Below are 144,179 nucleotides of genomic sequence, written 5' to 3'. Positions count from 1 at the left end.
AAGATGCCACAGCCAAGGATACATCCTCCTATGAAGCCATTTCTGACTTCAAGGCCCCTTGAAGTACTGGCATTAGATGTCAATACTGTGCTTGAACCTGCCTCTGATGGCCGTGAGAATGTGTTAATTGTGACTGACGTTCACACAGGCATTTCCTACCAAGAATCAGAGGGCTGATACCACTGCCAAGACCCTTCTGAAATAGTGGTTCATGAAATATGGTGTGCCTGATTGATTGAATTCTGATCAGGGCAGAAAATTTGAAAGTGACATGATTGCTGAGCTGTGTAAAATGTATGGTGTAAAGAAAATCCACACCACAATCTATCGGCCTCAGGGTAACACTTATGGTACTTTTTCACTGCATATTAGGGTTCGACTCGCCTCAACTCTACTAGCTTTACTTTTCTGAGCTTGCATTTCCATTGAAGTTTAGTGCCATTTCAACATGGGTGGGATTATAGGCTGATCTACATAGTTGCGCCGCCTCTATTGCCGTGACATAATCTTAAACATGACACAAACTGACCAAAAACTCCATTCATGGAGGAAACCTTATACTTCCCATGTCTACGTGCCCTCGATGTCGATGTATTCGACTATTGTGGGTGCTGAGACAAGGGGGTATTCGGTGATGCCTGCCTTTGAAGAGACACTTGCGGGTTATCTCTCGCCGGGTTCGGCATCATCTTTAAAAAGACCCTCTCTCCCCACAAAGCTATGCAGGACTACCTCCACGCTAGTAGGGAAGGCTTATCAGGCAGAGGGTCAGGCTGGTGCTGCCCTGCAAACTATGGCAGTGTTACAAGCATACCAGGCTGATCTGCTGAAGGACCTGAGTGCGGGCACCATGCTCGACGAGGAGGCTTTCTCCGAGCTTCGTCGAGCCACGGATCTGTCTCACCGTGCGACCAAGCAGACGGCCATGCCATTGGCTGGTCTATGTCTGCTTTAGTCAGCATGGAGAGACACTTATGGCTCAACCTGTCGGGCATCAGAGATAAGGACAAAGTGTTCCTTCTTGATGCCCCGGTTTTGCGTTCTGGTTCATTTAGTGACGCTATGAATATAGTTATCAACAGGTTCCAGGAGACGAAAAATCATGATGAACCATTCGGGCAGTTCCTTTCTCGCCACACTCAGGGGACGGGGCCGTCGGCCACCCAGACCCGCCCCGGTCCTTCTAGAAGGGAGGCTCAGAAACAAAGTGTGGCGAGTCGTGCTCCCCCTCGTAAAGACTGGGGACAGGCTCGTTGTCCTCAGCAACTCCGGGGCATCCGCATTCTAAATTACATAGACGACTGGCTGATACTAGCACAGTCACAAGAACTGGCATTGCAGCACAGAGATATCATCTTAACTCATCTGGTTTCTCTGGGTCTGAGACTCAACGTCAAAAAAAGCATTCTCGCTCCCACTCAGGGAATCACTTATCTGGGCGTTGTATGGAATTCGATCACGATGCAGGCACAATTGTCTCCCGCTGGAATAATTTCCATTCAGAACACCCTGAGGAAAGTCAGGCTTGGCCAAGTTTGCACTGTTCGTCAGTACCAACGAATACTAGGTCTCATGGCATCTGCGTCCTCTGTGATCCCTTTGGGACTTCTGCACATGAGACAGTTTCAGTTGTGGCTCAAAGCCAGGGAATTTCATCCAAGGGCCAATTCCCTAGGCTGATGAGGGTTACGCGCCGCGTGCTACGTTCCCTTTCTATGTGGTTCAGACCCCAGTTCCTCACTTTGGGTCCCAATCTAGGTGAGTCTTGCCATCACAGGTTGCTAATGACAGATGCCTCCCTGACGGGCTGGGTAGCAGTCTTAAGTGGTCGTCCAGCGCAAGGGGAATGGGAGGGTCCTCAGCTCGATTTTCACATTAACTGTCTCGAGTTGATGGCTGTATATCTGGCCCTGAAATACTTCCTCCAGAGGCTGCCATGACATGCGGGTGGACAACACAGCGGTATTCTCTTACATGAACCATCAAGGATGTCTACGTTCACGCCAGCTGAACAGACTGGCATGGCAGATTCTCCTTTGGGCCCAGGGCAAGTTCCTGTTAATCACAGCAGCTTATATCCCTGGATGCCTGAATGGGAGCAGATTTACTGTCCAGACAGAAAATACCAACGGGGGAGTGCAAATCTGTTTGAGATTTTACAAGAGCAGAAGTGGACCTCTTCGCCTCCCAACAGACAGTGCAATGTCCCGTCTACTTCTCTCTTGAGTCACCCAGCCCCCCTGGGTCTTAACACGATGGCACATACATGGCACAGAATGCGCCTGTATGCTTTTCCCTGGTTTTTCTGCTCCCGGGAGTCTTGGCCAGAGTTCGCCAGCAAGGGTCCTGCCTCTTACTGATAGCGACACTCTGGCCGAACAGGGTATGGTTCTCAGAGATAATGTATCTCCTCGACGGCTCGCCTTGGGCGATTCCGAACAGGAGGGACCTTCTGTCTCAAGCGCAGGGGACAATATTTCCTCCCTGGCCCGGGCTGTGGAACCTTCATGTTTGGCCCCTGAAGGGTACCAACTGAGGGACACTGGGCTTTCACCTGAAGTTATCGAGACCATTCTAAGTGCTAGGGCTCCCTCTACTAGAATTTACGGCAATAAATGGGGTGTCTTTGAAAGATGGTGCAGTGCACATAATGCAGACCCAGTTGCTTCAGTTCTGGACTTTCTGCAGGATAAATTGTCAGCAGGCACATGCCCAGAAACTCTCAGGGTTTACGTGGCCGCTCTATCGGCTTGCCTCGCCTTGATTGACGGGGTGCTGTTGGGGAGACATCCTCTGCTCGCTCGCTTCGTTCGTGGAGCATTGTGACTGAGACCTCCTGCTACGACCAGGATCCCTTCATGGAACTTGGCAATAGTCCTTGAGGGTCTGGTTGAGACCCCTTAGAACCTCTGGAGTCAGCGTCTGATAAACTTCTGACTCTCAAGATGTTTTTTTTTCTTATGGCAATTACTTCTCTAAAAAGAATTGGGGATCTACAGGCTCTGTCTGTCTTGCCAGCCTGCTTAAATTTTTCCCCAGGAATGGCTAAAGCAATTTTGCACCCTCATCCTGACTTCCTGCTTAAGGTTCCTTTCTCGACTGTACATCCTTTCACTCTCGAATCCCTCTGCTCCCCGCCGTTTACAATGCCGTAGCTGGAAAGACTTCACAGACTTTGTCCAGTCCGTGCCCTTCAGACTTATGTCCACCGCACTAGCCAGTGGCATAATTCAGGGCAGCTATTCGTTTGCCATGGGGGCCGCAACAGGGGGGGCTCGGGTTACTCAGGTTGATAAAAGCGGAACGAGATGCTGCGCTTCATTGCCGCAATACCTGACGATGCACCTGTGACGCATCTATTTATAGCCCTGCTAGAGGTGCATCCAATGATGTCACCAGCAGAGGCTATAAATTCTGGTCAATTTCATTGACTTGTTGCACACATATTCACAGCTGGTCACACCTAAAGTTGTTCCCAAAGCGCTAAGGCAGTGCAGCATCTTGTTCCACTTTTATCAGGGAACAGTTACAGTTAAGTAACCTGAGACGTTATATGTGGTTCTAGATCTCTGCTTCTTCACATCAAAAAGCCTGCTACTGTGGTAACCACGCAGTGCCATAATATTTTCCACCTTTCAATGAGGCAGCATGAAGCAACATCCACATTGCCAATATGCATTTTTCAGAAAGCATCTATGCAGCTCATTGAGTCAGGGGAATTAATTGAAGTAAGAGTGAGAGAGGAATAAGGAGTTACAAGGTAAGGGTGAGGAAGTGTTAAATAATTTTGTTCATGTCAAAAAGGGTCCTAATAGCTGCTTTTCCAACATCAGGCCATAACGTTTCTAAGCATGTTGAGGAATAGTTCCAGTAACAATTTCACTTAAGCATGGTTCGGCATGGCACAATTAAAAATCATTCTTGCCTCGGATTTATTGACCAAAACTGGCACAGAATAGCACGGTTTTGCAATGAGAACGTTCGGTCCAGAATCCAGCGGTTAATGTTCCATGTGTTTCTTCAGCTATCTTAACTATTGCTGCTGGAAATTCAGCATCATGGATTGGAAAAAGTTTAAAAAAATGGATTGTAATATAATAGATAATAAGATTTACACCTTGCTGTATTCCTGGGTATAATTCATTGTCAGTCTGAATTACATTATGTTGGGCTTGTTCATGCATTTAAGGGTTAAAATGTCTGTTTTTATTTATTTTAAGCAAAAAGAAAAAACAAATGGCAGTAGCACCTACTAGAAACATCCTTGCTTATGTAAACATGTACAGAGGTGCACCAGATTTATTGACAGTTATATGGGAAAGAGCTGGAGAATGAGTCATACACAAAATTATATACTGGATAAAGTCAAGAGCAACAGAGAGAGCAAATGGCTGCTGATGAGAACATATTAAAAATAAATATTAAAATGTCAGAAGGTGAAGGGAAATGTTGTACTCTTCTAACCAAGCTACTGTGTTACTCTCAAGGGGAGACATCTTTCTCTATGTCCAATGGTGTAAATTTGTATAGCTCTAGGCTATGACTTTACTTTTCACACATTGGATTATTAAAGCAACTGCAGGAGATTGACTCATCACTAGATAGCTGTGTAGGAGGGCAAGACAGAAAGGGATAAAATGTATTCATGAAAAATAGAGGGAGTGAAGGGTGGGATAGAGAGGCTGCAAGAGGCAATAAAGACAAGGAGCTTTGTCAGCCTGCTTTTCTTTTCAAATATTTAGATGATTGCTGACACTTCATGGTTCATTCTCTCTGCTCCATTTTTATGTATTACCATGTTGTTGTATCAACATTGTTGTATCAAGGTGCTTTTTTGAATTGACACATCTAAATGGTCCTCTCAACTTAAAATGTTATGTTGTGATTCTATCAATTTGTACTTTAGTTGAATCAACAAGTGTATTTGTCATCTCAACTTGCTTAACAAAGTTGTCTCAACAAACAACGCACACATTGCAGCATAAATACATCATGAGGTTAGTGTTGTAGGCTTACTTTTTGCAGACTTTATTTGTGCTGCTGTTGTTGTTTTTGTCATCACTGTTGATTAATACTTGTGTGGTGATGTTAAGAGCTTATATTTTACTTTACAGTGTTTGTAGAGAATCATCATTAATACAGTATGTTTCTTCAAGTGTTGACATCTTTGTGCCACCAAATCAAACTATCATGTCTGTTTCTCAAGAACAGACTGTCTTGCAAGCGCAAAACTTGCATTTATTTGACAATTAAAGTCAGGTTCACTGAACACAAAATTTACAGCGACAGGCCTTAATCTTCACTGAACTAAAGTAAAGTTGTTATAACAACATCCAATTTAAGTTTTTACAACTATATTCAATCAGGTCAGGTTACTTATTTTGTGTTTGAGAAAAACGTATTCAATTAAGTCAGTAACGTATTCAATTTAAGTTGTAAAAAACAAACAAACACCCACTATATACAATGAGTTGAATAAACAATTTTTTTTTACATTGTATCTCCATTTTAGATTCTGTAATGTTTTATTTATGTTTGCGATGCATGGAAACTTAAGAGGATGCTTCTATCATCCCCCATTCCCTCTTTTGCCACACCACCCCTGGAATGTTTAAATTTCACACACTTAAAAAAAAAAAGTTAACGTGTTTATTAATGTTTCAGGAACACTTACTACTAAATTAATTAATGCATAATAAAGGTCCACTTACTAATGATGGCTAGTTAAGCATTTTGTGTGACTTAATCTAAAGTGAGAACTATATATGCCTAATTAAACATTTATTAACATGTTTTAACAGTAAGTATGGCCAGCTGGCCCGGGGCCAGAGAGAGAGTTTTGCCCTTCTTGGCTAGTACTGCGTTGTCACTAAATATTCTGTTGATAATATAGATGTGTTGTACATGTATCCTAGTCTGATTATTAAACCACAACAGCCTGCGATTTCATTTAAAAAAAAAAAATCAGGTTCTCTTGTGTTGCATGCTTCAAGGTGATGTGTGAAGGCATTAACCCACAAAAATATCAAATTATGACTTCTGTAATCTGTGTATTAGATTACAGAAGTGATACGCTCATTTAATGCGAGCGTGCAGCACATTCCAGACTATATATTTAAAGAAATTGCATCCTCTTACCATGTAACCATCGAATAACTACATAGTGAACTGCTTATCCAGAAGTGTGCAACTTCTGTCAAACAGAAACTGGCACAGTGATCCATCAAAATAAACGTTTGGTTTAATTGGACACGTGAAACTAAAGAAATTATGACAAAAAATATATTACTGCTGAATAGTAAACATTATATGTTCATTTTAAATATTATTATTAATATTATAAATATTATTATTATTATTATTACTATTACTATTATATCAGGAATAATTATATTTTAGCAAATTTCACAAGCAAGTGTGCTGTTGTACTGAACGTACAGTAAGTTTTTAATTCATACAGTGATTCTCTGATGTGCTCACGTTACTTGACAAAAAATAACTTTTTTAGATTCAGCTGTAAAGATGATATTGAAGCACTTTATTTGATAAAATAATGTCATTTGATGAACTCTTTATGAATTCATATCATTAGTCATATTTAAAAAAAAATAACTTTTAAACATCGAATTCAGAAAAAATCAAATGCAAGGCAAAATTAGGAAAAAATATTTAATTGGGTCCTATTTTTATGCCTTGCGGCAAACATAAAGATTTGCAATTTATTTGAAGTAATACAAGTTGTTTATGTATTGAATATCTAATTATGCTCATTGAAACTTGTCATCAAAGTGGTGATTTAACAAAAAAAAAACAGACAAAAAAAAAAAAGAATAAGGACTGCCTCCTGGTGTCATGATAAATTGAGTCCGCCTGGTAAATGGAGTCCACATGGGGGTAACAATTTGTAATGCCTAAGCATCATATATCATGTTATCGTGATGGCATGTCACTGAAATCTAGGCTAACTGAAAAACACAAACAACGACACATCTTTAATTTTACAATCTATAATTCCAGTTATATACTATTATGTGAGACATATGGTTTAAATGTCATTAAATGTTGCATTTCCAAAGTTACATCGACATACATCATAAAATGATTTTAAAGGATTTCTACTTAGGCTGTGAATATAGTACCCATTAATAGGTCCCTCAGCCAATGGAATTGCTGTGACATCAAAGGGAGACATGTTTTTCAGGGGGGACTCAATTTATCATGACACCTGCATGAATCCTGAAGGCTGAATTATTCATTAATCAGCATTCAAATCGTTTTTGTCATCCTGCAGAAATTCATACATTAAATACTGTGCTTGTATCATTTTACTATAAGGATTGGTACCTGAGATACAAATCCGCCCCTGCAATCTCTGGAAAATTATTACATAAAATGCCCTATTCAGTAACCACAAACTACTGTGATTGGCTGCGTCTGAAAACAAAGGTAGCTCTCTTGTTGCCCTACTCAGTCAATCAGTCAATATCAGTCAATAACTCAAGAGACATGGTTTGCATGCGAAGGCACCTCCAGAAACTGGTTTTGGACAGGCTACTAAGGCAGTGTAATGTCAGCTCGTTGCTAGGATACCAGCAACTGATTAATGGCATCTGGTTCCCATAGCTTCATTCATCCAACTGATACAAAATGGTCTAATAATCTACAACAAAATCAAGAGAGTTTTGGCGATAACGAACTACTATAACTACAATACTCATTAGAAACTCGCTAGAAATGAAATCAAAAGTAGGAAAAACCTTACATTATACACAAATTGGCTATCAACTGCCTTCTGTCACCATTTTTTTTCTACAGCTCAGCTGCTGTGGATCCGCATGCACAGGATTGCGGGATTTCATAGGCAGTGAAGGATACACCTATGGTGCCTTCAAACATGTATCAGATGTGACTGGATGTGACACGAACATTGGATTTGGATGTGCCTTGATCCCTTCCTTCCTCCGTATACAGACTCTGGAGGCAGCATTTACCTGGTTTTGGACGCAGCCATTGTTCCATCTCGCCCAGCACTGAGAAAATGAACATGTAAGGCGTGACAAAGTCGCTTGTACACTTTAGCAGCATAGTAAGGACATTTTCATGAATGAAGTTTAGTAGGCACTGAATTGGCAAAATATAATAAAGTTACATGCTCTTTCCTATTTCTGTAATGTGATGTGCTGGCTGTTTCAGGGCGTATGCACAGAGACTTTTTTTAGTCTATTTATAGTAAGTCCACTTGTGAAACTGAATTAAACAGTCATTTTAAGTGGCAATATTGAAAACAGGTCTCCTCATAAAGCTTAAAATGATGGAACATGCTAAATTTTAGTTTGAGCAATTAGAGGATCTATTTGAATAAACTATGGATTTTCCTCTCTCACAATTATTCCTGTACTTTTGTGTTGTGACTGTTTTGTGTGTGTGTGTGTGTGTGTGTGTGTGTGTGTGTGTGTGTGTGTGTGTGTGTGTGTGTGTGTGTGTGTGCGTGCGTGCGTGTGTGTGTCATCATCTGTCCGGATTTTGCTGGACCTTTCTGCAGCCTTCGACACAGTCAACCATCAGACCTTACTCTCCACCCTCTCTTCGCTGGGCATCACAAGAACTGTGCTTGACTGGTTTAATCCCTATCTCTCAGGATGTTCCTTCAAGGTAGCCTGGAGAGGTGAGGTGTCAAAGCCACATCAGCTACTTACTGGGGTACCTCAGGGTTCGGTGCTTGGGCCACTTCACTTCTCTATATACACATCACTGTGACCCATCATTGAGGCACATGGTTTCTCTCACCACTGCTACGCTTATGACATGCAACTCTACTTGTCTTTCCAGCCCAATAACACCACAGTGACTGCTTGAATCGCTGCCTGCCTGGCAGACATCTCAGCCTGGATGAAGGAACACCACCTGCAACTTAACCTAGCCAAGACCGAACTCCTTGTCTTTCCTGCCAACCTGATGTTGAACACAACATCACCGTGCAGCTGGGTGCAACTACAGTAATGCCTTCCAAAACGGTCAGAAATCTAGGGATAACCATCCATAACAAACTCAATTTCACAGACCAAATTTCAAAGACTGCAAGATCATGTAGATTTACACTCTACACTGTGACCCTTCCTCTCTGAACATGCCACACAACTTCTTGTTCAGTCACTAGTCATAACTGTACTGGACTACTGTAACACTCTCATATCAGGCCTCCCTGCATTTACAATTAGACCCCTGCAAATGATCCATAATGCAGCAGCACCTCTGGTCTTTAATCAACCAAAGAGACTTATACCACTCCTTGTCTCTCTTCACTGGCTGCCGGTTGATGCATGTATCAAGATACCGGCATACAGAAAAGTCACTGGGTCTCCTCCAGCATACCTAAAATAATTTCTGCAGAGCTACGTGCCCACTAGAAGCCAGCGGTCGGCTAAGGAACGTCGCCTTGTTGTACCAACAAAAAGAAGCACCAAAGCACTTTCCCGGATTTTCGGCTTCATCATACCATGTTGTGGAATGACCTTCCCAACTCCCTCCGTAAAGCTGACTGACTTTCTGTCTTCAAAAAATATCTTTTCCATGAGCACTTAACCAGTCACTAAAATATATATATATATATATATATATATATATATATATATATATATATATATATATATATATATATATATATATATATATATATACTCACCTAAAGGATTATTAGGAACACCATACTAATACTGTGTTTGACCCCTTTCGCCTTCAGAACTGCCTTAATTCTACGTGGCATTGATTCAACAAGGTGCTGAAAGCATTCTTTAGAAATGTTGGCCCATATTGATAGGATAGCATCTTGCAGTTGATGGAGATTTGTGGGATGCACATCCAGGGCACGAAGCTCCTGTTCCACCACATCCCAAAGATGCTCTATTGGGTTGAGATCTGGTGACTGTGGGGGCCATTTTAGTACAGTGAACTCATTGTCATGTTCAAGAAACCAATTTGAAATGATTCGAGCTTTGTGACATGGTGCATTATCCTGCTGGAAGTAGCCATCAGAGGATGGGTACATGGTGGCCATAAAGGGATGGACATGGTCAGAAACAATGCTCAGGTAGGCCGTGGCATTTAAACGATGCCCAATTGGCACTAAGGGGCCTAAAGTATGCCAAGAAAACATCCCCCACACCATTACACCAGCAGCCTGCACAGTGGTAATGTTGTAAACTTTTTATCCTTCTAGAGAGTGGGAAACTCAGAAGGTAAGACCAGGAGACTCGGTTGTATCTTCAAGCAGGATTCTTTATTGAGAAATTCATGCTGTCAGCAGCTGCAGGGACCAACATCTAACTAAGGGAACTTTACATTGTAATTTATACATGCATTTAGAGGGCAGTGCTTAGAGATAGACACAAAGCACCCAGGTGATAACTTTAAAGCATGCAAATGATGTATACAGGCATAGGAAACCCACCCTAGACTCTAGATTGTTACCAGTCCTAATCCAATCAGCATAACTATTCAGATACAGAGATGCTAATCCAATCAGCCTAACTATTTAGACAACTGGGGCTGGGGCTCCAATAGCCATTAAAAGACAGAGGATGAGATTGTCAGTAGTCTGACTAATTTAATTTACAATAGAGAGAACAGAACTGGAAGGAAATCTCTTGCTGGAATACTCTTTCTAACAGCTGATATATTTATCATTTATACCTTAAATGCTAAATGCAGTCTACTCTACTTTCCCAGTTTATATATATGATTGTGTTTAACATTTTATAAATTTGTAATACAACAATTCCCCTTTGAGAGTTCTAATAACTCTCACAAAATAAAAATTTAGACACTTAAAAGTTCATTCTTGTAACTTGTGATCGTTACAAGCACATAGCACTTGCTCTGTGTTGTTTTTTTCTGTGATTGCATGCTGACACAGAACAAACATGCAATTAGGGTCCGTGAATTTCTTATGGGTAATAATCTTTTCTGGTTGGAACTGTTATTTTCTCGTGAGGTGCTTGAGTCATTTGTTGAATGAAACACTTGATACTGTGGACGCATAAATAGTACACCAGTAGGAAAAAGAACAGCAGAATTGCTATTTCCTTTATCCACAGCCAGGGTTTACCTAGCAAGTTTCCAAACCATGAAGAATTATTTTCAGTCATCTGATGTAAATTTGCTGCAAGATCAAGAATGTCTTGTTGGATTTTGTTCAAGTTCTCTGTTGGATCCATTAAACCGGTGCAGCACTCGGGGCCGATAATGGTGCAGGCTCCCCTTGCGTTGCTAGAATGTAATCCAAGGCCACTCTGTTCTGTAAGATCATTATCTTGTGCGAAGCGAGAGTGTCCTTGATGTTACCAAGGGCCAAAGCCGTATCATTGGCCAATTTCTGTACAGAATTTGATAAGCTTCTGACTTGATCAAGGGCCTGCATGACACCATAAGATGGGATTATTGCTCCAAGAGTTCTCGACCACCATGTTTGTGCACAAGTGAGTCCTGGAATGCAGCCATCTTCTTTGTTTGTGGAAGGTGGTGAATTTTGTAAATGTGTAGAGCTTGGGGTGGAGTGTGTATTTTCTCTGATAGCCGGTAAAACATAAACCAGGGTGCACCTGCCATTGAATCGACTGGGTAGAATATTGTAGACAGAAGTTCCACATAACCAAAAAATGCCAGTCGGTGGAGGAATCATACACCACTGATTTATTGCCAAGAGTTTTGGAAGGGATGGTGTCCTGTGGAGACACTCTTCTAAGTCTTTGTCCTCTTTTCCTGCTGATGGAGTAATGTCTACATGGGATTTTGTTCTCACTTCGACCACAAAGCTGCAAAGTTCACGAGGAATTTCACCCAAGGGAGTCGAGGCTGGAGCATAATTTTCCATACACCAAGGAAAAGTCATTGGCAAAAGTAGATCTGTCATAATGGGAGGAGCTGAAGTTAGGTTGCAGGATGGTAATCCAGGAATGCAACATGGAGAGGGTGGAGGAATTGTTACATTGTGACATGTATCCTTGTTGTATAATCCACTGGTATGATGATCAAAGAAGGTACACGTGTCACATTTGGAGATAGGGTGTGCCACCCATGGGATTCCTGCTCCTACTGAGGGTGCGTGTGGCATGCAAACGTCCTTTCCTGCAAACAAGGCACTTCTTGACATATTCATCAGCTCTAAGAATATGTTGTTTCTGGAGTCCACACTTTGTGCGATGTCCATGATGGTTAGAAATGTGACAATCTTGATCATGTTGATGGATGACTGAAGATTCCGTATGTGAGTCTCTGTGTTGTGTATTTTTTTATTTTATTTATTTTTTCGTTCTTCTTGTGATACTGGGCTTGGCAGTGGGTCTAGTTGTTTTCTGGAAGTTGTGGCCTCATACACAGGTGAGGAGGTCGATGCCCATGGGTCTCGGGACAGCCATCAAGTGGTATCTGCAAAGAGGGTAGAAAGAAAAACAAAAGACAGTAGAGCAGTATTTGTTCAAACACCAGGGTTGTGTCCTAAAACAAAAGACAGTAGAGCAGTATTTGTTCAAACACCGGGTTGTGTCCTTTTCTGAGTCTGCTAATGTTGTTCCTTCTTTCCCTATTTCATAATTCCTTTGACACCTAAAGAACAGTGAGGTAAGGATGGACTAGTGGATGGGGAAGGCCTATGAGGGAGTCTTCACCACAGGGTTTGTCCCCCGATGCATATTGCATTCGGTTCTTCCCTGGGCTCCTCACTGGTCTGTGTCCTATCCTATCCCTGTAGGTGGGGGAACAACTTTGCAGTGTGACACATGAGTCCAGGTTTTCTTTCCCTGACACAATACTGCAGCTGCTGTAATCAACATCACTTGATGTGGTCCGTGCCACTTAGGCTCTAATGGCTTATTTCTGAATGTCTTTATCATGACCCATTGACCTGGGATGATTGTGTGTCATTAAACATGCAGTCATGAAGCTTAAATGTTCATGGACATAAAGAACAAAGGGTCTATCAGTTTGTGCAATTCCCATTGCTGGTGCTTGACATAGTGCTCTCTTCAAATCATTGAACGCTTTGAGGTGAAGTTCTTCCATACAAACAGTATCTGAATCTTTACCATGGCCTTTTAACAAGTCATAGGGAGGCTGAGCAATCGAGGCATATTCTTCAATCCACGGTCTACAGTAACCTGCTGTTCCTAAAAATGAGCGGAGTGTTTTAATGGTAGTAGGCGGAGGTACGGATTTGACTGAAGCCGCTCGATCCTGTGTGATGGATCTATTTCCTGCACCAATTGTTTGACCCAGAAATATGACTTGCTTTTTAGCAATTTGAGCTTTGTGAAAACTGCATTTGTGTCCTTTTTATGCAAATAGTCCAACAATGCTGCCAATTCAGTTTGATGTACCTCGTGATCTGTTGAGGCAATCAAAATATCATCGACATATTGGATCATAGTGGACTGTTTTACCGGACATTCTGGGTCACACAAATCACGTCTGACAACCTGATGGTATATAGTTGGGGAGTTTTGAAATCCCTGTGGCAAACGTGTCCACTGGTATTGTTCATAGTCAACTGTAAACGCTAACAATGGCTGGCTGTCAGAGTGCAACGGTACAGAAAAGAATCCATTAGACATATCAATTACTGAAAAAATCTTACACTCCAATGGCAAGCCATTACAAATTGTAGAAGGATCTGCCACTAGAGGGGTGAATTTATCAATACGTTTATTGGCTACTGTGTAGTCTATTGTAAGTCTCCATGTTGCATTGGACTTCTTGATAGGCCATATGGGTGAATTACATGGACTGTTGTTTTTAACTAGCACTCCTTGCGTCAGCAACTTTTCTACAATAGGTTTGATCCCCTGTATAGCTTCCTTATTGATTGGATATTGTTTGGTGACCGGAGGTGGAGTTCCTGTCAATTTGACTGGTTCTACACCTGTCAACAAACCACAATCATCCTTGTCTTTAGCCCAAATTGGATGATTCTGTAAGAAAGCATACTCTGGAGGGATTGTATTATTGGTAGAAACTTGTGCTGAGCAAATTTTAATGCTAGCAGAGTCTGAGGACATGTCTAAAGTTAGATGTACTTGTCTCAGGAGATCCATGCCTAAAATTGCACCTGTATTTAATGGAGCACATAGCAGTTTTTTAGTCAGAGTTTTCGGGCCAAATTGTACCTCTATGGGCGGGGTTTCATACAAAACAGAATCTTCACCTATTACGCCAGTTAAAGAAAGTTTGGTTTTCTTGTACGGGATGTCTAAACTTTTAGCCAATTTTGTAGGAATTACTGTAATTTCTGCACCTGTATCAAGCAAAAATCAATCTCTTTCTCTCGTATGCTACCTTTCACAAAAATTATTTTGTCATTATGATGGATTACAGGGGAAAGGTAGCTACTCACAGCCCCAACAATTAGTTTTTTTCCTGGTCTTGTTGTGCTCTTAGAAGAGCCTGAACGAGCTGTCCTAAAGTTTCAGTGGACACTTGCTGAACTGCTTCAGGGTTGTAAGCAGGCGGGGAGGAGCAGAATTATGCATAGCATTTCTATTTGCATCTTGTAACTTCTTCCTACACTCTTTCTCCCAATGTCCTAATTTTCCACAGTAGTGGCATTTGCCTTCTTTTTAGACCACCTGTTTTTTTGTTTTTCTGTGCTAAATGTAGCTGCTGCTGCTACTCTCACTTTGGCTTTAACATCAGCATCTCTTTCCCACGTAGCCAACCTGTCTAGGTTACTTCTAAGAGTTCTGTTAGACCAAGTGAGATCTAGGAATGGCAAGGCTCTTCTGTACTCAGCTAAAAGGCCATCTGACCAGATGCGGACTAGGGGTCCCTTGTCATCTAACACACTTTCAGAATTATCAACAATTCCACTGTAAGTTACAGCTGACTGACAAAACCTTTCAGTGTATTCACTCTCAGTTTCTTCTTTCTTTTGTACACAGCTAGTGATTCTTGACCAGTCTATTTTGGGTCCCATGATATTCTTTAGAATTTTCAAAACACCTTCTTTTATATCGCTTCTACTGGCATGCTGTAGTTCAGAAGTCACTGCAGATTCAAAACTGTTGAATTCAGATTCAGTCAAAATTTGTGACATTAACTGTGTGACTTCTGTTAATGACATGTCATATAGACGCATTTTGTTGATCAATGCTCTTCTAAATTCAGAAAACTGTGTGCGTGCTGAGGGTAAGCTCTGGGATAGTCTCTCTATATCTTTAGGTCCAAGCGCTTTTGTGACTGTTTGTATTTGGACAACAGAAGAGTTGGTAGAAACACTTTCAGTTACCTCAATTCCCTGAGATCGTCTCCTGGCACCACACACATTGACTGAATTTACTGGCACAGCAGTTACGGATTGGAGAGCTACATCTGTTTCAAAGAAATTTTGTAAGTCAGGGAAAATGTTATCCGGCTGATTAACTTCTTCTACAACAGTTTTTTCTGCAGCTTTGTTGTGGTTCAATTTCTTGGTTAAAGAGGATACTCTAGCACGGAGCTCTTTGTTCTCTTTCTCTAGCTCTGAGTTATGCTTAGACTGTTGTGTAGCAAGTGCTAAACAAAATTCTCTGTGGCAGCAGATAATGCCTTTCACATTGTTCTTGCAAATACTTGCTCCTAGTACCTTTTACACTCATCTACTGACCAAGTCTTGTCTGGATGAATCTCATATTTCTTAGTTAGTTCTTGTCTAACATTCTCAGTGACAATTAGGTTCAGTTGTTCTCCTAACAGTGTTTTGAATTCACTATCTGACCACAAAGGAGTCGCAAGACCACCTTTTTCAGTTGTGGGGATTAGTCTAGCACTTTTCTTAAACATTTTGTGGATTTTCTTTGTTCTGTTATCACACAAACAAACACTAAAACGTCTCTGATCAACAGAGGGTACACTTGTTAACACAGTTCAACTATTGTTAACCTTCTTTGACCCAAGCAAAGGATAACACAAATTACTAGCACTTTATGCTAATCTTCTCTGTCTAAAAACAGAGGGTAACAAATATTCTTCTCTGCAGATACAGAGGATAAACAAAATATTAGCCTTTTATGCTAATCTTCCCTGCCTGAAAACAACAGAGGGTAACCAATATTAACACATAATGCTAATCTTCTCTAAAAAGACAATTTTAGAGGATAACTTAGTTAACCAAACCTACAGCTGTCTGTTAACCCTTCTCTGACGGCACAGAGGATTTGTACTGGTCTTAAAGGTTCTTTTGGATAGAGTAGCACGCACCAAACTTTGGTTGTAAGAAAGATTCAGGCTGGAATGCAGTCAGATCTTTGTTGAGCTTGAAGTTTCAATCTGGATTCAGGTGAGTAGCTCTATCCGGGTCACAGCACCAAAACTATTGTAAACTTTTTATCCTTCTAGAGAGTGGGAAACTCAGAAGGTAAGACCAGGAGACTCGGTTGTATCTTCAAGCAGGATTCTTTATTGAGAAATTCGTGCTGTCAGCAGCTGCAGGGACCAACATCTAACTAAGGGAACTTTACATTGTAATTTATACATGCATTTAGAGGGCAGTGCTTAGAGATAGACACAAAGCACCCAGGTGATAACTTTAAAGCATGCAAATGATGTATACAGGCATAGGAAACCCACCCTAGACTCTAGATTGTTACCAGTCCTAATCCAATCAGCATAACTATTCAGATACAGAGATGCTAATCCAATCAGCCTAACTATTTAGACAACTGGGGCTGGGGCTCCAATAGCCATTAAAAGACAGAGGATGAGATTGTCAGTAGTCTGACTAATTTAATTTACAATAGAGAGAACAGAACTGGAAGGAAATCTCTTGCTGGAATACTCTTTCTAACAGCTGATATATTTATCATTTATACCGTAAATGCTAAATGCAGTCTACTCTACTTTCCCAGTTTATATATATGATTGTGTTTAACATTTTATAAATTTGTAATACAACAGTAACAAGGCATGATGGATCCATGTTCTCATTCTGTTTATGCCAAATTCTGACTCTACCATCTGAATGTCTCAACAGAAATCGAGACTCATCAGACCAGGCAACATTTTTCCAGTCTTCAACTGTCCAATTTTGGTGAGCTCTTGCAAATTGTAGCCTCTTTTTCCTATTTGTAGTGGAGATGATTGGTACCCGGTGGGGTCTTCTGCTGTTGTAGCCCATCCGCCTCAAGGTTGTGCGTGTTGTGGCTTCACAAATGCTTTGCTGCATACCTCGGTTGTAACGAGTGGTTAATTCAGTCAAAGTTGCTCTTCTATCAGCTTGAATCAGTCGGCCCATTCTCCTCTGACCTCTAGCATCAACAAGGCATTTTCGCCCACAGGACTGCCGCATACTGGATGTTTTTTCCCTTTTCACACCATTCTTTGTAAACCCTAGAAATGGTTGTGCGTGAAAATCCCAGTAACTGAGCAGATTGTGAAATACTCAGACCGGCCCGTCTGGCACCAACAACCATGCCACGCTCAATATTGCTTAAATCACCTTTCTTTCCCATTCTGACATTAAGTTTGGAGTTCAGGAGTTTGTCTTGACCAGGGCCACACCCCTAAATGCATTGAAGCAACTGCCATGTGATTGGTTGATTAGATAATTGCATTAATGAGAAATTGAACAGGTGTTCCTAATAATCCTTTAGGTGAGTGTATGTATATATATATGTATATATATATATATATATATATATATATATATATATATATATATATATATATATATATATATATATATTTCTTGTTGCACTTTAATCTGTTTTAAATTATATTCTGATGCTAGTGAAACTTTGTAATATGGCACTTTTCTTACCACTGTCTCCTTAAGATGATTTGCTTGTGTTTTCCTCTTTTGTAAGTCACTTTGGATAAAAGCGTCTGCCAAATGAATAAATGTGTGTGTGTGTGTGTGTGTGTGTGTGTGTGTGTGTGTGTGTGTGTGTGTGTGTGTGTTTTGTTAAACTTAAGTGTCTTTTTTGAGCCTTTGTGGTTGAGATGCTGTGGAGATCATTATTTCATGGCCAAGTTTTCAGAGTAATGGATCATTAATAAATGCTTAATTAGGCATATACAGTTCTCACTTTAGGTTATGTAATGAAAATCCTTAGTAAGCAATTAGTAAATGCTTTATTATGACCTATAATTTTTATATAACTTACTATAACTTTAATAATACGTGTTGTTACTAAAACTGTAACAAATACACTGATCACGTTTAAATGTATAATTACATATATCATTTTTTTTACTATGAATTCATACCTAAAAATGATCAAACTGCCTATAAATTAACTTAATAAACAATAATAAAAATAATTCCACAGTGAATAGAAACAAACAACAAACTATTTGTGTGTAACGTATTAATGTAGGAACAATAGTTTATAAATGATCAATTGACTGTAAACTAATGCTTTCCAAATGCTTTTATACTGTGTAGTTATTATAAAGTGTTACCTAAAAATGTCCTTTATCTTTTGACATATAAGAGGTTGTTTAAAAGAAATTAAAACTTCCTCCTTATCAGAAAAAGGAGGAGCCTTTTTAAACTGAGCTCCTGAAATGGCCCGTGTGGAATATGTGAAACTTGTGACATCACAAGGACCAAATACATCTGCATTGGACAGCATCTTCAGCAAGATTGCACCATTGGCTCTGCCCACTGGTGCTCAGTCAATCACACAGGTGAAGAGGAGAGAGATTCATCTACACTTTTATGGGAACTTACATAGGACACCTTTGTGTGCCTCTCTGGATTTAAATATTTTTCTTCATAAACAGGCATTAGATGAACGGCTTTGACCGTTAACATACATCTTTTAAAAGACGCAATGTCAAGTTGCAACTCTAAAGGAAACCTCCATTCTGTTTCTTGCTGTTTTAAAGCAACTGTACAGTTTTTGGAACTATCTGCGATATTTTTAAAAGTAGTTTTTTTTGTAATCATGCACTAGATGAAAGTTTTTAATTGTTTTGATATGTTTCCGTTAATGTGAGCTGCATTATTTAAACTTTTAAAAATGCGTCTCATTCTGCTGCTGCTGCCACTGACTGTGAGAAACACATGCCATTCTGTGTGTAAACAAACACGGAAGATCAGCGTCTCTGCTTTGGCCTGTTGAAGCACCCAACATCACCATGGATTGTATTACGTTTGCATATTCAGAACATTTCAGTATGTTTGTGTTTTTGGGCTCATATCAGCGTGGATTGCTTGTGAATCAGTCAACCTATTTGTGATTCAAGTTTTGCAAAGGAACTGTTACTGAAGGATGGAGCACATAAAACACTTGTGATAGTAAGGCCCAACTTTATCACAGACTACACCTTTTGAATAAGAACACAGGTTTATAAATAAAACACCAAAAAGGAACAAAGATGTGAATTGCAAGTACAACTTCTCACTTTATTAAAAGCAGTAAACAGTAAGCATTAAATTACACTTTTATAAAAAATCAACTGCTAACAAAAAAACTATACTATATGAAAAAGGGGTATTCATTTTAGATTATTAAAATTATTAAGATTAAAACACTGCTGATATTAACACACACAGGATGATGCAATGCCTGAGATGGAAAGAAAAGGAGACCTCCTAGCAAGGAAGCTAAGAAACCCCGAGTGCACAGCACTTCAACAGTTTCAGCCAGCAAATAAAAAGAAAGAAAAAAATTAAAACAAAACCATACAGGCAAAACAGCAGAGCTTAGGCATATGTGGCTCCATGCACATACAAATAAGAAATCTGTTAAAATAAACAAATGTACCAAATAGTCATGTTACATACAATTACGCAAAATCTATTCAAAATTAGCCACTGATTAAAAATATTATTTTAACAAACTATACCCAAAAATGATTTAGTCCATTATGAACACCCCCAGATACATGCTAAACAGCAAGGCATCACAGATTTGCAAAACATATCATGGGTTGAACACATCATAGAATAGGTTAAACACTCAAACTGAGCCTTCCTAAATAACATAAGCATTTCCATATAAAAGAGGGGGCTCAGGATAACATTAGGCATATTTAAATTAATACAACAGAATTGTGTAACTGGCGCATCTTCTGAATGCAGAAAAAATTATTTACTGACGCGTCTGAAAACTGGATCCTTACAACAAACAAATATTGCTAACATTTGTTAAAATGGAATCCTCATATTATTCACTACCACAGCGTTTCACAATGCTCCATACTTACACAGTGAAACTTGGTGAATACAACCCAAACACCAGAAACTAAAATAGCCGTCTTCCCTTACCAGCACTCTAAACTATTTATAGGAATCCCTATGCAAATGAGCAGTATGCACCAATCCAATGCTTAGTCTACGTAAGCTCTCTCTCTCTCTGTGTCAGCTCTCTCTGTCACACACTATTGGACCGCAAACTCATAAGTAAACTATTTTATTCATAAACATTTAATATGTCTTGTTTTTTGTGGTGTTTGTGGTACTGCTTGAGTGAACAGTTGAATATAGTCAAATTAAATATGTTGGATGTGTGCTATATTTTAATCCTGAAATGTTGTTTTATAAATGTTGTGGTCTTGTGGATTTTTATATATATATATATTAGTGCTGGGCAACGATCATTTTTCTGAGATTAATCGCAGAAAACCATGGGATTAATCGAGATTAATCGCATGGTTTTCTGAGATTAATTGCATTATTATGTGCAAAATTCAATAATGAATTGAAAAGTAGTGTATTGCGCAGTTTTATTTAAAAAGTACTGCTATATGAACAAAAGTGCAATAACATTTGGTTTGCAAACACTTTAAACAAATAAGGTGTTTTTTAACAGCAGTATTCCCTTTACACAGCAGCAGTTTAAATATTTTTGTAAATCTCAACTTAATGTACTCAAATCAAATATAAAACCAAAGCTATTTGCCACTGCCAGGGCATTAACGTTTTATCCAGTTTGTTATAAAAAAACAAGTTACCAGAGCCACGATCATAACTTTATAACAGGCTCCTTCTGAGCAGCAAGTTAACATTTATAAATCTGTTTTCTTTTTTTTCTGAACAGGAACCAGCAGAACCATTTTTCTTTTAACAGGGACCAGCATAAACAGTCTATGTTTAGTAGCAAGTGTCCCTGTTAGAGTGAGATGAAGTGGTCGAGCACAAAAAAAAAAGCTGGGATTTACTGTGCAGGGGACTTTTTAGTCTGTGAAGTCCATCCATGTTTGTACTGGATTTCCTTTGGAGAATCTTAGTCAAAAAAAGAAAAAAAACAACACTTTCAGTGATAAAGGTTGAGTAGTTACACACTGACAAAATTAACTGCATTTATCCATTCCTCCAACCTTACATTTTCTTACTCCTCTGCACCAAGCCAGTTGCTAAGACAAACAAGGTCATTTACATTTTCAGATGATAAAGTAACTCTCTTCTTCTGTACAATGTGACCAGCAAGGCCAGCCTGCTGTGTGAGCCTGCATGTTTAGACCACCACTCTAACATTATATGACCAGCACCTGTGTATATATATATATATATATATATATATATATATATATATATATATATATATATATATATATACAGGTGCTGGTCATATAATTAGAATATCATCAAAAAGTTGATTTATTTCAGTAATTCCATTCAAAAAGTGAAACTTGGATATTATATTCATTCATTACACACAGACTGATATATTTCAAATGTTTATTTCATTTAATTGTGATGATTAAAACTGACAACTAATGAAAATCTCAAATTCAGTATCTCCGAAAATACGAATATTACTTAAGACCACAAAAAAAGGATTTTTAGAAATGTTGGCTGTCACAATCACTAGATGGAAGCAAAGATGCAAGTAACTCTTTATTAGAGTGAAGGAAAACAATGCAGTGCTGGAGTTCGGGTGGGCTGGTGACGCAGTGGCTAGATGGTCAGCGTGCTGGTACAAAGAGTGGTGAATCCAGTACGAGTAAACATCCAGACGAGACGAAACCACGAAGACACTGAACAGGAACAGGAATCAAACCAGAACAGGACTGCAGACAGGTAAACGAAGAAACAACACTGAGGGCACCAAACAACGATCTGACAAAGAGAGGAGAGTGTGATGAGTTGATATAGGGGAGTTAATAGGCAGCAGCTGGTGCGGGGAATGATGACAAGTGCACTAAACAATGAAACAAGTGGCAACGCCCATTCACACACGCTTACACACACGTAGAACAACAATCACACGAGACATGAAGGAGACAGCGAATTCATGAACCGTGACAGTACCCCCCCCCCTAGGAACGCCTCCTGGCGTCCCCAGACTCCCTTACCTGTCGATTGTAATCATCAATAAGGGAGTGATCCAGGATGTCTCTAGCAGGCACCCAACTTCTCTCCTCCGGACCATAACCTTCCCAGTCCACCAAGTACTGGATACCACGTCCCCTCCGCCTCGAGTCCAGAATACGATTAACCGAATAGGTGGGTTCCCCTTCTATGAGTCACGGAGGTGGGGGAACCGGGGCTGGCGGATTAATGCGAGAATAAAATACAGGTTTGATTTTGGATACATGAAACACGGAATGAATTCTCCTGTACACTGGAGGAAGATTGAGGCGGACTGCCACCGGGCTAATGATCTTGGTGACAGTGAACGGGCCAATGAATTTGGGAGCAAGCTTATTAGAAACGGAGCGGAGCGGAATGTTCTTGGTAGAAAGCCACACTTTGGAACCGACGATGTATACGGGAGGTCTAGACCGGTGGCGATCGGCCTTGGCCTTGGTGCGCGCTCCCACTTGGAGAAGAGTCTCACGGGCTCTAGTCCAAGTGTGACGACACCTCTGGACGAAGGCGTGAGCGGAGGGGACCGTGACTTCGGATTCCAGACTAGGAAAAATCGGTGGCTGGTACCCTAAACTACACTCAAACGGAGATAAGCCCGTAGATGACACTGGTAACGAATTGTGGGCGTACTCCACAAATGACAGTAGTTGGCTCCATGAGGAAGGATTCTTGGAGACCAGACGTCCTCTCCAAATCCTGGTTGGCTCTCTCAGTTTGACCATTGCTCTGGGGATGAAACCCTGAGGACAGACTAACAGTCGCACCCAGTAATCTACAAAACTCTCGCCAAAATTTGGACACAAATTGGGGTCCCCTGTCGGAAACCACATCTGTCGGGAGGCCATGTAGCCGAAAGACGTGGTTAACGACTGTTAACGCCGTCTCCTTGGCTGAGGGTAATTTGGGCAAGGGAATGAAATGAGCACGCCGAGAACCGGTCCACCACGGTCAAAACTACCGTGTTACCCTGAGAGGGTGGGAGGCGGTGACAAAATCTAGTGCGATATGGGACCAGGGTCTCGAGGGACCGGCAGCGGTTGAAGGAGCCCATCTGGGGGTCGGTTGGAAGTCTTACCAGTGGCGCAAACTGAGCAAGCCAAAACAAAACTGTGGATGTCGCGAGCCATACATGGCCACCAAAATCGTTGCTTGACTAAAGATGTAGTGCGACTAACTCCTGGATGACAAGCCACATTAGAACAATGCCCCCACTGAATAACGTCGGACCGTAATCCCTCTGGCACAAATAAGCGGTTCGGAGGACAACCGACCGAGGCGTTACCCTTGTAAGGCCATCTTGACCTTCGATTCGACCTCCCATGTGAGTGCAGAGATAATTAAGGTCTCTGGAAAAATGCACTTCGGGAGTAGGCGGGTGATCGGAATGGTCAAAAACACGTGATAAAGTATCGGGCTTGATGTTCTTAGAGCCGGGCGATGCAGAGAGTAAAGTTAAAGCGTCAGAAAAAAGTGCCCACCGAGCCTGCCTAGAGTTCAATCTTTTAGCGGTTCTGATGTATTCTAGATTCTTATGGTCGGTCCAGGCGATAAAAGGTACCCCGACCCTTCTAACCAGTGGCGCCATTCCTCCAATGCTAACTTGACTGCCAACAACTCTCTATTACCAATGTCATAATTACGTTCAGCAGGGGACAAACGGTGAGATAAAAACGCGCAAGGATGCATTCTGTCGTCAGTGGGAGAACGTTGGGACAACACTGCACCTACCCCCGCCTCTGACGCATCGACCTCCACCACGAACTGACGTGATGGATCAGGGGTAACCAGAATGGGGGCTGAAACAAAGCAGCCTTTTAGTTTGGCAAACGCAGCCTCAGCTGCGTCTGACCAACTGAACGCAGTTCTGGGAGAGGTCAAGGCAGTCAGAGGCGAGGCTAGTTGGCTGAAATTGCGGATGAACCGCCGGTAAAAATTGGCGAACCCCAGAAACCTCCTGTAGGGCCTTACGGGAATCCGGAGTTGGCCAATCCACCACAGCCTTTACCTTCTCAGGATCCACCCGCATTCCCTCAGACGACACAATGTAGCCTAAGAAAGGAACAGACTGTGCATGAAACGCGCATTTCTCCGCCTTGACAAACAACCCATTCTCTAGCAGTCTCAGAAGCACTCGTCGAACGTGCTGCACGTGTTTCTGGAGAGAAGAAGAAAAAATCAATATGTCATCCAGGTAAACATATATGAACTGATCGACCATAGCTCGCAGCACGTCATTGACGAGTGTCTGGAAGACTGCTGGGGAGTTGGACAAGCCGAAAGGCATGACCAAGTATTCAAAATACCCCCTGGGGGTGTTAAAGGCAGTCTTCCATTCATCCCCCCTCCTAATGCAGACCAAATGATAAGCATTACGTAAATCCAATTTTGTGAAGATCGACGCTCCCTGCAACCTGTCGAAGGCTGAAGACATCAACGGCAAAGGGTAAGTATTCTTTACCGTGATGCTGTTCAGCCCCCGGTAGTCAATACAAGGTCGCAGAGACCCGTCCTTCTTCCCCACAAAAAGAACCCGCCCCGCTGGAGAAGAGGAGGGACGGATGAACCCTGCTGCTAGAGAATCAGAAATATATTTCTCCATAGCCTCCTTTTCTGGAACAGAAAGAGAATATAACTTGCCCTTAGGCGGAGACGTACCTGGCAGTAACTCTATCGCACAGTCATAGGGACGATGCGGAGGAAGGGAAGCAGCACGAGACTTACTGAACACCTCCTTCAGGTCTAGATACTCCGTGGGCACGTTTGACAAGTCCACTGCCGCCTCCTGAAACGTAGAGACAGAAACAAACGGACAAGCAGACACAAGACAGGACTCATGACATTTACTGCTCCACTCTGATATTAATTTACGCTGCCAGTCTATCTTGGGGTTGTGTTGGATGAGCCAGGGGTGTCCTAAAACAATAGGTGCAAAGGGGGAGTCCAGGATGTAGAATGAAATGGTCTCTGTGTGGTTGCCAGATACGCTGAGTATAATGGGTCCAGTGGTGAATGAAATGGTGGGAAGTGCTTGGCCGTTGAGAGCGTGGACTGCGATGGTACGGGTGAGGGGTAGAAGGGGAACCTGGATCTTGAGTGCAAATGTGTAGTCCATGAAGTTACCTTCAGCCCCGGAGTCCAGTAGTGCTCGACAGTAGTGAGTGTGGGCTGACCATCTTAGCCGTACCGGGAGGAGCATGGATGTAGATGAGGTCTTCTCAGCGGAGATCCCACCCGACAATAGCCTCAGATTTACTGCCGGGCTTGCCCTTTTACCGGGCAGTTAAAAGCAAAATGTCCCACTGCGCCACAGTAAAGGCAGAGGCCCTGAGATCTCCGCCTCTGCTTCTCCTCCCGGGAAAGCCGAGCTCGCCCGACCTGCATGGGCTCGTGATCGTAGACGGGGCTGAACGCGTCCCCGCTGCTGGTTCGCAGAGTCTCCGCCGCTCCAGACACCCGAGCGGGTAACTTCCGACGTTCGACTCGGGAGAGTCGGGAATCGACACGGAGCGCCAGTTCGATCAACCCATTGAGGGTAGTAGGTAAATCCAGCGCATAAATCTCTCTCTGGATGCGGTCAGCCAGCCCATGCAGGAACATATCCCACTGCGCCTCCTCGTTCCACTGACATTCTGTCGCCAAGGTTCGGAACTCGATGGAGTAATCTGATACGGACCTTTCGTCCTGCTTGAGGTCTGCGAGAACCCATGCCGCCTCTCTTCCTGCGACCGCACGATCAAAAACTCTCTTCATCTCGGCGGCGAGTGTTTGGAACGAGGTACAGCATGGATCTTGGTTCTCCCACACCGCCGTTCCCCATAGCGCTGCCCTCCCCGTTAGTAGCGTGAGCATAAACGCAACCTTGCTACGTTCGTCAGCAAAAGTCCTGGGCTGCAGAGAAAAGTGCATCGAACAGCGTGTTAGGAATGCTCTGCAAAAGTTCGACTCACCGTTGTAGGACTCGGGAACGGGTAGGCGGGGCTCTGACTGGGAGACGAGCTCTGGTGGTACGGGGGAAGCGGCCGGTGTGGGTAGCGCAGTGGGAGCTTGCATCAGTTGGAATCGCTGGGTGAGCTCGGACACCTGCGTCACAAGAGCTTGAGACAGCGAATTCATGAACCGTGACAGTTGGCCAACTGAAAAGTATGAACATGAAAAGTATGAGCATGTACAGCACTCAATACTTAGTTGGGGCTCCTTTTGCCTGAATTACTGCAGCAATGCGGCATGGCATGGAGTCGATCAGTCTGTGGCACTGCTCGGGTGTTATGAGAGCCCAGGTTGCTCTGATAGTGCCCTTCAGCTCTTCTGCATTGTTGGGTCTGGCGTATCGCATCTTCCTCTTCACAATACCCCATAGATTTTCTATAGGGTTAAGGTCAGGCGAGTTTGCTGGCCAATTAAGAACAGGGATACCATGGTCCATAAACCAGGTACTGGTAGCTTTGGCACTGTGTGCAGGTGCCAAGTCCTGTTGGAAAATGAAATCTCCATAAAGTTGGTCAGCAGCAGGAAGCATGAAGTGCTCTAAAACTTCCTGGTAGATGGCTGCATTGACCTTGGACCTCAGAAAACACAGTGGACCAACACCAGCAGATGACATGGCACCCCAAACATCACTGACTGTGGAAACTTTACACTGGTCTTCAAGCAATGTGGATTCTGTGCCTCTCCTCTCTTCCACCAGACTCTGGGACCTTGATTTACTTTCATCAGAGAACATAACTTTGGACCACTCAGCAGCAGTCCAGTCCTTTTTGTCTTTAGCCCAGGCGAGACGCTACTGACGCTGTGTCTTGTTCAAGAGTGGCTTGACACAAGGAATGCGACAGCTGAAACCCATGTCTTGCATACGTCTGTGCGTGGTGGTTCTTGAAGCACTGACTCCAGCTGCAGTCCACTCTTTGTGAATCTCTCCCACATTTTTGAATGGGTTTTGTTTCACAATCCTCTCCAGGGTGCGGTTATCCCTATTGCTTCTACACTTTTTTCTACCACATCTTTTCCTTCCCTTCGCCTCTCTATTAATGTGCTTGGACAAAGAGCTCTGTGAACAGCCAGCCTCTTTAGCAATGACCTTTTGTGTCTTGCCCTCCTTGTGCAAGGTGTCAATGGTCATCTTTTGGACAGCTGTCAAGTCAGCAGTCTTCCCCATGATTGTGTAGCCTACAGAACTAGACTGAGAGACCATTTAAAGGCCTTTGCAGGTGTTTTGAGTTAATTAGCTGATTAGAGTGTGGCACCCGGCGTGTTCAATATTGAACCTTTTCACAATATTCTAATTTTCTGAGATACTGATTTTGGGGTTTTTCATTAGTTGTCAGTTATAATCATCAATTAAAAGGAATGAACACTTGTAATATATCAGTCTGTGTGGAATGAATGTATACATTATCCAAGTTTCACTTTTTGAATGGAATTACTGAAATAAATCAACTTTTTGATGATATTCTAATTATATGACCAGCACCTATATATACTGTATATATATTCTTTAGATTGTAGTATGGATGTACTGGAAGGGCTGGACCATGTTAGACAATCCTGAAAGTGGACATTTACATTAAAGACTTAAAGGGCCAGTGTGCTTAAAACTGAGCACTTCATACAGAGGGACAGAGACAGGGTGGAAAAAAATATTATATATTACTAAATTATGACTGTTAAATGAGTATGTCATGACCACTCTAAGGCAACAATTGCATGTTACCGCTTTTTACAGTGCATTCAGATTGATTTTATTTATTTAATTTGTAGATTTAACACATGGATTTAAATTTGAGATATCCATTTAGATTTTTGCATTTACTATTATAAACACATACTAGTAATACCTATAATAATCATGCATATCTCATATTTAGAAACTGTTTTGAAGTTTGTTTGAGCTAAAGCTAGAAATATTGTACAGTTCCTTGTAGCAAGCTATATTTTGCACTCTACACAGATGTCAGAAATTGTACGGGCATTTGATTATCCCTTAACAACTTTTTTCTAATGCTATTTGGGCGACATACAGTGCATGATATGATGCGAGGTTTCATGGGCTGCTGTCCAGGGTCATGAGACATTTTCTGGAAGAGCTCTAGCGCAGCTGACTCCGGATATGGGTCAAGCATGAGTTGAATGGTGAAATCATTTAACTCGCTGATCAGTGTGCAAAGAAGAAAATGATAATGCACTGGCTTCGTACAGTATTAGGACACGTCTCCTACACTTAACTACAAAGCAAGGGTTTCAAGACAATTAGGACTCTCTTCGACATTTTGCATTATAAATGTAGCAGTTAATTAAGCAGTAAATCTGTGAACTTGTCACATGTATATGGACTGTACTCACTGCATCCTTAAAACAAGAGAGATGGAGATAGAGTTGAGGGTCTTTGAGAGGGTTCATCTAAATGCACAGCGCATTTCAGAGTGAGCATTGTGAGTCTGCGTGGATAACCGCTCGATAGCGGAGTGTTCACAATATAGACTACAGAGAATAGCGAGTAACATGCAGTCAACAGATATGGTCTTCGAAAACGCGATTTTTTTCGTGCACTTTCACGCGAACCATCACGCGAGTATTGGTAAGGGGCACTTCTTAGAATTTAAATGCATTTGTTACGTTCATTAAAAAAAACAAAATACATTCATTAGTTAAAACCCTGGATTTTCTATGAAGTAACTGTCCCCTCATGTATCGTGGAAGAGAGAGAGAGAGAGAGAGAGAGAGAGAGAGAGAGAGAGAGAGAGAGAGAGACCTTTGCTGCTGAACTCACCAAGTTTTTGGGGCGTCTTGAGGGAATGTTTCTGCACCAGCGCGCGCTGCAGCTGTAAGAACGTCTGTGACTGACAGCGCGAGACAGTCTGCATTCTGCACTCTGTTGACACTTCCTTTCGCGAGACATCCTGCCTGCGGGGACAGCAAGATTCAAGCTTCATTCTTTGAGTGGTTATCCAGTGTAAGATTCGTCTGTTTCCCCCCTCTTTTCTATTCAAACAACCGCATGTGTAGCCAATAATGCATTTAAATGAATCAGTAGCTCTCGTAGATTCATGGATGAGATGTACTTAAGGAGTATTGATCGAACCAATTAAGGCATTAGTGGTCAAACTACTGGGCTATTTAATAGCAATAGGTGTTAGACGGTGTTTGTTACCGGTTTGCGTTTATGTTTTTGGGTAGTTCAACTGGGAATTCTGCAGTGTGCACTTTTCACAAATTATTTATTTAATCAGTTGCTGTCATGTGTGCAAATTGCAATGCATATGGTAAATTTAAATGTATTGAAAAGAATAAAAAAAAAAAAAAAGGAAAAACACAAAAATAGCGTCCAGCATCGTCTCATGTAAGAAATGATCACTGTCATGGAGCTGGTGTTGTTCGGCTATAGACTAGCCTATATGTTATTCGGGAGCTGCAATGCATGAAGAACACTGTTTAAAAGCATTATTATTTTAAATGTGCATATCAAAATTTTTTGGACCATAATGTCATGATTTATTTTTCACGTTGCTACATTAATAGACAATTACTTAAAAGACTCTGATAGGCTAAGATTTGTTCTATATGAATTAGAGATGTTGATACCTGATTGAAGTCGCCACGCCACACCCAAGCTCGCTTTCCAAACTAGTACGATGATTAAATATTAACCTTATATTATATGGCAGTATTAACCTATAGAGGACAGAATAGGTCTGCATATCAAATGCATTTCACATATTGAACATATTGATGACATCCTTAAAGTACAAGATTTGGTTAATATAATGTGTTGAATGTGTAGAATATATTTTTCTTTCTTTCTTTCTTTCTTTCTTTCTTTCTTTCTTTCTTTCTTTCTTTCTTTCTTTCTTTCTTTCTTTCTTTCTTTCTTTGAGTGTGTGTGTGTGTGTGTGTGTGTGTGTGTGTGTGTGTGTGTGTGTGTGTGTATGTATGTGTGTATGTGTATGTGTGTGTGTATGTGTGTGTGTGTGTAAAAGACTCTGCAAGTCACCTTTTAGACACCACATCTGAATGAACTCCGAAAGTCCTGATACCATTTATAAAGAATGTTTTATTAGGCTACTCTTGCTCCATTTAAATGCCCTCAGCAAAAACACATATTTGATTTGATAGCAGTGATATCTCTTCTTCCTTGTTCTCCCTCTTTATGTTGGGCAGTATAAATATCTGCTGCAGTGCCTCTTTTAGATATAATTCAGTTCTATAGGACTACTCTAGTGCACCATGGACCACATCTGTTTTCACCTACCTCGTGATATTCTGTTGCATGCACTCTCACCTGTAATGATATTGCATAGAAGATGAAAAGGAACTCGTTTTATATGTGTGTTTGTGAGTGAGGTTAGACTCTAGCTTTGCCTCTCACACAGACGTGGGATGCTAGCACAGCAAGCCTCTCTTAGTGGCCTATGACTGAAGTCTAAGTGACACTTAAGAAAAAATGGAGTTTCAGTTAATTGTGGAATCAGTGCCAGACACCAAAAATGATAACTCTATACTTTCTGCATATATTATGTCTCAATAAATAGACCTACAACTCAATGCATTTGAGGTGATCAGAGAAACACTACTAGAGCTCTCACTGTTAATTTGCTGCAAGCCATTTGCAATCATTAATCAAGGGCTCAAATGCAGCTAAAGATGCATGTACATTTTGATCTGGGAAAATCTAAATGCATGAGTTGTGGGAATGGGTATAAATACACCCTGCAAACTCATTTGTAGCCTATACAGAAATCTTATATGTGGCAATATATGTAAAACACATATGTTTACGTTTAGTTTGAACTCAAAATACCACATGCTTGTACAAATATGTTGCATTTATTTTAATACAACAAAAATGGCACTTTTTTCATAAACGTAACAGACATTGTAATTTCCCAAAAAACAGTTGAAGTTGCATATGTACATAAATGCACAAATATATGAACAACATTTCAGATATGTTCATAAATGGCAAAATTTGTTTTATTTTATTGTACCGGTATTTATTTATTTGGTAGAGTGATTCTCTAACTAATTTTGTATGTGTAGGGTGTGTATTTCTTATACAACTACACACACACTAACAGATAAGGGCATACACATACATGAATATGCATATTTTGTTTGGTCTCTCTGCTTTTTGACAGCCCGACACTGTTGACCACACAATTTTCTCTATTTTCAGCACTTTTTGCCATTGGACATTAATTATACATTAACATTTTGTTGTCTGTTGTCTGTTGTCTGCAGTTGACACAATGTTGAAATGATTTGTGCTCGTATTAAACACACAGACACAGACACACACATTACTTTGCTGCTTTAATAATAACAAGTCACTCAACACACGTTGGGGCTCACGGCACAGTAATTGAAGCAACCCCTTGCATTTCCTTGTGATATATACTGAGAAAGAGAGAAAGAAATAAACAGAGAAGAGGGATTATCCAACTTCCCTAATTCCTGATTTACTCTCTTATATTAACTTAGTGATTAAAGATAGAAATGTGTCTATATGCTAATTTTAATTCCTCTCCTTCATTTTCAAACAACAATTCACAATCTAAATATAGATGTGCAGACTATAATTGTGACTTAGTTCATGACTGGTCAGCCTAGTGTGGTATTACCAGTCTAATGAGATTTATGAGAAATATTCAGTGTAGAAATGAGGGCAGAGATCCATCTTATGACTTATGAGACAGATTTCATCCATCCTCAAGGATTAAAATGGATTCATCCACTGCATAGCCGGCTTTGAGACAATCATACTTTTCTCTCGATAGATTACTTTTATTCTTGAGAGAGTCTTTCTTTCTTTTCTTTCTTTTCTTTCTTTCTTTCTTTCTTTCTTTCTTTCTTTCTTTCTTTCTTTCACATTGCAATATTTTGGTATCTTAAGGTTGTGGGTGCCTGTGATATTAGATATTATTGAGGGAGCAATATCTGGGGTTGTCAGCTGGTTTGGACTGACATGCCTTATTGCCACTGCAAAGTCATTTGGAGAGTTGTAATAACCTTGACTTGATCTGTGGCCCCAAGAGATTTGGTGAAAGCTGGAATGACTTGTTTTTGTTTAAAGTAGCATGATATCCTATTTAGCATGTTTTTGTACTGTATGAGGGATTTTGTTAGTTTTTGGAATTTTATTATTTCGCTTTTAAGGTCAGCTCCAATCAAATGATCTCTATTACTTTGCTTTTCTATGTAATGCTGTTTGTTCATTGCTCCTGAATATGATGCTTTCTAAGCCAGGACAGACATCATACAGACAACATCATACTGTTTCATCAATTGTACAGAGCGGTTATTTTAGTTACCATATACTTTGCTAGTTCGGTCTGGCCATTCTCTCTTGACCTCTCTCATCAACAAGGCATTTACGTCCAAAGAACTGCCACTCACTGGATGTTTTTGGCACCATTCGGAATACATTCTAGATACTGTTGTGTGCGAAAATCCCAGGAGATCAGCAATTACAGAAATACTCAAACCAGTTTGTCTGGCACCAACAATCATCCATTCAATTATCTAATCAGCCAATCATGTGGCAGCAGTGCAGTGCATAAAATCATGCACATACGGGTCAGGAGCTTCAGTTACTGTTCACATCAACCATCAGAATGTGGAAAATGTTTAATTTGGACCGTGGCATGATTGTTAGTGCCAGATGGGCGGGTTTGAGTATTTCTGTAACTGCTGATCTCTTGGGATTTTCAGTGTATATATTATTTGGGTTGGATGTCTTAAAGTATGTTCAACTACCCAAGCTGTTAGTATTGTAAGACTTTACACAAATGACATTGTTAACATCTTTTGATTCAAAATTAATATACTTTATTTGAAACAGTCTCTCTGTTGCCTCAAATAGGATGACCCACCTACGGTCTGTAGAATTAATTATACCTTATTGTGAAAGCACGCCCTTCAGTTAAGATTATTTGCTGTGGTAAATATGCCCTGTTGACTGTACAGCCTTTATGTGGCCTCTGATGAGTACAGTATAGAATGTTGACACTTACACGCATGTGCAAAAACGGATGTACTATACAGTCCCATAGTCACACTTCAAAGGCAGTGGAAATGTCAGTGCATTCACTCACACATACGCACGCTGTAGAGATGACTTGCATTGTTACTATAAAAAGGATTTATTTTTCTTCACACATTTGTCTTAGAATGTTTTGACAGTCGGTTGGCTTTTGATAGCACTTCACTCAATGAATGGGGTAAGAAAACCCAGCTTTGCCCTTATAGGGTATAATTTTGCATTGGCCAGCATGTTTTCCACTTTTAAATGATACTGCTCAATGGTTAGGAAAGTGTGAATTTGTTTCATGTGATATGCTGTTATTTATGCATGAAAACTAAATGTCACTGTGTTGGCTGTGGAAAGTTTGTGTGCAAGTGTGTGCCTGTTTGTATCTGTGAACATTTACTCCTTGCCTAGCGTGTCTCTGTGAGCTCTTGAGGCATAGCTGGAGGAGTTCTCAGCCAGTCAGCTTCACTATACCCACTAATTACAGCAAGAGCAGTTTCCACAGCAGCTGTTCCATTCTGTTCTTCCCTCCAGCCCTCCATCCAACTATCTATCCTTCCATCCATCCATCCATCACACTTATACTCTCTTTATCTCTTCATTTTCCCATCTGAGTGTACCAAAGTTGCCCTAAGACCTCATTCCTCCCCCCTGCCTTCATGCGATTGGTGCTAGTGCTGAACAGAATGGAATCAGCAATTATATTCCAAATAAGCTCTGTGCAGTTGCCCGAGTTGCATCATTAGGCTATGGTCTATGATACATGGCTTTCAGATGAACAACTGAACCACAATCATATCTCCTCTACTTCACACATGTATGTGACCAGTGTGCATGGCCGTGTATGGTGCAATGACTATAGTGAAACACACAGTAATAAGGGAATATGTATCGATGGTTCTCAACTGAATGGATAACACTGAAATAAAAGCAACAAATAAAATTCAGCAAACTATGTAATTGCTCATAGCTCACTAAAAAGGCTTAATAGAATTAATAGGCTTATCACATTTTAAAAGGGATGTCAAAGGTTGTACATCAAATTAAACTCTATGGAAATTAGGTGGATTCCAATGTGGGCAGATTGTGTTATATATGCCCTCATCTTTGAAAAGCATGAATAAAAAAAGCGCAACGTAAAAAAAATTAAATAATACAAAATATGACCCAGACAACATTACATATGGATTCACTTGCACCAAGGATAAACATGGTTTGTGCACAAATTGTTTCATACAGTGAATTAATGTCTCAATAATTAGACATTTGTGTATTTAAAATCATTTTGTTAAGGCCTTTACACAACAAAGGCGACGCAGTTATGAGAGGCGATTCACTTACGAATGCCCATTGCACATAGAAATTGAAGCAAATTACAGTAGTTCGCACATTCACCCCTTTACAATAGGTGGCACTAATCAACAAGCAATATTAGCCCAGTATGGTAGGTGGCGCATTGCACCTTCATCTGGTCTGCCCTCCACCTGTGACAGATAAGAAGTACTTAACAAGCAGATAAAAATGAACACAGATTTCTCTACAAGCTGCAGCATTGATGAAGATTTGAGTTTATTGTTGATTTGCTAAATGGGAATTAAAACATTTAAGACATTTTCTCAAACTCTTTCAGTTCACCTGCTGGACAAGCTGATAAGGCATTCTCTATATAAATGTGTACATTTGTTTAAAATCACAGCGTAATGCACACATTCTGTATAATGATTGTTGTAGAGTTGTCAATTGGAACTATACTAATTGTATCTTAATGCAGTTACAGTATGTCTCATTTGCTCAAAACATGTTACTAATTGAATGTGATGGCATTTAAACAATCAGAGTCTATATAATACAATCAATAAAACACAGATCTCACCCAACAAAACCAATTCAGTCTGCAGGTCCTACGATAAGGGGGATAACTGAACCTTTTTTCCGGGCCCGGGCACAGAAAGGCTTTCCCATATTGTAAAGCGCTTTTAAGCATGTTCAGCAGAAACACGGCGACAGCGCACAATAGTAAAGGTGAAAGCCACCGGGTAATGCACATTAATGGAATAACTGTCCACAACATGGTTGTAGGGTTGCTGTTTAAGAGAAAGGACCACAGGCGCTTAGGAGGCTATAGTTCTCGCACTGGGGCGTCGGTCAGAACGCAGACAGGAGGCAGTAATCATTTCAAACACTTTACTGAACCGTTTGGTTGACAGAACAGACTTACATTAGACTGCAATGATGTCACAATGACATAGTTCAGACACAGAGTTGGAAATAGTGGTTGCAGCTCAGCTTATATTGATGTCTGTAGTAGGTTTTAGGAGTATATATGTGTGGCTGCAAATAAACAAACTATAATAGATGTTACATGTATAAAGGAACCTTATTTCTAGATTCTTATAAGTTTAACATCATGCCAGGCTCCATATAAACAACATGAACAGAAAAGTTATTAATGATAAATCACCATTCTTCTAAATATGAATGCGTATAAAACAACTAATGGAATATCAGTTTCTGTATTACCATAGCATATGAATCACATAGAAATAACTTAAATAATCATTTCACAATGCTATTAATTGTCTGTAAACAATACGGGACTCAGCATATATCTCGATTAAATCTATGAACAAAATACTCAATTATTCTAATCAAACTTAAGCAAAATGGGAACAATTTAACTCACTTTTCTCGAAGGGACGCACAAAGTTATGAATAAACACCATAAACACAGAGCTGAAACTTCTCAACACTCTTCACTCACAGAGCGCAACTGCTAATGATGTGCACGTTTCTCAGTATTGTGCACAAAATTTTTTACACAACCGGCAGTGGCCGCTAGATGGCCTCTATGCGCCTCCTTTGAAACAGTTGCAAATAGATAGCTCTTGAGGTTTAACATTTTGGCAAACCTACCAAATGTTTGGGAGTGGTATGTCATGTTTTAAGCTAAAGTTTCAGAGGCTTTGAAATGAGCAAATCACACTTATATGCTATATTTTATCTGAACCCTCAAAGACTGTAATTAAACAATATGGTATGAGAGGCCTTGCTATATTGTTAATGTAATCACGGCTAAAGGGTGTTGACTGGCAAGTTGGCGCTAGTGTGTTTGTTGGCAAGCCGTCTCCTGGTGTCTGTGCCACCTTTTCTGTATGTGGTTGTCCTGTTCATGTGTTGGTCAGCACAACGAATTACATCAGTTCTTGTTTACTTACTTAAGCCTGTGGCCCCTAGTGGGGCATAGGTCACCTACAAAATTTCTCCAGGCATCTCGATCCTGGTCCTGTTGCTCCAGCTGTCCCAGATGAGTCCCATTTTCTTGGTGTCCTCCTCCAGATCGTGGCACCAGGTGTTCCTTGGCCAGCCTCATTTTCTTTTCCTCTGTGGGTTCCAGTCGAGAGCTTGCCTTGCTGTGTTGGATGTTAATCTGCGGAGGGTGTGGCCATTTCATCCCCAGTGCCTTTGGAAGATCTCTTTATTTACAGGCTGTTGCCACAAGATTTGGTTACTGATGGTGTCAGGCCAGTGGATATGAAGGATCTTTCTGAGGCTGGTTTTAATGAAAGTCTGGATTCCCTTTATGGTTTTTACAGTGGTTCTCCAGGTCTCAGATACATAGAGTAGCACAGTCTTCACGATGGTGTTAAAAAATCCTTATCTTGATTTTGGTGATGAAGTTCATGGAGCCCTACACATTTTTCAGCGGATGGAAAGCTGACCTTGCTTTGCCTACCAGGACTCTTGCATCGGCATCTGTCCCAACCTGCTTGTCCACTTCACTTTCAAGGTAGGTGCATCTCTCCACCTCTTCTAGGGTTTCATCTTCTAGCGTGACGGGGTTGCATTGGATGCGTTGACATTTAGGACCTTACTGTTCCCACTGTGGATGTTGAGGCTCAGGCGTGCTGAGTTTTCTGTGACGGTGTAAGTATTTGCCTGCATTTGTTGCTGGGTGTGGGAGAGAAGGGCCAGGTCATCAGCAAAGTCGAGGTCATCTAGCTGTGTCCATAGGGTCCACTGGATGCCATTTTGCTTTTGGGCAGTGGGCGTCTTCATAATCCAGTCAATGGCCAGCAGGAACAGGAAAGGTGACAGCAAGCATCCTTGCCTAACTCAAACTTGAACTTGAAATGCTTTGGTGGGTTGGCGGCCATGGACCACTCTGGTCTTACCCTAGAAAGTGTTCCTGATTATATCGGTGATCTTTTACGGCACTCCATAGTTTCTCAGCAACTTCCAGAGAGTCTATCCTATCCTATAGCATATCCATGCTGTTAAATGCCTTTTCGTAGTCTATGACATTGACTGTAAGGAAATTCAGTTTTATCCAGTAAAGAGACCAGTATGAACAATTATGAGATGTAGTCTGTAGTTGAAGTTTCAATCAATAAATAGTTTACTTTAGACAAAGTTCTCCACATTTCCTAAGTGAAAAGACGGAAACAGAAAATGAATTAAGGATCTAACCTCAAACTTACTTAGATTACAGTAACAACAGTAATTACTGGCATATGCAAATTAATTGACATTATCTCTTACGAGTACAGAGATCTGATAGGTGAACAGTACCTACAATTCTAGAAATATTACAAACATTATGGTCTTTTCAACTATGTGAATGCAATCATTAAAAATATTATATTTTTAAAACACTAAGTCAAGTGTTTAAGACAACATTCCTCTCAAGGTTGGGACTCAGGCCATGTTTATCTCTTCTCAGGGAGCCAGGCTAAATGAGAAAGCGCTGTTAACTGCATTCCTGACATGGGTCAGACCCTCATTCACACCTCAGGCCAAATACACAAATTATCTGTAACGTTCATAATTATAGCATCTGGAATAAATGCACATGACTAAAACACTTTGATTACCTTTTGATTATAACAATTGCTAGTAAATGTATTCAACAAATTAATAGACTAAAAGGACAGGGGTAAATCCACCCCTTCATGACATAGAGAGGTGAGTTCCACTCCAGTGGCTGCTCCAGGATGATGCACCGCATTGTGATCTGGTCAATGCAAGATCTATCCTTTCGGAAACCAGCCTGCTGGTCTTGGAGCAGGAGGTCAACAGCGTCTTTCATCCTGTTTAGAAGGACTCGGTGGAAGACTTTAACTGGGATGCACAGAAGTGTTATACCTCTGTATAACACTTCTGGAATAGGAGCTGAAATCACCTTTCTTCGGGAGTTTAATGAGGTAGCCGTTCTTCCACTCTGATGGGACGTGCTTCTCTTTCCAGATCTTGCTGAAGAGTGGGTAGAGTATCTCAGCACTGTGCTTGTCATCAGCATTTAGGGCTTCTGTGGGATGCTGTCAGGTCCTGCATCCTTGCCATTTCTCAGTTGCTTGATGGCCTTGTGGATCTCCTCCTTTACGGGTGCGATGCAGTTAATTGACATATTACTGTCGCCTGGCTAGATGTCCGGTGGGTCCTGAGGGGCTGATCTGTTCAGCAACTCTTCAAAATGCTTCGGCCATCTGTCCTTCACTGGTCTCTCTGGCTTACTCTACTTTCCAGAGAGCTTCTTGATGGTAGCTTACAGGTCCCAGATATTCTTATGCTGCACTGTTTCCTCTGATTCTGCTGCCAGTACCTCCATGTAGTTTCTCTTGTCTGTCCTGATGTATTTCTTGACGCTCCTGTATTCTTTGGAACCAGTCCATCTTGACTCACAAATTCCTAGAATGGCGAGGTTTTATCTCTCCATTTCTGCAGCCACTTGCGCTGTCTTGCCAGCCTTGTACATGGTTCTGACATTACACATTCCAATGGTGATGGTGGATCTGGTGGCGATGATGGTCTTTGGCCTGGCTGCTTCCATATGAATATGGCTTTCAATACCAGTCACCATATGTTCTCCAGCTGGAGTTTCATATTCTCCCAGGGCCGAAATGTTCCTTGGTTCTTTCATTTGCATTTTTATATCAATAGATTTTTATGGGGAGGGGATGCTAGCCCCTCGCCCAACCCTCCTTTCTCATCCATGCTTGGGAACAGCTATGGCGAAGTTCAGTTCTCATTTACAATCATCAATTACAACTCAATATCCATTGGGGGTCTTTACATTTGGAAATCCGGGGGACAGAACTTCCCCAATCCTCCATTTCTTACCATCTACCATTGGACATACTGTATGTCACCAACTGAACTATGTTCATCACAGAAAGCAATGCCATAGAAAATGGGGAAATTTCCTCTGGAATACTGAGTCTTGCAGCTCCAGGGTTCACCATTTCCAGCCGTAGACATGATTTGTTCCTTTCCCCACGCTCTTTTGAATGAAAATTATCCAACCTTGTTACTGGTGGGCATCAGCAAGGCTACATGTTTGTAAGGCAGGGGTCAATCTCTGTAACCTCTGTTCTTTGGATTATGCTTTGTTGCAGAAGTCATAACATGAAGTTTCATAGTCACGCTGTCTAACAATGGATTTCACAATGGACTATACCAAAGTGAAGATGGCTTTAATAAGCATAAGATCAATCTCAAATAATACTTTTTTTTGTTAATGATTTATTTTCATTCTATGAGTTGGACCTTCTATAGACGTGGCTATTAGGGATACTATTTTTAGGAATCATTTTAAATGTCATTCATTATCAATAGAAACTTTTTATAGTTTTGAGGTGCAGTTACTTAATGTGGATATCTGGATGTCTCTGTGCTCTCATACACAGACCCCCCAACTATAATAAGGGTTTTATACAGGACTTAACACATTTTTTATATTCTATTGTGCCAAATGTTGATAGGCTTTTAATTTTGGGTTATTTTAATATTCATGTTTGTTGTCCTTGTAAGCCTATGGCTAAGGAGTTTTTACAACTTATTTATGCATTTAACCTCAGTCTGTTTTGGGTGCTTCACACAGGCTTTGTCACACACTTGATTTGATATTTTCATTAGGCCTCCCTATCTTCAATGTAGACAAAGAATATATATTTTTTGTCTCAGCACAAGCCTATTATTTTTAAAACTGCCCTTACTTTGCTGGTATTGGACCCTGTGTCTGTAGGCCGTCATGTTCACTCTATTACTTCAGCCACAGTCAAGAATTTTCCTGATGCTTACATAATTTCTCCATTCACCTGTATAATTGAGTCTGGCATGCATGTTTAATGTGCTCTGTGGTTATATCCTGGACTCTTGCTCCTATTAAAACTTAAAAAACCTAAAACTAGAGCACAGCCCTGACTCAGTGGCTCCTGACTCGTGCTCTTAGACAGGAATGGAGGAAGGCAGAGAGGAAGTGTAAAAGAGACAAATTACTATTTTTAATGAAATCCTTATGGATATGGGTAATTATCAGAATGCTGTTAAGGCTGCTAAAACAAAATATTTCTCTGATTTTATTTCTAAAATTTCCCACAGTCCAAAATTTTATTCAGTACTATAAATGTAGTACTTAATCCTGCAATCAACACATTTTCTGATCCAACTTCTGTGGCCTTTGAAATGTTTTAAAAGTCTTTTGTTAATAAGATTGATGATATAAAGTCTAGCATCTCCCCCTGCATTATATATTTTTGAGGTAACTCCATGTTCATCTCATCTAACTAAATGTGAGCCTGTCTCACTCCCTTCCTCAACTGGTAGACACTGTCCTGAATATGATGCCCTTTTCCTGCTCTTTGGCCCCAGCATACTGTCTATAATAAACATTTGTCTAATCATTGGCAGTGTTCCATCCGGTTTTAAACACACTGTGTTGCAGCCCCTGCTTAAAAAGTCATGATCCTTCAGTTTTAACTATTGCCCTGTAATGAATTTGGTAGTATAAATGTACATGGGATGGGTTAAAGTACTTCCACCATTATATGTAGGGAAACAGTATGTGTGAGCTAGGAATTAAAGTAAACTGTCCTTATTCTACATTATTATGTAAGGACATTTACAATGGAATTATTTATGTTTGACAACCATTATAATTTAGATAAATTACAAATAACTAGATTATTTGTCTGAATAAAATTCTCCACCATTAAAATCATAATACAACGTCTTGTTGTATCCACTCACAATTTCTATTGTAAGGAATTGGCTTTAATAAAAAATTATGATTAATTCTCATATTGGAGTAATATTACACATATTTAGGTATAGCTTTGAAGCTAAATATTTTAAAAACAGGGATATGATTATTTATCAAAATATACCATAGTCAAATTATCATAAAAATGGGAATATTAATAATTAATCATAACTCATTATAGATAATTATAAATATTTGGATCGGTTAATTATTTAAATTGATGTAGCTGAATTAATATTACAATCAATTAATATGCTTGTCCAGCATACACTCAGTATTGATTGTTTATCAACTCTCGGAAAGGATATGTTTCATGGCCACAGGAAAATAACTCTTTCTTAGCATGTAGTTGTGATCAAATTGTTAAATTGACATTGATTTACAAGCAGACCAGAATCAACTCACAAGAATGTACACAAAAGCTTTATTTAACTAAATCATGAACACATAACTAATCTAAACAAACACATACACACAAATCACACATACATGGGAAATGGAAAATTGAATTGAAATTGAATGAAAATGGAACAGAACAGGGGAATGAAGCTATGACAAGAGTAATTTAACCATCTGAAAGAATCATCAGTGTCTTCAAAGCTTGTTTTCTAACAAAGGGGTACACAGCTTATACTAAACCTCTGTTTAGTTAGTTAATTGTATGATACTTGCAATGCCTTGGCTGTTGGGAGAGCACCCAGCTGCAGTCTTAGGAGAAAGTGATGGTTCCTTGATTCGATGGTGTTGAAGTTGCAATCAATTTCTTCCACTTTGAATGAAGGAATGATGATGAACTTGCGGTGTTAGTTTTACTCTGTTTTGGTTGAGGAAGTTACACATGGCTTGATGTGTTTGAGTCCTTCTGGCCAGAGAGCTTGCGGTCGGACCGGGTGTTTCTGGTTCCACATGAACAGCAACCAGGTGAAGAAGGGAGAGAGAAGAGAGAGAGAGGGAGGTCACTCCTCTCGAGTTTGGCTTAACCTATGAGAAAGTTGCAATTTTCAAGCAGGAACATTTCCTTTGTTTGGAAGCTGACACATTTGAATGATTGGAGTAAACTGGCAGTTTGGGCCCATTTATGTTCTGATTAATATAAAAAGCATTAAATGCAAACTATAAGGAGGTGATATACACCAATATGCAGGGCGTCACACAAGGATTAATTTGATAGGAAGTTTGATACCAATAATTCTACATTATCAAGCGGTTCTGTCATAAGGCATGCATAAAATGGTATACAGTACAAAAGACACTAAACCAGACAGTAATAATCATACACACAATGTTCTAGGAATATGCATGTTAATTTATAGAACAGTTTGTCTATAAATTAATGAAGAAAAGTCTGTTTTTTGGGCTTTATGTGTCTTTCCTATGGTGGAAAGGAGTGAGTTACATTCCTTAGCTTTGCATGTGGCTACCTTTCCCCATCTGGAATCTCTCTGAAGTCCACTAGTTGCTGGACCAGTGTCAGCAAAGCTGATAATGATCAGTGGGTGGGCAGACGTCTCAGAGTCTGTTTGGGCCTACTTGGAACTTTGCTTGTTACGGCCTTGAGACATCTGTTGGATTATTCCTTAAATAATGAATAATTGTGTGTCTGATTGGTCCACGTGTTACAGCCCCATCTCAAAATGACCCTTTATTATCCTAAATCTTGGAGAAGGTTGTTTATATCAGCTTCTTTCTTAAAGGAAATTGTATATTATATAAATATCAGGCTGGCTTCAGATCACAACACAGCACAGAGTCTGCTCTCAAAGTGTCAAAATACTTATTACTGTATGTTGACTCTGGTAGGTGTGGCATCCAAGTTTTGTTAGATCTTAGCAGAGCATTTAACACTACTGACCATGCCATCCTTTTGAAATTTCTACAGCAGTGGATGGGGTTCAGGGCAATGTGCTTAACAGGTTTGCCTCCTACCTCAAAGAAGAAAGAAGATAACTTTCTCAGTTGAGATCGGGAATTTCTCTTCACCTTCTATGCATATTTCCGGTTGGGTACCACAAGGCTCCATTTTAGCTCCAGTCCTATTCTCTTTATATATATTCTCCATTTGAGTATTATTTTTCCAAAACATAACATCTCATACCACTGTTAAGCAGATGACATTCATTTTTATCTTCCACTAAAATCAAATAATACCTCTGCTTTACAATCATTGTTTGATTGTCATAAGGACTTTAAAAGTTATATGGCAGCCAACTTTCTCCAACTCAATGAATCGAATACAGAAGTCCTAGTATATGGTTAGTAATCTAGAACATTTATACTATCATTTACATACACAGGCTAGACAGGTAGGAGTTATCTTTGATTCAGCCTTGAAATTAAATAAAAAAATAAATTCTGTGGCCAAAAGCAGCTTCTTTTAAATTATACTATTGCAAAATGTAAATAATTTCTGTCTTTCAGAGACTTACAGTCTGTGATGCATGCTTTTATTTAATCTAGAATTGATTATTGTAAAGCATGTTACCTGGGAGTTTCTCAGTCTTCCAAGTCATATCTTCAACTAGTTCAGAATGCTGAAGTTAGGCTGCTGACTAGAACCAAATAAGAGAAAGTTTCTTGCCAGTTCTGGCTTCCCTCCACTGACTTCCTGTTCAATATCGAATCCAGGTAAAATTGTATTGTCTATAAGAGCATGCTATGTTTGGCATCTCATTTTATTTCCATTCTCCTTTATCAATATCAGACTTCTAGACCTTTAAGTTAATCAAATAGCCTGCAGTTGAATGTCCCAAGGTCACACCTAAAATTGAAGGGTGATCATGCTTTCTCAGTTGCAGCCCCATGGCTTTGGAATAATCTGCCTCTCCATATAAAATTTGAAGGTTATAAATCTCTTTTTAAAATATTTATTTTCTGTAGCTTATGGAAATAAGCAAGTCTAGCAGTGTTACTTGTGTTGTCTTGTCTATGTGATTTGGTTCCACATGTTTTTATGAATCTTGTAAAGCATTTTTTTATTTTTAATCTGGCATATTGTAAAGCACGTTGTCCAAAAGTTGTTGTTTTTAAATGTGCTATATAAATAAAATTTACTGACTGACTGAAGTTGTTAGGCATGGCACAAAAATGGAGTGCTTTTAGCTGTGACTTTTTATTATCACCTGCCTATGGATAAGTCACAGCCATGCTGTTGCAGTCTATCAAATAGGAAAAAAGTGTGATCCGACACCCAAATAGCAACTGCACAAATTTTCTGGACTGAAAAGTCTCGAAACAGTACCCATGAGTTAGCCATTCCTCTGGTAGAGTCACAACCACAGGCTATTATAACTCAATATCATAAGCTGCTACTACCTAATGAGACAAGCCCACACAATGAATGCCTTTTTCTTTCCATGTAAAAGCGTAGAGTCCAAACTGGACACAGATAATTCAGCTGCTCTAACTCAAAAGAGGAAAAAGGCGGCTAGTGAAAAGCTAGGAAGTCCACTGGCTTAAAGCTAAGCATGGAGCCACTCACTTTAGGGACAAAAGCTGGATTCGTCTTAAGGATCACTCTTGAAAAATTCACAGCAAAGCACATAGAAAAGTGATAGACAACTATAACAAGGTCATGTGTGCAAGGAAGAGGCAGGAACCACCCACACACACACACACACACACACACACACACACACACACACACACACACACACACGGCAGCTGTATGTGGCTCTCTCTCTCCCGAACTGCCATATCCGTCTGCATTTATCCCTCTCCTTGGCTGATTAGCCTGATTGGGGGCCGGGTGTGCTTATTTACGGACTAGCCCCGCCCTCCTCCTCATCACAATGTCAAATAAGTGGGTGTTGGCTCATTGTATTCCAGTCCCTTCTGTAATGAATTGCTGGCACTGTAAATAATGAAGACGATGATGTGAAGATGAAGAATCCAAGTGCAGTTTATTTACATACGTGAAGTCCAAAACGCTATCTATAGACATGAACTGAACTAAACTAAACATAAACATGAACAATTAACATGAACATAAACTTGACTTAAACTAGACTTAGGACAAACAAGGTACATTAATAATACTTGACAAGAGACTATGGCAAACATGAGGGCTTAAATAAACAGACATTGGGTAAAACAATAACGAGAAAACCAATAAAAAGACAGAAATATAAACAAGATAACAAGACTAATAACTTAAACCAATGACAAACTAGAACTGATAAGACAATAAACCAATGAAAACAAGACACATGAACATGGAGGGAAACATGAAATCACATGACAAGGGAACCACATGACATGAAACAGGAACTAGGATTCCAAAATAAAAGACATGAAAACAAAACATGAACAAAAACACATATAGACATGACACCTTCCCACATGACAGGCCTATGCTACCTTGATGGTAGAAAAGGCTCTGCCTTAATCCAAAATTTCCTGAAGAAAACAAAATGCCTGCAACAAACATTAAAGTGCACTCAGTCCGAGTCTGGGTAAAATATTCACCCCTGCGGCTGTGACAGTAAATCCCTGCGTAGCGGGGGGCTAGGGCTGATCACACGTGAGTTGTATTATCTCCACCAGCCACAGATTCCCCAGCCAGTTCAGAGCGATCAGTATGACTGAGTATAAATGGTTATACTCACTGGAGGAAATAATTCAAGTAGTGTGTTTGGCCAAGGATGCGCTAGAGCATCCACAAAGATAGGATCACCGTCTCTTGCCACAGAGAAGAACAGAAGGCAAAATTAGCTTTTTTTTGTGCAATGCGATGAGATCAATTGCAGCTTGCCCATAGCTCTCCCAGAGCTGACTCACCACCTGAGAGTGAAGTTTCCATTCTCCATACAGAGGATTTGCCCTGGATAAGAGATCCGCTCCCATATTCATCACCCCTGGAACGTGTGTCACCTGTAATGAAAGAAATCAGCAGTACTCCAGAAAGTTTGTGTGCATATTTTGTAGTGACACAGGCTAAACCCCAGTCATGATTAATGCCTTTGCACACCGTGCCCCAACCTGTAAGTGACACGTCTGTTGTCACCACTTTCCTCAGAGAGAATGCCACCATAAGGGGTTTCCCTTGTGAAGGAAAGTGTGCATTACCCTCCCTCTCTTTTGCTGTTTCTTCAATTATTTGACTGACACCGTCAAGTTCATCAGACCCAATAGGCATCAACACAGTCTGAATGAGACTTTCTTATACTCTGAAAAAGGAAAAACAACAACTGCGAATCAATCTGATGGGCTCGTCTGACAGAAAACGCTCAATACAGATCAGAGTTCAGATATACTATTTCCAGTGAGGACACTAGACAGCTATGTGTCTCTTTTATTTTGAAGCATTAGCTCTCCAAATGAGACATCAGCACTCTTGTATTTATCTCTTCTTCCTGCAACGATGGAGCGCAGGGGAGTAAATCTTCTAGCTAAGCAGACACTCTGAGACCCGTTAATCTCAGCAGCTTTAGCACTGCTTCAACACACTTTGTGAAGACTCTAGCTGCCAATGAAAGTCTGAACGGTACCACAAAAAATGTATAGACTATACCCTGATAGGTAAACCTTAGCAATTTTTTGTGTGACGGGTAAAAACCTATGTGGAAATTTGCATCCTTTGGATCGACTGACCCAAGCCAGTCTCTGGGACGAATAAATTGAGAGAGCGTTTTGAGCGTGAGAATTTTGAACTTTCATCTTCTGAGGTGTTTTTTAAGTTCTGCATATTCAGAATGGGATGGAGACCCCTCCCCCCTCTGTTCGGGATGGCAAAACACCTGGAGTAAACACTTTTCACACATTGCTGTGCCCTCTGCCCACTGCCTGTGTGCAAAGAGCAAATTTTTATTTTTGTCACACACACGTTTTTGTGCAAACCGCCCTCCTCTGACCCGGTGGGTGGAGAGGGGAAAAGCAAACCTAGAGGCACTTGAGGTCAATATTTCCCTTCCGTCCTCTTGGCTGGAGGGGTGGTTGGGTGGAACTCTCTTCTTGAGGAAGGATGTTAAAGAGACTCCACTACAGAGAATGCTATTTACCCACTCCACATCCTGAAATGGACCACTGGTTAGGTCACCCATCTTTTCTTGCTCCACTGAGCAGCTCCAATCTGTTCCCTTCAACATACACAGGTTGAAATCTGCAGTGACACAGCTTTGGGGGTCTATACATTCCCAAATACTCCATACTGTCTACCTCCAGCCTGGAAAAGCCTTTGAAAGGCACCCTGTGCGGAAATGGTTTGTCCACAACACATGCAGGCATGGCTGGAATAATCTGCTTGACCAGGGTAATGTGCGATGGCAGCAATTTACCATCGTAAAAATCTCTGTCCGCACCCTGGCCTGCCTGCTGTTATGGCCAGTAAATGGAATGCTTAGCTGCTGCCTGTCTGCACATTTCAATAAGATCCAACTCTCCTTGGACAGGAGTAGGGAACTCATCCAATGCACTGTCCAGTCGGGAAGGAGGATAAGCAGGGAGAAAGTCATCCTACTCATTCTCCTCCCCATTGTCATCCATAAAACGATCGTCGTCATAATCCTCCTCTCCAACACCCCTTTGCGACTGGATCATCAGACAGTGCTTATTCATTGATTGCAGAGAGCGAGTTGGGAAAGAGGGTGTTATTCCAATGGCTGTCCTGAAAGCCAGAGTCAAAGCCTTTAATTTGATGTGCACAGCTACTGGCAATCAGTGGATTAAAAATCAAGAGTGGGGTGATGCGAGCCCATTGGTTGATTGAAGACCAGATGCGTTGCAGAGTTCTGGACCATCTGCAGTGGCTTAATCGTGTTATTTAACAAACCGGCAAACAGGGTATTACAGTTGTCCAGTCTTGAAATTACCAGAGGTTGGATCAGGAGATCTGTAGCATATTCCAACAGAAAAATTCAGATTTTCCTGATATTCTATAGTGCGAACCTGCATGACCAGGTGGCAGTCAAGTTAATCTTTTCATCCACCACCACTCCCAAGATTTTGGCTGTCCTGGTTGGTGTTAGTGTAGATGCACCAAGAGGAAGATGAGGTTGTGGTCAACAGATGGGTTGGCTGGGATCACAAGAAGTTTGAGATCAAGTCAAGTCAAGTGGGTCATTCCTCTATATAGCTTATATGCTTTGGAATGAAATGTCATTACTCCAGGACCATGGTGCAACACAGAACAGAGTTCAGGGCAATAAATACACAGAACAGAACAACAGATACAGAGGACAATAAATACACAGGGCAATAAATACACAGAAATGAGCTATAGACAGTAAACAATTTTAGGTGATGTAGGTGACATTCCTTCATTCAGGCCGAGATCTCCATGAGGCAGGCAGAGATACAATCTGAGACGGTGGTGTCGTCGAGCTGGAACGACAGGTAGAGCTGCATATCATCTGCATAGCAGTGGTAGGAGAAGCCATGTACCATAATGATAGGTCTGAGTGATGTAGTGTAGATAGAGAAGGGGACGGGTCCAAGCAGTGATCCATGAGGAACAACAGGGGTCTGCCAGCTGATGTGATTTGGACACCTCTCCTCTCCAGGTGACCTTGAAGAAACTGCATGTGAGGTATGACTCAAACCTTCCAAGCGCAGTTCCTGTGATGCCCAGGTCAGAGAGAGTCGACAATAGAATCTGGTGGTTCACTGTGTCAAAAGCAGCAGACAAGTCCCGGATAATGAGGACAGATCATTTGGAGTTAGCTCTTGTCAGTCGCAGGGTTTCAGCTACTGACAAGAGGGCAGTCTCCATTGAGTGTATTTTTTTTAAGCCAGGCAGATGTCTGTCGAGTAGGTTATTCTGTGAAAGAAAACCAGACAATTGTTTGAAAATAACCCTCTCAAGAGTTTTCATTATGAAAGGTAGGAGAGAGAACAGTCTTTAGCTATCAACTACTGAGGGTTAAGTGTTTTTTAGCAGTGTGGTTCTAATGTAAAAGAGAAAGGACATACAGTATGTCTGTAAAGTAATCATTACTGTGGACATCTGTAATGTGCATCATTGAATCGCAGGGAGAAGCGATGTCTGCAAAAATCAAAGAGATGGGTGTCTACTGCATTTACTCACTGCTGTAATACGTAACTGACCTTTTTAGAAAATGTATGTTGTGCTGTTTAATTATACAGGGAATATTAAACATGATAGTGTACTGTGTAACACGCTTGAGCATGTGCTTCATAATGAATTAAGGGACCAGAGACTTTCACATTTCAATGAGCCATGTGTATTACACCACCAATCACCATACAGTCAGTAAACATACAAAGTACATAGTCATTCAGTTGCAAGGCAAACATCAATCATCAGTTCAAACTTTCATAGTAGTGTCTTTGGCTACCAAGAGCTCAGTCTTAAGAGTAACACGAGCAAGAAAAAACAGCATTTAAGTGCAGTATTGATGAGGCCACATCTGCCTGAAATCGAGCTTCCACGTGGCTGTTGGTAATATAAACAAACTGTAGCTTGACAAGTTTTGTTGGTAAAACGAAGACAATTAATCCCATTTTGGTCAAGGTCTTAGCTATAGTTGAACTGTCCCCTCATGCCTGCCCGTTGAACCCTATTTGAGTTTAGGAACCGCAGGTTCCTCAAATCAGGGAAAAAAACAAGACCGCATTGGTGAGAAAGCTTCTCCATGTGGTTAACACATCCTTCCTCCCTCATACTACTTCTCCTATCCTTTTTATGCTACCAGAAATCGCACTGGCTAGAGTGCCCCCTAGTGACAGGATTAATATTACATGTGCAGCAAGCTAATAGGACAAATGTAACTGTAAAACTGTTACAACTGTATCTGGGATTATAAGAAGAAATTGATTGGATTATCTGGCTAAATACAACAGAACGGGTGATAATAACAAGCATGCAATCTTATATTACATTCTTGAATTAAAAATATAGACATTATTGTATTTGTCCCTCTGGAATATACTGTATGTTCTGAAATGCAGGATTTAATAAAATTTCCAGCATTGTCTGAACTTGTGAAGCACGTCTACACACGTAGACACTCTGAGAACTTAAAAAAACAGCTTACATGCTGGAAAGTTCAAATATTTGATCTTTTTACCAACATTTCAATTGGCACAAAATTAATAATAACAGGCTTTTTTGCTGGTGTTTTATAGTAGGTAAAACACACTGTAATTTTTACCGGCACAGGAATGCGCACTCCGTGAAAAGTCAGCAAAAATTACTTTGATTTTAATTACTGAGAAGCTCTGGTAATTATTACATTACCCCACATCCCCATATAAAAGTAATCCCATACAAATAGTCTTTGAAAGCAGCTCGTCCAATCATTATCAAGGGCTGGGACTTACTGTTGTATAAAATCACAATTGTAAAACATGTAGTCTTATGTGCCTTATTGCGTTTAAGGTATTTTTACTAATATAAAAATGCACACACATCCACAGAAGTCTTAAATCTGAAGAGTGTATCTTTTTCAGTTTTAAAATGCTTTCTACTATCCCATCTTAATATGCAGGGACAACTTGTTGGTGGAAAGGCAAGTTGAGGGAATTGCAAATGTATATATTTTTATTTATTTATTTTGCAATTCTATTTGGTGGCACAGAAATGACACACTTCAGCTCTAAGGTGCTCAGACAAAACAAATGCTGTAAGGAAATTGATGAAGCGCTTTCTACTAGAAAGGTTACCTGTCTGCATGTGGTGAGGTATTTCCACTAAAACATAGGACTGTTAATCGATTAATTTTTTTAATCAAATTAATTAAATAGTATGCCAATTAATTAATCACAATTAATCACATATATAAATATTTGCTGAGAAAGCCCCTCAAATAACAATAATTACATATACAGTATAATGGTTAAATAGTTATAAACAGTTAAATTTATAAAAAATAATAATGCAGATAATTAAAACACTAAAACACATTATTGTGGCAGATGAGCAAATCATTGACAATACCCTGAAAATGTATAATCCGATATGTTGTTTATTTCCCATACAAAACCACAGGTCTGTTTAATGATTGATTCTGGTTGGTTGACAGACATTCTAAGGTGTGTAATTATTTTCCAGGAAATGCACAGCTACGAGGAGCTATTTTTTTACATAGGGAGATTTGAAATCATTTTATAATTTGCCAGTTCTCCTGGATCAAGCTGTGGTTTCTTGATAAGCGGATTGATAATTGTCTTTGGACATGCCCTAAGGACAATGATGAGTTAATAATATTAAGAAGAGGTTCTGAGATTACAGAAAACACCTGTAGAGTTTAGTCAGTACTGGTTCTAACATACATTTTGATGTTTGTTATCTCTTCCTGACCTAAAACAGCGAAGGATTGAAGTTGCTCATAGGGAATAATTTTAGTCTTCTGGTGTGCTGTGGCAGACGGATGTGTATTTCCAATTTTGTTTCTGATTATTTCGATTTTATCAGTAAAGAAATTCATAAAGTCATTACTACTATGCTGCAATGGAATATCTGGTTCAATATAATTTTCATTCCTAACCAATTTAGCCACAGTACTGAATAAACACCTATGATTGTTGTGGTTATTTTCTACGAGTTTGCTTAAATATGTAGACCTGTCCATTTTTAGAACCTGTCTGTTATTAGAGACACTACCCTTCCATGCACAGTCAAATACCTACAATTTTGTATTCTTCCAAATATGCTCCAATTCCGAGATACTCGATACTTGAGAGCATGCGTGTGATCATTTTACCATGGTACAAGATTTTTCTTTTTTTTAATCGAAGGGGGGCGACACTATCTAGAATGCAAGAGAAGACTGTATCCATATCTTCTGAAAATTTTGGCATATTGAGTATTTGAGACAAGTCTGGAAGATTATTAATGATCTGAGATATCATGGCTCTGCGGTAGGATTTCTATATTATCAACATCAGTTCCGTATGACAAAATGAGATCTAGTTTATGATTTTGATAATGGGTTGGACCTGTCACATTTTGTCAAACCCTAACAGAGTTGAGAATATAGATAAATTCTAATCCCAGTGTATCATTTTCATTATCTATGTGGATGTTGAAGTCACCGATGATTAAACCTCTATCCACAGCAACCACTAGATCTGACAGAATATCAGCAAAGACTCTATCAAGAAAATATTGCCCTGGTTAAAGTTATAACTGATGATGTCACATTAAGCATTATCAGTTCAAATTAATTAAACTTATATCCAGACTTTGAGTAAACTGAAAATATCACTGTAAATTGTAGAAAAACTTCCTCCTCAACATTTTAGGTGAAGCTCATTTTTATAACAATAACCTGAGGGAGTAGACTAATTTAAAATAATATATTCATCTGTTCGGATTAGCCAGTTTGTCTGCTTCCTGACCTGGGCCCCAGTTAGTCCAATACAATCACTGTTGTGTGTGAGAATCCCAGGAGATCAGCAGTTACAGGAATACTAAAACCAGCCTGTCTGGCACCAAAAATCCTCCATGTCCAAATCTAAATATCCAATCGTGTGGCAGCAGTGCAGTTCATAAAATCATACGGGTCAGGGACTTCAGTTAATGTTCTCATCAACCATCAGAATGGGGGAAAAATGTTGATCTCAGTGATACAGACTGTGGCATGATTGTTGTTGCCAGAAGGGCTGTTTTGATTATTTCTGTATCTGCTGATCTCCAGCAGATATAGTTTTTTTGAAAAACAAAAAACATCCAGTGAGCAGCAGTTCTGCATATGGAAATGCCTTTTTGATGTGAGAGGTCATCAGATAATGGCCAGACTGGTTTGAACTGACAAAGTCTACTGTAACTCAGATAACCGCTCTGTGCAGTTTTGGTGAGAAGAATATCATCTCAGAGTGCTATTCTAAAATGCGACACAATAATAGGCAGGTGATTTTAATGTTGTGGCAGATCGGTGTATATATATATATATATATATATATATATATATATATATATATATATATGTATATATGTAGTAATGTATTAAACACACAGAATGTTAGGGCTGGGCGATATGTAAAACATATTTGAGCAATAATTGCTTTACAAAATATTACGATATTCGATTACATCGTCAACACCCCTGCCAAATAGCTCTTTAAACTAAACGAAAATAGCAATAAAATAACAGAGTGATCAAAAAATCGTATTTAACCACCTCGCCAAATCCAAACATTTACCGTCTCCTACGACTCCATGTGCATCACGCAAGCATCCGTCAACACAACAGCTGGAAAATACTAATAGCCTACAGCTTAAGAACTAAATACAATTATAAATGTTAAGACAATAATGATCTAAATAATTGTGTTCCCAAAATAATGCTGACAAATATGTTCTTTTCAGATTTGTTTTGTGTTCTGTTTTGTTGATGCAGATAATGCTGTCTAAAGAAAAGAAAATCAAACAAAATTTTAGGTTCAAGGTGAACGTGTCTTGCGTTACTTAATGATTTAAAAATGTTGTCTTTGTTTATTTTATACAAAGATATATATTACTGAAACTGCAGAGTTGCGTTCACAATGCATGTTACCCTTGTTGCAATAAAGTGAACTAATCTCACAGCACCTCCCGTCACGTGATGATTGGAGATAATTTGCAGCATTCTCACAGAGAACATATTGTTTTCAGACAAATTAAACTCTTTACATGCACTTTTTCCACATGACAGCCTCTGAACAAACCATGAATCAGGTGAATTTTTTGCTTTATTGATTTTTCTTTAAAAAAATTCTTTATTTATTGATACACAAAAACCATTTAAGACATTTCTAAATTCAAATTGCACTTTAAACTAAATGAAAAAAGCAATAAAACAACGAATTTAACCACATCCCCAAATCCAAAAACCGATATGATCAGAAATAATTTGCAGCATTCTTATAGACAACATAATTCTTCTAAACAGTTTTCAGACAAATGAAACAGAGAAAACTCTTTACATATGCTTGTTCCACATGACAGGCTCGTGCAGCACACCTTTGAACAAACAGTGAATCAGACACAAGCATTGATTGTTTTTCTGTTGTGTATTCTTAAAAATATTATAAAGTGTGTTTCTTCAAGAGCATGTCTTTTTGACTAACAGCATTTCTCGTCATGTGTATGAACAGTAAGTGAGCCAGGAATTAAATTAAACTGTCCTTATTCTACATCATTATTATGTAAGGAAATTTATTATGGAATTAGTCACGTTCAACAACCATTATAAGAAAGAAATATGACAAATAAATAGATAATTTGTCTGAATTGTTCTTCCTTGGTAGGAAACTTTTGAGCTGAAATTGGCTGCACCCCAAAGGTGTCCTGAGCCCATTACATGTCATGAGAAACCAGACTGTCAGGGTATATTATCAGGTTAAGCCTTGAATAGTTTCCATTCTTAGTAAAATGAGAAGAAGAAAACAAGATTAAAGATCATACTTATCGATTTGTCAGTTACAAGTGATTACAAATCACTACACATATTTTAAAAGGTACATCAGGCTATAATTATTAATTTGACAGTTATGAAAGTAATCACAGGTCAAAGTCATTTTCAGAATTATCTAGCAAGGCTAGGTATTGTGTACATTTTGGGTCCAAATACATTCTGTACATTTTAGAGGTTTAAATCACAAGTTCTGGGACTTTGTGTGAAAAGTGCATTCATTCCTTTTTAGCTGCTGTTTGCAGAGTAATGATCACGAGGATCTCATGATCTGATGAGTTTAAGTGTAGCAAACTGGTTTATATCACAGGACAAACAGAGTGTGTTTTAAGCCTTTCCCGGGCATTCCAGGGAGTGTGTTCTGTCTTTTATTGCCCGTAACCTGTGCACTTAGGGTCTCTTTGCAGAGAAGTTCTCAAGTCATGCGTTATCCCTTTTGTTAGTTTTATTGGCCAGATGTGAGACTTCTTGGTGCCTGGTTGAGCAGAATCTTTTCATTTATGATGTCGAGGAATTCCAGGGCTAAAAGGTTGGATTCCCCGTCTGTCGCTCACTTCGATGTTGTGTCGAGTGAAGTGACACTTGGGGACTTCTTTGAAGGCCTCAGTTACCTCTGAACTTGAGAAAAGGCCAATGAGATATTGGCAAACAGAATTTGCATGTCCCTCCCCTGGACATACGGGTATAAAAAGAGGGAATCATGCGTCTGTCCATTCAGATTAATTCTTCGGAGCCGAGCGGTTGTGCGATCAGTGAGCTGAGATCACTTATTGTTCCACTCACCTCTGCAGAGCTTATGCTGTTGGATCTACGACACATATCAGTGGCTTTCTCCTTCTCTGCATGGCAGTGCAGCTTTGCCCCTGGGAGTGTTTTCCTCCAAAACAGTTTATTTTCTCTAAAAGAGCAAAACACAGCTGGCATAGAATGTCCTTTTCAGGACTTGTCTTCATAAAGATGCCCTTCCGCCCCTGTGTAGTTCCTGGATATGGTCGATTTCTAACTCTAAATTAACATGTTAAATCGACAGCCCTACTAAAACATTATTTTATTTAGCATATTCATTAAGGGTCATCCTTAATGCAGATACACACTGGCATAACAATTGTATTGACCAGTCAGAAACCAGGACATGCATAATATAATAAATCTAATTTTGAGGGGATTTATTGTACTTTCTGGGATAAACTAACACATGTTCTTTGAATGTAAATGTCAAATGCAATTACATCATAAACCAGTAGGCCAATGCAACTTCATCTTACACAGTTTGTGTATTTGTGTTTCAGATCTATCGATGATTTGAAGAACTGCAATAGTTTTCCAGTATACCTGTTTTCCATCCAGCACTTTGTTGCTCATCTATGCTGTCGCAGACTGCTGGAAGTTATCGCATCAGTGCTCCAGACAAAATGGCTTCCACAGTGAGAAAATGTCAGCACCTGTTTTTAACACTCATCCTTCTCCCTTTGGTGAGCTATGCACATATTTTATGTTATATAAATAAGGCAGATCTATTGTATTAATTTAACCATGCCAGTCATTTAAATATGAAGATATCAAAAAGCTAAATAAATTGTTTTGCACAAACAGAGAGAGAGAGAGAGAGAGAGAGAGAGAGAGAGGGAGAGAGAGAGAGAGGAGAGGAGGTGAGGAGAGAGAGAGAGAGAGAGAGAGAGAGAGAGAGAGAGAGAGAGAGTATATAAAAGGATGGAGTCCTGGGGAAGAAAAAGAGACCCTTGCCCCTTTTTTTTGTGCAGATGAATCTCTTGTCATTGTTTGCTATAAATAATAAAAATCTGTCAAATCTACTTATAATTTATTGAATGACAGCTAGATTAATATTGTGTCCGACTCCTTTCACAATTGTACTCTCATAACTGAGGAGAGAAGAACCATATTTGTTGACATGAAGACCATTCTTGCTTTGTCCTACTGTCTGTGCTTCCAGCTGAGTAGAAACAAATGTTCACGGGCAGTTTACGTCACTTAGTCATTGGCGCTTAGATGGTGCCTGGCATCCATTAACCATTGGCACTAGACAGACCAAATTTAAACTGTCCAAGGGCCAACATAGGGTACATTGAGTACTTCAAGGCCATGCTGTTTTATTTCATTTAGTGTTAGCACTAAAAGCTGACATTGGCATTGCAATGGAAATTTTCAAAGGTTATACTTCTGTTCTGTATCAGTTAGGGATTTTAATTATGGCTGTTAGATAATAAGAAGTGTTGCTTTCTTTTCTTTTTTCCTTTTTTAAAGTACTTTAAAGATATTGGTCAGTGTCTTTCTCAATAATAAAATAAGTTAAATAAACCACATGCAAAAACTAAAGGCAAAATGTGCTTTCATTATCCTTAACAAATGAGAGAAGACAAAATGAAAATGCTATAAAAATGGCAAGGCTGATCACAATGTGAATTTGACAACAGTAGGTTGACAGTTCTGCTGCTGAAATCGGTCTGTGCTTACCGAGAATCGCAGATTTTACAAAGGTGCCTGGATTTGTTCCTGACAGTCAACAGATGCTCTAATCCATACCCCAACACTAAACCTTACCATCAGTGGACTGAAAAATGTATTTTAGAGTAAATATTCAACCTCTGAATTGTGCTGTCCTTTGTTTATGTGAATGTGATTACTTCCTTGTTCCCATGGGACAAGAACCATGTCTCAGAGGTTGGTTGCACTTTAATAGCGCTAGAAGGAAAAAGGAAAGATAATCATCATTAAATTGATGCAAAAATGTCTGATCTGGGATGGCACTTTTTAAAAATTCAGCAATTGTTGGTTGATTTCAGGGTACATGAAATGATGAAAGGTACCAGAAACTACCTCTGTGTTCTGCAACACAAACTAGAGAAACCTAACATTGTTTACATTGAAATTATACTTAATCACCACTAACTTATTGTATTTTACCTACGTTTATTCTATCCAATTATTGGGTCATGTGGAGTGATTTCTAAATTGAATAACAAAATGTATTTTTAAATGTATAATCTGGATTCTTGAAAAATCTTGAATTTGTTTCAAATCAAATGAAATCCCTTTTATTGCCACAACACCATATCCTCGACTCTACTGGTGTGAAAATCTTGAGTGGATGCTCACCAACTATGCAGTGTGGACAAATATCACACCGCAAAATACACAACAGATGCATGTATAGTATGAACAATATTTACATATATAATATACACAGATATACACTTTCACATAGTACTTATGTACAGATAATATATATGTGTGCTCAAAGACTAATTTATGAATATGAATAATATATATAATATACTGAATATATAGAATAATGAGATATATAATGTGAATAAAACAATCCGTAATAACAACCGTGATAGGGTGATCATGTGCAGGATGTGTAATGCAGTATACAGTAGTGTAAATGGAGTGCCAAAGGACACAGAGTAGTGATTATAGTGCCATCCACATTGCTGGAGTGTATGCCTGTGCGGAGTGGTACATGAGACATACAGTACTGTGTAACATGATCAGTCTGAGACCAGTGTAACTGATAACTTATAAAGTGCAATGCACGGGAAGATGGGGTGGTGTTATGCTGTGGTGATGTTATTAGTTTGAGTTTAACAGTCTGATGGCCTGCAGACAGAAGCTGTCCCGCAGCCTGCTGGTGCGGGACCTGATGCTACGATACCATCTGCCTGAAGGTAGTAGTGAGAGCAGTCTATAGCGCAGGTGGCTTGAGTCTCTGATGATCCTCCAAGCTTTCCTCATACACCGCCTGGTGTATTAAAATGGTGATAAAAGAATATGATAAATGTGATAGATCTTTGATAAAACATGTGATATTTAAAGGTTGCACTCAGTAACTTTTGCCTTTGTGTCATCTTGGACTTACTCTGACACTCAGCGGCTTGGATGCAGCATAATTTAAAATCAATAGTTTTTAGTTTCAGATGCCATTGTAGAAATGTAGTTTTCACAGTCAGCCATGATTGCTTTATTCAATAAGTGAAAGTGACCACCCCCATGTGCGGACCCTCTTCATGTAGTATAAAACAGTTTTTAATAGGTTATTGATATGACTGAAGTCTTCATTTTAATGTGAGTGGTCTTGTTTTCCTACATATATTGCAAAATTACAATTCATGTCTTTAGGAGCTCAACTTTTTTAATGAGGAAAAATTACTGAATGCACCTTGAAACTAAATCTGTTATTGTTCAGTTGAGCAATTGCCCTTTTCTGAAGTTTAAGATTTAAAAGGTAGATTTGATATTGATTCCTTTGTTTATGGTAAATCTCATGGTAATCTTGGCTTAAAAGAAAGAGGTTTCTTTTTGTTGATTGGTTCATTGGGATAGAGCTAATTTTCTCTATCCCACTTACCCATTTTCAGTATGAAATGATGTGGTATATTTGATGAAACTTCCATTGGTCATTGAATTCTACAAACGATTCTTTGAGTAGCGCAGCCAGAGTTGTATGATTGCATTTGAACTCTATACGAGTGAATGTCTTGTTCTTTTGTAATGGAGAAAGTCAGAGAGGAGGACAAAAAAGATTTGACAGTAAAAAGAACAAGGTAAGGGAAAAAAGAAAGAAAGAAACATATGGGGGAATGAACTAGTTCTACTTGTGTATTTGTGTACAGCTTCATGTTGTTGTCCAGCTGCAGCTCATGCATTTTAAGTCTAGGCCTTCAGTGCGATTCCTGCCATTAAGGTAACACAGTTTCACACTGAATAAGATGCTGTATATCATACATTACGTGTCAGTCAACTAATAATACCAATTGACATTTAAAAAAAATGTCCACGCACGAAAGCAGATATCTAATACTAAGAAAAAGCTCTCTAATAATATTTGCGATTTAAATTTTGCTTGCAAAAATTGTTTTATCAGGGCACACGGTTACTTTTCAAAACTTGATCTGACACTGAATGCTCAAGCAGCGTAATTTACACTTAGAAAACTCCTGATATTGCTATAACAATGCAATAAGCACTTAACAATTTGCTTTAAGTGAAAAACAGTCCTTCTTTTTCTGTTTAATTAATCAATCGCACAATCATGCAGAACATTTTAGGTTTTTAAATCCATTAGGATCTCTTTCTCAATGGCGATAGCAGCAGTGACAGCCGACTCGTCAGCCAGATCTCGCACTCTTCACATTCAAATTGCGTACATCACTTAAAGCGTCACTCAAGGCCAGCTAGAGTGCCTGGACTGGGACATATCCTTAAGATCACACCCACAAGAACAAATAAATCAAGCTGATTGGCTGATGACAATCTAACTTTAGATACCTCACTGCAGTGATAAGGGATTCTGTGGAAATTCTGAAGACCTGATGGGGTGGAGCTCAGACTCACACGCTGATTTAGCTAAAGAGCATGGCTTCAGGCATGCGATTTGTGAAACAGTTGTCACACTTTGCTTGTAAGTATCGAGGAATAAATTCTGATTGGATACGTTTAAATTTTTTTGCTATTCGTTTGTTGATTGATTAGGTGTGGAAAGCAGTTGAAAATACATGGGCAAAAATGTAAGGATGAAATGAAAGGATGAAAAAATATTTATTTATTAGGTATGTTATGCCAGCAGAAAAGGCTTTGTTGGCCCTGAGAAATCGGCACTGTTGTTGTCATTATGTAGGTGTGAATTGCATAGTCTCTTTATGATGGAAATTAGTTCTGGGATGCAGGCAGGGTGAGGGTGAGAGCTGACAGATTCCTCATGAATATTAATGCTATCCTCATGTTTATTACATTTTTAAATTTAAATGTAATGTTTTGAGGGTAACACACAAGAAGCACAGTGCTTTGAGACCAATTATCACACTAACCACAACCTCAGGAGCACAACCTCAGGGGCCTCAAATCAGCAGGATTAGGACTGGTTTCAATAACATAATTTCATAGTCAAGTTCCATTGGGTATAGTAAAAAATTCTGTTGACGAAGGATGTTGTTGGTTATTTTTGACAGCAATCTATTCTGTAACCCAGATTATTGCTTTTTTTTTTTTTAAGAAAAGGAGAGCCAAGTCAATATAATTTTTTGTTGTAATCAATATTATTCCACATATGCTGTCAGTTGAACTTAAATTGTATTGAACCCGGAATATTCCTTTAATACGGATTTTTCACAAAACAGGTCAGATTTAAACAACCTTTCAAAAATACTGAGGTGATGCATTCAGTAGGAAAACTGTCATTATGAATCTTCACTTATTAATGCCTCGTTGGTTATCTCTCCATAGAGCACAACAGTCTGGTTCCTGGAGTAAAAATACAATTCATTTTGGTGAATTGATTTTTAACAATAACTTAGAAACTTTTAAACACAGACCTACCATGAGCTTCGAGGTTCTTCAATGGTGGTACATGCTTCTGTTCAAACCATCAGTCTGCGTTATTTTAACTTCATTCTTTAACAAAAATCATATTTGATAGCGGAATTCCTGATGCACAACTACATTACCCTTGGTCCAGCAGAGAAAGCTTCATCATCAATTAGACAACTGCACCCAAGAAATCTGCCAAACAAGTCCGGAAACAACCACCTACTCTCATGATGCACTGTGAATGATGCTAATGAGTCGATCTCCATTCACCCTCAAGCTACTTATTTATGTGTATATATCTGAATATTTTGCAAAAGCATAAACTAACTACATATAATCTATACTTAAAATTAAAAAACTTAAAATCAATAGTTTCATATATTTCCATTATTTCCATATTTTCTTTATATTTAACAACATAATCCGCAATGCTTTATGGGATTGTAGTTTGTGCCCTCGAGAAAGACGGTATTTTCGAAAACCTTTTCGCCTCAAAACAAAGTTTGTAATGTTGTGATCCACCTCTGAGGTGGCTGGTTTGGTTCATAGGTTACAACTCTCTAAAGAAGGATTTTATGAAAAATCTATGGAAGAAATGAATGGAAAAAATACTTAGAAATATTGGAGAGGTTTCATAAAGTGTATACTGAGTAGGAGAGAGAAGTGTAGAAGGAACACACACTTGGATTGGCTCTGAGTGCTGCTAAAACTGGGTTAGAGATATTTAATGTCTTGTGTGCTCCGAGTGTAAAATTTAATGTGTTTAGCTTTAAGAAGCAATATTCAGCATCACAAAACAGACACAAGACCTGGTAGGAGTGGGCAACAGTTTTTATGATTTGTTATTTATTTTATTAAAGTATCCATGTAAAAATTGTTTGGAAAAAATATCAAAGCAGCAATCAATTGTAGAAGCAGTGTATCAATTCAGGCTTTGCAGTCCATAAGTGTTTATTTTCCATGGGAGCTCTTCTTATACATCTTCAATTGGAACATTTCTGTGGTCCAGAATTGTAAATCACAATTATGCAAGTTGTCTCATAGAAATATGTTTTACCACTAATTTATATTTTAGAGACGAATGACATTTCTAGACTGAGAAATTAAACACGTATGATAATTAAGAATGCAAAAATTGCATTTATTTATTCATGTTCCTTAAAAGTCTCACTGTCTTTGGCTGCTATTGCGCTCCTGTCATTGTTTATTTAGTGACCTTGTACTCTGCAACCTCTGATGTATCTTCACTGGCAACAACTCCTTATGGTTGATGAGAGTTGTTTTTATGTGTGTGACTGTTTAAATGGACAAGGACTAATAACTAATCTGCTTTACTGATGTTTAGACATTAATCTAAAATCATCTTTAATTTAAGAGATATATCCAGCTGTAATGTGCTGTCATATTATGTAACCTTCCAACTTCCTGGAATAAAAAATCTCATTGTTTTATGCATTTTAGGTTTCTCAGTCAGGACTCTCTAATAAAGGTACGGTATGATGATGTGGAAATGCTTCTGTAGATGGCTGATGACAATGAGTCAATGGTGAGCACATCAAACTGTGCTCCAACTCAAAACATGTTAAGCTTTATCTGTTCATTTGACAAGGCCAAGTTAGCGACTGCCAGACAAAATGTATCTTCTAAATGTGGATTCCACATTTTTTGAATAACACTGCAACTGTTTAGACTCACTGAACTGCAAATCTTACATTTACTCTCTATAAATTTAGCACAGATCTATAAATCCTATGTGTAATTGAATGGTCCACACTGCTTATCTAGGCCAACTTATGACAATGCTGCAAATGTATGTGTTTTTTCCCACATATGCAGTTCACAATATACTGTAAATATTAAGTGTATAATACTATATTGCTGTTAATGTATGTAATGATGTGTGTGTATAATTAGTTTAATATGCAGAGATTATGATAAGTAAACCATTCATGGGTTGTGTGTCCAACAAGTGAACTTCTGGCTCAAATAGTTTTTAGCAGGACTACCTGTTTGGATGGACAGTGGAAGTGGGAGTGTTTGCAAAACCTGCTCGGAAATGCGAGTCTTAAATTTCACAAAAATTTCTCATAGAAGAAGAAAGTTCAAAATGTAACTTTAGAAATAAAAGTACTGTATCCCTGCAAGTTAACTGGATGCCACCACAATTTGCAACTGGAATTAAATTATTTAATAGCATGTAGTATAAAATAAAAATAGCAGTTTTGCCTGCCCTTGAAGTTACCTACTGTATACCTATACCTTGTAAAAAATATTTTTGTATTACTCATACCTTGCAGAATGACCGCACAATACACATAACCCCAGAAATCTGGGCTTGCTGAAGAGTTTTGACTCCCTGCTATCCAGCAAAGCTGTTGTGTCATATTTGAAAACGAAGCATATTCTGTTTGATTTTACATATTCTTTTGTGAAAGTTTTCTTTCCTTTTCTTTCTCATTGCAGCATATGTCAATATATTCATATAATTCAAGTGCTGCAATCATCGTTTCACAGACTCATTTTGTTCTCAGAAGTAGCTAAATTAGTAGTAACTCCATTGCGAGGTAGTTTGTGGCACCAAAACACAGTACTGAAACTAATGACAAACTGTCAGCTATTATTGTAGTCATATGCTGTACCCATTATACTTTCAGTATAATTACTATACCTTTTTTTATTGCTGTTCTGTACTAGTAACATAAGCTAAATAAAACAGCAGTTGTGTCTGAATCTAACAGTGGACTTTGTGTTCCGTACTTCTTTCAGATCTACTGCATGCACCCAGAATGTGTCATTCAGTTAGAGAAAGAGAAGTGCATGGAAAGAATGTCAATGGATGTCCCCATCAGAGAACCTGAATTAGGTAAGAGCTATATATGCATTTATGTCTATGTGCCTACATTGTGGGGACCATATGTCCAGCTCAGTATAAAAACAATAGAATTTAGGGCAACGTCCCCAGCATGACAGCAAAAACCAATATGTGTTTGTGTGTGTTTTTGTGGTTGTGTTATATTGAAGGTGATCTTTATCATGTGTTGGACTGCAAGTTCATTATGATAATTTGCTGTCGCAATTTGCAATCCAAACAGTTACTCTGTTGCAAATTTAGAGCCATACATTTCCATGAATACTGCATGTGTCAATTTTGAAATGCAGTTCAAAGTAATTAGTGTTTAATCCTAACATTTTCAAAATTAGGATTTACAGAAAACAATCATTTTTATTCTGCTAAATATAGTGTGCTTAGAGATATTCTCAAATATAACTTTTTAGTAAGTAAAAAGCAAAAATATAAATGAGTATGTTATCTACTTTTACAAGTGTTCAATTTAGATTTAGGATTTCACAAGACTCAAACAGAAATAAATGGGTAACAGAATTAAACTCAATGCTGTTTGGTTAAGATGGTGAATTTAAGACAGGAAGTGGGAGGCAGATCATAAGCACTGAGCTCTTCGTCATCAGTGCTGTCTGCATGTGGTATTGAGCATAATCCTTTGGACATTCATTTTCACAGCCAGTAATGAAATCTTGACAGTTTGATTTGACAAGGAGCTGTCATTAGGGAATGGTCTAGTATGTTAACATGTAACTAGAACTGCCCATAGGGAGACAAGAAAGTGTGATGTGTGTTTTGCAGTTGCAGGCTATGATCCGAAACATGGGAAAGCTGAAGGGAGCACTGAAATAAACTTGAAAGCAAATAATAAAAACAAATACACAAGATTGCTGGAAGCTTTTTGCGGTTTGTGTTGGCTACAAATATGAATCTATGTGGATCTCTTCATCTTTAACCCATTATTTTGTTCAAAATAATCAGTGATTGGATCATTGTCTCTATGGTGCATAATTCAGCTCTCATGCTTTGCCAGATATTTTCAGGCAATCTGGAATGGAGCGCTGTATATCTGGAAGATTCTAGAGCACAAGGACAAACAGCTTTGTATTTTATCTAACATCATCTATCACACATCTGTGCCCAATTTACAAAAGTAATTAAACCTGCTCTCTGGAGAGAAATCATAATCCGTCATTTTGCGTGTGTGTTGCAATGTATTCCAGGAGGAGAATGCTTCTTAAACCTTTTTGCATCCCCATGGAATTTGACTTGCTTATGTTCACATAGCTATATATATATACATACATTTATTTGTATAATTAATTTGTTCATCTATAAAATGAGTATATTTAGAGTAATCTCCCAGCTGCACATTACATTCAAAGTATTTGGTTTCATGCATTTCATGGTTTCATCATTCAGTGTTTAGCAATGCCCACACATAGAAACTGGGACTGATATAAATATAGAATGCGATAGACAGTAAAGAGTGTTTGACAGTTGTCTGTCTTTAATGGCAATAGCCTTAGCCAGCTATTGTGTGATTGATGTCAGTTTGCTTTAAAGTGAAGGGACACTAAAAGCTCTGGAATGGAACATTTCATCCTTAACATTCCAATACACTCATAGAAAATGTTAGAATTTAAACTAAACACTGTTATAAGCATTCTTGAGTGCAGTTAAAAAAGAAAAAGAAAAAAAAACTTGGTTCTAGACTGTAATAATTCAAGGGACAAGACATTAATGTGCTTTACTTAAGATGCTGAGTATTTCAAACACACTCACTTGGCCTTTTGTTATTACAGATGTGTGACATTTACACAGACCACCAAGAAGCAAATGTGTACTTTACGCTGTTTGAATTTATGCATGTTAGTTGGAGTGTACACTTTATTAGGTTGCAGTAAGACAGCAAGCTTGCAAGAATGCAACATTCTAAGTTGATGGTAGTGCTATGTGACTGAGCAGAGAAAGAGCACTGCAAACATATGTTGTCTTGCATTGCTCACTTAATTCAAGATGAGCACACTTTTCCAGCAACACACACTTGCACTTCTTACTGCAGTGTGTCTCTTTGGGCCCTTAATCCTTGATGGAGTTGATAAGATGCTTTAGCATCACATGGTTAGTTCACTGTGACAGTCTCTCTTCCCCTAAATAGATTACTAGAAGGATTTTTGAAGAGCAATATAAAAATGAAAATACATAAAGGGATAAATAAATAGGCTAAGATGTTCTCAATGCTTATATACATGTACACAAACACACAATGATAGCACACAGCAATAGTGGAATCATGGGATCATGACAGCATGAGAGACAGAAAGATAGAGAGAATAAGAAAAAATACCATATATTGGTTAATTAGATAAAACAACATATGTGTTTACACAACATTTCTGGACAAACATTGTTATTAGAATGCTGATATTTAGTATAACAGCACTGAGAAGCTTACCATTTTTTTGTACCATTACACTTGTATGTGTTCGCCATTCCAGATAGGTTGTCAAGCGGCTTCCACATGACAAGCGTTCCTTTTCCCCCCACATGACAAGCGATGCAGAAAGTTTCACGGAGGGGGCGGATTTATGTGTTTGCCAGACACTTAGAAAGTGGGAGGTGTGTATAGTTAACATTGAAAATGTGTATTTGGAGAAGAGAAACAAGTCATACCGATTGCTTTGATGCATTTATTGGAGAAAATAATAAGAGGATTAATTTATGTTATGGTCTTAGGATGTTCTTGGTGAATTTAAATGACTTAAAAAAAGAGGTGGACCAATTTTTTTAGATACTGATAACTAAGGTGGTGGAAAAGGTCATTAACTGTTTAATCAGACAATAATTTTTAAATTCGATTGAAGTAATGTTAAAAAATTATTTGTAGTCTTTCCATACTATGATGTTAACAGACGATGAAGAATTTTGTATATACTGTATATAAAATTCCCGGCAAGGTGGAGCTATTTGCAACTATCAAAAAACAACTATTGCACCGATTAATATGTAAAAATGATATATAGTCTACCTCTAGTTAAAAGAACTGTGGTTTTTGTGAATAAAAAAAATAACATCCAATAGATTTCCACTGCATTAAAAAAATGGATTTCAAGTAGCACATCTAAATATATCTTAAACTAGGCTGTTCAATTCTCATGTGCAACAAATTCCCCAATAAATACTGGGTCTTACAATCACAAAACTGCCATCAGCAATCACCAAGTTTCAGCCTCAGATGCCTACTGATCTTTTTGTTTTATTTTTCCAGTCTGCCGATGGATGTGGGACAACCTCACCTGCTGGCAGCCAGCCAGAATTGGTCAGGTCGTCTGGATGCCCTGTCCTGAGCTGTTTGATGTCATGAGTGAAGAAAATGATGGTGAGGACTATAGTATTGCTTGTTAAAAAAATATACATATTGAGGGTGGCATATTGAGGAAAGGTTTGCTATTACTATTCTAAGTGATCAGATTAATATTTTATGCCTAGCAGACAACAGATGGTCCAAAACAAAACATCTAATTTACTTACATTGAAGGAGGAAACATCATATAGCCTTGGTGGTGTTGTGGTCTTTTGACTTGAGCCAGTAAGCAACTAGAACAATGTTGCAAGCACTTCTCACATTTTCTTTAGAAAAAATAAATAAAAATAAGTGTTAATAGCGTATATTTGCTTTTGAATAGTATTTATTATTAGTATTATTATTATTAGTCTCCTTTCTATTTAGACTTTGGAAAGGTGAGTCGTAACTGCACTGAGGATGGCTGGTCAGAGATGCTCCCTCACTATGTTGACGTATGCCCTTTTAATGACAATGGAACAAGTCCAGTAAGTATCTTTCACCTTTTCATTTTCTTCTTCTTTTGCTTGTGGTTATTATTTTCTACTGCCTCCTCTTAATATCTAAAGAGATGGGCATTCATTACAGAGAGGTGTCTAAAATCTAAATATTATATTTGTTTTTTATAATATAGTGCTGTTGTTGTTGGAGTAGTGAGAGAGTAAAAATTGACCATATTCTTTAAGTTTGTGAATGGGGTCTGAAATAATATAGGATCAACTTGACATTGAAGTTTTTCCTCTCTTTGTTGAGCAGGACATGTACTATGTGTCAGTGAAGGCTCTTTATACTGTGGGCTACAGTACCTCACTGGTGTCTCTCACCACTGCCATGGTCATTCTCTGCAGGTTCAGGTAAGATGTCAACCAGGGTCAACCTGCTTGCTCAGAACAAGGTCATGACAATCACATATACTTAAACATTACAGGAAAACAGAGAATTAGTGTAGAAGTAAAACAAATTATGTGTTTTGAGCACAAATTGTCAATGACTTTTAAATAAATATTCAGTGTTAATGGTGGTGATGACCATTTGTAGATTTTCTGAATATTTCAATTTGTATATTGTATATTGTTCTATGGTATCCAATTAGTTCAGTAAGAAAAAGACGAAGTGTACTTATATTAGCCCCAAAATGATTCAAATCAAATGTAGTCTGAAAACAAATGATGAAATAACTTTTCTAGACCTTTAGAAATTAACCATTGACAACCAGAAAATATAAATAAAAAAAAATCTATCTGTTGTCCATTTATAAAATGGTATTGTTTAAAACAAACTTGTTTTGTGAAATAATTTGCTAGAAAAGTTTTCTTGTGCTATATTTCTTTCAACATAAATGCCACTCAGTGTAATATTTTGTCATCTACTGAAATGGCATTCATACAAGTGTGAATTAAATGTGCAAATACATTTGGGAGCCATTGTATACATTGCTGTAAATGCTTATTTTTGTTAAATTTTATTATATATTTTATGTTTATTTTGGTTCAATGTAGGAAGCTACATTGCACCAGGAATTTCATTCACATGAACCTGTTTGTGTCCTTCATCCTGAGGGCTATCTCAGTTTTCATCAAAGATGGCATTCTATATGCAGAGGAGGACAGCAGTCATTGCTTTATACACACAGTGAGTCTCATTCGCTCTCCTCTTCACATCACACACAAATAGACAGTCATGGTGATGAGCCCATTAACATCTCGGGTTGCCAATGTCATTAATTCTTGGAAGGAATTAGTCTCAGAATGACACGTTTGTGTTGCTGTTATGTGCTTTAATTTGCTTCAGATAATGAGGTCTCTGTAGTCACCCCACAGTTGATTTTTCCTTTGGCCAACAAGCTTAAAGTGCTTAGAACTTTACCCTTTACTTAAGTATAATTCTCCTGTGGATTCTATCTTTGAGTGAAGATATTTTTAGGGGCTAAAAAAATAAACGTCATGGTTACTGTTGTGACCTCCATTCCCCGATGGAAGGAACTAGTTGTGTCGATTGTAGTGACACAAGGGGTCTCTTCTGAGAGCCTCATGTACCTCTAAACTTCAACTTGAGAAAAGGCTAATGTCAAGTTGGGCGAGCGAATGTCAGACAGGTTTTCACTGAGGAGCTGAGAATAAGGTTATGGTGCATTACAGTGGTAGGGATGGTGACGTGGCAAGGGGAACACAACATCCTTTGGAGTCAGCCGCAACTCATGTCGCTGCTCGCCACTCACATCCCGGGCAACCGCGGCTCATGGCTGACTCCAAAGGAGGAGATGGCGGGCGAGTTGTGACATGTGACGGGAGCGTACGCTGCCCTGGCGATTTAAGTATGCTGCCGTGGCTTGTGCTGCCTGAACGGATCAAGACGTGCTTGCCCCGAATCAGGAGAGATTTCTGCTGGGCAAGGAGTACAGCCAATAACTCGAGGCAGTTGATGTGCCAATGCAGGCTGGGCCCCATCCAGGAGCCTGCGCCTGCGTGCCCGTAGCACACAGCGCCCCAACCCAGTTGAGAGGCATCTGTGGTGACCACGACACATCTGGACACCTGCTGTAGGGGGACTCCTGTCCGCATAAAACAGAGGTCTGTCCAAGGGTTGAAAGTCTGATGGCTGGAAGGGTTGATTAACACACGGTATGTGCCGTGGCACCATGCCCATCTCGGGACTCAAGTCTGAAGCCAGTGCTGAAGTGGTCTCATATGCATCAACCCGAGCAGCGTGATCATGGCCGAGGATGCCATATGCCCCAGGAGCCTCTGAAACTGTTTGAGAGGAACCGCTGTGCCTGGCTTGAAGCGAGCGAGGCACCTGAGCCCCTGGCCCGCACATGCTCAGTTGTGAGGCGCGCTGATATTGAGACTAATTATAACTCCAAGCCAGGAAAAGAGATGCTCTGAACAATAGAGAGCTTTTTTTTTTAGTGTGTTAGGATGAGCCAGTCGTGGAGGTAATGGGGTATGCGTATGCCCACTTCCCGTAGCGGGGCTAGGGCTGCACCTGTAACCTTGTGAAGATGCGAGGGGACAGGGACGGGCCGAAAGGGAGGACTTTGTACTGATACGCCTGGCCGTCGGACGCGAGGGATGGTTGACGCCGAGGTAGAATGGAGACGCGAAGTACGCGTCCTTCAGGTCTACCGCTGCGAACCAATCTAATGCAAATGCAGGTTATAATCTGCATGAGCATTCTGAATGGGAATTTGTGTAAAGGCTGGAGGGACAGGCTCTATTGCATCTCCGAGTGGCAGGGTCGCAACCTCTGTACATAAAATGCTGGCATTTCCACCACGCTTGCAGTGGATTGAATACCGCCGAGACGAGGCGGGAGCCCGGCGAACTAAATCGTGTAGCCGAGTCGAATGGTCCTGGCCAGCCAACACAATTGGTTGGATAGCAGCGTCCAAGCTCCGTGTGAGGGTTACTAACAGAACGATCGTTTTTTATGTACCTGGGGGGCTTCCCACCTGGGGGGGGGCAGGTAATAATCCGGGACTGTAAGACTTTGGTGCCGGAGTGCCGTGAGAATGGTGCACGCCAGCTAGATGACCCAGGAAGTGAGGAAATCGCTCTTTTATTAACAATGTGGGTGGCAGCGAAGAATAAGGAAAACAAGGGTTTTCCTCCCGGCCCTGAACTGGGGGACGGAGTGGTCTTGGTACCAGCTCCGGAACGAACATCTGACTGCCCAGGTCTTCCGCCTTACTGGCGCCTAGGAGCTTCACGGGTCCTAGAGGTGGTCCTGAAGATGGGGTGGGGCGTACACCGCCAGCGGGTTACTTGACGCTGGGGTTGAGAGCTGGGCCCGTTTGTAGCGGAGCTGCCTGGTTTAGTCACAGGGGGATGCCATCGGCAGGCAGATGGGGCACGGGCTGCGTTGAGGCGGCAGTGTGGCATGATGTGAGATATAGCTTGCGTCTGCCTCTTCACCGCCAAAAACTGCTGGGCAAAGTCGGCGACACAGGCCGAACTGGGAGACGGGGGCGTTGAGAAAGCGTACCTTGTCCATGTCATGCATCTCGACCAAATTCAGCCCCGAATGCCATTCATGGACCACGAGGGTGGCCATCGCCCGCCGAGTGCTTGCTCTGTGACCCTCGTAGCTCTGAGAGTGAGGTTGGAGGCAGGGCGCAGTTCCTACAGCATATCGTGATCAGGACTAACCAGGTGCAGATCTTTATGTGCCTTGGCTTGGTGAACTTGCAGGAGAGCAATGGCATGCAGTGCAGAGTCAGCCTGTCCAGTGAGCTGTAGGCTTTCGCAGTCAGTGACGACGTTGTCCTACAGGCCTTGGAGGGGAATACCGGGCGGTCCTGCCAGGTGGCTGTGTTCTCGGGACACAAGTGGATCACAACCGCATTGTCCATCTGAGGGACCTCCGTGTATCCGTGGACCGCCTTACCATCCAGGGTAGTGAGAGTGGACGAGTAAGGAGGTCGTTTCCGGGCAGTAAAAGGTACCCTCCACGAACTCGGCTCGTCATGCACTTCCGGTAAGAAAGGTACCTATGAGCGGTGCCCTGGCCCGCGGAACCGATCGAGTAGCCGTGTGGGGGGGACGGAGGTTTTCAGTCCACCTTGCGCTTACGGCGGCCCGGGAAAGCATAGCTGACATCGTGCGTCAGGCTCAGACTGGGCGAGCGGACCCGAAAGTGGTAGCCCAGGCGAGTCATCAGCATCAGACGTCGATGTGACGCTCTCCGATGCCAAAAAATAAATCGTCATCCAATTCCGGGGGCTCGAAGGAGAAGGCCGGCTGGCCGCGAGCCGCACTCATCCAGAGCTCGGACAGAAGCAAGCAAGCGTGCCGGGGGCGGTTTGTTTGTGGGGTTTTACCTGGCGAAACCAAGCCTGTCATCATCCCCGAATTGCCTTCAACGCCAGCCTGGTCGTCCCCAATCCCATGGGAAAAAGGAACGATGCGAGGGGCAGATGAAGTGGCTTTCTCTAGTTAGAAAAGAAAGCTGCGACCGCAATGTTGCCATGGCTATGTTCTCGCACTGAGAACATGAACCATTCATAAAATGCTTCCGGCGTCCTAAAAAGGACGTTCAACCCCTGCTGTGTATTGCTCTTTTATGAGTGGACACTCAAAACTCTTTTAGAGGAAATAAACTATTTTAGGAGGAGAAGCACTCTTTCAGGCAATGATAGAGCTGTCGAAGCACCCAGGGGCGAGGACAGCACTGCATGCAGCGAGGAGAAAGCCACTGGAATGCGCTGTAGATCCAACAGCAGTGCTCAATGCCAGTAGAGGTGAGTGAAACAGTGGTGAACTTAGCTTTGCTGTTGCACAACCGCTTGGCTCCGAAGAGAGATATCTGTCTGATATTCGCTCGCCCTCTCCCCTTTATACCCGTATGTTCGGGGGCGGGGCATGCAAATTCTGTCTGCCAACTTGACATTGGCCTTTTCTCAATTTCAAGTTCAGAGGTATGCGAGGCTCTCAGAAGCGACCCCTTGAGTCACTACAATCGACACAACGTCAAGTGAGTGACAGAAGGGGAACAAATTATGCTTTTGGTCATATCAAATCAGACAAATAGTTAATGTATGTTGTTCATTGTGCAGGTGGAGTGCAAGGCGGTGATGGTATTTTTTCATTATTCTGTTTTGTCAAACTATATTTGGCTATTCATCGAGGGCTTGTATCTGTTTACTCTGCTCGTTGAGACATTTTTTCCTGAGAAAAGATACTTCTACTGGTACACCATTATTGGATGGGGTAAGACACAAAATAAGGCCCACACAAACATGCACATGCAAGATAAATTCAGACACTCCTGAACACATACAGTATCATTCAAATATTTTCATATATATTTGCATATTTCTCACAGTGAAAGTTATGCAAAATATAATATAAAACTAAGAGTGTTATAACTGATTTCCTTAAATAAATACAATTATCATTTACAAACTGAATTTAGTATTTGCTAGCGTTTTCTTTGTTTGTATTATATTTTATATGAGGTTCCTTGAAGCAATTCTCTGTGACGAGTATGCAAAAATAGAATAAATCAGGAAAAATTTATGAGTTAATACCTTTTCATGACACCTGTACAGTAGCCCCTGTTAATGAAGTTTCATGTGAAAAATTTGTTTTACTGTATATGTTTTACATATCTATTTGATTTTTCCATGTTGTCCCAATCAGGTACTCCAACAATATGTGTGGCTGTCTGGGCTGTCCTTAGAGCACATTTTGATAACATTGGGTAAGATATAAGATTATTGTATATCATCTATAATTAATATACTTGTTTTAAAAAAAGAAAACGTTATTTTGTTAACAAATGCTTAAAATGACCTTTCCATGTGAGCACAAGTGATTTTGCCTGTAGGTGCTGGGACATCAATGACAATTCTGCCATCTGGTGGATAATCAAGGGTCCTGTTCTTGCTTCTATTATGGTAAGAGCAACTAAAAATATCTCCATACTTCCATAAAGCGCACATATTTTTACTTTATTGTTCATATATATTGCATTTTCATATCGGTTCACTAAACAGTGCTGCTAAATGTAAACTGTATGTTTTTTTCTACTCTCAGATCAACTTTATACTCTTCACTGGCATTATTATAATCCTGGTGCAGAAGCTGCAGTCTCCAGATATTGGTGGAAATGAGTCCAGCATTTATCTGTTAGTCTTATGCATGATTTTATACAAATAGTTTTATACATACCCATTCTTAAAATGATTACCATTACATTCACATGTGTAGTATTATTTTGACATCATTGGTGTGTTGTGTGATAAACAGGCGTCTGGCCCGCTCCACTCTTCTCCTCATCCCGCTATTTGGTATCCATTATACTGTGTTTGCTTTCACACCAGAAGATGTCAGCAAGAGAGAAAGGCTTGTGTTTGAACTTGGTCTTGGCTCTTTTCAGGTAGACAAGCTCTTAATTGTTATTTTAGATGTGGAAGTACAAATAAAAAACAAAGACATGCATCTAGACTGCAATCTTTATGTTTTGATTTCATTTATATTCTAGATCTGACTATTCCGTTTATAATTGTAATCTATATCTTACTTAATTGATGGTTTATTCATGTTAAGGTCAAAGTTCACTTACACTATATTTATTAGCATTTTTATTTATTGATAATAATTGTTATTGTTGTTTTCCAAATATTCTCTGTTCTTTTCAGGGTTTTGTAGTAGCTGTCCTTTACTGCTTTCTCAATGGAGAGGTAAGTGCCATTGGAAAGAAAAAATATTTATAATCTTAAAAATATTGTTTAGAAAAGAAGTAGACACTAAAAGTGAACTATACTCCCTTAACTATCAAGGGAGTATAAACATATTTTAGCATACAAATAAAAAAACATTGAACATTTAAATAACGTTTATATTTTATGTTATTGCAGATAATATTTTTATAATATTAAAAATCTTTCAAATCATATTATTACCATATTTTCAAGTACAAGTGCAAGTACTTTCATATTTATAATACTACTATTTAAATAAAACTATGGCATTGGCAGTATTTTGAGGTTTGAGTACCTTGATACAATCAACAGTAATGTCATAAAAGTCATAAACTAAAAAAAAATATTCTAAACTAAAATAAAGTTTATATTAAACACTTGTTTCAAAATGCTTCAGCTTGCATTAAGCTTGACTTAAAGAAATTTGATGGAAAGAGACTTTTCTCTGGAGGCTCTTTCTCATTGCATTTCTCATTAAATTGTCCATTGGTGTAAATTATTAACCATACAATTAAAAAATTCATGCTTATCGATGACTAGCATGGATATAGATGCACAGATCTCCTCCTGTAGGATCCAATCAGCTTAATAATCCACTGAAGTTTCTCCCCAAAGGTGCAGTCAGAAATCAAAAGGAAATGGCGCAGCTGGACTGTGAACCGGTACTTTGCTGTGGATATGAAGCACAGGCATCCGTCGCTGGCCAGCAGTGGTGTGAATGGGGGCACCCAGCTTTCCATCCTCAGCAAGAGCAGCTCACAGATCCGCATGTCTAGTCTTCAAGCTGAAACACCAGCCACATGAGTGATCTATGTCAACATCCAAGTCCTGTTTCAATTTCTTTTGACGCTGAACTATACGTCTGTCAATTGTCCATAGACAACAGGCAGTGGATATGGAAATCTGAGGATCTCCCGACCAATCATCTATTGTGTGCCAAGAAAAGATGAATACTTTTGATGTGGACTTGTGGATGAATCTCAACCTGTGATTTTATCTGAACCTGTGAAGAAGGGAATTACTGTATAAGCCAAGAGTCTGCTTTGAACAATAGGAATAAATGAATTATTGCAATCCAGTATTTAGGATGTGTTTCTATCCAGAATACTGGGACTCGGCTAAAGAACAACAAGGTGGATATTTTTGTACATATCTACACCACACCAGTCTCTGTGCTGTTACTTTTTGTCTTTGAAGATTTCTGACAGCACCTCTGTGCTAATAAAGCTGCAAGTTTCTCCATGTGACGTTTTGGTTAATCTTTGAAGATGCAGTTGGAGTGGATAAAGACACAGATTCAGTTATGGCTGGTGTCCCAGTAAAGAAAGTGTGACATAAAAAGCCTTTGTCTGTGAAAGAGAAGGAACTACATATTTTTCACCGGAGCTTAATCAGTCAATGATTCGTGATTGCTGATACTCAGACACATCAGTCATTTAATATGTAAATTATATTTAATGTAAATTTTTCATCTTTAAATTGTGTATCTCAGTTGAAGGACTGAATGAAGGACTGCAGATAAATCTAATTGAAGGACAAACGATTGCACCAGGGAGTGAATCATTCTTGGGAACTACAGTGTCATGTGACCTATTTTACAAATCCTTATTGGAGGATTAAAAGCCTCTGGGATTCCACTGTACATTCACAGCCCTTAAAGTGAAACTTGGCCCTAAATATCTTTCTTCATTCAGGTGATCTGTATATCTGAATAATAATATATATATATATATATATATATATATATATATATATATATATATATATATATATATATATTTTTTTATATGTCTCTGCCTTTTTTAGGTTAGGTTTGATTATTATCATGTGGGATCTAATAAGCTAAACTAATATTTGAATCGTCAATGTAAACAATGAATAACTTTTCAACTTGTTTTCTTGAGTGGAATTCTCTTGTGCTTTAAATGTGGGTTAAATATGATTTTCGTTTTTTAAACAGCCGTTAGTACAGAAAATGTAAATTAGAAAATAATGCAACAAAATTCATGCCAATGGCATAATACAATATATGTGGGTAACATGGGTTTAATGTTTTTGTCATATGCATGTTTATTCCCCTCTTACATTTAGAATGAATACTAACCCTGGTGCAGTGAATTTACAAGTATTTTTAATCTTAACAATGGGTCACCTACGTCAATGAATAATTGGTTTTCAACATGTTCAACTAAGCTACATTTCATGATTATACATAACATCGAAACGTCTGGCTCTTAGTCTTTGATATTTTGCTCATTTTGTAATTTAATGTTTTAATATAAATATCTCTAGTATGATATTTCAACATCAAGCATTTACAAGTAGAGCACTTTTAAGATTCCAAAGATGATTTTTTGAATATTTTAGCTCATAAGACGTCATTTGCATTCCAGTTTGCAAAGGGTGTGAAGTCTTTGCAACTGATGTCACTGAGTATATACTGAAGATGTTTTTTCTTCTTTAAAGTGCCTTTTTTGCACAAAATTTAGATTTTTTTTTTTACGTAGCAAAACAGCAACGTAAAACTGCATCTCTTTGTGAAAGAGCTTTTGTTATGCTTCAGTAAACCAAAAGGCCTTTTTCTGGCAAGGCCTTCAATTTCTTTCAGAAATGCTAAAATAATAATAATAATACAAATTTATGTTTCTTTTACATGTAATTTGATATTAATATCAAGCCCAAAACAGTGTGAAATTGGTAATAAGTTTATTTTTATGAATATTACATTTCACATTAGACTCATTAATGCAGAATTATTTTGGAAAGAAACACACACACACACACACACACACACACACACACGTACTTTATAAGAATATATATATATAAATTTATTTAAGAAGCTGTATACATTCATATCCTTCTTTTGCGGCGCATTCCGATTATTGTGTTTGAATGGATCTATTCCAGAACAAATGCCTTGTTTGTCAAACAATAACTGCAAAGAGAAAAAGGCACACATGGACAAAAATATATAATACAGATTGTATGTTTTATATGATTCAAATTTATTTATATGTAAAATTATACTGTATTACAGATTTTTTTAGTAGTTGCATTATCAAGCATTTTAATTTGACATACAGTATTAACAAACTTTAATTGGAACAATTAAGCTTAGTGTTTACAACTATAAAAACAAATATGATAGGGTCAGTCCTAAACTGAAATACTGTGTTAATATGATTTTTGTGGAACCATTTAAAAACAAAAAACAAAACAAACAACAAATCTCTCAATTTTTTTTAAGCTTTTGACAACGATGTAAAAATACTTTTATTCAAAAACTTGCAATTTTAGCATATGACACACAATTATTATTAGCATACAGTAAATGTTTTACTAATAAGTGCTGAATATATCCTTTATATTCAATTTAAACATTGTCTGAACTCTTATTCAGATCTGATACATCTGAAAAGTATTTTTCTAATTCTTGTTTAGATCAATGACACCATCAGTGTGTGTTAGCATTACACTCAGCTAAGTGTTGTCATGCAAAAGTAAACAAACTTTAGCAATACATTGTGTATAATGCAGATAATTTCAAAATAACACAAACTAAATACTGCAATTTGCATCTGTGACCGTTTTCAAGGTTGTGCACTGAAGTTGTAATTTTGTAATTTGAAAGCACTCTTATTAATATTGTTTAAATGTGTAGTTCTCAGCATTGCTGCCTAATCCTCTTGAATGATGCATGCATTTCCTTTGATTTATTGGGCACTAAAGCATACAAAAATTGGGTGGCTTGTTATATTGATGTACAGCAATATTGTTTTCTTTTTCCTCCCAAGAGAAAATACATCACACAAATGATGTATTTATCACACCACAATGACAATAACATGTGGTATTTCTAGTATTAACCATATAGGGCCAACAAGCATGTGCAATTTCTGAAATATATATATATATATATATATATATATATATATATATATATATATATATATATATATATATATATTTCAGAAATAGCTCTTACCTTTCAGCATGCGTGCCTGCATTCACCACTGCAGTATTCCTTAGTTAGAATGTATAGAAATGCAAGCTGATGGGTCAGCATTAAATGGGTAGGGAAATGAAAACATGAAGGGTTTTATTTTTTACATTATATTTTATTAATGTGTTATGTTTATTTTAAATATAAATTGTGTGAAAATATATGATAATTTCTATATGTAGAACAGTTGATTTAGATGAAATGCATAGAAAATGTTGCTTTAATGAAAATGTACTCTGGGTACAGTGTCACTTCTAGCAAACTAGATGTGGATCCTGTGAGTGTTTTGTCTTATTTTAAATTCTAGCACATTAACCACAGCAAAATATTAATATAGTGTTTAGAAAATTGATATTACAGGAGTTTGGGGGGCTTGTAATGACAATAGAATAATCTGAATGTTCTAGACAATGTTAACTTTACAGCCAATCTTGCTTTGCGAAGAATTGCTTGCTTTGTAATTTTTTCTGTGAACAGTCACTTTGTTGTAAAATGTGTTTTTTGTTTGATGTATACTGTATATTGTACTTTTTGTAAATTATGAAATTTATTTTAAAAGTCCAATTAAATGTTTTTGACAAGTAAAGTTGAGTTTGTCCAATAAAACTAATCAATCTCATAAAATTCTATCATCATTTTGTCACCCTCATGCCATCCCAGATGACTTTCTTCTGCAGACTACAAGCACAGATTTTTAGAATATCTCAGCTCTGTTGGTCAAGTCAATGTAATTGAATTGTAGCTAGAACTTTGAAGCACCAAAAAGCACATAAAGGCAGCATAAAAGTAATCAATTCGAATCTTGTGATTTAATTCATGTCTTCTGAACAATACGATAGGTGTGGGTAAGAAACAGACCAGTATTTAGGTCCTTTTTTACTATACATTATCTTCCCTGCCAAAAGGTGTCGGCATGAAGAACGTGAATCGCCAAAAAAAAAACAGAAGAATGTGAAAGTGGCAATCTACAGTAAAAAAATTACTTATTGATCTGTTTCTCACTCACACCTTTCATCTCACTTCTGAAGACATCTATTTAAGCATGGAGATGAATGGATTACTTTTACACTGCCTTTATGTGCTTTGTGGACCATCAAATTTCTGGCCACCATTGACTTGGACTGAATGGACCAACAGAGCTGAGATATTCCTCAGAATATCTTTGTGTTTAGAAAAAATTATGTACAACTGTGATGACATGAGGGTGAGTAAATGATGAGAGAATTTTCATTTTTGGGTGAACTATCCCTTTAAAAGGCAGCAAACTGTACTGTCTATATGTGCAATAACAAAACAATTAGTCATTATTAAAATGCCTTTAAGATGATTATATTATGTTATTATGATTAATCTCAACATTGTGGAAAAACAGAAACAAGTGCAATAGGTTGCTCAGCTACATCAGTAATGCAAAGAAATGATACACGAGTTAAATTACAGCCTTTAGGGGCATCAAAGTGCCATCACCAGAGCTTGTGTTAATTTTTGCACACTTTACTATAACAGTTATCATGTCACAAAGGACATAAAGACATTTACCCTGCACATCCATAACTTATTCCGTTAATGCAGTGTGGCTTTTTGGATGAACACCCCCTACTTCATGGTAATCATGGAACACCCCCCACACCACAATTATTTGACAAAATATTAAATATATAAAACCATTTGAATTCGGCACTCCATTGCAAACACTTATGGAAATGTCTTGTGATTAATCTAGTTTAAAACATTATGTAACAGTCCCCCTTCCCCCCTTCTTAAAGGTATTCATGCTGTGCACCGGAGGCAAATTGTACAAAAACATTTGAGGTTGTTCTAAGTTAATAGAAAAAACACTCACATTTTATGGCATTGATGTTACTATTCAAATAAGATGTTTTGGTGGGAAAAAACTAACTTTATACTTTATAAATACTTTTTAAATTAATTGTAATAACAATTTAATGTTTTTGTTGTTTATTTTAATTGTCTCCTTGATTCACACACACACACACAACGTTTTTTGAAAAGCACTACCGGTAAGCATATCAATTACTGTAACAAAATAGTTTAATTAATTGCTCAGATGCTTAGTCAAATTAAACTTGGTTTACAGATCAAAATACTGCATGTAGCAACATGGAAGTGTCTCTCCACAACAATATAAATTAGTTAGCTGTTTAAATTATTATTATTAATGAGAAAAAAACTGCAATGAATCTACATTTATAATCAAAACACGCCAAATGACAGAGCATAAATGTGTTGAAGGCAGACAAAGTACAGCAAGCAGGCCTTAAATATAGAATTTACAGTACAGCAAGCATATTTTTTAATTCATTTAGAATCAATAAAAAAAAAATTAAAACCCACATATGTATATATTTCTACTAAATAATAAACTTTACAGTCTAGTGCTCCAGATGTGTGCACTGCAAAGGATTCTTAAATAGGCCATTTTCAAAACACAATTATTCATTATCATAATAATCATAATAGTCTTCATAGTTTGCAATTACTCCATAATTAGATGTGCATGTGGGTCCATGTATCCCATATGTGTTTCCTATGGTATTCAATGCATTTAACATCAGTATTATTTTTGTAATCCATTTATTAAATTTGTTTCAGTTTCCATTTGTTACGTAATTAAATATATGTTCAATACAACAACGTTCACATTTATATTTTGTATGCAAGTACAGAAAGTTGTCATTAAGCCGATGCTTATATCCAATTTGCTTATTGTTAGAACCATTACAGGGACAGTCCTTATGGAGCAACCTGAGGTTAGATACCTAGTTCAAAAAGTAGCAGTTCTGGCTTGTATGGCGCCCTGGGCGAAACCCGCTTTGAGATGGCTGGTGGAGTTCAGGGCGACCACTTGTCTGTGTTTTTTTTTTTTGTAGAGTTGTTGAGACATTTCATATTTTACCATTATTGCCCTTATTTTTGTAAAACAGGTTTTATTTTTTATTTCTTTAAACATTGTCACTCAAAACTCCTACTCCATCTTCATTGTGCCTGAAACTCTTCAGAATTAAATAAAATATAGACCTATATCATCTATTTTAACATTTAAATTACTCTTTATAAATTTTAAATTATAACTAGAATTAATGTTCCTTGAAAAACAAACAGTTTTATAAAGAATAAGTATTTAGGTTTCATCTGGGTCTTTTTTGACCCACATATGCATTAAACTATAGTAACGTCACTACATATGCATTCTAGGGTTAAGCTTGATTTAATTTATTTTTTTATGAATATAATTTTTTTCTTATCAATATACTGAGACAACACTTTATTTTAACTAAATGTATTTTATAATGAATAAAATACCTTGAAAACACCTGTTAAGAAAAATACTTTGTATGCCCTGTAGTCATTTTACACTTCTGTATATACTGTCTAGGGCCAGTACACTGTGCAATATGTTGCATTGAATCACAATTTACAAAATAAAACATAATGAATATGCATTTATGAATACGAAAATACATTTCTCGATTGTTTGCTATGATTTGTGGATACTCCAAAGTGAGGTCTTTGTTAATTAAGGTAAATAGCAAGTGATCAACTTCATAATATCTAAGCAAACCATAGAGGCATGAAGCTATCCCCAGCTTTCAAGTCAAGCAGTGTAGACAACAAGTCTCATATGAAAAACTACAGAGGAGATAAATATAAATTAAAGAACAACTGGTTTTACATTAACACAGTTAAATGATGATCACTTTTTGCTAAAGATAACAATGTGATTTTACATTGCTCTTTTACATTGCTCTTCAAATACTGTAGTGAATGCCAGTCATCAAACAATGTGATTTTGTGCTTTTGTATTATGAATACAGGGTGTGTGTTTTTATCTGTATCTGGTTGAAATCTTGTCTCAGTGGTGTGTGGAATAACATTTATGTATTTGTTACTCTGTATAGTTTTAACAACCAATTTATAACCTTAACAAAATGTAAAATAAATAGACTAGTGTCTTCTGGTCTAGAGGTTTCATGGAAGAAGAGAGGGACAGAAACAGCAAGAGAGAAGGAAAGAGATGAACTGTAGAGCTCCCTTGATTTTAGACCTTCGACACACTGTTCTGGGACTCAATTAAGGGCAGCTCTTTGGGGCTGGATTTCTCTAAAACTGAGATTTGTGTTACTGTGCTGCTCTCAGTAAAGAGGGTTCGTCTCCTTTTACTGTATCTCAAATAACTTTGTGTCTGCCACTTCCAGAGTCTCTTCTTTAGTTCTGCTTGTACCTTAAACACAAATGTGTGTCCATTTTTAGAAAATGGTATATGAAGGTAAATTAATAGTTCCCCTTCTATCACTCACTTGACGTTGTGTCGATGTAGTGACACTAGGGGTCACTCTTGAGAGCACCGAACACCTCTATTCTTTTGAGAAATACTGGTGTTGATGTAGTGGGCTAAAGCACATAACTGTTAATCAGAAGGTCACTGGTTCAATCCCCACAGCCACCACCATTGTGTCCTTGAGCAAGACATTTAACTCCAGGTTGCTCTGGGGGGATTGTCCCTGTAATAAGTGCACTGTAAGTCGCTTTGAATAAAAGCGTCTGCCAAATGCATAAATGTAATGTAAATGAGAAAAGGGCAATGAGAATTGGCGAGTGGAATATGCATGCCACTCCCCCGGACATACGGGTATAAAAGGAGAAGGAATGTCCTCTCTCATTCAGATTTTTTCTTCAGAGCCGAGTGAGCTGAATACTATTGCTGTTCCATTCACCTCTTAAGAAGCGTTTTCTGTTTGATATATGGTGCATTTCCAGTGGCTTTCTCTCCTTCTACATGACAAGTGCAGATTTCGCCCTGGGCGCTTCTACAGCACTATAAGAGTGTATATTCCAGCTAAAGAGTATATTTTCTCTATTAGAGTACACACATTGATGTTGAATGTCTTTTAAAATACACGTCTTTATAAAGATGACTTTCCATGGATGCAGTCGTTATCTCTCCACCTCCGACGGTCACGGGCGCTGCCTCACGTGTCTGGCCAGCAATCACACTGAGGCAGCGTTTGTGGATGGTTCATGTTCTCATTGCGAGAATATGACTATGGCAACATTGCGGTCACGGCTTTCCTTCTTCCGAAGTGGGAAAGCCACTCTATCCATGGGTTTGAGACCAGCCCAGCTGGCGCTGGAGGCGATTTGGGGAGTCCAATGGCCACGGTTTCGCCAGGTAATTCCCCGCGGACTTCCTGTTACCCAGCATGCTCGTTTGCTCCCGTCCGGTTCCAAAATGAGACCAGCCCACCTCATGGCCAGCTTGAGATCTCTTTCAGGGACTGCGATCAGAATGAGTCTTCGATCGCTGCGTCGGAGAGCGCACTGGCAATGTCGGACTCTGAGGACTCGACCGGGCTGCCACCTTCAGGTCTGCCCGCACAGTCTGAGGCTGATGCAGAGCTGACCACCATGCTTGCGCGGGCCGCCGCAAGTATCCGGTTGGACTGGAGCCCTCCACCCTCCCCTGACTTGATGATTGGTTCCTGTATTCGGGGCGCTGCTCACGGCCACACCCCACCACCCCCCAGCTGCAGAGGCAGCTCTTGCCCCGTTAAGGGAAGTGGGCATCCGCATACTCAATTACCTCTATGACTGCCACTTATTCAGCCCTTGGACAGACCTGATGTTTTTGCGGGCAGACGTTCCCCCTACAGCAGGTGTCCAGACACATCGTGGTCACCACAGATGTCTCCAAGTTGGGCTGGGGTGCCATGTGCAATGGACACGCAGCTGCCGGTTCCTGGACAGGACCGCAACTGGGTTGGCACATCAACTGCTTAAGAGTTGCTGGCTGTACTGCTCACCCTGCGGAGGCTATTGCCATTGATCCAGGGCAAGCACGTGTTGGTCCAGTGGGACAATATAGCAACAGTAGCATACATAAATAGCCAAGGCGGCATACGCTCTCCTCGCATGTTGCAACTCGCCCGCCATCTCCTCCTTTGGAGTCAAACGTGGCAGCTTTATGCCCTGAAGTGGCGCTTGTTCGTAAATTGGTGTTATTCCCGAGCCGAAGACCCCCAGAGATGTACAGTTGGGTCAGAGTTTTCCTTCCTGCAGGAGAGTCTGGAGGGGCAGCTGTCCCCCTCCACCTTGAAGGCATATGTAGCTGCTTTAGTGGTGCAACACGACGCAGTGGATTGTAAGTCAATAAGGAAGACCGACCTGATAATCAGGTTCCTCAGAGGCACCCCGAGGCTGAATCCTCCAAGGCCACGCCTCTTCTCCTCATGGGATCTCTCCATGGTCCTCTTAGGCACCCCCTTTGAGCTGCTAGACTCAGTCGTGCTGAAAGTCCTCTCCTTGAATACGGCACTGCTGATTGTACTCGCCTCCATCAAGAGGGTTGGGGACCTGTAAGTGTTTTCTGCCTGGTGTACGGTCTGGCAGATTCTCATGTGATCCTGAGACCCCAGGCGGGCTATGTGCCCAAGGTCCCCCTTCAGGGATCAAGTGGTGAGCCTGCAAGTGCTACCCCGGGAGGAGGCAGACCCAACCCTGTCGTTGCTGTGTCCGGTGCATTTGTGTTTTGTCAGTTACGAACAGATAGAGTTTAGTAATATGGAACAACAAGCCGAGTGTATCGCTGGCATATAGCACCCTTTCCCCAACCTTGAGGAGAAATCATGCACTTTTACCCTCAGTTGAGTTCACGAGGTTGTGGACCCAGGAAGTCCTTCTTCTCTAGCCCTGTGGCTCACAAATTCGGTGGAGGAGTTTGCAGCTAGACCCACTACGGGAACTAATATGCCCTGTGCTGGGATAGGTGCTCCACAGAAGCTGCTTACTCTGGTAACCCCCTGTGATGTATTTTCCGTGGTACGGCCTCCCTGTTGGCAGACCAGCGTCTCCCTTGGGCAGAGCCCTCTCTGCCCTCGGCTGACGTGTTTGTAGAGCTCTTCCCCTTCGAGGCAGGACCTACCGCCGCGTCCCTTCCATGTGTGGCTAGTGAGCCCATGTGTGAGCCCATATTGCCACATGTTGACCTCCCCTTTGGGCAGGATATGTTGTCCGCGGTGTCTTTAACCCCTGAAAGAACAGGAATGGAAAAGAACACTTTCCCCTATGCGTATAATAGCAATATATGGCCCCAGATGGATCTAATACTCTGTGGAGAGAAAACATAGAGAGAAAAGGCCTCAGCTGGCACTGATGCACCTGCTATTACGCAAGCAGTAGCTTGCTTGGACCTGCATCAGCAGTTCACGTAACACGGTTCAGCTGTTGTCACTAAATCGGCACAAAATCGAGTGATTGACAGAAGGGGAATGACTTAGTTACTGTCGTAACCTCCATTCCCTGATGGAGAGAATGAGACGTTTTTTCCCTCTTGCTACAATGCTGTACTAGCCACTGAAATGGCCGTAAATTGTCTCGGCTCCTCAGCACAAAACCTGAATGAGAGTGGGCATCCCTTCTCCTTTTATATCCGTATGTCCAGGGGAGTGGCATGCAAATTCCACTCGCCAATTCTCATTGGCCTTTTCTCAAAAGAATAGAGGTGTTCGGGGCTCTCAAGAGCAACCCCTAGTGTCACTACATCAACACAATGTCTCGTTCCCTCCATCAGGGAAAGGAGGTTACGACAGTAACCAAGATGATATATAAAATTTTTAACATTCTTCCAATTAGTAAAAACGTTGGCTTACCTCTCCATTAAGAAAACAGTATAACAGAGCCACAACAAAACCCTGAGACATAATACAGAAAGACAGAACAAACGTCTCAGTGAAGGTGGATTAACAATCGCAGTACACTGTAAAAAGTAAATACATGCACTTGTTAACTAATTAACCTTTCAAAATAACCTTTGTTGATGTAACCTAATGAAGTCTTATCAAGTCATATTTCTGACTTGAATTGTTTTTTCTATACTGCTACTAGTGGACATAAAATCTCATAAAACTCTATTTAATCTTGATCAAATGGCCACTTCTAAATTTTGAATGTCATAAGGCTATGATCCTACATAAAATTTGTAAAAGAAAATTTAAAGATAACCTAAAATGTAATTTCATGCATCATCGAAATAAACTTTAAGGGTTAAATCCGGTAGAGTAGAAATAGCTGTTAGGTAACCATTGTAGGAACCACTTTTTACAGTGCATGTCTTGAATATATTCATATTCAATACATCACTATCAGTTAACATTTTCAGAGATCTATGGTTTGTGAATAATGAATTTAATAGATTTTACACCTGAAAGGGGCCCAGTCCAAGCTCAAGGAAGTGGCGAGCATTCTCTCCTGTGTTCTCTGGCAGGAAGGCAAACACCATGTAGTGCATGCCAAACAGAGGGATAAGGAAAAGAGTAGACTTGGCCAGTCTCCTACAAGAAATCAAAGTTTTCACTACTTCAGATCAGAATCAAACAATGTAGTGTGATGGCTATGACTAGACTAACACTTATAGTGAATAACTCATTGCAATTCATGAATTTAAAATAATAATAGAACTGTAATTAGTTCTGCAGCTTGTTTGCACTCTGAAGCTTGCATGTACTGATCCACAGGCATTAAATAATTATCTGTGCAGCACCAGACATTGCCACTTTTTTATATTAATTAGCAGTTGTTTGCTTTGAATATGTACTTAAGGCCTTACATGAAGTGACTGAAATCATTGCCTCCCATTCCGGGAGACTTTAGCTTCTGCACAAGTATCCGGATCACATTTATGAAGATGAAGAAATTGATCTGCATCAGACAAAGCAGGAATAAGTCAACAAATGCTGGAATTTTTTTTTATATATAATTGCATGTAAACTCACTCTGTTTCACTAGAATTATTACTGTTTGTGATGTTCAAAAATATACTGAAATTGCTAATAGTTAATTGATCATTCATAAACTGAAAAAAAAAATATATATATATTTCTCATTAAATGCTTAAACTATAAATTTGATAATAGCATCTATGACAAGCTGTGGCCTGCCAATTACAACAGAAAAAAATCACTCAGTTTGAATATCTTAAATTTGATTGAACTCGAATTTCATAGAATATTGATGAAATTGATCAATTTGAATATTTATTCAAATAAATTATTGATTTATTGATAACAAAACTCTACCAGGAGGTAGGTAAGGACATACCAGTAGAGACACTGTGATTGGTCCTTTGATGATCCACCAAAAGTAAGCAACATCTGTGTCATCCCAGCACCTTCAATATTCAGAATTCATATGATTTTTTATGAGTAGGCCTGCATAAAATTAGTAACTGTGGAAATTCATAGAGAGCTCTGCAGATTTATCAGTAATTATCCAGTTCTATATATCCCCACCCCTTATGAGTTAGTTTCTTACATGTCCTGGCTAATATAATAATGCTGCATCTCTGTTAAAAATAACACAGATTCCTCTTCACAATTATCAGAAATGAGGAAAAATGTGCAGATTCCTTGTCGGTTGTTTTAAAATTATTATATTTATTATAATATTATTATTACATAAAAATGACTATCAGAAAAGGTGGAAAGTCTACAGAAGTTGTTTAGATCAAGACTGGCTTACCCTCTGTTGTCAAAAAAATTTCTTGCCAGAACCCAAATGGTCAGTATTATTGTTGGTAGACCTATAGGATACAAAAGACACCTGAATGTAAATGGCATAATGGCTGTCAGAAATGACATTTATAAAACATATTTGTTACTATGCCAAATCTTTTTCAAAATGTTTGTAAATAAATTGCTAAAAATACAAGTGGGTAAGCTTTACAATTGTAAACATGCGGTACAAATAACACCTAATTTCATCAAATATTCCTTGCAAAATATTCAGACCCCTGAACAATTATCTCATATTACTGAATTGTATAACGGTTGTGTGATTTAGATCTTAAGAGAAGTTATAAGAAACACACAAGGCACAAAATATTATGGATTTTAAGAGAATCAAAAGTTCTGTTCAATCAAACCAGTTTACTTATTCTCATGTCACTCTGTGTACTTTTTATGTTTATAGCTGTATCATAAGCATTAGTAATGGCAACTCATGGCAAAAGGATTAATTTAAAAAAAAAAGTGTATATATATACATTTTCTAACATATGAAGCAGCAGCCTACTAATAACAGTGTCAAACAGAGATGGCAAATGCAGATTTTTTCTGGTTTGATAAAGAACTTGCTATAGTACCCACTTACCCCAACCAATAAGGATGTACCACCAGAAATACTTCTTCTGTGAGACAAAAGTAAGAGCTAGAAGTGTCTGTAGATACATCCCCTCAACGAGCAGCCAGAAATAGTTAGCCAGTATACTGAACTGGAAGAAAGCCACCGCTGCCTTGCATGCAGTCTGAGGAGGAAGATGTTCAGAGTAATACATTTTTAAGATGTAAGTACCTGTAAGACATTTCTTACACCAACGGTACAAGACTATAGAGAAAAAGTACACATAGTACTGGCAGTTACCACTGCATGTAGTATAGCATGAAAAAAAGGCAAATATTAAAGGTATAGTTCACCAAAAATAATTTTTGTCGTTTACTCTCCCTCATGTCATTCCAAACCCATATGACCTTCTTTCTTCCGAAGAACACAAAAGATGTTAGGTACAATATTAGTCTCAGTCCCTGTTTCCTTTTATTACATCTTTTCTCATTATAATGAAAGTGAATGGTGACTAAGGCTGTACTTCTGCCTAACATCTCCTTTTGTGTTCCATGCAAAAAAGAAAGGCATGTTGGTTTGGATCAACTTGAGGCTGAGTAAATAATGACAGAATTTTCTTTTTGGGGAACCCCAGAGTATAAAATCGAGTGGTGGTGGCGTAGTGGCTAAAGCACAGGGCTGTTAATCAGAAGGTCCTTGGTTCGAACCCCACGGCCAACACCATTGTGTCCTTGAGCAAGGCACTTAACTCCAGGTTGCTCTGGGGGGATTGTCCCTGTAATAATTGCACTGTAAGTCGCTTTGGATAAAAGCGTCTGCCAAATGCATAAATGTAAATGTAAAATAAGAATATGAATTGCAAAAAAAAAGACTGGTTTTGTTGAAGTAAAAAACACATGCTCAGACATTTCAAGAAAACTCAGAGAGTACAAGACATTTTGACAACAAGTTGTGCTGATTAGAAACAGTAAAAATACAATTGTAGTGCAATATGGGCATGGAAGAAGAGTTATTTAAGGAGGCTACTTCAAACGAGGTGTTTGTGAGTTCTAGCAGAGGCAGATCTTGAAAATTGTTTCTTAAGGCACTGGTGAGTTGGCTGTTCTTTTACTGACAGGATCGAGAATGCAGAAAATTCTCAACCAAACAAGAAGTTAAGCAGTGTCAGTATGAGAGAAACTGATGTAATAAGTTTACGGGCCACAAATCTGATGGGGAATTTGAGCTCTGGTGAATTAATTTGGATTTATTAGGGATTTTCTTGGATCAGAATGATGCCATAACAAGCTAATTTACATAAAAAGCATACAGTACAATGCATGGCTTATACTGTACACTGGAAAAACATCTACAGAAATAATACTGTAAATTGGTAACCTGTAATTGTTATCTTAAGGAGCTTTTTCTATCCAATCTAAATGACTTTTGTTGGTGTAACTTAATGCATACAGGTTGATTCAGTGATTTTGAAGAGTGTTAACACTGATCTCGTGTGATCTAATCACAAGTCCACAGCTGTGACAGCCAACGTGAGGCTCAGAAGTGAAACAGTCGGGGTCCAAACACATTTTATATTAACAATTTCATACGACCAATTGCATTCAGTTTTATTTGACGGCCTCCTATGATCATCCCAAACTAACATTAAAGGTCAGAATTGTATGCACATGAACAAGAAAATTTAATTTAGAGCTGTCGTGTGCTTTATTGTGATGACTGGGGTGGTTCAGAAAATTGTCCACTGCTTGTTTCACAGAATGGGCAGATAATGTATTTGGTAACTAATATTTGATTAAATACCATATATATTGTGTGTGTATTGTAAATATTGGAAATATCCACATCCTAAAGCAAGCAATCACGGTACACATATAACACTATATAGAAGAATCTGATCTTTAAGGTGATGTAATTATTTTGATGTTAAAATAGTTTCTCCTATCCCAGTTTAAATATGCAAAGGCGGTCAGGATCCGGCTCTCTAGTTGAGGTTTTGTTGTGTCGGGATCCTGTCACCTGTCTTTCTGTAATTGTCTTTCTGTGTCTTGTGTATCTATTGTCAGGATCTTTCCACTTTGGTTGGTCCTGTTTACAGTTTTTATGACTGGATCCTGCCACTAGTGTTGTGTGAGTGCACTTCCCATTTTTTTCTCATTGCCATGTGCACTTTTGTCTGTGCTGTCTTAAGTGAAACTCCGCCCCCTTGTTTGCACTCTTATTAGTTCGTTAGACTCACCTGCCTGTTCTTGTTACCCTCCTTATTTTCTCTCCTGTTTATTCTCCCTCTGTTCTCTGTCTTTTGTCAGTTCGTCCCTTCTGAGTGTTTTTTTATTAAATAAAGCCCATTATAACACTCTGCACTTGAGTTCTGCCCTTCCTGCTACTAAACCTGACAGAACGAACTGGCCAATACGGGACTCAACGGAGGCATAATGGGCATCTTCCTCTTCCCATCTCCCAGCTAGCAGAGCTCCAGCAGCCTGTGGTTGATCTAGCTCAACCAGCTCTACTCCCTCCGGGAAGGGCAGGGTGATGCCAAAGATTTTGCCTGCGACTTCCTCATTGTGGTGGATGGGCTGGATTTAAATGAAGCTGAACTGAACACAGAGGCCACTCCACTGCAAGCAGCTCTCCTGGTCTTGGTCATGGAGGTCGGTATGCCAGTGGATCTTACCATATGAAACTTGGTTACCACTCTCCTGTGTGTTTGGTCTGCTTACTGTATTTTTCAATACTCTCCCTTGCAGCCGGCGCCAAATCTTACCTTTCCCCTATGGCCGCCACCACCAGACTGACCCTTACCCAGCGGGCAGCACCCAGCCTGATCCCTGCCCAGCAGCCACACCCAGCCTGATCCCTGCCCAGCAGCCGCTACCATCCTTCCCCTCAACCCTGCCCTGAAGCTGCCTGACCACATCCCTTCTCTTGACCAGCCAAGACCCCACCGCCTTCCTGTATCCTCCTCTCTGGCTGCCAGATCCCGTCCCCTTCCTCAAGCCTCCTCCCATGCCGCCAGTCCCCGACCCCTATCTGCACCCTCATTCCAGGCCGCCGGACCATGTCCCCATCCTCAAGCCTCCTCCCAGGCCGCTGGACCCCACCCCCTACCTGGAAACTCCTCCCAGGCAGCCAGACCACACCCCTTTCTGTAGCCTCCTTTTTTCCCCCACCCTCCCTCCCTGGGCTTGTACTGTCTCCAACCCCTGCCTGGTGTGTTCCTCCAGTCCCGTACTGGTCTGTTGCATCAGCTCCACCCTGGTTTTTTGCCCCACCCTGGTCTGTGCCTCCAGCCCTTCCCTGGGCTGTTCGGTATCCTACCTACCTTTTTTTTTTTTAACTACCTGCCTCTACTTTTTTGTTTGTCTTTTTTTCAGGTTGGAACACCTGGAAGTTATCCCGAGGAGAAGTGGTAGTGTCAGGATCCTGTCTCTCTAGCTGAAATTTTGTTGTGTTGGGATCTTGTCACCAGTCTTTCTGTGTTTGTGCCTGTCTTGTGTTTCAGGATCCTACAACTTTGGTTGGTCTTCTTTATAGTTTTTGTGGCTGTTTTATTTGGATTCTTGTCGGTTCCCAGCTCCAGCCCAGCAAGTCATCTGGTTTGTCACCCTGGACTGTTTTTTGATTATTATTATTATTAATAATATTTGTATTTTTTTATTAAATAAAACCCATTTTAACACTCTGCACTTGAGTTCTGCCCTTCCTGCTACTAAACCTGACAGAGACAACTAGAAGTAATTCATTGGTTGATTTCCCTGAAAAGTGTAAACACTGTGGCTCTCGGACACTATCAAAACATTGCAGTTTGTTTGAGAATCCTGATCAGCCTGACATTGCAACATTAGCACAAGTCTGGGCAGGGTACTTGGTGACACTAATGGGGCAGAAATTACAAAATTCTATTTTACAGTTCTGATAATGTACAAACATTCTAATTGTTTGTTTATCTGTCCAGATATTATTTATTTAAAAAATGGTGTCAATACGAATGATGACCATGCGGAGTGATCTGCCTGTGACAGCTGATGAGTCTTACTGTTGACATGAAACAGTGGTCTAGATCCTCATCGGCAAAGAGCACTCCATCTTTGATAAAGATCGCACTGGCTCTCAGAATGAAGGAGGCAAACAGATTAATGTGAATGTAGTTTCTGGTGCAGTGGAACTTCCTTTATTTGGAGGAGAAAAATACATTGCAAAATTATCCAACAAATAGAGACAAAACTTCCATTAATTAAAAGACAGATTAAAAAGGTCTTAAAAGAATAGTTCACCCAAATATGAAAATTCTGTCATTGTTTACTCACCCTCACATCACTGCAAACCAATATGACCAGGCCTGAATCTACACATGAAGAACTCTGCAGAAAACTCCACTTAAGTACATCGTCTGTCATTTACAAAAGTTCTATACATTCCCCAACCCTTTAATCTGTTTTTTTTAATAAATAAATTTATAATATGATTACTCTTTCAACTACCAATAATAGTGCAGTGCTCTACGCACCATAACACATTATACTGTTTAAATTCCTTCCTCACAATTCCACAGATTTTCCCTTAAAATCAGTGCAGAAAATGTGACTTTCTTCTATGGAACTCAAAAAGGTGAATTTTGAAGAATATCCTGAACACAATTTTCCAACTAATGATAATGAATGGGTATGGGGACTGTTCACCTCCAAAATGAAAAATAAATATATAAATAAATCAAGCATATCAAAATGTGGTTGATATATTTGGAAATTTCCAATATTTGAAATTTGGCCATGATATTCTTAATAAATTTACCTTTTGTGTACCACAGAATAAAGTCATTGAAGGTTTCAGAACAATATGAAGGTGAGTAAATGATAACAGAATTTTTCATTTTTTTTTTAAATGTATTTATTTATTTTATGTAATTTGGGTTGAATGCACATTTAATAGTGAAGATCAGTGCAATACCTGAAGGCCGTAAACACAAAGATGGCAGAGATGAGGGAAATCAAAGATGTAGCATAGCCCGCAGTGTACACTTGCCTGAAAGTCGAAAAATATGTGGTCTGGAAAAAAGGGAAAAATGAAAAATAGGAAAAGAACAAAAATAACAAATATCAAATCAATTGTAGAGGAACTTTTGAAGTCTTTTCAGACTTCAACTTTTTAACTTGGTGTACCTCAACATATGTTTGCATTACAATGCCTTCTGAAGTCTTGTAACTGTAACTAGCATTTTTTGACATTGTGCGCACTGGCTATGTTATGCAAGGTGTGCAGTCCAAACAAACAAGTGCATGTGACTGTCATCTGGGAGATATGTTCATCTCACTCCACTGAAGTTTTCTTGCATGACAAATCCATTTGAGACAAAGCTGAACAAATGTCAGCATTAACTGTCAGAACGCAAAAATATTAAAGCTTCAGCATACACAGACCACATTTGACATTCTTAAAAAATTCAGTTCCCTTTCATAGTTCACTTCGTTGCTGCATCAAAGCTGACAAATTGGGAGCATGCAGGTGGTCAAGAGGTCAGAAGCCCTATACAATCACAGAAATGTGTTTAGCTGATGGCGTCTAAGCAACGCCCCAAAAAGGAGATATGTCATTGGCCCTTATAAGCGTCTGCTTGGCTCCATCCTCTCAGATTCTTTTCACTTAAATGGTCTGCACTTATATAGTGCTTTTTTAACCTTAGAGGTTACCAAAGCGCTTTACGCTGTGTCCCAATCACCCATTCACACACATATGCATACACCAATGGTGGCAGAGCTGCCATGCAAGGTGCTAGCCTAACATTGGGAGCAACTTGGGCTTCAGTGACTTGGGGTCCAAGGACACTTCGGAATGTGGAGTCGTGTGGTGCCAACCCTGCGATTAGCAGCAGACCTGCTCTACCACCTGAGCCACAGCATGCACTTAAAAGTGCATAATGAGTGTTTGATGATCTAGACAATTACGCTGAAGTGAGGATTATGTTCTCCCTTTTGAGTGATAACATGTAAGGATTTTGTTGGAAACAGCATACCCTAAAGAGCAAATTTCATGTGCGGCTTCCCGCACTCCACCGAACAGAGGAAAACAACGCGCTTCATCGAGGCTTGTCATTTTCTCACCTCGAGACGCTCTCCCCCGTCAATCCAATTCAATGGCAAGTTCTAATGGAGCTCCATGTGCTTGGACACATTGGGGATTTCGCTCTGAACTTGAAAAGATGGACTCTTTCTTGTGTCTGCCGCAATCCCCCATGCAAAATCGCCATTGTCTGGACATCCTTGAGAGCTGGCGTTCAGCCCATTTTGGTGGCCATTTTCTGGCCAATCTGAGCATAAAACAAACCCTTCAAAGACATTACCCTTCAGAAAGCACTTCAAAGGCAGCTGCCATTAGGAAAAGCAGGTTAAGAGGATTTGGCGTTGGATGGGAGAAAAATAGGCCCTTTTTCCCCCTATTGTCTCTTTCTGTATCATTCTGAAGATGCACATGGATGAGGCAGGCACAGACTCTGCCTCTCCCTCTCCAGTTATATCTCTCTCTCTCTCCTGTTCTCACACTGGATAACCTCATGCATGGAATGGCATCCCCAGGCCTGTGGATCAAAGAGGCAAAAAAAAAATAGCACATTTTCTAACTATGTGATGGTAAACCGATGCGCGGAGAGCTGCGTCAGCACTTCTATTCTCTTGGGGCACTGTCAAAAGATGGCAATTCTTAAGGGAGAAGAGATTAAATCTGCTATCTCTGCCTGTTTATCGAAGGTGACATGAATGTTGCACATGTTGCTCTCTTTAGACTGTGTTGGTTCTGCACACAGTGGGTTTTGCTGTTCTACTAAGCATATCTTGTTAAGTAGTGTTTGTTTGAGTTCACCGCCAGCTCTGTCAGAACTTCTCCATGGTCACCCCCCACAGCTCGTGCTGGGCAAAAAGTCAGTTACGAAATGCTTTGCTTGAGAGGGTGATGGGCAAAGGCTCTGTGCCCTCTTCTACAAATTAAGGTTCACACCCTCCCTGCATGTATGTGTCTCACCATCTAAGTGCTGGGAGATCATATCAGTGCTGCTCAGATGTCTTCCGGTCCAGTCTTCCGGCCTGACAAAGCCCACCTGATGTTTTTTTGGGTTCAGGAAATTAATTCTCTCTTGCTAAAAAGGGCATTAGAGGAAATTCCTCCTTTTCAGAGGGCGAGTCCTCCTTCTAATGAAATGTCGCTTCAGTTTTGTTCATGCACAAACAAATAATGTTGAAATTCCAGTCACAGGACAGATTTTCTTGCTTTCTCATATTCGCTTTTGGGTGCAAATCGTATCAATTTTGCGTCCTTCCATTCGGTCTTGCTTTGGACTGCACACATTCACAAAATGCATGAATGCAGCTCTGGACCCTCTGAGGCTCCAAGGCATTAATATTTTGAATTACCTCGACGATTGGTTGGTGTTAGTCCACTTTGAGAGAGAACTTGCCATAGAATTGGATAGACAGGGGAGAGAAAATAGCTGTTTCTATGCTTTGGAGACCGCAACAGAGGGTTTTCGGTCACTAAGTAGTCTAATTGGCTTGTGGTTGCTACAAAGGCTCATGCCTCTTAAAGAAAATCTGAGAGGTTGGAGCCAAGTGGACACTAATAAGGAGCCTGTGATGTAGCTCCGTTTTGGGGGTCACATAAGTGCCATCAGCCAATAAAACTGGTGTGATTTTATAGGGCTTCAGATCTTGTGACCACCTGAGTGTTCTCAATGCATCAGCTCTGATGCATTGTCTTAATCCCTACTCAGAGAACCAGGTTTACATATGTAACCGTGACATATTCTGATAGATTTCTGGATTTGGTCTTAATCTAGACTTCATGAAACATGTTCAATCTCACCTGTAAGGTATTATGTATTAAATGTTATGGATGTCATATTTAACCAGCAAATTATTTTTTCTTATTCTAGAGTTTGCTATTTCTGTCATGGCTTAAAGTGCATTAAATTATAAATGGCAAATTATAAAAGCAGGTCATCCTGTTCTGGGATTATAGCAAATATGACTAATTATACTTCAAGTGCATCTATAACCCAATCTATAATGCCTCTTCCCCTGATGCAGGCACAGGTGAAACTCATTGTCAAAATAGAGTTTAAGTGGTTGAGATTAAGTGGTTAAATTTAGCACACAGGAGAGAGCATTATGTTCTTTTCTGACTAATTCAACCACTTAATTAGTTTGTTCACATCAGGAACATGCTCCTTCATTAGACTTGGACCACTTGTTTGTGTATGTGTGCTGAATATTATCATATCATCTCATTCAAAGCATTGTCTCCATTCTCATTACCATTTGACTGTGGTCTACTGCTACAAAAAACAAAGATAATATAAATGGCAGAACGAGGACAGGAGAAGAGAGGTAGCGAAATTCCTTGTTTGAATGGAGTAAAAACAAATGTGTGGGTAATATGAATATAAATTGCTCCTGTCCACTCTTAATAAAAGTGGTCTTTCAAGGTTTTAAAAACCCTGAGTGTGAGAGATGTTTTCAAAAAGTTGTGCAGCCATTTACTTTCCTTCATGTTGTTCCTAAACCATATGACTTTCACACTTCCATGAAACATAAAAGGTGATTCAAAAAAGAAAAAATACCCAGGCTGCTCTTTTTCATATAATGAAAGTAAATAGGAACTAAGACTGTCAAGGTGCAAAATGACAGAAAAAAAGCACCATAAAAGTATTATAAAAGTAGTTTTTACAGCTTGTGTGCTATAGTCCAAGTCTTCTAAAGCAATGGAGTACTTTTGGAGAAAGAAACCAAAATGTTATTCATACATTTTAAAATGGACCAAAAAATATGTATGGTTCTAATGTGTTTTGTGACCAAAAATCATTGATATTAATGGCGTCATAAATTATTTGAGTGAAAGTGGAGGGGAAATTTCTCAGTGAATAACAACTAATATTTCTGTCTGTTCTTATCGTAAGGCTTTTGAATACTTTGAATATAGCACACATGTTGTATAGATTAATTTAATGATACGAATTTGGTGCTTTTTGGTCATTTTGGATCTCAAAAGCCCTAGTCCCTTTTCACTTTCAATATATGGAAAAGAGCGACCAAGATATTGTTTTTTAAATTCACCCTTTGTGTCCCACGGAAGAGAAAAAGTCATAATTGATCGGAAAAACATGAGGGTGAGTAAATGATGCCAGAATTTTTGGGTGAATTAGTAAATCTAGATTTGATAGAAAGGCAGTGGCTAACCAAAATCCGAAAGTAGTTCTTTAAGTTTCTTTAAACTCAAAAGAGCAGTTACAGAAGCACAAAATAAACACAATGTTCAGGTGAAACAGCTGGTGGATAAGTTTTTCTGAGATGTGTTGGTGATAAACAGCATGAAATAAACTAATAACATTTTTCACCTCAGTCTCTGATTCCACATCCTCCACAATCTTGCAAGCATTCTCATAGGATGGATAGGTTTCTGTCCAACCATCCTTGGTGCAATTTCTCAGTATGTAACCTGGATTAAAATAGTAAAACAACTGTAACTGTAAAAATAATTTCCTAATACAAAATTGCCAAAAATAAACTAAAATACAAATTAACAATAGCTGGGTCATTCTACAAAATGGGTGCCATTTATATACCTCTTTTACATGATTAGAGGCATTAACATATTAAATGACATTAACCATAAATATCCAGTGGTGGAAAGTACTTAAGTAAAAGTACTGCTTCTGTCAAAATAATTTACTTGAGTAAAAGTAGAAGTACTGAGAAATATTATGACTCAAGTTAGAGTAAATAAGTAGTTTCCTCTAAAACTACTCAAGTAATTATGTTACACGTTACTTTATGAAAATTATATTATATATTAAATATACACTTCCATTTTTAGAACACGAAGACATTTTTGTTCTTGAAAGAAATTGATGCTTCCTTTCACCAAGGAAGCATTAAATTGATCAAAATCTGCCAAATCATTCATTGCAAATTATTATTATGGTTTGAAATAATTGTTTTAAGTGGTATTTATTCCATTTGGTTTTTTGTTCCCATTTTGGTTTTAAAAATAGGAAAAAGAAACAAATTTCTCCTGAAATTCTATTTTCTCATAAAGTCTATTGATTTAGGGATATGAAATATATTCCATGCATTACTGCATTGATCAAATAATCTCTAACCAGGATAGAGAGGGAAGTGGACGGCCCAAACAGACAAAGTAATTCAGTCTCTAGTTTGAGAAACAGACTAAACTAAACTAGCAGTTTCTAAATGCCAAAAACATTTATTTAAATAGAAATAGCCATTTGTAACATTCTAAATGTCTCTAAATTGTCTCTAAACTACATAATGTGCATTGACTGAAACACATTCCAATTTCAAATGTATTCTCATTCACAAATGTCAAAGTATTTTGGAAATTAAGTTAATATACTGTACAAAACTAATATAATGCAATATCACAGAGGAATTTTATCCTCTATGATATTACAGCAATTATACAGATATGGAATTATATTATTAAGAAAACTGTTATCAAATCCTACATGCCAACTGAATAAAATAAGGCCTAAATAAACATTTCACACAGTGTTTAGTGAGAGATATGATTGATTTAAACATTAAAAGTGGTTGTTCTGAATATATATTATTGCATTACATGTGTAATAATAAAGTCTTAATTAACATTATGGTTATTTAACATATTGAGATATTATTATTAAGCCAATTGTAACATTTGGTTACATTATATCTCTCATGATCTCTCATACCTTCTTTATAGAACATCCATCACTTGTGAACTTTTGGCCTCTAGTGGGTGAGGCTTTTCAGACAGATAAACAGCATTACAGGTCAGGGAAGTACAATACTATACAGCACCGTGAGCAAGACTTACACACTAGGACAGTTTATTTTGAACAAGAGGGGCGAACGGTTACGGAATTTATCAAGGGAGAGCAATACCAAACTGATGCAGATTGATAGAAGCGGAGAGCCCGTCTGTGTGCGCGATGCTGGGAGGAACCGGATGGCAGGAAAAAAATTAATGTTCAGTGAAAAGTCAAAAGAAGTTCACAATGTATGTAATTGTAACTATATCAGATATTATTAATGAAAAAAAGGAACTTGTTGCATGGACATTGTTTGCCAACATATTTCTAATTTCTGGGATATTTTTGTCAATTTCGAGTCTCCATTACAGTTTTTTTTATGACCACTATGACAATTGTTTCAACACTTTTAACCATTTTCCTAAACTCTTAACACAGTTAGCACAACATCCATCTGTGTAGGCTATACAATTAACACATTTCTTGTTGCTTTGACAAAAATGCATACAGTTAACACAACTTTAAAATGCTTGAACTTTTACATAAAAGCTCAACCAAGACCTAAAAAATCTGTTTTTACTGCCAAAATTACAAATGCTTTCACACTGTATGTCAGAACAGATAACATCATGTCCTAAACCTAACTTATAGGCTAAAGTCAAAGTGAACAGCTGTTCATATTGTGAATTGAAACACAAATATATACCCTGTATTTTATTCTATTGCTACTGAGAAACAGCTGATTAAAGTTCTGCAAATAAATCACAAATGATTCCCATCAAGGAAACACACTCAGGTGTTGAGGTTCTTTCAATCACATGACCATATGGTATACAGTAAAAGAGGACCTCTTTGGGCTGATCTTGTGTGGAAAAGGAACAATATAGAGCAACAAAAAGAAAGTAAGAAAAATGCCTGCACGAGGGAGAGGAAGACGAGTACCAGGACAAGGGAGATGAAGACAAGTACCAGGACAAGGGAGATGAAGACAAGTACCAGGACAAAAGAGAGGAAGATGAGTACAGGACAAGGGAGAGGAAGGCGACAAGGGCAAGGGCAAGGGAGAGGAGTTAGAATGCGTGGTGGCATTCAAAGAAGGGCCAGAGCTAGGGTAACAGATGAAATAAGAGCTACTATCATAGACCATGTCATAAACCACAGGCTATCATACAGCATACAGAGAGGCTGGTGAACGAGCACAGCCAAATCTCAGCCAGGACACAGTGGCATCCATTTTCCAGATTTTTTGAGAAATCAACAGGTAGGATATTGAACAAGGGCTTCATATATTACAGTGACTGTATGCCTCCGGTCTCCAATATGCAACTGTATTTTGTCTCTCTAGCTAAACACCCGAATGAGCACAAATTAAACAACTTTACAAAGTTCATTTTGAAAGGAATGGTGAGTACACCAAAGAACTCCTTCGCCAATACGTCCAGATAAGGTTATGCAATACAGTCATTATTGTACTATACATTGTGTGTCTTGCAGTAAACTACTCTATAAACCTGGAGTACAGTAGGACATACAGTAGGTATACAGCAAAGCATTTACACACACTGTGTCATGGATTTGGAGGCCAATCAAATCCCACATGAAATTGCGGAAGAAATGCAATTGGCAAAATGGCCACAGTTGCCGTGCCGGGCCAGTGAGGAGCCAACATCACCATGTGCGCCGCAATCTCCAACAACGTTTCACTCCTGCATAAATGTGAGATTGGCCCCTACAACACCGACCGCCTTCTCCTGTTTTTAGAAGACCTGCACGAAAGACTGATGCCAGAGGTAGAAAGCGGACAGGTGGGAGACCACTTGCCAATATATGTGATTACATGGGACAATGTGGCATTCCACCATTCCCGTGCAGTCACAGCCTGGATTGACGCCTTGCCAGAGAAGATATCAGGTGTTATCTGGATGAGAACATGACATTGTGGCCAAATGCAGAAGACCAGGTAGATTTGAAGATTCATTTTTTACATTCTTCAGTGGATTTTTCTGTTTGTATATTTTGTATTTTCACATAATACATTTGTATTATCTTGCAAATGTAATGTCCTGTTGCAAATAAAGCCTATAGTGCAACAATTCTGTCTTCTTTTTTTCATAAACCATGCATTCTTTAAAGCTACTCTGAGATGGGTCATTCATTTTTGGAATTTAATTTCTGCAGCAAAAGAAACAAAATGCATGTATTTACTAAACCCAACAAAACAAAAATGTAGAGATGGTTCAAAAGAAACTGCAGTGCAAAACACAATCTATGATCAAAACAATTTATTGTATACTGTATAAGGGCAGACCTGACACATATAAAATAATGCAATTTCTGTAATTCTATCTGATGTTAGTGTGTGATGTTCCTGTTGGAAGAGAACATGTGTTAGAGTTCTGAAATAATTATTTGATTTTGAGACATGTTTGCAGTGTTTTGGTAGACATAGTGTATTGTATTTTTTGAAAAGTAGTGTTGGAGTTTAAATTACAAATACAAAGAATGATTTTGAGCATGAAATGAACCGTTTTGCCAATAGTGTGTTGTAGGTGTGTTGTGCATTAAGAGTTTAGGGAAATTGTTAAAAGTATTGAACAAATTGTCATAGCGATTGTAAAAAAACTGTAATTTCCGAAACAATTGGCATTGTATCTTTCTAAGGTTTTAAAATGTTTGTTTTTGACATATAGTATCAAGTAAACAAACTACATTGTGTTAATACTTGACACAGTTAAAACATTGCCTACCTTAAAAACATGTGAAGTTTGATCAGTGGTTAAACGTGTTCAGATGGTTCCCTCGTACCTGAATGAACGGCTCCTTTCCAGAATAAAATGAAATATGCAGAAAATCACAGTATTACAGTTCTTGTATAGTGACAGGGCAGAAAGTCTTGGAGAAGCTAGAGAAGAGAGGACACCAGAGGCAGTTTATAAAGGCTGCTCATGATGCTGTGCCCTGTGGTCTTCCATCATGCCCCACACAGCACGTTTTAGTTTATAAACAGATTTAGCGCTTATAACTTGCCTATTTCTTCTTTTTCAAAAAAATTCTGAATATTATGGTTTTTTTTTGTACTTTGTAATTGTGGTGAAACAAACTGTAGTGAAGTTGAATACTTACTGAAAACTTTTAATCAACTCAAGTGAAAGTACTGTTATTTATTTGTACTTAAAAAAAGTAGAAACATTTGAAAAAGGTACTCAATACTTTAATGAGCGTAATTGTAATTCATTAATTTCCTCCTATGTAAATAGCTGATGCCAACTTTTAAACACATCAGCAAAAATCAAGTAACCTTAATTTATATAGCCTATTTTTGTATTGTTTATCACAATGTGCAACTACACACATTTTGAAAATAACAAAATATATGGAAAAAATAATGTCTGTCTTGTGTGAATGATGTGAAAAGGTCAACTATGATGTAACAATACTATTGTACAGTAAAATAGCAATAATAAGTAGATATTTAAATAATAAATAAATAACAGATTTAAGTAATTTTTCTAAGCACTTTGTAGTTCCCCGTCTGTCACTCACTCGACGTTGTGCCCATTGTAGTGACACTAGGGGCTTCTTTCGAGAGCCTCGGTTACCTCTGAATATGAGAAAAGGCAAATTAAAAATTGGTGAACATAATTTGCTTGTCCCACCCACAAACATATGGGTACAAAAGGCGGGGATCGTGCATCTGTTCAGTCAGATAATTTCTTCGGTGCCGAGCGGTTGTGTGATCTGCGAGCTGAGAAATTCACTACTGATCCACTCACCTCTAGAGCATTGCTGTTGGATTCTACGGCGCATTACCAGTGGCTTTCTCCCTTCTCTGCATGCTAGAGCATTCCTGAAAACCTGAAAAAATTACTTAGGACATTATTTTAGGAAGGTGACGATATGAGACCGCTTCAGCACTGGCTTCAGACGCGACTCGTGAGATGGGCATGGCGCCATGGCACATATTGTGTGATCTTCACCCCCCTCTGCTGTCAGTTATTCAAACCTTGGACAGACCTCTGTTTTCTGCGGACAGGAGTCCCGCAACAGCAGGTGTCCAGACGCATCGTGGTCACCACAGATGCCTCCAAACAGGGTTAGGGTGCTATGTGCAATGGGCACGCAGCCGCCAGTTCCTGGACAGGCCCACGGTTACATAGGCACATCAACTGCCTAGAGTTGCTGGCTGTATTACTTGCCCTGAACAGGTTTCTCCTGCTGATCCGAGGCAAGCACGTCTTGAGACGTCAGGGAGGATGAGGAAAAAGTCACTCTAGTGGCCTCCTACTGGCCCACTCGGACTTGGATCTCGGATCTCATGATCCTCGCGACAGCACCAACCTGGCAAATCCAGACATATCCGGTTCATCAAGTTTTTATGTGTCTATGAATTGCAGATGGCCTCAACACTTCAGGTCTCATTTAATACTGCTAGAAAATCCAGTCAAAACTCTAAAAGTTCCAACAAACTCCTCATGCTTGCTGGACAGTTTATTTTGTAATCAGACAGAGGAACAGCTGGTTCTCAGTTCACTGCTCAAATGAACCATATTTCCATCTCCTCCTGAGAAGGAGGATCCTCCACGTCTGGCCCCTGGATGGGATGCAGAAGATCTAAGTGGTCTACCGCCAGCTGTCGTAGACACGATCAACCAAGCCAGAGCTCCCTCAACTAGGCATTTTTACGAACTAAAGTGGCGTCTGTTCGCAAATTGGTGTTCTTCTCGATCTGAAGACCCGCAGAGGTGCACAGTCAGGTCAGTGTTCTCATTCCTCCACCTTGAAGGTGTATGTAGCCACTATATCGGCCCACCATGATGCAGTGGACAGTAAGTTCCTTAGGAAGCATGACTTTATTATCAGGTTTCTAAGAAGCACCCGGAGGTTGAATCCCCCCAGGCCATGCCTGTTCCCCTCATGGGATATCTCCGTGGTCCTCACAGGCCTTCAGAGAGCCCCCTTTGAGCCGCTAGAATCAGTCAAGCTAAGGGCCCTCTCCCAGAAGACGGCCCTCCTGATTGCGCTTGCTTCCATCAAGAGGGTTGGAGACCTGCAAGCGTTCTCTGTCAGCGACACTTGCTTGGATTTCGGTCCAGCAGATGCTCATAACATCCTAAGACCTTAACCGGGTTATGTACCCAAGGTTCCTACGACCCCTTTCAGGGACCAGGTAGTGAACCTGCAAGCGCTGCCCCAGGAGGAGGCAGACCCAGCCTTATCATCGCTGTGTCCAGTACGTGCTTTGCGTACACAGAGCTTTAGATGCTCTGAGCAGCTCTTTGTTTGCTTTGGCGGACAATGGAAAGGGAACGCTGTCTCCAAACATAGGCTTTCCCACTGGGTTGTCATCACCATCGCATTGGCCTATCGGTCCCAGGTTGTGCCAGCCCCCTTGCGGGTTCGAGCACACACTACAAGGAGTGTGTCATCCTCTTGGGCACTGGCCAATGGCACCTCCCTAGCAGATATCTGTAGATCAGCGGGCTGGGCAACACCCAATATCTTTGCGAGATTCTACAATCTCCAGGTTGATTCGGTCTCATCCCTTGTTTTGTCAGATCCGAGCAAGTAGAACTCGGTAACACAGAACCGCTGACCGGGTGTACCACTTGCGCATAGCACCTTTCCCTCCACTGAGGCGAACATGTGTGCTTTTACTCCCTGGTGAGCCCTCAAACTTGCGCTCCCTGGATGTTCTTCCTCCCCAGCCCTCTGGCTCGCGAATTCAGAGGAGGAATTCTCGACCAGACCCACAATGGGTACTAATTTCTCTGTACTGGAATAGGTGCTCTATAGGTGCTGGTTATCACGGTATCCCCTGTGATGTATTTTCGCGATAAGGTCCCCCTGTCAGGGGGACCCGTGTCTCCCTTGGGCAGCCCCCCCTTCCTCGGTTGCCATGTTTGTAGAGCACCTCACTCATTAGGCAGGACCTACCACCGCGCCACTTCCAAGTCTGGCGTAACATGCTCATGTGAAGTATTTTGCCACATATTCACCTCCCCAGACTGGGCAGGATGTGGTCTCCGCTGGGTCTTTTCCCCTGAAAGAATAGGACTGTAAAATAACTCCTTCCCCGATGCATGTTATAGCTAGATGGCCCCAGCCACATCTAACACTCTATGAGGAGGAACATAGAGAGAGAAGAGGCTCCCATGCCTGTAACGTCACTTCTTCCCACCCCTCAACGAAAAATCGTGGTCGGATGCCGGGAACCTAATAAAAACAATATGACGTCTTAGTGGGGCATTGGGGAAGGTTATATGCAGTCTGATGCTCCTGCTCCTTTGGCATGCAACAGCTTTCTTGCACCGGCATCAGCAGATCGCGTAACACGGTTCAGCGTAAGTGGCGTTATTTAAAGGGACTCCTAATGTCACTACAATCGACACAATGTCGAGTGAGTGACAGACGGGGAATGTCTAGGTTACTATTGTAACCCCCGTTCCCTGATGGAGGGAATGAGACGTTGTGTCCCCCTTGCCACAACACTGTACCAAGCCACTGTAACAAACATTATTCTCGGCTCCTCAGTGCAGAACCTGACTGAACAGATGCACGATCCCTGCGTTTATACCCATATGTCCGGGGGTGGGACATGCAAATTCTGTTAAGCAATTTTTCATTGGCCTTTTCACATATTCAGAGGTAATCGAGGCCCTCGAAAGAAGCACCTAGTGTCACTACAATCAACACAACGTCCGCATTCCCTCCATCAGGGAATGGGGGTTACAATAGTGTGAAAAAGATAAATATTCATGCACTTTTTAAAAAGAAATCATCACTTCCCATCAGCAGCAGTATGCACCTGTAACGTAATCACATTGGCATGTTCACCAGAGAACTGACGCATGTGCAACACACATGGAAGAGCAGCACTGTTTACAACTGAGGAGGAGGAGGAGCGCTGTATAGAAGCTTTGTTGGTTTTGGTTTAGATCTGTTTTTATATCTGTGTGTTTTTCACAATGGTGTGTTTGTGTGCTTATCCTGGATGTGTCAACCAAGAGAAAAATGTGAGATTATGTCCGCAACATGCCACAGACTACACCTCACATAAGAGACTATGTGAACTCTGCCCTCCCATGAACGCGCATACTGCTGCTGACAGGAAGTGATGACTTATAGTTAAAAAGTACTTAAATATTGATAATTATTTGTATGGATGACGTTTATGCTGACCGTCTGTGCATTTTGTAGCTTCAAATTTCTGATCACCATCCTACTAAGCTGATATATTTTTCTTTTTTTCTTCAAATTTGTTTTGCTAAAGAAATTAAGTCATACACACCTGGGATATAATGAGGGTGAGTAAATTATGAGAACATTTTCATTTTGGGGTGATCTAACCCTTTAAAGTGTAATAATGTCAATCCTGTTATATTTCTAAAAAGTATAATTATGACCCATAAAATAACAAAATAAAAATTTTGACGAGATGGCACAATGCAATTTGTAAACACTTAGACACTTAAGATATTACAGAAATGTTCTTTACAAATCACCATATTAAATTGAAAAAGGCACCTATCTCATAAAATGACCAAACTGATACTTACATTGAAATGCTTTTAACAGATACAACAAGTCAACTATGAAATTAGTTTCAAAATACATATTTCGCTAGTTGCAGATTTTATGCCAAAATATGAAATGTTCTGTGAAATAAATTCAGCAATAAGCTCAAAATCCTTGTGTCTCATAACCTTAAATAAAACAGAGTGTACCAGAATGACACTGTCTCTGCTACAGTAATCCACTAAGGCCTTTCCTTTCAGTAGAATTGCATTGCAAAGGGATTATGTTTTTTATTAGTCTGCTTATAGGCATAACTTTGTTGTTGTTCATGTTACGCAGATACAAAGATGGAGAGCACCTATGGAAGTTGTGATCTCTCAGGGTCATACGCTGTGGTTTTATCAGTTTGTGGCTTATATCACAAGCATATAGTATGATGAAGAGATTGTCCCCTGCAGTCTATATAGACACAATGCAGTAGACAGCTACAGAAATAGTGTGTGGATTTGCAATGGAAATCCGCCATACTGCTGTAATATTTTTTGCCTCAGAAATTGAAATGGAACATGCAAAAAGAAAAAAACGGAGTGGTGAGAACACTTTTTCTCTTTGCTATTTTTTACTAACATAGCCAATGTACTGCAGATGTTTTCTATTAAATGTATAAAGAGGGAAGCATATGAGTAGATAAATGGGTGAGAAACAAGTGAAAATTAGATGGTTCACTGTCCTATACTTGAGGGAAACTGTTGATATCTTAAATTCACACATTTCAAACCCAGCATTTTCATTATCATTTTTATTGCAGTTAACATATATGGCTCTTCATAATGTTGATCTGCACCAGTGTTTGTAAATTCACTTCACTTAAGTTATCCTTGTACTGGAAATGTATGGGTAATCCTGACTCTCTTTGAGATTAAAACCAAAGTTTAATGAAGCATATCATTACTCCATCTGCCTCTTTGATGTGACAGGTGGGGAGAGCTAAATACACAAGTGTTCACACAGACACACACTCTCTCTCATGCTGCTCCCTACATATGATTCTGAAATTTAAATTCATATTTAAAAATCATATCAATTACATGCATGGCTTTCTGCAATACTTGATTCTGATTAGTCAACCATGGCATACTATGGTCAAATATATTTGTATAATGACTGCTTAATTGCATTTGACCGTTGCCCTTGGCAACCAAACTCATACACTGTGACTTTGTCTCTTTCTTTTTCATAATAAAATAATTTGAACATAAATCAATATTTAATGTCCATTCATTAACTTATTTCATAAGTGGCCATGTGATAAGCAGGCTTATGTATATTCAGACAGAAAAAAAACAAACACAAGATAATACAATACTCCTCCGTCATACCTTGCGGTTTATTTTGTAATTATGACCAGCTAGCTGTACATTATTATGTACAATATCATATTCTTGAGGAATCCCATGACTTATTTCTAAAGCCATCCCATTACTTCTTTCTAGAGCCATCCCATCAATTATGGCTGAATAAATAAGAATATGGTTTGCGTTCTTTGTAATAACAGGTAGGCATATTATATCCTATTATGGTAATCGCAGATGCAATAATAGGGTTTTTTGTTGACACGTGATGACCTACGACATTGTGTCAGATCAGCTACCCACCAAATTCTGAGTTTCTCTTTGACCAAACCACTTATCCATGAATTGGTTGTGCATAAAACAACAAATAAGGTTCAATGGTTCAAATGTAAACAGAAAACCTCTTTCTCTGAAACTCTTGTGACTGCACATGCTACCTCCTCTGAGTTCTAAAGGCCACTCAAATTCTGAAACAATGTGCAGAGATATACATGTGAGCTGAGGGAATGGATCATGTGCTCCAAAGCATTCTTCAAAGAATGCTCTTTTCTGTTCCATCCTTCTCAGCAGGAGATGGAAAAATGGTTAATTTGAGCAGTGAACTGAGAACCAGCTGTTCCTGTCTGATTACAAAATAAACTGTCCAGCAAGCATGAGGAGTTTGTTGGAACTTTTAGACTTTTGACTGGATTATCTAGCAGTATTAAATGAGACCTGAAGTGTTGAGGCCATCTGCAATTCATAGACACATAAAAACTTGATGAACCGGATATGTCTGGTTCCATCAAGTCTTTGTATGTGAGTGTTATGCCAGTTAGGTCAAGTTTGCCTACTATGAAACAAAATTAGGATGAACAGACATGTCTGTTTAGCCAGGAAATTCCCGATTTCACGAGGTATGCAAGACTGACCCAATAATTCACATACAAATATAAAAATGTCAGGGTTTCAGCTTTTAGGTACACTGACTTTAAATGAAACATCCTTGCAAGAACTTGCAATGTTTTTTGCAACTAACCATGAATGTTCTCACGTGGACACACAAGCAACTGCGAACAAGCTACTTCGTAGCGCTCAAGAACATGCAAACGATGTCAAGATTTTCACTGAAAAAAGATGTGCATCTCGGATTGTTTTTAACCAAAACCTATTGTATGTCTTTAGAAGACTAGGAAGACTTAATCCAATTGGAATAAAATTCCTTGACTTTGTTCACATATTGTATCTGAAAACACACACCAAAATGTGCCTATTTTATTGAAATGTTATTGGTTTTATTTCACTTTGTTACACTTGTAACAAATGTCTGTTAATCTGTTTCTTATTCTTATTTATTATATTATTGTGGAGCACTTTGTGACATCAGTTCTTTAAAGGTGCTATGTAAATAATATTTGCTTAATTTTACTTACTTTTTACCTACTCAAAATTGACCAGCCATTGAAAATAAATGGATTATACTACAAAATACAGAAATATAAAGTGTTCAGAAGCATCCCAATCCTTTAGATGAGCACATATGTGGATGTGACACACACACACGCACACACACACACACACACACACACACACACACACACACACACACACGTTGGTGCGGCTATCACTATGAGGACTCTCCATAGACTTAATGATTTTTATTCTGTACAAACTATAGATTCTATCCCCTCACCTTACCAAAAAACTTTCTACATTTTTATATAAAAAAAATACAAAAATAAAATAAATAGTTTAGTATGTTTTTTTAAGTGATTTGAATTATGGGGACAACAGAAATAAACCACATTTATAACATAATACTCTTGTAATTACCAGTTTGTAACATAATAAAAAAGGTCCTCGTAAACCACCCATACCTGCCCACACACACAAATACACACACGTTGTGTGTTGAGTGCCATCTTGTGCATCGTCTCATCATGTGCACACTTTGAGGAATATTTCAAGATCTACTCAACAGGATTGTCTGCTGTTAGTTACGATACGTCATTGTCTTATATGCATGTTTCGGGAAGTTATAAGGAAAAACGTGAGAAAAAGACACTTCTGTTTATTATATTTATGTGTGTCTGAGGGAATTTCATACACTAATACTCATTGCAGTTTGGCCTCTAAATGAAACAAATTAGCTCATTGCATTCTACTAATGAAGACCTTTCCAACAATATATAACACATGGCTATCTCATCTTTTTGATGGTTTCACCAACTCTCTTTATATATATATATATATTATATATATATATATATATATATATATATATATATATATATATATATATATATATATATATATATATATATATATATATATATATATATATATATATATACTGTATATGTTTAAAAAGGAGTACCAACCCTGTCATAATTACTAAAAGAAAAGTTGATAAAAAAAAAATATCTAATGCAATATCTTGTGTTAATATATGCAATATGAGAGATTTTTAAACAAACTTAGTGGGTCGATCATTTTGACCTGGGAACACAAGGAGTGATTTCCAATGAGGAACACAGCACAAGGATTAAGCTTTTAAGTACAGTGAGTGGCTATTAACTGCCATTTTATTGAGAAGACAAACCAATATATTTATTTATTTATTTTTTTTCCTTTTGTGTTCTGCATAAGAAAAGTCACCCAGGTTTGGGACAACATGAGGGTGAGTATTTATTTTTGGGGTAACTATTACTTTAATGTCTTTCTAGTCACAAATTCTGGTTTATGGTTCTCAATAGAATCACATTGCAGAAAAGCCAAGCTGTGTCTTTGCTATTGCAAACGGTTTGCAGGTACTTTCATTGTGTTCATTGTCAAAGCTTTAAAATGATTTGATGGCATGTGTCAATAGGTCTTTATTTTCAATAAAAAATTTTATATGTCAGAAACATTATGTTTGTTGGTATTTTGTTTAAAATATTATTTGCATTTGATTCTGTAAAACAAATTAGGGAAACTGAATGGGAGGCTTCAAAGAAAAGGCATGAAGCACACTAGGTTTCTAAAGATACTACAAAATATATGACTACAATATGATATGTACCAACTATATTGCAAGACATTTTCTATCATTTCAATTAAATAAACTCAACCCAGGAGGGATCATAGAAGTTGGCATGTACAGAAACATCAGGGTTTTAAACAAACTTGTGAAGTTAAACCCCTTACCCAAAATCTAAACCTAAATTTAAACTTAACAGCAATTTTAATTGTGTACAACCAAAGAAAGAAAATATCAGTGTATGGATTGAGATGAAGGAAATGCATTACAGGTTATTGGCATACATCAGTCATTTGTATTGCAAAAAAAAAATTATAAAAATAATGGAATGAGTAAAAAAATTTGCTTTTGCCTCCGAATTTTGAAAGGGAGTCTGTGCAAGGCCCGGTTCAGAACTCGCAGGTCCAAGATTGGCTGCAACCCACCGCCCTTATTTGGAACGATGAAGGGCTGTAAAACCCCTGTCTCACCTCTATCGCGCCCTTCTGTAGGAGGCCGGCCGAGAAGCGGGGGCATCCCTAGGCAGGGTCCGAGGGCTGGACTCTGGCTGGGGAGGAGCCGGTTGAGTTTATGTTGCCGCAGGGGGACGCCCTTGGTGACCGGGTGCGCACTTTAGAGCCAAGCCGGGGCAAGATGTGCTGAATGCCCTCCGTCTGTTGCTTCACTGCAGAGAACTGCTGGGCGAAGTCCTCAATGGTGTCGCTGAAGAGGCCGACCTGGGAGATGGGCGCGTTAAGGAACCATGCCTTGTCCGCATCTCAACCAGGTTCGCAAACTAGTGTACTAGGGAGTGTTCGGTCCGTGGGGGTTTATCCGGCAGAACCAGAGACGGAAGGGCATCTTTAAAAAGACGTGTCTTTAAAAAGACATTCAACGTCACTGTGCCTGCTCTAATCGAGGTAATATACTCTTTAGGGGAAATCGAAGTCGAAGCGCCCAGGGGCGTAGTCTGTAGTGGAGTGCAGAGTGGAGAGAAAGCCACTGGAATGTGCCATACATATCCAACAGCATACGCTTCTGAAGAGCTGAATGTATCAGTAGTAGTATTCAGCTTGCTGAAATACAACCGCTCGGCTCCGAAGAAAAAATCTGAACGAAGCCTCCCTTTTATACCCATATGTCGGGGGAAGTGGCATGCAAATTCTACTCGCCAATTCTCATTGGCCTTTTCGCAAAGATCCTTTTTTTTAGCTCTAAAGTGAGTAATTAATCAACTGTCATTGTATTAAAAATACTCAAAATTGTATTTCCTTTTGTGTTCCATATAAGAAAGAAAGTCACACTGCTTTGGAACGACATGAAGGGGAGAAAATTATGGAAGAATTAAAATTTTTGGGAGAACTATTCCTGAAATAAATCTGATCAAAACACGAACTGTTTATTGGGAAATATGTTGGAAAAAGAAGAACATATAGAAGTGAGAGAGAGAAAAAAATAAGCTAAAACTAGGCTCATACTTTTGTATGTATTTGCATCATACACATCAATTGGATTATAGCTAACCTATGACCTACTGTCTCTTCAACTACATTTCTCTCGACCATTCTTAAGGCCTGCTAAGTGGGTGGTTCAGTTTTAGCTTGCCAGTGGGAGTTATTTCTATCCGCTGTTTCTAGCATTAGCATAAAGCGAGTTCATCTCTTCCTGAAGCCACAGTGGGGGAAGAAAGACCAGTAAGGACCTGAACACTGCTACTCTATGTGGTGGTGGTGTCATGTATTAGCCTAGGGGGAATAGAAAGATTTACATGCACTGAGTAACCAGTCCCAACAGTCACTGCTATGAATCCTACTTTGGCCCACTTTTATATTTTTTTATATATTTGTATTATTTCCTTGGCACTTGTTCAGTGAGATGTTGAACACGTCAGTGTAGATATTTGCAAGTCCCTTGTTTAATATGTTTTCATAGAGGTGTATGGGGGGTGGAAGGCTAGTATGAGGCATTGTGAGTGTCATGAGGTTACTGATTTTTCTTAGCCTCCACAACCTTTCCACTCCTCTCTCTTTTGGTTTCTCCAAAGCCCCCTAGCAGTTATGATGTGTTCATGATTTTACCATTTTCCAATGCAGTGTGTAATTGTGTATCTTCCATTTCTCTTATCTCTGACCTCATAAATACAAACCTCTCCTGGGAGAGTTTTTCCACAGAAAGGAATAGTTAATGAAATAAACTGTAAAATAAAAAAAATTCTGTCATCATTTACACACATCTTCTGTTGTTTGAAACCAGTATGACATTTTTTCCTCTGTGGAACACCAAGGGAGATGTTTAGAAGAATGTCTGGATGGGAACCAGGTGCTGTGAATCTCCAAAATAAGATTAAAAAAACTAACAAGTATCATAAAACAAGTCCATACATCAAGTACACTATATTCCAAGTCTTCTGATTCCGTTTAACAACACAATAAGTTATCAGTCTGTGTGATAAACAGATCTTTCATCGTTATTCACTCACTGTTTGGAAAAGAACAGCTTGGACGTCCTTCTATAAATAACTCATGTGTTTCATACGGGTTTCAAAAACCACGAGGGTGCAGAAATTATGATTATATTTTCTTTACTTTTATTTTTAGGTAAACTATAGAAACGGAAGGGCATCTTTAAAAAGTAATCTGTAATGGAGTGCAGAGTGGAGAGAAAGTCGCTGGAATGCGCCGTATATCCAACAGCATATGCTTCTGAAGAGGTGAATGGATCAGTAGTAGTATTCAGCTCATTGAAATACAATCGCACGGCTCCGAAGAAAATAAAATAATTGCCATTTGAGACTTTGAGATATTTGCCACAATTTACTGTGGATACCACATCATAATTAAAATCTGTTTGCTCACATGTTGTGAGGGCCTATTGAAGAACAACTGTAATATCTAGTAAACCCACAAAACAAAAACTGTACACTAAGCATCCCTTAGCAACTATTAACAATGTTTATGATATCTAGATATTCAGAGCTCTAAGAATTTACAGAGCACTCATGATGTTTCGCTGTGTGTGTTTGAATTGTCAGTTTTATTGTCCTGGGTTGGTGTGTCAGGAGAGACTGTAAAACAGTTTTTTTCTTTTTTTTTTTTTTTTCCGTTACGTTGACAATCGCTGTGCCCAAATTCATGCAAGAGACCAGACCAACCAAGGAGTACATTCAGTGATGGGCACAAATACATGAAAATGTATTTGAAATAGAAATAAATAATAACTCAGTTCAAATGTACCAAAATATAAAACCAAATACTGTGTGGAAAAACAAATCTAAATAAAACAGTGTTTTGTAAAATGTAAAATTGTCCATTCAATGAATGTTTCTTTCACGTCATCTTGATATCACTATTAGACTGAAATCTATCTGGACCTTTTGTGAATGCAAAGACCATATTGGTGTACAACTGCTTTCACCTACCTCTTCATTCAATCAAATACAATTATATATAAACAGGTACATTATTACAAATAGTGCAGAATTCCAAATAGCAGCCATTTCTATACCTATTTCTGTCCAGGTTTCACTGCAGCCTGCTCTTACTTGATGTTTAAAACAGTTGGCACTTTTCTTGCTATCTACCAATGAGTAATGCTTTACACACTTGACTAGCTAGTAAATACACAAGCAGTTACTAACACCAACAACTGATTAGTGAAGAAGACTGTCTAGCAAGGGCTAATGTTATTATCCCATTTTCAGGACTCTTTTGTTCCTTCATGTAAACTAAAGGCAAATCTGAATGATTTTCCATTTTTGCTTGCTAGCTAGCAATCGAGGTAAAGATAGCTAGTGAACAAACTAATGATAGTTAGACTAGCTCACTAGCTGGCTGCTAACTAGTTTTGATTTCCTCACTTTTGACACACATTGGCAAGCATAGCTACATTAATATTTTAATGGAAATTAAATTACAATTGTCAACAATTATTATTTTCTCCCTACTAGGAAGATCACAATGGAACACAACTTCAAGTAGGAATTCTAACTGGGAAACGCGTGCTGAAACACATGTGCCCTTCAGGTGGAGTCAGAAATATTGTAATAACGAGTTCAGAGCACATGAATGACCCGCAAAGTTGTATTAACGAGTGGTAAACTCGGAATTCTAGATGACAGTTTCCAAGTTGGGACGTTGGAAGGGGCGTGTTGACATGAAATATGGTGAAAAGCAATGATTTTGATCATTTATTTCAACTTTTTTAAATTACTTCAATAATATTAATTTGTAATAAATTACAGTCAACTAATGACTCACCCTTCACGGTTTGTTTTAAGCAAATTAATTAATAATATCAAATTCATGGGCTTTTGCCATCATTCCTTGCATTTAAGTATTTATTTTGCTTCTTAAGTATTTTGTTTTCCTCATGAATGTGTGACATGTCATTGTAATGAATGCCCGATTTGAAGGTACAAGCTTCCTAGGAGCACTTGAAAGTAGCATCTGATTTCGCCAAGATGCAAGTGCGTGATATCAGACAAACATGTCGGCACGAGGGGAGATATACAAAGTAAGTGTCAAACATTCACTTTTGTTAAGTAAAATTGTTTAATGAGTCAAAGTTCCTACATTATATTATATTAAAGTTTGTTTAACAAACACCTGCAGAAACAGGTGTATAAAACATTGTATATTATACTCTCATTTGATAACCGTACACCTGCAACAAAAATGCTAGCGTTGCAGGATTGTTTATCAATTGGGTTTGCTAAGAAACGTCTCTGGTGACAGTCGATCAGCTGCTGAGATTAACAAGAGCATTGCAGTTTTGTTACCTTACATGTCATCTTTGACCATCTGTCAATGGAATGCCTTTATGGCCGGAGATCGGAGATATCAATTAGGAATATCCCACATCTGAATTGATTGGAACGCAGCATGACTGCATATTTCTTTGCGGGAACTCAGAAAATTAGCTCACCCTATGCTAGATGGAGCTTTTCTCTCTGACATCTGCAGCTTGTGTGCATAAAAGTTGGGGTTGGGGGGCATGCCTGAACTAGTTGTTACAGGAAATCAGCAGACTAATAAAGAGGTTGACTGGCACAATGTATTTTTTGTATTTTTAAAATACACAAATACCAAACTTAAATGTATTTAAATTTTAAATTACATTAGATCTTTTTCAAAGACTTAAAATGTAAAGTCAAATACATATATCTGAAATACTGCCCATCCCTGAGTACACTACAGCATGGAGTGTATCGTATAAGATGAATACGTTGTGATTTTTGGTAGTGGTTTAAAATTACTAGGGTGCTTGGCAATAAAAATAGACAGTCAGCAGAACATGTTAATGCTTTCAGTCAATTAAATACTTTTACAAAAATTGGTTTGTTCTTCTAAAAATACAGTACAACATAATTTCTCATAATTGATGTAGCCGTATTTAAAAATAAATAAATCAATTAAAAATAGTAACAGTGGTTTACCGTGATTAGTAGAGAAGAGCTGCGAGATGTCAGAACAGGAGACGTTGACCACCTGACCAATCTCAGCCCTGTACCAGCACCAAAATTCATCCCACTCTGTATGGCACCCTGAGATACACACACACACACACACACACACACACACACACACTAAATAAATTAACGAATTAGTTTGACTATTAGTAACACTTTACAATAAGGATCTATACAATACTACATTAGTTAATGCAATAGTTAACATGAACAAACAACAAATAATACTTTTATAACCTTTATTAATGTAAAGTTTATGTTAATTTGTGCATATACTAATACATAATTAACATTAAAAGACGTATACATTAACATTAGGTCATGCCTTATGAACAAAAAGTTAACATCGATACATAAATTACCATCTGGGATGGGATGAGGCTGAGAAAATTATGACAGATTTTAATTTCCCCTTCTGTCACTTACTCGACGTTGTGTCGATTGTAGTGACACAAGGTCTCTTCTGAGAGCCTTGTGTACCTCTGAACTTGAAAAAAGGCCAATGTCAGAAGGGGATGGAGGTTACAACAGTAACCATGACATTTTGGATTAACTATCCCTTTAACATATACTGTAGAATTATAAAGAATTATAGAATTATAAAGTATTAGTGCAAAGTGATACAAGAACATCAAATATTTGTTAAAACATGATTATCTGGACATTAAGTTTCTGTAACATTATGTTCCTAAATATTATTTTTTTTTAATTATGACAGGTACACGCTTCTCAAAGAAGGAAGGAAGGATAGATGATGAAGGTCTTGAAAAAGTTAACTGCAAGCAAGTAGAGAAGATGGTCTCCTGTCAGTTCGACAGGAAGCAGAGGAAAGCATAAGATAGGCACTAAGATGGTAAGAGAGATTGAGAGAGGGTATGGACACACTGAGAATAGATAAAAAGCTTTAGATAGGTTCGGTATCTCTGCTGTTCACTGCTGAGCCTGTGTCTGACAGAGGAATAAGAGAACAGTGGAAACAGAAGCAAAAACAACGAAGAAAACTTCGAGTGTAATGAGAGCCACAGGGATCATATTAGGTCATGGCTAAATAAATATGACTGCTACGTCTGAGCCATAGACTTAATTTCCGCTGCTCACAAATCTATATCCACACTATATACACACAGACAGAGTTACATTATATAGATGTATAATGAACACAATGAACACTCAAGTTTTCACATGGAACATCTTAATTGGAGAGCAGATTCAGGCTCATTGAAAAACTGTTGCTCACTTCCAGGAATTCTGCTATGACGTCTATAAATACAGTGACCTCAGAAAGGAAAGAAATCATTATAGAGTGAAACATTTTGATACAACTGCTTCAGGGATTATGAGTCAACAGCATATCAGATCACTCACCTGCCTCTTTTAAAACTATTCACACCCTCATTTTCTATTTGAACTGTATAATACAATAATATACACAACCCGTTCAAACATATGTGGACACTCCCTACTAATTAATGGCTTTGGCTATTTAAAAGGTACATCAAATTAAGCAAACAACTATACAATGTCCTATGACAAACATTTCCAGTAGAATGGGAAGAGCCTAAGAACTCAATGACTATCAATGTGGCACTGTCATAGAATGCCATCAGTAAAATAGTTTACTGTGTCTGTCTTTAGAAAATTCCCACAACCATGTTACAACATTGAGTGACAAACCATCCCAGCAGTGTGAAAGCTGTTATCGCAGTAAAGGGATACTCTAACTCCATATCAATGCCATGGCATTGAAATTAACTGTGCTCTCAAGTCATATCCGTGTGGCATTTGAGTGTACACCAGTGTTGGAGAGCAATGCAGCAATGTGGCCAAGAGAGTTTTCAAACGTGCACACCTAAATATTAATCTCGTTAATGTACGGCTGGGGAAACAAAATCATGTGAATTTGTTCTTTCGAAGAGGTCATGTAAAATAACTGGTTAAAATTATAGAATTCCTTATATTTAGGTACTAAGTTAAAATTAAATTAATACTAAGGTATTAATTTTTGTGAGCTGGTCTTTTGGATGGCTGTAAATTAAATGATTCACTTTAGCCTTGCGCAGCCCTCTTTTTGAAGCAAAATATTTAGTATATAGCTGCTGTTTATCACTATATTTCAATTCAGTTCAATTCAATTCATATATATATATATATATAAATATACAGGTGAAACTCGAAAAATTAGAATTTCGTGCAAAAGTTAATTAATTTCAGTAATTCAACTTAAAAGGTGAAACTAATATATTATATAGACTCATTACAAGCAAAGTAAGATATTTCAAGCCTTTATTTGATATAATGTTGATGATTATGGCTTACAGCTTATGAAAACCCCAAATTCAGAATCTCAGAAAATTAGAATATTGTGAAAAGGTTCAGTATTGTAGGCTCAAAGTGTCACACTCTAATCAGCTAAACACCTGCAAAGGGTTCCTGAGCCTTTAAATGGTCTCTCAGTCTGGTTCAGTTGAATTCACAATCATGGGGAAGACTGCTGACCTGACAGTTGTGCAGAAAACCATCATTGACACCCTCCACAAGGAGGGAAAGCCTCAAAAGGTAATTGCAAAAGAAGTTGGATGTTCTCAAAGTGCTGTATCAAAGCACATTAATAGAAAGTTAAGTGGAAGGGAAAAGTGTGGAAGAAAAAGGTGCACAAGCAGCAGGGATGACCGTAGCCTGGAGAGGATTGTCAGGAAAAGGCCATTCAAATGTGTGGGGAGCTTCACAAGGAGTGGACTGAGGCTGGAGTTACTGCATCAAGAGCCACCACACACAGACGGGTCCTGGACATGGGCTTCAAATGTCAAACGTCTTACCTGGGCTAAAGAAAAAAGAACTGGTCTGTTGCTCAGTGGTCCAAAGTCCTCTTTTCTGATGAGAGCAAATTTTGCATCTCATTTGGAAACCAAGGTCCCAGAGTCTGGAGGAAGAATGGAGAGGCACACAATCCAAGATGCTTGAAGTCCAGTGTGAAGTTTCCACAGTCTGTGTTGGTTTGGGGAGCCATGTCATCGGCTGGTGTTGGTCCACTGTGCTTGATTAAGTCCAGAGTCAACACAGCCGTCTACCGGGACATTTTAGAGCACTTCATGCTTCCTTCAGCAGACAAGCTTTATGGAGATGCTGACTTCATTTTCCAGCAGGACTTGGCACCTGCCCACACTGCCAAAAGTACCAAAACCTGGTTCAATGACCATGGTATTACTGTGCTTGATTGGCCAGCAAACTCGCTTGACCTGAACCCCATAGAGAATCTATGGGGCATTGCCAAGAGAAAGATGAGAGACATGAGACCAAACAATGCAGAAGAGCTGAAGGCCGCTATTGAAGCATCTTGGTCTTCCATAACACCTCAGCAGTGCCACAGGCTGATAGCATCCATGCCACGCGCATTGAGGCAGTAATTAATGCAAAAGGGGCCCAAACCAAGTACTGAGTACATATGCATGATTATACTTTTCAGAGGGCCGACATTTCTGTATTTAAAATCCTTTTTTTTATTGATTTCATGTAATATTCTAATTTTCTGAGATTCTGAATTTGGGGTTTTCATAAGCTGTAAGCCATAATCATCAAAATTATATCAAATAAAGGCTTGAAATCTTACTTTGCTTGTAATGAGTCTATATAATATATTAGTTTCACCTTTTAAGTTGAATTACTGAAATTAATGAACTTTTGCACGATATTCTAATTTTTCGAGTTTCACCTGTATTGTGTATATATATAAATATATATACACAATCATGTTGTGGGGGTGCTTTGCTGCAGGAGGGATTGGTGCACTTCACAAAATAAATCACATTAACAACAAAAATAATATCACTTGACACATGCAAAATTGGGAGGGTTACTTTTGTATTCCACTACAGATTACAGATTACATGCTGTAAAATGTAATTTGTAACATATTCCATAAAATTGCTCAAGGTCAGTAACGCATTCTAAATACTTTGGATTAATTCTTCAGCACTGTTAGATTTTATTCACTTGCTTTGACTATAAAAAATCTGCCTAAATACATGTTAAAAATACATTCTCTGAAAAACCTAAATATCTTATGCAGTGTTGTTTCTTAAGCAAGATTAATCAAATTGATCTTGTTTTAAGGATTTTTTTATATTTTTACAGGAAAACAATACAAAAAGCATTACGAAGAATATGATTTTTGCACTAATATCGAAGGTCTAAACTAGAAAAAAATTATTTATGATCCAAAGTGAATTTTCTTTATAAAAAATATGATCACGCCTGGTAACGTGCATGTAAAATGGCTAGAAATAGCATTTTAGCTTGGCATAAAGCTGACAATTTACACAAGGTTTATTTCTATTTATTCTGCTCCAAACTTACTTCAAACTTACTTCTCTGTCTGCTCATATGAATCATAAGAAAGTGTTTCACAGCTGTTCAAATGCACTTTGGATTGCATCATTTCTATGTATAAATGTTTTCCATCTAAAAGGACTAAATATTAAATTAAACAAATGACAATAAAATACTAAATATCTTCAGTAATCAAAATACTTTTTGAATGTCCTGGGTGTACCGCTTGCACCTAGCGCCTTTCGAGGTGATCACGTGTGGAACCTTGGGCACGTAGCCCGGTCATGGTCTTAGGATGACATGGGTGTCTGCCGGACCGAACTCCAGGCAGGTGTCGCTGACAGAGAACACTTGCAGGTCCCCAACCCTCTTGATGGAAGAGAGCGCGATCAGGAGGGCCATCTTCAAGGGGAGAGCCTTGTGCTCAACTGAGTCAAGCAGCTCGATGGGGGGTCTCTGAAGGACCGAGAGGACCACTAAGAGATCCCAGGAGGGGAACAGGCTTGGCCGGGGAGCATTAAGCCTCCGGGCACCTAAGGAACCTGATAATCAAGTTGTGCTTGCCCAAGGACTTGCTGTCCACTGTATCATGGTGGGAGCAATAGCGGCTACATACACCTTCAAGGTGGAGGGGGACAGCCTCCCTCCAACCTCTCTTGCAGGGATGAAAGCACTGACCGAACTGCGCATCTCTGGGGGAAGAACACCAATTCGTGAACAAGCTGCACTTTAGGGCGTAAAGTTGCCTGGTAGATGGAGCTCTGGCTTGGTTGATCGTGTCTACGAGCGCAGGTGGTAGGTCACTCAGATCTTCCACATCCCATCCAGGGGCCAGATGCAGAGGTTCCAGAGGTCTGGGCGTGGATGCCAGAGGGTGCCCCGTCCCTGAGAAAGGTGGTCCTTCCTGCTATCGTAAGGAGCGTGAGATCCGAGAACCAAGTCTGAGTGGGCCAGTAAGGTGAATTGTTCCCCATTCACCCTGACCTTGCACAGCACCAGTGCAAGAAGGCTCACTGGGGAAAATGCGTACTTGCGCAGCCCCCGGGGCCAGCTGTGTGCCAGCGCATCTGTCCCGAGGGGAGCTTCCATTAGGGAGTACCAGGGTGGGCAATGGGAGGTCTCATGGGAAGCGAACAGGTCTATCTGTGATATGCCGAACCGTTCCCAAATTAGCTGGACCGCCTGGGGTTGGAGCCTCCACTCTCCGCTGAGCGTACCTTGTCGCGACACTGCTGCTGTGTTGAGGTTGCCCGGGATGTGAGTGGCGCGAAGCGACCTGAGTCTACAGCCAGCAACTCTAGGCAGTTATTGTGCCAATGCGCTCTCCGATGCAGTGGCGAAATCATCATCCAGCTCGTGGGGTCTAAGGGAGCAAAAAGACTGGCTGTGAGGCTAGTGTCACTTCTTCGACACAACGTCGAAGTGAGGGACAGATGGGGATCACAGAGAGTGGTGTCGCAATGGTCAAAGATGTCTATCTAGCGTGTGTTTAAAAAACTAAATATCAATAGCAGCATCGATATTCCCGGTGGTTAATGTCATCAAACAAACAGAAAGAACTCATGTTGTCACACTTTACAATGAATGCCATATGAAACATAGTAACCTGAGGTATATTAATTTAGTTGTGGGATCTCACATATAAGAAGACTCTCAAACAACATTTTTTCCTTGATTAAGATTTGCAAATCATTCCTATGGTATTTTACAACAATAAAAATAAACAGATCAAGTAACACAGCTGTCATCTGTCACCATAAGCATTACATTTCATACTTAATTATAGTGGCACCTGGTGGTCTCTTCTTCCTTCCTGCCCAACACAATCAAACTCTTATAACTGCATTTGTCTTCTCAAAAGCTCCCAGATCTTCCAGTGTCATCTGCCAACACTGCTATTGTGTTGTGTTGAGCTACATTTAAATTTATTTTGATTTTTTGGAAATTGCCTAAAAGTAACAGCAAATGGAAACTATAGCAGCTATTACAAATGCAAAGTGCTTTATGCATCTAGACTTTTTAAAACAAAACATACATTTTCTTGTCTTTGTCCTGCTGTAATTGAATTATGGATTTGCTGCTGTTTATTTATTTTGTATTCATTGTTATTAAAAATTTTTATTTTTTTAACTTTTTTTGGAATTGAGGTCTGTACTTATCTATATCATTTAATAAGTATTCCTTTAATGACTATGAACATTAGTGTATCTTCTTAAACTTCTGTTTGTTTGTTTGTCTGTGTTTGTTTATTTGTTTGTTTTTTCTGTACATACAGCATGGTGGTCATGCAAGTATAGAGCTTCAAACTTTAATATTAGCTGGCAAACAGATTTCCAAGGTGCAATGGAAGAGAGAATGTAGTAGGGGCTTTTAAATATTTACAGAGGTCATCTTTTTCCAGTCTATTTTATTTTTCTCTGTTCTTCAGCGACTGTCCATTACTCTCTATGTGAAGTACAAGGTTGTGGCAAATGAGTGCCATGAAGGAAATGTAGATATAATATATAATGTAGATATATATATGTCTTGATGAAAATGAGTAAATAAGCTTAGGATGAAAAACAGGGCTCAAAAAGTGGTAACTGTTGAGCTGAATAAAATATCAAAAATCAGCAAATTCTGAAAAAGTGTATTTTTTATTACGTTGCTCAGAAAAAAAAAACTGCTCTTTATATTCTCTCATTCTTTGAATTCTGAGCCCTCTATCGACACTTGTGGTTGAAACGTAAATTGTTGGTATTTGGTTACATTTTCAATATCCATTCTACTTTCATTGAAGATGATGCTTATCACAGAAATGATGGCAATGAGGAAAGGGCCAGTGATACATTGTGTGTATTGTTGCGTGTAAATATCAAGGGCAAAGTGTAAAAGCCATCCAATCTTTTTCAGGGAGTTGCTAGATGAATGGAATCTAATTGTGAATTCAGTAGGGGGCTCCTCTATCACTGCCTGTAGATCTTGACAGGCTATAAATAGGGGTGTTGTAGTTATCAATGCTTTGTCTGTTAGGGGGCCGGCTGGACCACACAATGGAGGACATATCAGATATCTGATTTCAACAGATATTACAGCTACCTGAACTGTCTATCATGTTTTCTACCCTACAAAGCCAAAATGCAGTAACTATGCCAACACTGAAACACTGAGGGAGACAAAAAGAGAAAAGAAGTGTGGATTTTCTAATTACTGTAATTTCCACACAATCCATTTGCTCTGAATCAGAGCATAGTTCAGCCAAACCCGTATGTCACAGTAAGGTTCATTGTCTTAGATACCTGATTTCTATCATTTTTGTCAGATATTACAAAATGTGTAGTTACTGTGTTTTTTCTTTGCAGGGAAATGTGGCGCTTTGGGTGTTTTTCCCCTTTCTTACCTTCTTCATCTCTCTCTCTCTCTTTCTTACTCTCACTCAGTTTCCCACTCATGCATTCGCTAGGTATAATTTTCTCATTATTTTATTTTTTTTATTTTTACTATTGTCCATCCAGTGGAATATGTTGTACTGAACACCCACCTGATTGACTGACCGTTAAGAAGTGACCATTGAGTCTGCATGGCCTGCGTCTTTTCCTCCCTCACTCTGTGTCAAGCCCAGGGTGGACTGTAATAAATCAAAAGAAGGCATGGCGCCTGCCCTTCTCCACTCTGTAAGCTCAGTGTTAATTAAAGTCTTTGTGGAGCAGGAATCAGAGCAGTGTGGGTTCCTATTAAGAACTCAAGGGCAACACTTACACCTGCAATGATTCCGGAACTTACTCAATCTTAAAACATCCCAATATGTCAGTCCTACACTTTCCTATGCTCTCAAAACTCTGTCAAGATGGAAACAAAACTAAACTGGCATATCAGCCAGTGTAAAGACTGCCAGGTAATACCATGTCACGGTGTTCCAACAATTCTATTCATACAGCTTGGAAAAGTGGAACTCTTAAACAGCGACCCTGTAAAGATGTATAATGGCATATTGTGAATTCAAGTTGTGTTGTGTCACTTTAGAATGTAGTATTTTAGCACAAAAAACGTTATCTTATATGCTAACCACCCACCATCTAATTTTAGTAGGTGCTGAATGCTGTAAAATAGCACAGCAACAGGAATATTTATATTAAGTCATTGTGAATCAAAACCGTTTAAAAAATTGTTTAGAAAATGTTTTGATTATGGTTAAACTTTAAAATAAAGATGCAGGATTTCATCTGAGGGTACACACAGAAATCTGCCTTGTTCAGCCTTATGTCATGCTCGCCTAGGAGAATTATTTTGCAGAATGAGCAGAATGCATGTGTCTCAAGATGTGTTTTTATCAGATAAAGAAGTTTTTGTTAACTTAAAGCGGCTTCTAAAAATGCAGTGCTCCAGTGAGAGATCCTTAAAACTACAGTGAAACATGACGCAGTTGTCAAAAGACATCCATTTAGCGAGAAAGAAGGTCCTTCCTCAGGGGAATTCACCAGGGAGGGGCTGTCGCGAGGAGCGTGAGATCCGAAAACCATGTCAGTGTGGGCCAATAGGGGGCCACTAGAGTAACTTGTTCCTCGTACTCCCTGAAATTGCTCAGCATCCGTGCAAGTAGGCTCACTGGGGGAAATGCGTACTTGTGCAGCCAAGTCTCTTAGGAAGCGAACAGGTCTACCTGTGCTTTGCCGAACCTCTCCCAAATCAGCTGGACCGCCTGGGGTATTCCCGCTGAGCGTGCCCTGTCGCGACTGAGGTTGTCCGGGATATGAGTGGCCCGCAAAGAGTCACTGCTGGCTCCAAAGGAGGAGATGGCAGGCGAGTTGCTACATGTGAGGAGAGTGCATGCAGCAATGGCCCTGAATTAGCGGGAGAAACCTCAGGAGGGCAAGGATTACAGCCAGCAACTCTAGGCAGTTGATGTGCCAACCCAGCCGGGGCCTCATCCAGGAATCAGCGGCTGCGTGCCCATTGCACCCAGCACCCTAACCCTGTTTGGAGGCATCTGTGGTGACCAGAACGTGTTGAGACACCTGCTGTAGGGGGACTCCTGTCCGTAAATAACAGAGGTCTGTCCAGGGATTGAAAGTTTGACAAGGGTGATAAACACATGGTATGTGCTGCGGCGTCTTGCACATCTAACTCCATGCTTAGAAAAGAGATGCTCTGAACTGAGGCAAGCTTGCTTTTCTCCCAGTTGACCTGAAGCCCTAGACGGCTGAGGTGCCTGAGCACCTGGTCCCTGTGGGCGCACAGTGACTCTCGAGAGTGGGCTAGGATGAGCCAGTCTGAGGTAATCGAGCATGTGGATGCCCACTTCCTTTAACAGTCGTGGGTCTGGAGGCGAGGGATCCGCTTCCGGTGTGCCGGTACTGCCATTGTGTGGCACCGGGTTGCCGTAAGAATGGCATTTGCCATTGACCCAGGAAATGAGGAAGTCGCTCTTTTATTGAGAATGTGGATACTAGAAATTAACTTCAAACAAGGATTCTCCTCCCAGCCCTCCACCGGGGAACGGAGTGGTCTGCTTACCAGCTCCGGAAAAAAAGGTCTCGTTCCCTGGGTCATCCCTCTCAGGAACACTTGGGAGCCTTCCGTGTCCTCGAGGATGTTCGAGAGATGGGGGGCATGCGCTTCCTGTGGGGCACTAGAAGCTAGGGCTGAGAGCTATGCCCAGGTTAATGTGGAGCTGCCCTTGGCGAGCAGATGGAGCACGGCCCGTCATAAACTGCTGGGCGATGTTGTCCATGGTGTCGCCGAATAAGCCGAGCTGAGAGACGGGGGCGTTGAGAAAGCGGGCTTTATCTAACTCCCACATAACGACCAGGTTCAGCCATAAGTGATGTTCCTGGACCACGAGAGTGGCCATTGCCCTACCGAGTGTGCCTTGCCTATGACCTTGTTGGCCTGGAGGGCGAAGCCGGTCACAGAGCGCAGTTCCTGCAACACGTCGGGGTCAGGACTACCCAAGTGTAGATCTTTGAGTGCCTTGGCCTAGTGAAACTCTAGGAGGGCCATGGTAAGCAGGGCGGAGGTGGCCTGTCCGGTGGCGCTGTAGGCTTTGGTGGTCAGTGACGACGTCATCCTACAGGCCTTGTAGGGGAGCACCGGGCCAGGTGGCGGTGTTCTCTAGACACTGATGGATCGCAACTGCTCTGTCCACCTGGGGGACCTCCAAGTACCCGTGGGCCACCCCGCCCTCAAGGGTAGTGAGAGCGGATAAGCGAGGAGGTTGGTTGCGGTCAGTGAAAGGTGGCCTCCACGACCTCGTCAGCTCATCATGCACCTCCGGGAAGAAAGGGAACGGGGGGGGGGTTATGAGCGGTGCCTGGACCCGAGGAACCAATAGTCTAGCCGTGAGGGCTGCGGGGAGGACAGAGGGTTCCATTCCACCCCAGGCTGACGGCGGCCCGGGCAAGCATGTCAGTGGAGAGAAATCAACCCTATCCAGGAACTAGTTGATTGTAGGTACATTTACACTGTATTCAGCGCTGTTTGTTTTCTGTATTCGTAAATATCCCAATGCTGTTTACTGTGCGAGAAACCGCTGCAAATGATTCAGTGAGAGAATTGTCCAAACTAATTGTACAGAATCACGAATCGATTCAGACAGTTTTGTAAGCCCATTTGGCCAATTCACTGAAAAGAACCGACACAAAATAATTATTCATTCACAAATTGGTCATAGCTAGTTCTTTTAAACAGCCACGGGACACACTTTATGATTGAATATTCTGAGATTAAATATATCTCATGTCAGTTGGAGCGCTCACTGTACGCACAGTGCGTACCGCCGTACAGCTGCAGGCACCACTGGGGATTGGGATTTATCAATATTTTCAACTCACAGGGAGTCAGACAAAATGTGACAGGACCAACTCATAGCCATAATCATACGTTAGATTTAATTCTGTCATATGGAGTTGATGTTGATACTATATAAATTCTGCTGCAGAGCAATGACATCTCAGATCATTACCTCATCTTTTGCATGCTGCGATCAGCTAATGTTACTCGATCTACACCACTCTATCATTCATATATCATTCTTTAGACCACTAAAGATAGCTTCAATAATAGGCTAATCTTCCAGATTTATCTCATACTCAGTCGATAAGAACTTGATGAAATAACAGAAAATTTTAATACAGACTTCTCTAACACTCTTGATGGTGTCGCCCCACTTTGATTAAAGACAATTAAAGAAAAAAGCATGTTACAATGATCTTGGAAATTGGAGGAAGTGGAACAATAGAAAATTAGAGGTATTTCACAGTTCATGGAAGGACAGTGTCTATAGCTACAGACCGGCACTAAAAGCTGCCAGGTCAGCATGTTTTAGCAAACTCATATAAAATAACCACAACAATTCTAGGTATTTATTCATTACTGTGGCAAAATTGGCTAGGAATAAAGCCTCGACTGAACCAGATATTCCGATGCAGCTCAATAATAATGTCATCATAAATTTCTTTACTGATAAAATGTAAATAATCTTAAATAAAATTGGAATTATGAAATCGTCTGTCACAGTACCTCAGAAAACAGTGTTTTATAAATTTCCTCACAAACTACTTCAATCCTTCGCTGTCATAGGTCATGAAAAGCTAACAAAACTTACCGAAACATCAAAAGCCACAACATGTATGTTAGATCCAATACCAACTAAGATCTTAAAAGAGATAGTCTCTGTAATCTCAGAACCTCTTCATAATATTATTAACTCCTCGCTATCCTTATGACATGTCTTGAAACATTTATCATACTGCTTATTAAGAAGCCACAGCTTGAAACTGGAGAATATGCTAATTACAGACCAATTTTAAACCTCCTATTTATATCCAAAAAAAACTAGAAAAGGTAAAAGGACCTGATAAAAATTCCTAGAATTTCAACATCCACAAAAGGAGGTAGATCCTTTTCCTATCTGGCTCCTAAACTATGGAATAGTCTCCTTAACACTATCAAGGATGCAGACACACTCAGTTTAAGCCAGTACCAGCCAGACATCACTTCAGTCTATTATGATGGACTTCAAGGGATGAATTGATGCCAACTCCAACCATAAGAGATAGGATAATTCATATGCCACTGCCTGAACCTTGTACTTAGGATAGACCTCACTGAAATTACCTTCCGGTTGAACTGCAAATCACCTCATTGATCTCTGCCTGCATAACCTTGGTCTATTGATGGACTACACTCTTAAATGGAATACATAGACTATCAATTAATTGCCAACAAAAGCCTTCATCAGACAACCAACAAAGAACAATGCATCGATGTGAACTTCTGCTGTTAATCCACAATGAACTTCAAATACATAATTAATCTTACACTAACTTAATTTACTAATTTTAAACCATGACTTACACTGCACACAAATAACTAATATTGACATTATATTCATGCCGTTTAGCCAGAGGAGAACTGGCCCCCACAGTGAGTCTAGTTTCACCCAAGGTTATTTTTCTCCATTAACCACCATTTTATGGAGTTTTGTGTTCCTTGCTACAGTCGCATTCAGCTGGCTCACTGGGATTCTAAATACAATTATTATTTTAATATTTATTTATTAATTAATATTTAATCAAACTACACAATGATGATTCGAAGACTTTATAGATATTAGTTTCATTTTCTGTTAATGCATACTTTTCTGAAAAGCTGCTTTGAAACTATATTTGTTGTGAAAAGCGCTATACAAATAACAATTCTTTGGCTTGATTAGAATTAGGATTATTTTAGATTGTGTTTAGATCTGCCTGGTGCAATTTATGTTGCATTCTTATATGTGGTAAATAGATTTTTGAATTGATTTTCAATTTCGAAACATAAATTCAACAAATGATGGAGAAGTAAATTATAAATATAACCTGTGCATATTGTGATCAGAATTTATTTTGTTGGTGTGATTGTGCGTTACCTGATTTGCATAATTTCTTAAATGGATTTTATGATAAAGCTTTATATTTCAGCAGATTACAAATTTCCACAGATTACACATTTGAACAAAATTATTGAGTATTAGCTGTGGAATCTTGTAACTTTTTCCATTAATTTTTTTTTATGATTATTAGTTCTGTTTGTTCCACTAATTTAAATTAAGAAATTAATTTATCTCCGCAACATATTTTATGCCCACAGAGACTGCTTTCTCATTTGCACAATTTTATTTGCTGGCATGAGATAGCACCTGCTTCATGTCATGCTCTGCCAAAGAGAGTCTCATGAGAAACTGGAAGAGATTAGCAGATGAAGATCACTTAGTTTTATTGAGCTTGAAAGGGAGGTAACAGGTGTTGAATGGGACGTTCTTGAAATTTTGTCCAACATAGAATTAAGTCAATGTCTACATTACAATGCTAGAATCTCTTTATTCACAGTTTGAGAGAGTGAAAGTATTACTGACACATTTCCCATGCGAGCGCATCAGCGCAACTGCATACAGTATATGCAGTTCATGTATGAACATGACGACTGCTAAGTTTAGTTTAAATGCCAACGATGACAAATGATAATGAGACTTTTCTCAAAGTCTGCATAATTACTCAGACCTTACAAATAAATGGTTATTATGAAGATTTATAAGGGTTTAGCACATAAAACGTTAATGTCATAACAATCATTCTCAACTAATTCCACAGTTTGGAGCCATTTAGCTGAAAGGAATTAATTTACATATAAAAGACATCCATGTCCAATGGGTTCAGAGTGTGTATAATTGTACATGTATATAATAAACAAGTCAGAATATTAAACAGGACCAAATATTCATGTCTCAGCTGACTAGCTGCTAGGGTTTTTATTTTTTTATTTTTTTGGTGATCCATTTTTAATAACATTTGTCTCCCAAACCAGTAGGAGGAAATCCTCTCATTAAAAACCAAACAGTAAACAGTTAAGACTCTTTTACGCAACATATCTTAATAGTAAATAACCCCCAATTAGGGGTATTTTTTTTATTGGCCTTCTTATAGAATGTACCTTATTGGCAAAACTAAAAAGGCCAGGAATAAGAGTGTGTCCAATTGACAGATGTTTCAAACTAAACTGCAACATCTTAATAAAACCACAAGGCAAGTAATCTGGTTACGGAGTGTAAAATCAATGCAAGAAATCATTACGTTTTCACAAGTAAGATTAGCATAAGAAGCAAAACTAGAATAAAAACATTTTCCACAGATCAAAGGCGGATATGGAATATAATTTATAGGATGGCAAGGGGGTGGCATTAGGACTATGAGAGGAAGCGACACCAAAATAATCACACATGCATAGTTCTTCTGGATTAAGAAACCAAGCTTCATTGTAAGTACTAGTTCATTTATTTACATCACTATAAAATTAAAAATGCCCATGAATTTGCGATTCAGTTGCATTGACGCAGAGAAGCCACAAAGTAATCCTTGTGCTACTGTTTTTCTTATGCATTTTAAATTGCATTTTTTACATTCTTATATAACATTAAAAACATATAACAAACTATTAATCTACAGAGCAATCTGACATTATCTTATTTTATTACACTGCTCTCTGGAATACTCAATTGTGATTGGCCAATAGCGCCATCCAGTGGTCAGATATTGCTCTGTAACAACCACACATCTGGGGATTAAAACATATCATGCCGTTCATCTGTGTTCTAGCAGCCATCTCTCCTGCTTCTTAGCTCACTCTGTGATCTCTACAAGTAAGCTAATAAAATAAAACTCAAATCAATGTTTCATGTGCATTTATTAAATTATTTGGCAAGTAGTCTTGTAATAGGCTGAATAATGAAGAGTCAGACAGTAATTTTCACAAAATAAACACCAACAGAACTTTAACGCAAACCGGAGGTTGATTTCAGTAGTTCAGCAAATTCTGTATTTTCAAATTAATTATTTTCAATGCAAATGAATATTCTACGTACATGTATTTATTTATTTGGTTAGTAGCCGTGTACTGTATAAGATGGATAAAGTACAGTTAGCTGGTTACTAACACAAAATAACCTTCAGGGTGTTACAAGACCTGATCACTCTGCCAGGGTTCATTGTGCGATAACAACTGGCTGACTGTGATTATCCCTTACATATTATATTAAGCATCTCAACAGATTCTAAATGTTCCTTAGCTTGATCTGTGCTTATTGTCACACGCTTCTCCTGTTAATACTTATCATAGTATGATAATTGTAGATTTTGTATTATTTTATTATGTGTAAAGTCATACGCCTCAAATATTATATATAAGGCGAATATGTCATTTTTATGGAAGTTTTTTTATATAGTCTCAACATGGATATTGTTTTTCATAATTTTAAATTCCATAGTTAGTTTTTAGAAACAATAATTACATCTGTTAATAAGGAGCATGATTTTACCAGTGATCACCATGATCTTACTAATAGGCATTCTAGGCAAGAACTGTGGTAAATTATCATAAGGTCAAATACAAAGGAGAATTTTACAAGAGCTGTAATGCCTGGGCGACCGTAAATTAAGGATAAAGCTGAGTTTTTTCTCTGTAAATATGTTCAGTTCTAATGAAATTAATTCAATAATTAAGATCCTGATGAAAGAGAAATATCTGCTAAGAATTCCTACTGTCTTAGCCTTGCATAGATAACTGTTTACAGGTTTTATGATTTTATTGAGATTTTATTTGTGAACATAACACAAAGTAAGGCCTAAAATAAAAACAAACAGCACAGATAATCATAATTACTGATTAACTCTGACATTGTATCTGTAATAATGCATCATATCTAATAATTATTCTGTGAAGACTTGGAAACAACTGAGAAATGTATATTTACTTCTATTGTTACATGTATCTGTCCATGTTTTCATTATTATAGTCGTTGAGGAAAAATTAACTGGGTTCCCTTGTGACATTCTTTCACTCACATCCAGTTTCTGATGATAAAACTTAAGGTATGTGTGAGACCGCGAGTGTCCAAAGTTGCATGGGGCGGGTATGCCCAAACAAGCCCAAATTTGCTAATAATAAGTGGACTTGGAAACTCTGCCTGTCAGATGCAGAATCACTGCCGGAGCTGCAGTATCCAAACAGCTGCAGCTGAAATCAATCATGCAATGAGCTTGATAGTCAAATGTTGCTGTTATCGTTTTATCTTTCGGTTAGAGTTGAGACAGTTGGACATAAATAAACTTTTACATTATGTCAGCATCAAAAATAATATTCTTTATGCATTGGGATACCAAATGTTGGTGTGGCAGATGCTTTTTTTATGCCACCCCGGTAGATCCGCTCTTGCTACAGATCAATATGATATTTGTAAAACTATTTATAAATGGCAACATAGATTTTTTCATTTATCCATAAAGTGGATAAAACGTGTTACTAAAAGACACTGATACAAGTTAAATTCAGTCTACAAGTATTATGTGCAACATCTTAAAATTTAGTTATCAGAGTCATGCATTTAAAATAGAAATGAGTCCTTATCCTACATTATCCTTCTCTATGAGTCATTATGACCACTAACAAAATACAACAGTCATATTGATCCCTTTTGCTGATATCCACCTCCATCAGTAGCCAGAATTGAACAGCTTCTGCCTTTAATCTCCTAAAACTTTACACTTCATTACATCCTATAATTACCTTTGGCTGACACGACCAATATAGGAAAGTGTAATGCTTAAAGGTGTAAATCCTAATTTTCAGCTCAGTAGAGTATAGACAGGGTGCACTGGCAATGTAGTAGAAAAAATATCTTTCAGCCTTGACATAAATCATTTCTGTGGTTTTAGAGGTGTTTGCAATTGACATACTGAACTACATTAATGTTGTAGAAGCAATTAGAAGCAAAGTTTGTACACACCTACACATTCTTTAGTATTGCTATTTTCTATATTCTAGAATAATAATTAAGTCATCGAAACTATGAAATAACACAAATGAAAGTGTGGGAATTATGTAGTGACTAAAACATTTTAATAAATCAAAATGATCTTTGCAAAGATTACAGCTCTGCACACTTTAGGCAATTATACACAACCATACACACAAGGTTCAGTATCCACAAGGGAACCATTAAAAACTTTAAATATATGCTGGGCACTTGGCTTGTTTCCCCTCACTATCCAACTCATCCATAAACAATTATAATAAAATCAATTAAAATGTAATACATTTAAAAAGATATTTACACATAGGCACAATGTATTATTTGTCAGCAAAAACAATTTCAAGCATCTAAGTATATGCCTTATCAAAACGTTTTTAATATCATTAGAAAAATAAATGCAGTCCAAACATGTGACTGATAGTGGAAACAAACTATAAAGAGACCTTAGTAGACAGAATAGCTATTAAGGTTATTAAATCAAAATAGTTCAGATGCTTAGCTCACCAGTGATATTGTTGCTGTTGTGGGCCTCTTGTCCTTGTGTGTGAATGCATTGCTCATGAGCATTCATATGCTCAGCTACCAGAGCACATGCTGGATGAATCGATTCCACCTGCAAATGATGATAAAATATGTGAGGCAAGGAAAAGTACAAAATGCTACACTTATTACTGTAAAGAACCCTGTAAACTGCACCCATCACAGACCTACATCAGAAAAGGAGCTTTTCACATTTTAAGTCAGTTGTCATTATGGCAAATTCAGTGCAATATGATTCAAAACACTTTACATTCGAACCAATTCACAAAACAATCTTGTTGTCTCTTTTTGCAGCAGATATAAAAGGCAACAAGTTACATTTATTAAGGGACCAGAAAATGAGAGGCACTAAAATCAGTATGGCAGAAACCAAATACATTTAGTCAATCTCCATTTTGTTGCAACAATTGACTCACATTTGGAAAATTTGAAATACATGAAGCCCTACATCTATTTAAAGGACTGAATTTAGAAAGAATAAGGTTTATGAGTTTAATTGATTATTGACTTATTGTAAACATCTTTTCAATAAGCCACAACCACATCCCAAAATTACCTTGCAAAACCTCATAATCTTTGAAGCAGCCATTGAACCAGAATGTGTGAGAGAGAAGAGAATCCAGAATAAAGAGAGAATGAATACATGACAAATTGTGTAGTATACTAAATCCCTTAATCTCATCTGCAAAATAAAAAAGAGAATGTTGCCTCTATTTCACCTCTTTACAGTATAAAAAGACCTGTAATGGCCACCCACTAATTCCTGAAAGGAATGAGTGAGACAGTCAGAGGTGGGTGGATGCTAATGATCTGATTAAGCCTGAGGTTACGATGAAACAAACAGGTTCAAATGTATCTCCTAAGAAAAATAAAGATGGTGAATCATAACAATACAGTATTACAATACTACTTTGTGTAGTTAGGGATTTTATATAATTAGTGAATTGTTTTATTAAAGAAATAATTCACCCAGAAATTAATATTCTGTCATAATTTACTCACCCTCATGTCTTTCAAAACCATAAGATTTTCTTTCATCTGACCCTATATCTCAGATAAGGAGTTTGTTTCTATCAGAATGTCCAAGCTGCTCATTTTCATACAATACTTAAAACATTATTTATTATGTTATCTAAAAAATTTGCTTCATGTGGTACCATCTAAATTAACTGGTTTCTTACTAATCAAAAACATAATTTGATATGACTCAATCAACCTGATTACGAAGTAATTTTTAAGGGTTATATCCAGTAGAAATAGTGAGTGACTCAGCTTTTACGCAAGGCAACATTTTCAATTAACAACAACTTGTATTTCACTATGTTCTTCACACAAAGCTATCGTAAGGCTTCAGAAGACTTGGAATATAGTGCACAGTTCATGTTGCCTATATTTATGATGCTTTATGGTGCGTTTTTGTACTTTTTGGATAAAAAGAACTGTCCCTTGTCCATCAGAGTTATTCATCTTTTATATCATCCTCCCTAAAAATGTGCATCTTTAAAAATCACAAATTAAAGTGCTACTAAATAAGCCACAATTACTGATATACATCTACCGAAAGATTCTATTGCAATTTATAGACACCGGTGGCCAAAAGATTGGAATACTGTACAAATTTAGCTGTTTCTGAAGGAAAATGGTACTTTAATTTGTAGTCAGTTGAATGCCACTTTTGTGAATTATAGTCAGGACATTACTGATGTAGAAAACCGCACTATCACTATTTGAAATGTTTTTTTTTTTTTTTTTTATCAAATCTATACAGGCCCGTTTCCAGCAGCCATCACTCAAACACCTTGTCCTTGAGTAATCATGCTAAATGGCTAATTTTAAAATCACTTGCCATTATATCAAACAGTTAAAAGCTATTTGGTTCGTTAGATGAAGCTTAACATTATCTTTATGTTTGTTTTTCAGTTTCCACAGTATACAATAGACTGGCATGTCAATATTAGGTCAAAAATGGCAAAAAGGAAATAACTTTCTGTAGAAACTCGTCAGTCAATCATTGTTTGGAGGAATGAAGGCTATACAATGCTTGAAATTGCTGAAGTTGTCATACAAAGGTGTACACTACAGTCTTCAAAGACAAAGGAGAACGGGCTCTTACAAGGACAGAAAGAGATGTGGAAGGCCAGATGTACAAATAAACAAGAGGATAAGTACATCAAGTTTGAGAAATAGAAACCTTACATGTCCTCAGCTGACAGCTTGATTGAATTCAACCCACTCAACACCAGTTTCATGTACAACAGTAAAGAGAAGAATCAGGGGTGCAGGCCTTATGGGAAAATTGCAAAGAAAAAGCCACTTTTGAATCAGAAAAACAAAAAGAAATGTTTAGAGTGGGCAAAGAAACACAGATATTGGGCAACAGATAATTGGAAAAATGTGTTATGGATCTTAACCCCATTGAGCTTTTGTGGGTTCAGCTAGACTGTAGGGTGTGTGAGAAGTACCCCACAAGACAAGACATCTATGGCAAGTGCTACAGGAAGTGTTGGGTTGAAATGTCACCTGAGTATCTGGACAAACTGACAGCTAGAGTGCCAAGGATCTGCAAAGCTGTCATTGCTGCATGTGGAGGATTTTTTGATGAGAACTCTATGAAGTAGTTTAAGAGAAATTAGTCTTAAGATTATTAATGTCCTGAATTTACATTGTGATCAGATGAATGCCACTTTGGTGAATAAATTTGGTTCCATAAGAGCAAAATATGAGCATTATTCTAAATCTAAATTATATATAAAATACTATACAACCCCCCCCCCCCCCGGTCCGTCCGTATCCTGGTTTGGAACAACATGAGATCTGTGGCGAGTAAACGATGAAAGAATGTTCATTTTTGGGTAAACCTATGTGTTTCTCTATATTTCTCTATGTGTCATACCACTCATCCTCAATGTATAAATGAAATCAATAATATGAAGCCAGTATGGAAATCTACGTAAACAGCATGGCTATGCTCCCTTTTATTCACCAGTGGTTGTCATATTTATGCCCCTGATCCTTTCACTGACTCCAAGGGAGGTAGACGAAAGACAGCACTGAATGTTATCAGGGTACAAATTGATGCGCTTATGGAGAGGGCTACTGTGAATGTGTTTACAGTAGTCATTATTTGGGAAAGTGTGCATGTCTGCTTTTATGTGCCTGTGAGCTTTTCTAAGTGCTTGTGCGTGCATATATGCTTATTTATGTGTGTGTTTGAATTCTGAGAGAACACATCGTATTCTAGTCCAGAACAGATGGTAGCACTGTTGGTTTCAATGACCTCTGTCGCCCACTGGCAGGTTCAGATAGGAGAAGAGGGATGTTGTGAGGGTATAGGGAAGTATTCTCAGGGTTAGATTAAGTGCATTTTTACCACAAAATAACTCCTGAGACCCACTGTCTCAAAAACATATCTTGCATATCTCAAAATAGTGTGTCTTTCAAAGTTCTATGTTCAGGGTGGAATTGTTTTCAAATATTCAGCCAAAAATGCAAAAGTTGTAAATTTGATAGTATTATATTTTACTGATTTTAAACCAGTTATAACACATTGAGGTGAAAGTTTTAAATGTTTGAAAGAATGCAAATTATATTTGGATTCCTGGATCTAAAACAAACATGTTCCTCTGCTTGACAAATCATAATAATAATAATGACACCAAAGATATTGGTAGGTAGGTGGGTGGGTAGGTAAGTAGGTATGTATAGTAGATAGATAGATTTGGCTAAGATTCACTGGTGAACATTTGAAAATGTTATATAGCTGATAATACCCTAACTTCATATACTTGCAGTGCTTTGAATCTGCACATAAAAACCCCACCTGTCCCTGCACTGATACTACAAATCTCTGTGGCATTTGCTCAAGCTAAGGCTCATCTGATTTAGGACATATAGACACTGTGAGAGAAATAGTAATGAGGAAAGCCCTCTGTGCATCCCTCCAGCAAATTTAATTTGAGTCGTGGGGCTTAGTGTTGCACTCAGGGTCCTGAGGGTGCACGAGAGAGCAGGGAAGTGCCAGGAGAAAACTAAACCAGTTACACCCTGAAAGCACTGGGGGCATACCTGGGTGATAATGTGCCTGATTTCATGTTTCTCCCACACCCTGGGCACAAATTTGCACTATAATGCACTGATAAAATTGATCACTGGCCCAAAGATGGGTGATGATGGACTTATGAAAAGCTGTCTCATAAAAGCTACAACACAGAGCTAAAAAATAAATAAATAAATAAATAAATAATAATAATAAAAAAAACTTTCATTCTCACTGTCTTCATGGCTATGAATTCACAAATCTCAAACAGAAAGACACCTGTTGACTTCAATCACTCAAACCTCTGCCCTGAAAATCTACAAATGACCAGATCACAAATGTTAAACATATTGATAAGTAATAATGGATGAGGAATTACTGAGCGATAAGGATCCAGTTATCAGTCAGATAGCATTCAGAGGCCCTGAAGCAGAGACACGTGAACTCATGGAATCATTATGATAGGAAATGAACTACCATTCAGGAGAGGAAAGCCATATCATTAGAGGCGTACCAAACATCAACTACATTTAATTACACCAATGATTGGTTTCTCTTCTTTGGAGCCTGGGCAAAAGGAAACAGAATTAGGATGGACCCAATTCCACATTTGTATTTGCTGTATAGAGCCTGGTCAGACTTTGTTTTAAAGCCAATTGGTCACATATTGTCTAAATTGCACACTTCATTTTGATGATAGGAACCTGATGTTGTCACTCATTCAAGTTAAAATAGTCAGTGTTCCTTTACCGGAAATGGCCAAGAAAACATCATTAAAAGGAGGGCAGGCTCTCATTTCTTTCTTCAGGTCTGTACAGCTTTAATCACATTGAGATCTGTGGCACATCAGCACATTAAATATAGCATGGAACTGATCCTTCGAGAGTACAGTGGCAATCAAACGGCATACATTATACTTTGACTACAACTATGGTGCAGTGCGATGCCTTTTAAAATAAATATGCATATTTATTTATATTTATTATCTCTCAAGGAAATCTTGCCAAAATCTGGATGCAAATGTTATAATACACTGATGTCAGAGGCATTATGAATCTCTTTTAACTTCTATATGTCATTTTAATAGCATAAAAAAAAATATCTAAAAATCAAAAAAATATGGTGCAGTTTGATGCATTTTAAATAAAAAAATGAATATCAATTTACATTAATTCTCTATATACAATCTGATAAAAGTATTTTTTTTTTTTTTTTTTTTTATGTCAGGGGTATTACAAATCACCTTAAACAAACTTGTCATTTGATGTACGAAGCATCTAGAACAGTTGTCAAAACAGCAAGTCAGAAACGTTTACCAAATGCATACACACACGCACACAAACAAATACAAAACACTAACAATTTACCGCATTCCAAGTGCTCTGTTGAATCCCCAAACTCAGTAAAACGGCAACCAGTCCTAAAGTTGACGAAGTCCTGAAGAGTAACATAATTAAAACTCGGGTATAATAGAAAATAATTGAGATCGTTAGCGTTTATATAGCACAGTGGTCTTTCTTAGATTTCTGGATATTTTCCAAAAGCCCAGGCGTCTCCAAACATACTGCGCTTTGCAGTTCAGAACAAAGGCTAAATCCCACAGAGTTTATTTTTCAAAATATATCCAAATTTGTATTATTTTTTATTGAAACGCGTGACTCTTCCTCTTAGACTGTAAAAAGCCTGTCGCTGTCTTATTCCAACACACAGTGCGCAGAAGCGCGGTGTGGAGATATGTAAGCCACGGCGCGCCTCCCATTTACGCACAAAAAGCCCTCACCAGCTCACCAAACTGCCGATGACTTCACCATAACTCCCGATAGGGGACTTTCATTTCCAGAGACACTACATTAATGAAACAAGATGAAGGAAAACCGAAATAGGTACAAAACTTAATCTTGCCCATGTGCAAAGTTTTTGTTATCTGTCCAATTGTTTAACTTACACCAAGAACAAAACTGAAATATATTAGAATGCATGGATTCTTTTAATAAAGTGAGGTGGAGTGAAATATTAGCTATTATTTTTGCTTGTCACTTTTATGCCAAGAATGTTTAATGTTTACTGCACAATATCAATGTGTTTGCTACTTATTTGTACACTGAATACCCTTATAAGTTGACTACTTATTTGATTGAGTAAACTCATTCCCTCAATTGAATTGAGAAATGGTGCCTCCAAAACTTGTGTAATTAAGTTCACTTAACTTGGTGTTTATATAAATCTAACTTAACTATTTAAGTTAAGGTAACCAGATCCAAGTAGACTTAACTCAAATTTGCTATTTAACTGTTATTGTTTCAACAATCATTTTAACAGAATAGACTAAAATGTAGGTAATATTGTACACTAACACATCTTAATTAACAAAGATTATACCTAATAAGGTCAATCAAGAAATAAGCATATTTCTTCACAGAAATAATTAGACATTTGTACTTTATTGTACATGCATAAGTCCAACATAATCAAAAGGGATACAGATCAACCTAATGGTGCATCACACGAAACAACTATTTACAACAAATCAATATAAATAATACTACAAAAGAGCTAAAACCTCCATGAATGCTTAGTTGAAATGTTCCCTTTTGACAACATGATTTTTCCAATAATGACAACATTGGGGTTTACAGTGTAAAGATCTTCAATGTCCAACAATAGAGAGTGCTTCAAAAGTAGGGTATAAACTGAAGGTCAAGTCAAGTGGTTTTTATTGTCGTTTATACCATATACAGTTATTACAGTACACAGCGAAATGAGACAACGTTCCTCCAGGACCATGGTGATACATAAAACAACATAGTACAAACCCAGAACCACATGAGACTAATAACATACCTATATAAAATGCACGTGCAAACGTGTGCAAAATGTACGCGACAGTACAATAAATTACTATCAATGAACAGGACAATAGACACAGTAAGAGACAGTGCTGTCACGTTCACTGTGGTCTTTTGGTTTTGTACTGTTATTTTGAAGTTTAGTTTAGTTCCTGTTTCCTGTTTTGGTTTTTGTAGTCCTTTGTAGTTTCTTTTATTCTGTCATGTTCACTGTTGTCTTTTGTTTTGTGGTTTTATGTTGAAGTTTAGTTTAGTTCCTGTTTTGGTTTTTGTAGTTTCTTTTATTCTGTCATGTTCACTGTTGTCTTTTGTTTTGTGCTGTCATTTTGAAGTCTAGTTTATTTCCTGTTTCCTGTTTGGTCTTTGTAGTCCTCTGTAGTTTCTTTTTATGATTGGTGTTCCCCTGATTGCTTCTCCTTCCTTGATTGTTTCCCCCAGGTGTCCCTCATTCCCTTGTTTGTTCCTCTTGTATTTAAACCCTGGTTCTTTGTTCAGTCCTTGTTGATCGTTGTTTGTAGAATGTTGACATTTTGTTGCATGTGCTCCGTTTGAGGTTTCCCCGACTTTTATGGATATTTCCCCAACTTGTTTAGCCCCTTTATGTTTTCCTCATTTAGTTTATTTTTTCCCCATCGTGGACTTTTTATTTGTTCCTATGTTTGTTTATGTTTATATGCTTGGCAAATAAAGCTGCTTTTGGATCCGCACCTCCCGTCTGCCTTCTCCTGACTTCCCATCATTACAAGTGCAGCGCTGACCAGTCCACAGTAGTGCAAAAGATGACAGTTTCTAAAAATGCCAAATGTAAACATAACATACTATGAGATAGTGTTCTATTTTGCAATAACTGTTCAGCTATTGAGGGAGCAGCCAGTTATAAAGTGACACAATTAGATTGCAACTCAGGACGTGGTGTGTGTGTGTGTGTGTGTGTGTGTGTGTGTCAAACCAGTCTCTGAGTATTGAGGAGTCTTATGGCTGGGGGGAAGAAGCTGTTACACAGACTGGCCGTGAGGGCCCGAATGCTTTGGTACCTCTTGCCAGATGGCAGGAGGGTGAAGAATTTGTGTGAGGGGTGTGTGGCGTTGTCCACAATGCTGGTTGCTTTGCGGATGCAGTGTTTTTTGTAAATGTCTTTGATGAAGGGAAGAGAGACCCCGATGACCCCGAAGGTGCTCTATGGTCAAGGGTTCATTCTGGTCCAAAAACAAAAATCTGGATAACCATGGCATTCTTAATTATTAAAAAGACTTTATTATTTGGCTGAGTACAAAAGCTTAAAAAAAACCTGTCTTACACGTTTCAGAGTCTGCCTTCCTCAGGAAAAATCTAACAAATAAACTTCACACGTGAAGATCACCTAGTGTTCAACATTCACCATTACTACTTGTTTCCATACTCAAAGAGAATTTCAGAGATTATGAACTTAATAAAATAACAACTACACATCCACTTATGTATGATTTTCATGAGTGGATGGCAGGTAGCTATGTGTCACCTAAAGTAGAACTTTCTTAAACGAATTGGTTGCCCAAAAATTAAAAATTGTCTTGTAATTTACTCACCCAAGAGACAGTGTCAAAGAAAGACATTGCCATAAGGCTACCCTGTGCGGAAAAAGGGTTAAGTACTTTTTAACTATAAATCATCACTTCTGATAAGCTTCACAAAAGGATGGAGTTCACTCGGTCTCTGGTGACGTATTCGTATTGCCATGTTACAGACATAATTTCACATTCTCCTCGGTTGAGACATCCAGGATAAGCACACAAACTCACCATTGTGAGTAAAGAAACACATACAGATAAAAATACAAATCTAAACCAAAAACCAATGAAGATTCTATACAGCATTTATCCTATTCAGTTGTAAATAGTCCTATTTTCCAGGTGTGTCGCATGTGATTCAGTTCTCGTATGTCTCACGCCAATGCGATTATGTCACAAGTGCACAATGCTGCTGAACAGAAGCAAAGATTTAGAGTGTGACGAGAAGGAGGGCGTGGCCGGGCCATGACGATGCATGAGTATGCTCCAGTACAGCGGAGGAGCCGCTGATGTTTGCTGGGAGGCAGAGGAGCTGGCTGTCATCCACCAGCAGGTGTTGCTGATGGCTCGCTGCACAAGTGTTTGTAGCTTGCTAGCCTGCTTAGCATTGCTTATTCTTATACGTTCATCGTTTTTATCCTTTGCCATTTTACCGCATGCTTCTAGTTTTTCTGTTTTTCAACTGTTTAATCTGTGTGTATTATACCGCACGCACCTGTTTCTCTTGTTTTTTTATTTTTCCTATATTTTTTACGCATTTTTCTGCTTGTCTACATCTTGCGTCTTGACTGCATGCATTCGTTTTCTCCACTGTGTTTTACACAGATTACTGCATCAATCTCAAACATCTGCTGATTAGGAACCACATCAATCTCAAATCCTTGCCACACAAGAACAACCATAACAACAATAAACAACAAACATGCTGAAGTCATGGCATCCACTCATATTATTGTTTCCTGGATTGCATGTTACATGTTTACTATAGCTTCTTTCATCTGCAGTGAGGGATTCACATGTGATAAAACCAAGGAATTAGTCAGGCAGACGGAAAGGTTAATGAGCTAGAGACACGCATCCGAAAACTAGTGGAGGTCAGTGAGAAAGAGAAGCCACTGTTTCAGATGAGGGCAGTATAGCAACCAACACATACACTTTGATTCCGGCTGTAGAGTGGTGCCGAGACATTTGGGTGACGTCTCGGCAGCATACTCGCTCAGCAAAGTGACAACACACTAACATTCCTGTTAGGGTTTCCAATCGATTCTCCACACTCAGTGATGCACCCACTGAGAATCATGTTGAAAAAGCATTAATAATTGGTGTTTCTATTCGAACGTGGAAATAGAGACTCCAACCACTATTGTTAAATGCATTTCATGTGCCAGAGCATCTAACATCAGATCA

General features: G+C 38.9%; 2 protein-coding genes across 4 annotated transcripts; one reads left to right on the top strand and one right to left on the bottom strand.

Annotated features, from left to right (window-relative positions):
• The first annotated feature begins 28,785 nt into the window (after positions 1-28,785).
• Positions 28,786-76,117, top strand: adcyap1r1b (adenylate cyclase activating polypeptide 1b (pituitary) receptor type I). 3 transcript variants are annotated; one of them, XR_007971883.1, is made up of 15 exons: positions 29,058-29,231; positions 55,982-56,164; positions 63,783-63,879; positions 67,130-67,240; positions 67,592-67,692; positions 67,961-68,058; positions 68,704-68,836; positions 72,759-72,912; positions 73,345-73,405; positions 73,532-73,601; positions 73,741-73,832; positions 73,954-74,083; positions 74,346-74,387; positions 75,024-75,541; positions 75,677-76,117. XR_007971883.1 is itself a non-coding variant. In XM_052140884.1 (14 exons), exons 2-14 carry the CDS (start codon positions 56,057-56,059, stop codon positions 75,210-75,212), a joined length of 1,386 nt encoding a protein of 461 aa, XP_051996844.1. In that variant the 5' UTR covers positions 28,786-28,856; positions 55,982-56,056; the 3' UTR covers positions 75,213-76,117. The 3 variants fall into 3 exon arrangements, 2 of the variants coding, with proteins under 2 accessions (XP_051996844.1, XP_051996843.1); XM_052140884.1 differs by lacking the exon at positions 29,058-29,231 and adding an exon at positions 28,786-28,856 and having other exon boundaries at positions 75,024-76,117; XM_052140883.1 differs by having other exon boundaries at positions 75,024-76,117.
• A 48-nt stretch (positions 76,118-76,165) lies between these two features.
• Positions 76,166-140,067, bottom strand: ghrhrb (growth hormone releasing hormone receptor b). Its single transcript, XM_052140885.1, has 13 exons — positions 139,747-140,067; positions 134,308-134,416; positions 116,622-116,729; positions 97,928-98,028; positions 93,496-93,593; positions 92,585-92,717; positions 88,579-88,732; positions 87,949-88,009; positions 87,529-87,598; positions 87,038-87,129; positions 86,633-86,762; positions 86,082-86,123; positions 76,166-82,657 (listed from the first exon to the last, which is right to left on the bottom strand). Exons 1-13 carry the CDS (start codon positions 139,828-139,830, stop codon positions 82,475-82,477), a joined length of 1,365 nt encoding a protein of 454 aa, XP_051996845.1. The 5' UTR covers positions 139,831-140,067; the 3' UTR covers positions 76,166-82,474.
• Between the last annotated feature and the right edge of the window lie 4,112 nt (positions 140,068-144,179).

The sequence above is a fragment of the Xyrauchen texanus genome, chromosome 13 (genome assembly GCF_025860055.1).
Source record: "Xyrauchen texanus isolate HMW12.3.18 chromosome 13, RBS_HiC_50CHRs, whole genome shotgun sequence".
Classification (NCBI taxonomy): Eukaryota; Metazoa; Chordata; class Actinopteri; order Cypriniformes; family Catostomidae; genus Xyrauchen; species Xyrauchen texanus.
The sequence above is the reverse complement of the archived record's forward strand: the minus strand, read 5'-3'. Positions and strand labels throughout refer to the sequence as shown.

What these genes read in the sequence shown, in the direction of transcription:
- adcyap1r1b (XM_052140884.1), top strand. Translation starts at nt 56,057, where the DNA reads ATGCTGTCGCAGACTGCTGGAAGTTATCGCATCAGTGCTCCAGACAAA. An exon ending in CATGAGTGAAGAAAATGATG is followed by an intron (nt 67,241 to 67,591) that starts GTGAGGACTATA and finishes CTTTCTATTTAG; the next exon opens with ACTTTGGAAAGGTGAGTCGT. An exon ending in CTGTTCTTGCTTCTATTATG is followed by an intron (nt 73,602 to 73,740) that starts GTAAGAGCAACT and finishes TTCTACTCTCAG; the next exon opens with ATCAACTTTATACTCTTCAC.
- ghrhrb (XM_052140885.1), bottom strand. Translation starts at nt 139,830, where the DNA reads ATGTTACTCTTCAGGACTTCGTCAACTTTAGGACTGGTTGCCGTTTTA. An exon ending in TTTGTGTTTACGGCCTTCAG is followed by an intron (nt 92,718 to 93,495) that starts GTATTGCACTGA and finishes CTCCAAATAAAG; the next exon opens with GAAGTTCCACTGCACCAGAA. An exon ending in ACTGTTTTCTTAATGGAGAG is followed by an intron (nt 82,658 to 86,081) that starts GTAAGCCAACGT and finishes TTTGTGTTTAAG; the next exon opens with GTACAAGCAGAACTAAAGAA.